Source organism: Schistocerca americana, chromosome 5 (assembly GCF_021461395.2).
Source record: "Schistocerca americana isolate TAMUIC-IGC-003095 chromosome 5, iqSchAmer2.1, whole genome shotgun sequence".
NCBI lineage: Eukaryota > Metazoa > Arthropoda > Insecta > Orthoptera > Acrididae > Schistocerca > Schistocerca americana.
This window is the reverse complement of record NC_060123.1, coordinates 38,121,814-38,265,992: the sequence shown is the minus strand read 5'-3', so window position 1 is coordinate 38,265,992 and position 144,179 is coordinate 38,121,814. Positions and strand designations below refer to the sequence as shown.

Here is a 144,179-nt window from a genome sequence, read left to right as displayed (position 1 = left end):
CGCAGGTGACGCGGTGAGGCGTAAACAGGGGAAAGAGAAATGGAGTGATCGGTTGGTGTCACTGCCGGTAGAGGGCAGTAGATGAACATGATGTATCGCAGTAGGGACAAGCGCCATTCACAATTGTGCTGCCGTAGACGATGGGTGACTTTACGTATGCAGAAAAAGCAGACATGCATTACATGTACGGCCGTGCAAATGGTAACGCCAGAGCTGCGTTACGAATGTATCGCGCGGAGTATCCTAATCGACGAATGCCGGATCATAGAATTTTTCAACGGTTACATCGTCAACTTTGTGAAACAGGTACGTTCGACGTCAACAGACATGACGCTGGTCGATTAAGAGCTGTACGCACTCCAAGACTGGAAGAACGCATCTTGAACATAGTGGCTGATAGACCCGAGTCAAGCACAAGAACTGTTGCGCGTGACGTACATGTGAGTCATCAGACTGTATGCAGAGTGTTAAATGAAAATCGCTTACACCCCTTCCATTTTCAAAAAGTACAAGCATTGAATCCGGTAGATTATCCTCTTCGCGTGAACTTCTGCCAGTGGTTGTTGCAGCAATGTGCGTTGCAGCCGGATTTCGTAGGTCATGTGCTATTTACAGATGAAGCGACATTTTCACGCGAGGGTGTCTTTAATGCGCACAATTCCCATGTGTGGGCAACAGATAATCCACATGCAACGCGTCCACATGCGTATCAACAACGTTTCGGTATTAATGTGTGGGCTGGTATTGTGAACGACTTTTTGATTGGGCCATACTTACTACCCACGCGACTCTGTGGCGAAAGCTATCTTATTTTTCTGCAAGAAGTGTTACCAGAACTGCTGCAAGATGTTCCGCTCGCCATTCGTAACCGCATGTGGTTTCAGCACGATGGAGCGCCAGCACACTTCAGCACTGCTGTACGGAATTACCTGAATGCCACGTTTGGTGCTAGATGGATTGGGCGTGGTGGACCAGTCCCTTGGCCACCCCGATCTCCTGATTTCTCTTGCCTCGATTACTTTTTATGGGGACATCTTAAGAGTCTTGTTTATGAGACTCCAGTTGACTCAGATGAGGATCTCGTTGCTCGCATATCTGTAGCTGCTGCAGGTGTGCGTGAAATACCAGGCATCTTTGAACGTGTACGCCAATCGCTGCACCGACGCTGTCAAGCATGTATCGCTCATGGTGGACGCAATTTTGAACACTTACTGTAAACATGACACTTGTCAACAACGATTTCAATAAAATCTTTCGTTTTCCTTTCGGCCGTTATTTCCCCTGTTTACGCCTCACCGCGTCACCTGGGACTATACATTCCTATACAATATATCCTTGTTACAATGTCCTGCACCTACCATTAAAGTTTGTACCATGAATTCGGGACCACCCTGTATATGAAGGTCCTCAGTTACTGAATGTTCCACCATTAATCGCGAGTGTATCACGAAAATATTTTTGGAAAGCATAAGCGCAGCTTCCAACCGACGATATAACATGACGCAGATTCCACCATTAATCCCCAACCGACGATATAACATGACGCAGATTCCACCATTAATCACGTGTGTATCACGAAACAATTTTTGGAAAGCATAAGCGTAGTTTCCAACAGACGATATAACATGACGCAGATGTAGTTGTGGATGTCCAAGTGGCCTTCTACGATAGAAAAATTTAGCATTCGTCTTGCTGTATTCAATAAGAAAAGTCTTTCAGTCGTTGCTAAGATAAGTGCTTCTCTTTGATGTATATAGCAGCTGTTAACTGATATGAGCCACATTAGCCGCCCATAATTTCTGCTGGCCTTCTTGCGTCTTAATTTCTGTCACAAAACCGTCTTTAAAGGCTCTGTCACTGACCAACTGTCAACACTCATCTTACAGCCATATCGTTTATTCTGCTACGTCTATTTTAACGGGGTGTGTAGGATAGGCGGTGTGGACGGCGATTCTCTATGGGAGACGGATGTTACTACAGCAGAGGAGTCTGCTCTTGCACACAAGAAGCTGTTTATTACTGTTTGTTTACATTTATGTCTTCGATACAACTAGTATTGACCCCTGTCGAGCGTGGCAAGTACACCGCCTCGGCGTCTCCAGGTCTGTTGACCTCCCAGCGTTGTCCTTTGTCAGCGACAGCGAGCGCCTACCGCCAATGTGTAATTGGAGTTCCCAAGTGGTCTCTTGCCAGTAGCGGGAAGGTCGGTATCTGCTGTTTCAGAATACGGTAAAAGGCGTATTGCCTCTGTGGCACAGAGTGAAGAAGACCTTTGTCGAAATTTTCAGTGAAATTTCCAGTGAAATTTTTTTAAGTGCTTTATCTGAAAACTACCTTGAGCAGTTAAACTGAGAACCGACTCGTGGCGATAACATATTAGACCTTCTGGTGACAAACAGACCCAAACTATTTGAAACAGTTAACGCAGAACAGGCTATCAGCGATCATAAAGCGGTTACTGCATCGATGATTTCAGCCGTAAATAGAAATCTTAAAAAAGGTAGGAAGATTTTTCTGTTTAGCAAAAGTGACAAAAAGCAGATTACAGAGTACCTGACGGCTCAACACAAAAGTTTTGTCTCAAGTACAGATAGTGTTGAGGAACAGTGGACAAAGTTCAAAACCATCGTACAATATGCGTTAGATGAGTATGTGCCAAGCAAGATCGCAAGAGATGGAAAAGAGTCACCGTGGTACAACAACCGAGTTAGGAAACTGCTGCGGAAGCAAAGGGAACTTCACAGCAAACATAAGCATAGCCAAAGCCTTGCAGACAAACAAAAATTACGCGAAGCGAAATGTAGTGTGAGGAGGGCTATGCGAGAGGCGTTCAATGAATTCAAAAGTAAAGTTCTACGTACTGACTTGGCAGAAAATCCTAAGAAATTTTGGTCTTATGTCAAAGCGGAAGGTGGATCAAAACAAAATGTCCAGACACTCTGTGACCAAAATGGTACTGAAACAGAGGATGACAGACTAAAGGCCGAAATACTAAATGTCTTTTTCCAAAGCTGTTTCACAGAGGAAGACTGCACTGTAGTTCCTTCTCTAGATTGTCGCACAGATGACAAAATGGTAGATATCGAAATAGACGACAGAGGGATAGGGAGACAATTACAATCGCTCAAAAGAGGAAAGGCCGCTGGACCTGATGGGATACCAGTTCGATTTTACACAGAGTACGCGAAGGAACTTGCCCCCCTTCTTGCAGCGGTGTACCGTAGGTCTCTAGAAGAGCGTAGCATTCCAAAGGATTGGAAAAGGGCACAGGTCATCCCCGTTTTCAAGAAGGGACGTCGAACAGATGTGCAGAACTATAGACTTATATCTCTAACGTCGATCAGTTGTACAATTTTGGAACACGTATTATGTTCGAGTATAATGACTTTTCTGGAGACTAGAAATCTACTCTGTAGGAATCAGCATGGGTTTCGAAAAAGACGCTCGTGTGAAACCCAGCTCGCGCTATTCGTCCATAGACACGGGTTCCCAGGTAGATGCCGTGTTTCTTGACTTCCGCAAGGCGTTCGATACAGTTCCTCACAGTCGTTTAATGAACAAAGTAAGAGCATATGGACTATCAGACCAATTGTGTGATTGGATTGAAGAGTTCCTAGGCAACAGAACGCAGATGTCATTCTCAATGGAGAGAAGTCTTCCGAAGTAAGAGTGATTTCAGGTGTGTCGCAGGGTAGTGTCATAGGACCGTTGCTATTCACAATATACATAAATGACCTTGTGGATGACATCGGAAGTTCACTGAGGCTTTTTGCAGATGATGCTGTGGTGTATCGAGAGGTTGTAACAATGGAAAATTGTACTGAAATGCAGGAGGATCTGCAGCGAATTGACGCATGGTGCAGGGAATGGCAATTGAATCTCAATGTAGACAAGTGTAATGTGCTGCGAATACATAGAAAGATAGATCCCTTATCATATAGCTACAAAATAGCAGGTCAGCAACTGGAAGCAGCTAATTATCTGGGAGTACGCATTAGGAGTGATTTAAAATGGAATGATCATATAAAGTTGATCGTCGGTAAAGCAGATGCCAGACTGAGATTCATTGGAAGAATTCTAAGGAAATGCAATCCGAAAACAAAGGAAGTAGGTTACAGTACGCTTGTTCGCCCACTGCTTGAATACTGCTCAACAGTGTGGGATCCGTATCAGATAAGGGTTGATAGAAGAGATAGAGAAGATCCAACGGAGAGCAGCGCGCTTCGTTACAGGATCATTTAGTAATCGCGAAAGCGTTTCGGAGATGATAGATAAACTCCAGTGGAAGACTGCAGGAGAGACGCTCAGTAGCTCGGTACGGGATTTTGTTAAAGTTTCGAGAACATACCTTTACCGAAGAGTCAAGCAGTATATTTCTCCCTCCTACGTATATCTCGCGAAGAGACCATGAGGATAAAATCAGCGAGATTAGAGCCCGCACAGAAGCATACCGACAATCCTTCTTTCCACGAACATTACGAGACTGGAATAGAAGGGAGAACCGATAGAGGTACTCAGGGTACCCTCCGCCACACACCGTCAGGTGGCTTGCGGAGTACGGATGTAGATATAGATGTAGATACTGTCCCTTCAGAAACACAGGGTATCTCACGAACTTTCTGAACGTGGCCTGGTCCGTTGCTGCCGTAATCCGCACGCATGCGCCAGCTAATGAGACCAGATTGGCTGTTCCGAGAACTGCAGCTGGAGGACTCACGATAGCGCTGTCACTATTGCAGACGGATACTGCTGGTGTTCCAGAATCCACTGGGAAAATCTATGGCCCGTCGCTAACATCCGCTCGTGCGTGGCCAGCTGAAGGAGCCCTATGCAGACAGCTCAGCGCAAGACACTGATCAGAGCGTAAGCAACTGGCAGTAGTTTAGGTCTTCTTGACAGCGCTTTTACCCTGGTGCGACACTTGAATACCTGCAAAACTTCTGTTAATAGTCAGATCAATAGTAGTAGCAACCTCCCGGCGACAGCAACGTCCATTATTCTGGAGAAGTGTGTAAGAACATATGCAGGAGATCTGTGGACATTCAGCACAGCTGCAGGACAAGGCTTTCAAGATCTCGCACAAACACTGCTAGAAACAGGAGCACAGTACTCCACTGCAAGTGCAAGAGACGTGTTTCATCATCCTTCAACAATTTCTCGCAATCTATAGTCCCCCAAGTGCTCCAAGATATGGAGGATGCTGCGTGTGTAAGTATAATTGGCACGGGTACAGACGTGTACACTACAAGGCATTATTTGACTCTTACTACGCATTCTACCTCGCGGGAGTTGCAGTGGAAAAATCGCGTACTTTCTGTTGCCAAGTTCCCGTCTCATATAGAGATAGATGCTACAAACATACGAGAGGAGACTAAAAGTAACAGGAGCAAGTAAGGCATCTGTCGAGGGTTACGTTCGTAGCCGATTAGGGGGAAAATGCTTGAGGTTCATTGTCGCCTTCTGTGGAAAAGTGTCCCTCTTAGCATTGTTCTACGGCACACACTTGACAATAAATGGTTGCAGGAATATCGTCCGAATGTTTGCTCAGCTATGGAAGCAACGTTTACTGTTTTAACTTATTTAAAGAGGGGTGGTCATGTAAAAGACTCGTGATGCAATTTACCTGTAAAGCAGCACGTTGAAATTCGATGGATAACTTTTCGTGACATGCTAAAATCCATGTTTATGCAGCATGAACAAACTGCTGAAGTTTTTCGTAAATTCGGGAAAATACATTTGTTTGGGAACTGGGATTACCAGATAACTGACGAATTACTTCAGTTTTTAGAAGTACTTATTTCAAGAGGCTACCGAGGCAGTGGAAGATGCCAATGATCCGATGGTGCAGTTGACTGTGAGGTGGGTGTTTGAACTACAGGAACACTGCTGCGAATGTGGCAGACAGTGAGATAAGCACTCCCATTTACCTAAAATGATGCATCTACAAACGAATAAAATTTAAATGTTCGGTTAAATATTTTAAACACCCAGAACTGTATAAGAGATCGAATTTAAAGATGAAGGTGTGCCTCAATACTGTCGATCATTTGCCGAAAACAGCACTGCTGAAAGCACGCGCTCGGAATCTCTTCAGCGAATCAATGGAAATAAAGTCAGTGCATTTGCTCGCATTGTTTCCAGTACCACGGCCCGTCGCCTGAACTCTGCATAAGAGACAGAGGAGTTTTATACTGCGGCACGTTCCCGATGTGTTGTGCTTAGTTGCCAAATGTAGTGTAGGTTTGGTACATAAATATTTTGTCTGTAATGACGTCCGCATAGGTTGATCGTATAGCAGTGAAAAGACGTAAATTCACGTGTACAATGCACTAAATTTGTTAGCAGCAACGCGATATAACATATTTATCCACCATGTAGGCATGTTGTATTATTTGGAAAATGTCATACAGAAGACGAAGCTTCAGCATCAACACTTTCAAAACGTACGAAGAGTGTCTATGCTTCGTGGTAGGAAGAGGGGAAACTGTTGATGAAGTTCCCATGTGATGGGAAAGCCAGGTGAGGGACAGTTGCTTCTGGAGTGGTGGAAAATCGACGGCAACAACTTATGCCAGACTGTAAGAAGAGGCATTCTGTTCTATGTTCACCTGCCTATAGTGCCTATAGCGATAGGGCAGAGCTGAGGTCGTTACTGATTAATGCAGTGGAATATCCACGGAAAATGTGAATGACCTGCAATACCATTGAAAGTTTCAAATACATTTACATAACGTCCATTTTCGTTATCACAGATCTCTGACAAATGTTTGTTTCAGGAATAAATTCATCCAGGAGGTCGATATAACATACGAAGTGAAGAAAATTTCTTTATTTACTTGAAGCAAGAACTTTTTCAGTAATCTTCATATGTTTTTCGTGTCTGCTGTTTGTATTCCTTCATTATTTTGCTTTTAATTCTAACAAATATATTTGCATCCAACAGATAATTTAATGACTGTATTGTACAACTACGATATCATGTAGGTATTTTTGCAGATATCTATAAGCTGTGATTCCTAAACACTTTTGAACTGTAACCCCCGTTCAAAACAATCTGATACGCGCGAACCTCCAATTACAAAAAATAAAAGAAATGCTTATAGTACCAGGCAAGTAACTTAATTCCAAGCAAACGGTTTAATAGCCCAAATGCTTTTATAGAATGTACGTTTGAGGTGTATTACATAAAACGGCTGACGAAGGCTTTTGCATAAGGGTAGGTCTAGTATGCAATATTAAAGTATTCTACACTTTTTCTGTTTACCTACACATTTTCATTACGGAATCAACTGGCCAACTCTTTCTTGGAATTACATGAGAATGATCCACCTGCTTTGCATGACACGTAAGTTTGAAATCAGGAACTACGAGAGTTAAAGACAGTCAAATTACTTTCCGCGAGAAGTCTGTCTCTGTTGTTATTTTTTACATAAATGCAAGAAACAAAAGCCTTTCTGCACTTATATGTGGACGAGACAGATAATAAATTTGTTGGAGCTTTATTTGAAAGCATAGGGAACTCCGCGTGTAAGGTTAACCAGAAACTTATCGGTGACAAACATTTATAACGCTTCTGAGAGTTAAAGTTTCGAGAACATGCGTCGTTTTCATTTACACTTCATATACGAGGGTAATCCCAAAAGTAAGGTCTTCTACTTTTTTTATAAGTACATAGACCTGTTTATTTCTACTATGGTTTACATCAGTTTACAGCTTGAACATTTAGCTATTTTTCGACATAATCACCTTTTCTGTCGATGCATTTCTGTAGACGCTGTGGCAGTTTTTGTATGCCCGTGTCATACCAGCTCGCCGTCATGCTGTTCAGAATGTTACGAACCTCTTCTTTCACCTCGTCGGAGCTGAATCCCTGGGGCCACAATTATAACTTCAGGTACTGTGAGATTCTGAAAAAACTCAAACGGGCAATTCAGAACCGGAGAAGAGGAATGTTGAGCAAGTGCATACACATTCTCCATGACAACGCTCGCCCAGACATCGCTCGGCAAACGGTTGCTCTCCTGCAACAGTTTCAGTGGAACATAATCATCCACCCACCCTATAGTCCTGACTTGGCGCCCAGTGACTATCAGGTGTTCCGTAGGTTAAAAGAACATTTGGCTGGAAAGCGATTCAGCTCCGACGACGAGATGAAAGAAAAGGTTCATAACTTTCTGAACAGCATGGCGGCGAGCTGGTAAGACATGGGCATACAAAAACTACCACAGCATCTACAAAAATGCATCGACAGTAATGGTGATTATGTCGAGAAATAGTTAAATGTTCATGCCGTAAACTGATGTAAACCATTGTAGAAACAAACAGGTCTATGTACTTATAAAAAAATAGGAGACCTTACTTTTGGGATTACCCTCGTAGTTTCAAAAATTATTGTCTCTTCCAAAAGACTACGAATTCAACTGTTATTACTAGACAGAGTAGGGAAAAAATCGTTGAAAGTTTTTGCAAGTCCCTTCAAGTACTGGTTAATTATGTACTAGACGTCCGAAGTAAGATGAATTTCTACTAGGAAATCGTGACGGGTATCGAAGTACTCTGGTTTGATTGGGATCTGAAAATATTTTTCAAACTGTAAGGTTTTTCATGAGCGATTCAGTGTGGTCTTGCACAGTAAAAAAAGGTTTGTGTTTGGTTCCTCAAGTTATAAATTTAAATTGTTGATTTTTTAGAAAATGTCTGCCAAATAAGCCACAGTCTGAAGCCAGACTTTGCCATGGGGAAGGTGTATGTCCTGAGAAAAAGATGAAATTTGTACAATATGAAAACAGTTCTGCATTGAGATGAACACCTAACATCTGCCTACCTCAATAATAATTTGTATATACCTCTCATTTCTCATACAAGTATTGCAAAACTTCAATGTTTAATACGATTACCTTTCATAAAACGAACTATTTTCACTTCATCGTTAAGTACATATAGTGGCTCGTGCATAAGCTCGTAGTGGTTTTGTTTTGCAAGTCGGTTTTCCGGAGGTTATAGTTTTTTTTACCAATGATCATTTTTTATTTGTAGCTCGCTGTTGCTATTTGAGTTAACATATTTTCATTCTATCATTTGGAGATAGTGAGTGCAGTTGTGCACTCTAGAAAATGGAGTGGCAAGTGGAGAGATCGGAGCATTGCCGATATATTCTTATGTTTGAGTTCAATAGAGGGTTGACAGCAGCAGAGGCAGCCAGAAACATTTAGGCCGTATATGGAGATAATGCCACTGGGCAAAGCACGGCGGGAAAATGGTTTGCTCATTTTACCGAGGATCGTTTTGACATTAATCATTCTCCACGTTCGGGAAGACCTTCTGGGTTTAATTCTTCATCGATTCCGGGGACGAGAATTAGTGCCTTTATGAAAACAGATGTGAAAATTACCGAACTATCAGTTTAATAAGTCACAGCTGCAAAATACTAACGCGAATTCTTTACAGACGAATGGAAAAACTGGTAGTTATGAGTCGAGGGACATGAAAGGGAAGCAGTGGTTGGGAAGAGACTGAGACAGGGTTGTAGCCTCTCCCCGATGCTATTCAATCTGTATATTGAGCAAGCCGTGAAGGAAACAAAAGATAAATTCGGATTAGGTATTAAAATCCATGGAGAATTAATAAAAACCTTGAGGTTCGCCGATGACATTGTAATTCTGTCAGAGACAGCAAAGGACTTGGAAGAGCAGTTGAATGGAATGGATAGCGTCTTGAAAGGAGGATATAAGATGAACATCAACAAAAGCAAAACGAGGATAATGGAATGTAGTCAAATTAAGTCGGGTGATGCTGAGGGAATTAGATTAGGAAATGAGACACTTAAAGTAGTAAAGGAGTTTTGCTATTTGGGGAGCAAAATAACTGATGATGGTCGAAGTAGAGATGACATAAAATGTAGACTGGCAATGGCAAGGAAAGCATTTCTGAAGAAGCGAAATTTGTTAACATCGAGTATAGATTTAAGTGTCAGGAAGTCGTTTCTGAAAGTATTTGTATGGAGTGTAGCCATGTATGGAAGTGAAACATGGACGATAACTAGTTTGGACAAGAAGAGAATAGAAGCTTTCGAAATGTGGTGCTACAGAAGAATGCTGAAGATAAGGTGGGTAGATCACGTAACTAATGAGGAGGTATTGAGTAGGATTGGGGAGAAGAGAAGTCTGTGGCACAACTTGACTAGAAGAAGGGATCGGTTGGTAGGACATGTTTTGAGGCATCAAGGGATCACAAATTTAGCATTGGAGGGTACCGTGGAGGGTAAAAATCGTAGAGGGAGACGAAGAGATGAATACACTAAGCAGATTCAGAAGGATGTAGGTTGCAGTAGGTACTGGGAGATGAAGAGGCTTGCACAGGATAGAGTAGCATGGAGAGCTGCATCAAACCAGTCTCAGGACTGAAGACCACAACAACAACAACATGAAAACATAAGGAAACGAAAGGAATGGTTGAGCCCAGGCAGAGCAACTCTCCATACAAAGAGGTGCGCAAATCCACATGCATCTGGTGTAACAGTGGTGTGGCGTACTAAGGATTGCTTCGCCGAGGTGTAACCATCACTGGTGACATCTACTGTCAGAAAAACGAGACGTCTTGCAGATGCAGTCCAAGAACAACGACCAAGAAGACGGCATGAAGCTCTACTCCACGACAACGCCCGCACGCATTTTACCACACTGACAAAAAACTCTATACAGAAGAAGTGCCGGATTAAGCAAGCGCGGGGCCTGCAGCAAATTCTGACAATGAGCCGTCGGTTTGTTTAGGTCGTATGATTTAGGATATAAAATAAAACAAGACTGCTACAAATAAACTTTTCTCGATTTAATTTCGGCAAATTTAGAAATAATACAAGTTAGATCAATGTCTCTGAGCAAATCGTATTCAATGTTCATTATAATGAGATCATTTAGACGTTTCTGTCCCATCGTATTTCTTAATTCATTTTTAATGTGCTTTAACGTTCTCCACAACAGTTGGCGATCATTGCTGTACGAGGTGCATTCAAGTTCTAAGGCCTCCGATTTTTTTTCTAATTAACTACTCACCCGAAATCGATGAAACTGGCGTTACTTCTCGACGAAATCTCCCTGCAGACGTACACATTTTTCACAACGCTGACGCTATGATTCCATGGCAGCGGCGAAGGCTTCTTTAGGAGTCTGTTTTGACCACTGGAAAATCGCTGAGGCAATAGCAGCACGGCTGGTGAATGTGCGGCCACGGAGAGTGTCTTTCATTGTTGGAAAAAGCCAAAAGTCACTAGGAGCCAGGTCAGGTGAGTAGAGAGCATGAGGAATCACTTCAGAGTTGTTATCACGAAGAAAGTGTTGTGTAACGTTAGCTAGATGTGCAGGTGCGTTGTCTTGGTGAAACAGCACACGTGCAGCCCTTCCCGGACGTTTTTGTTGCAGTGCAGGAAGGAATTTGTTCTTCAAAACATTTTCGTAGGATGCACATGTTACCGTGGTGCCCTTTGGAATGCAATGGGTAAGGATTACGCCCTCGCTGTCCCAGAACATGGACACTACCATTTTTTCAGCACTGGCGGTTACCCGAAATTTTTTTGGTGGCGGTGAATCTGTGTGCTTCCATTGAGCTGACTGGCGCTTTGTTTCTGGATTGAAAAATGGCATCCACGTCTCATCCATTGTCACAACCGACGAAAAGAAAGTCCCATTCATGCTGTCGTTACGCGTCAACATTGCTCGGCAACATGCCACACGGGCAGCCATGTGGTCGTCCGTCAGCATTCGTGGCACCCACCTCGATGACACTTTTCGTATTTTCAGGTCGTCATGCAGGATTGTGTGCACAGAACCCACAGAAATGCCAACTCTGGAGGCGATCTGTTCAACAGTCATTCGGCGATCCCCCAAAACAATTCTCTCCACTTTCTCGATCATGTCGTCAGACCGACTTGTGCGAGCCCGAGGTTGTTTCGGTTTGTTGTCACACGATGTCCTGCCTTCATTAAACTGTCGCACCCACGAACGCACTTTCGACACATCCATAACTCCATCACCACGTGTCTCCTTCAACTGTCGATGAATTTCAATTGGTTTCACACCATGCAAATTCAGAAAACGAATGATTGCACGCTGTTCAAGTAAGGAAAACGTCGCCATTTTAAGTATTTAAAACCGCCGCTGGCGGTAAATTTCCATTTGCCGTACGGTGCTGCCATCTCTGGGACGCATTGACAATGAACGCGGCCTCATTTTAAAACAATGCGCATGTTTCTATCTCTTTCCAGTCCGGAGAAAAAAAAACGAAGGCCTTAGAACTTGAATGCACCTCGTAAGTAAATGCGCAAGGCCATTTCTACATCAGGAAAACACGATCCTAATGAATTTTCCATTAAAAATTTGTAAATTTGTAGTTCCAAGGCTTCGTTCTTTTTTTCTGTCAATGGCTCAGCGAACTGTACCAGTTCGTCGCCTAGCGACTCTTATAGATCATCTGGGATAGCATTCACGATATTAGGAGTTCTTTTCAAGATCTCTTCTGCTGTAAGAGATTTGAAGTCCCGTAATATTCTAAAAACATTAGTCAGGTGGTGGTATTTTTCCATGCATTTAGCTAATGCGGCCTATACATTGCCTGTTAGCACAATAAACACTTCAAATTCAAAATGTTCTTCAGGTGTTTGACTTTCTACAACTTCGTCGAGTGTAGTTGCCCCACTAAAATGATCGTACTTTGTATTTTGCTTATGTCGTCTTGAAGTTTGTTTCCGATATTCTTCACAGCTACTCAGGGATTTGGCTTTTGTCTCAATTTCTGAAAATGAGAACTTCATTGCTTGGATATATTCATCTAAGGATGTATAAAGTGCTTATCCGGTGATCAGATCTTGCCCAGACGACTACAGCGAAACGCTAGTCGCTTGCAAGCGTTCTAGGATTCCGTTCTATGCGACACACATTATTACCGTTTCCAACTTACTCATTTTCAAAACCAGTCCAGAAGTCTGATTGCGGCACTCTACCTTTTGATGCCTATTAGTAGAAAAGTCATTCAAAACTTGTTTGATCGTACGAAAACCATATAAACGCGCATTTGAAGCTTCAGCTCTGGCCAACCACCTAGTGTGTGTAACCTTTTCAAAATCAGAATTTTAGTACTGTCATTTTTCAGTGCTTTCGAAAGAAGGCCCCATCGATAGGTAGAAGAGGAAAAAATGTATAGAGGCTTTGAAGGAAATAAAAGAAAATGGATGCTTCTGTACAACATTCTGCAGCACACTTGGCGACCAAATTTATCGAACGTGAAAAACAGGGAATATATTCAGTGTACTTATTTATATCTTTAATTCGTGCTTCTATGCCGGTGTACCTGCCACTCACATTACTGGTATGTCATAGCTTTGCCCACGGCACTCTTTGATATCAATGCCATCCTCTAGAATGAAATTTTCACTCTACAGCGGAGTGTGCGCTGATTCAAACTTCCTGGCAGATTAAATCTGTGTGCTGGACCGAGACTCGAACTCGGAACCTTTGCCTTTTGCGGGCAAGTGCTCTACCAACTCAGCTACCCAAGTCGTGCTTGGGTAGCTGAGTTGGTAGAGCACTTGCCCGCGAAAGGCAAAGTTCCCGAGTTCGAGTCTCGGTCCGGCACACAGTTTTAATCTGCCAGGAAGTTTCACTGCCAACCTCTGCTAGAAAAGATAGTAAGTTTTTGGGAGAGTTGTTCAGCAGTATGACATTCCATTTCCAAAAACTTCACAAATCTTTCCACTGGTCCGGATGGTGGGGCACAGCGCAGTATGATAGTCAGTTGATCTGCATCAGATATATCAGGGATAGAATACAATGCCAGTTGACTGCGCAAAGGCACATCTTTAAATTATTCGTAATTAGCGCTCCCAACAAAACATCATCCACTTGGCTTCATGCTTTATATTTAATAAGGGTAGCACGCTGGTAAATTGTCGGCTTCCACAAACGACCTAGCTCCAGAATGTGGGCCATATAGTGAAAGTATGCAATTGAAGACCTGACTATACTCGTGCACTCTGGTTGTGGGTCACTCGCTCTGCCACACTGCAGCCATTTTAAACCTAAGCACGAAGTACACACGTGACCTCGACTTAACGGCTACCCACGAGCTACTGAGTGGCAGCTCCTGGGTTTGAACGGAAAGACGGTCAAACTGAAAAGGCTGAATGTAAAATAGCGAGAGCTACTAAAGACATGACTGACTGAAATCATTTTTTTCCGGCTATTTCACGTGCAAGTGGAAATGTATGGGCTTTTCTTTGCGCTCTTATTTATACGTTTCAATTTCGTTGCAGATATCATAGACAACTTTCCATATGAAGATGCAAATAATGGACTAACGTTCGATGCTTCTTTACAGCCTTCAATGGTGGTAAGGGCAATGGACGCTAAAATGTGGAAGTAAGCGATAATTAAGACTGTTCTGAAGATTTAAAATCATCACTAGTAGCTCGAAATGATAAGCGAAGGAGTATACGAAACAGTCTGTCACTTTCTGGAAGACTAAAAAGAAGAGAATCTTTCAGGGCCGTTAAGATTTTTTTAATTATTATAACAAAAACGACCTGTAAAATAACAGTAAATATGTCAGAAACCGCCGCGCGGGATTAGCCGAGCGGTCTAAGGCGCTGCAGTCACGGTCTGTGCGGCTGGTCCCGGCGGAGGTTCGAGTCCTCTCTCGGGCATGTGTGTGTGTGTTTGTCCTTAGGATAATTTAGGTTAAGTAGTGTGTAAGCTTAGGGACTGATGACCTTAGCATAAGATTTCACACATATTTGAACATTTTTTTTGGTCAGAAACCGATGGACGCCTGTGCAAAAGTTTTCAAAGGTCATCACAATCGATCTACATAAATTTAATATCGTATGCCACAATAACACGATGGCACGTGACGTTAACATATTGAGCAATGGGACGTTGTAGCCATAATACAAGTGGGACCAATTTTTAAAAATAATCTGTTACATGGGTGTACGTATTCATAAGAGTTCCATTGTGGTGCCAAAGGTAACCCACAGTACTACAACAAAACAACTAGGTATCGTTATGAAACAGTCATATTTACTGTGTGTGAAGAATTTTTCAACGACACCCCAGCTACTATACCTATGTGAGTTTTCGACAGACAGAATATGTATAAGCGTATTTTCATTTTAGAAATCAAGTATGGTCGTCTTCCTATCAAAAAGGGACTAAAGGCGACACACTCGTGCAGTCTGTGCGTCAGTAAAACTATACAGAGCTACCAACATTCCAAAGGTATCTGCAGATCGACACTTGCTGTCGCCTCTGTTTCTACTTTTAAAGGTAGCGGCGCCCATACTAGGGTCACGAGATGAGCAAAGTTTGTTTTATGGGATAATATTTTATCAGGCAGGTCGTTTTATAGACAAGGAACGCTGACGGACGTCTCGAGAAGACATGTTTTCGAAAATCATATAAGATTACAGTAGATTAGTATTCATTGCGTAATAGCCTACTGGTTTAGAGTTGTCACAAGTCTGGCTTTGTCCCGATTTGTCTTTGCACTGACCGCATCCAACGCAGTCCATTACGGGGAGGGACTGTCTGAGATAAGCCTGGATTTGTTTCTGTAGATTTGAGAGATAAAACAGTGAAGTAATCAGAGGATCAAGTAGGTAAAAAGACGAGGGCTAATAGATATCCTCGGGTAACAGAAGAGATATTGAATTTTAATGGAGAATATTTAAAAATGCAGTAAATGAAGCAGGCAAAAATGAATACAACGTCTCAAAAATGAGATCGACAGGAATTGAAAAATGGCGAAGCAGGATAGCTAGAGGATAAATGTGGGGATGTAGAGGCATATATCACCAGGGCTTACATAGATACTGCCTACAGAAAAATTAGAGAGACCTTTGGTGAAATGAAAACACTTGTATGAATATCAAGAGCTCAGGTGGAAAACCAAAAAGCAGGTAAAGCAGAAACGTGGAAGGAGTATATAGAGGGTCTATACAAGGGCGATGTACTTGAGGGCAATATTATGGAAATGGAAGAGGACGTAGATGAAGATGAAATGGGAGATATGATACTGCGTGAAGTGTTTGACAGAGCACTGAAAGACCTGAGTCGAAACAAGGCACTGGGAGTAGACAACATTCCATTAGAACTACTGACAGCCCTGGGAGAGCCAGCCATCATAAACTCTACCATCTGATGAGCAAGATGTATGAGACAGGCGAAATACCCTCAGACTTCAAGAAGAATACAATAATTCCAATCCCATAGAATGCAGGTGTTGACATGTGTGAAAATTACCGAACAATCAGTTTAATAAGTCACAGCTTAAAAATACTACAACGAATTATTTACAGACGAATGGAAAAACTGGCAGAAGCCTACCTCGGGAAAGATCAGTTTGGATTCTGTGGAAATGTTAGAACACAAGAGGCAATACTGACCCTACGACCTATCTTAGAAGATAGATTCAGGAAAGGCAAACCTACGTTTCCAGTATTTATAGACTTAGAGGAAACTTCTGACAATGTTGACTGGAATAGTCTCTTTCAAATTCTGAAGGTAGCAGGGGTCCAATACGGGGAGCGGAAGGCTATTTACAATTTGTACAGAAACCAGATGGCAGTTATGAAGAGTCAGGGGGCTTGAAAGGGAAGCGGTGGTTGGGAAGGGAGTGAGACAGGGTTGTAGCCTATTCCCGATGTTATTCAATCTATAAATTGAGCAAGCAGTAAAGGGAACAAGACCAGCCGTTGTGACTGAGGGGTTCTAGGCGCTTCAGTCCGGAACCGCGCTGCTGCGACGGTCGCATGTTCGAATCCTGCCTCGACCATGGATGTGTGTGATGTCCTTAGGTTAGTTAGGTTTAAGTAGTTCTAAGTCTAGGAGACTGATGACCTCAGATGTTAAGTCCCATAGTGCTTAGAGCCATTTGAACCATTTTTGAAAGGAAACAAAAGAAAAATTTGGTGTAGGAATTAAAATTCATGGAGAAGAAATAAAAACGTTGAGGTTTGTCGATGACATTGTAATTCTGTCAGAGACAGCAAAGGACCTGGAGGAGCAGTTGAACGGAATGGACAGTGTCTTGAAAGGAGGCTATAAGATGAACATCAACAAAAGCAAAACGAGGATAATGGAATGTAGTCTAATTAAATCAGGTGATGCGAGGGAATTAGATTTGGGAAGCAAAACGACTGACCATGGTCGAAGTAGGGAGGATATAAAATGTAGATTGACAATGACAAGAAAAGTGTTTCTGAAGAAGAGAAATTTGTTAACATCGAGTATAGATTTAAGTGTCAGGAAGTCATTTCTCAAAGTATTTGTGTGGAGTGTAGTCATGTATGGATGTGAAACGTGGATGATAAATAGTTTGGACAAAAAGAGAATAGAAGCTTTAAGTTTAGACAAGAAGAGAATAGACGTTTTCGAAATGTGGTGCTACAGAAGAATGCTGAAGATAAGGTGGGTAGATCACGTAACTAGTGAGGAGGTACTGAATAGAACTGGGGAGAACAGGAATTTGTGGCACAACTTGACTAGAAGAAGGGATCGGTTGGTAGGACATGTTCTGAAGCATCAAGGGATCACCAATTTAGTATTGCAGGGCAGCGTGGAGGGTAAAAATCGTAGAGGGAGACGAAGAGATGAATACAATAAGCAGATTCAGAAGGATGTAGGTTGCTGTAGCTACGTGGAGATGAAGAAGCTTGCACAGGATAGAGTAGCATGGAGGGCTGTATCAAACTAAACTGAAGACCACAACAACAACAACAACAAGTAGTTTTCAGGTCACGAAACCTTGCCAATGAATGAAGAACATGGAACTAAAGTCTGCCATTTCCGGAATGACGATAAGACCAGGTGGAAGAAGTTTGCCTACTGGTTTAGAGTTGTCACAAGTCTGGCTTTCTTCTGATTTGTCTTCGCATTGACCGCATCCAAGGCTGTCCATCGCGGAGAGGGACTGTCTGAGATAAGCCCGGACTTGTTTCTGTTGTCGGGGAAATTAGAATGATTGAAAACAACACATTAATAAACATTCTTTGCTAAAAATTTACTAAATGGTGACAGTTGTGTGCATTATTTCGTTCGACGGACATTAAAAAAAGCCAGTGTCACGCACACTTAACCACTTTCCTGTATGCGTATTTTTTTCGTCACCTCCGACGTGACTTCGTCCGCGCATAAAAAGACGACGGCGCGAGTAGCGTCTCAAAAAGCTTTGTCATACTGCCGGCAAAATTGACTGCAGCAAGCGACAATGTCGTATGCTGTGTAACAGCAAATGCTTTTATGGCAAAACTGCGATAACTTTGGTCCTACCCGGCGTGTCAAAATGAAAGCTGTATCACATAGTTAGACCTGCAAAAATAGATCTGAAAATCACATCCAATTCCGTGCATTAGTTTTTGTGTAGTGCGCGTTGCAGACATACACACAAAAATTCTAAAAATAATTGTTTTTGCTTCGATAGCTAATATGAAAAGGACACTCATGTTCAGTTTTCTTAAATATCTCGTATGTACAGACATCTTCAAGTTAGAATTTTATTACATGTGTTAAAGTTTACAATGCAGTGAGAACCACTGAGCGTATCATTCAAAGAGTAACGGCTTATATGCAGCAAAGCTGTGTCCAATATTGAACGATATTTGCTGCCAATGTACTGAATAGCTGGGTGGACGTCATTCTAGATCACCATCTTTTGAAAAATTGTTAAAGGTACCGTTAAGGGAACATTTATTTTGAATTGTAAAGCTGACAAGATTAATATGAAGTACAGATTCAAGAGCTACACCATTCTTCGACACTACGGATTTGTAAATTGAAAATAATTAACCTGTTATTAAAATAATTGTTTAACCAATTAGCTGTCTTCACGCTTTACCATTATGAGGATACAGTGGGGTGGGGTAATGCAACGTGCTAATGCTTAAAATGTGCATCACAGATGATCAATGCTGCGCACTATCAAAATTATTGCTCAAATTTTGACGCAAAATCGATTGCAAGGTTTTTATTTCATCAGCGTACTGTTTTGCTCTTTAAAATATGAATTCAAGTCTATGACATTCCATTGTGGTATTAAAAACTCTCAAGTATATACCAGTGCTAAGGGTGAACAAATTCTGAGCGCTAAATAAATGTCTCCTGAAATCGGAATCATCCATATAAAAACTACAGTGTTTTATGATTATATCAAACACATAGCTGATTCCTACCTAGTTACCGAGAACCAACGTACTTTTTTATTGTTTATACTTCGGAGTATATATGAACAAACTTTTGTGGCGGCGTTCGTAGCGACAAGCAATTCGCTGTAGAAACGGCTTACGAAGTACCGCCACACTTTTAATAGCGGGCCGACCGGTCCGCTGGAACAGTGAACAGTAAGATGAAAACCCTAACACTCTGATTAAATAAAAGTCGGTACTTATCTTTATTAACGAAGATACAGAAACACAGTAGTGAACTCGGTGTCTACAGAAATCTGTCTAGTTCGAGTCGGAGCGGCTAGGTCAGCGTCGGCTGACGACAAACAACAACTCTGCTGCGATGAACACACAACTGACTAGCAAGTACACAATTCGGTGGCGAGTATACAACTGAGCGGCGAATACAGAACTGTCCTAGCGCTCGCGACTCCACCGCTTAAGAACCCAGAAGCCAGCGGTGGCGCGCGCAGACTTGCAGCGATTTCCTGTATCGCTGGCGCTGCTTATGCGGACGGCGTCCGGACTTTGATGCTGCCAACCTTTTGGCAGCGGGCTCGGTTGGCATTACTGGCTAGGATATAACACAAACAAGGACGTTACCTTATGCTTCAGAGAATCTCTCTTTTCAGTCAGCAATTTTGGAATCGCTTTATAAAATCGATATCACTCACTTAATAATGTTCTACTTTGTAAAAGAAGTTGACGATTGACCTCCAAGCACCGATTGTTAGATGTCTGTACCTCTCGGGACTTGTGTCGACTGCCCTTTTGCACTCGCTGTTGCCAACGCACTTTTACATTAGTAATTGTTGTGCTGCGTGGCGTTCGTTGCATGCAAGGGGTTTGTTGCATGAACTAAATGTCAATAAGAAGCTATTGCTGGCCATCGAGCTTAGCTCCGACACACCGATTACCCTGTTCATCTGACGCCAGAAACATTATTAATCAGTTGGCAGGATATTAAAACCCTCTAAGTTGACAATGGTTTTCGCGCCCAGTCGCGGCGACCCTCCCAAATTGTGCGGGGCCCGTAGCATTTGCTTCTTTCGTAAAGCTGATCGCAGGTGATGCTCCAAAAACGAACAGTAATACTGTGCATTGACGGTCTGCCGTGGAGGAACGTAATGCGTTAGGATAACACCATCACAGCCGTACACGAGAATCACCATAACTTTCACCATACTGGGGCTCTGATGCACTTTCGACTTTCGCGGCGACCCATAATGCTTTGCGAAAGAAGCGGCGACACACACATCATTTTGCACGACAATGCGCGGGCGCATACAGCGCAAGCTGTGGCTGCTCTGTTCGGTCGATGGGACTGGGAAGTACTGTACCATCCACCATACTCACAGGACTTAAGTCCTTGTGACTTTGATTTGATTCCGAAGATGAAGGAACTACTTCGTGGCATTCGCTTCAGAACTGTTCCAGAGATTCGATAGGCAGTAGACCGCTCCTTTCGCACCATCGACAGAACACTCTCTGCTAACGGTATACTACGCCCTCCACATCCTCGCTGGCAGCGGGGTCTACACAGCGCTGGTGACTACTTTGAAGGACAGTTAGAGGTGCAAACGTGTAACTCTTTTGTATCGGTTGTGAATAAATAAGTGCCACTATTTAAGTTCCAACCCTCGTAATATAGGCGAATATTATGTGTTAGCAGTAACAGTAAGAATGAGTTAAATTCGTCTTGGCCGAATGTTCGCAGACCAAGTAAAAAAATCCACTCCCATGGGACACAGTTGGTAGATGTAGTTAGGAAATTATCAATGACCCGTTTGAGCAATTTAGTGCAAGAATTAGAGGAAGTCCAAAATTTGCAATTCAGATGGATGAATCGTGCGATGCGCAAGACGTTTTCACACAATGAGACTGGAGATGTCAAGGGATACCTCATAAGATCGTGTCGGATCTCGTTTTGCCCGGCTTAGTGCAGCTACTTGATGTGGCATGGAGTAAACAAGTCTTTGGGAGGCTGCTGAAATATTGCGCCTTCCTGCCCCTATAGCCGTCCATAGTTGCGAAAGTGTTACCGATGCAGCATTTTGTGCACGAACTGACCTTTAGATTATGTCCCATAAATGTTCGATAGTATTCACGTCGGCCGATCTGTGTGGCCAAATGGTTCTCTCGACTGTTCAGAATTTTCTTCAAACCATTCGCGAACAATTGGGCCCGGTGATATGCCGCAATGTCATCCATAAAAATTAAGTTCATGAATGGCTGCAAATGGTCTCCCAGTAGCAGAACATAACCGTTTCGGGTCAATGGGCCATTCAGTTGAACTAGAGGACCAAATCCATTCCATGTAAACAAAGCCCGCTTTCATTTCTGCTGTTGAGTGTCCGCTGACTATCAGCACTGAAAGCTCTACGCAAACGCGCTGCTCTCGGTCGTTAAGAGAAAGCGATCAGCCACTGCGTTGTCCGTGGTGAGAGACAATGCCTGAAGTTTGGTACTCTCGGCACACTCTTGACACGGTGGGGTTTGAAAGCCTACACCATTACGGTGCCACCACTACCTTGCACAGTGCCTTGTTGACAACTTGAGTCCATAGCTTCGTGGGGTTCCGCCATTACGAACCCTATCGTCAGCTCTTGCCAACTATAATCTGGACTTATCTGACCAGGCCACGGTTTTCCAGTCGTCTAGGGTCCAACCAATACGGTCAGGCGCCCAGGAAAGACGCTGCCGGCGATGTCTGCTGTTAGCAAAGGCACTCGCGTCGGTAGTCTGCTGCCATAGCCCATTAACGCCAAATTTCGCTGCACTGTCCTAACGGATAAGTTCGTCATACGTGCCATATTGATTTCTGCAGTTATTTCACGCAGTGTTGATTGACTGTTAACGCTGAAAACTCTACACACAGGCGCTGATCTCCGTCGTTGAGAGAAGGCCGTCGGCCACTGCGTTGTCCGTGCTGAGAGGTAATGCCTGAAATTTGAAATTCGCGGCACAGTTTTGACACTATGGATCTTGGAGTGCTGAAATCCCTAACGATTTCCAAAATGGAATGTCCCATGCGTCTTGCTCCAACTATCATTCTGCGTTCAAAGTCTGTTAATGTCGTGCGGCCATAATCACATCGGAGACCTTTCCACATGAATCGCCTGAGTACAAATGACAACTTCGCCGATGATCTGGCCTTTTATGTTTTGTGTACGCGATACTACCGCCATCTGTAAATGTGCATATCACTATCCCATGACTTTCGTCATCTCAGTGCATGTCAGATATTGATATGCTGGAAATGTGCAAGTGCCCTGCTATTTTGTCTGCCGTAACAGGGCATTTTAAGGGTGTGGGGATTTTTAAAGAAGTCAGCTATTTTTTCGATGAAATGGTCCTGGAACAGAATAAATCTGATTGCTGTATTACAAACCGTAATTAAAATTATCAGTATGATTAAAAGTTGTATACTTGACATTCGTCTTAAGGCTTGGGAGACTTAGTTGACTATTTGTGCGTTTTATTTCCATCGTGGTGTTGAGCTCGAAGTCAACTGATATGATTAGCACTGTTGTGTTTAATAATGTGTGTATTGTACAAGTGTTGACAGATTGAGTACGGGAGTCCTTTATTTTCAATAAAAGAAAAGGGAACTTTTTTTTTAAAATGCGTGAGCTATGGATGGCAATGGATCTTCACAAAGCCGTGTACGGACCCTGGGTTGGCGACACATCAGATTTTCCCAGCATGTGCCGCTATCCCACGGCTTGTTCACGTGCTCGACGAACAAGCAACCTTTCTGCTGACGGGGTGACGCTTAGGGAAGCGTCGCTTGCCTAGGCAGAGCTCCTACAGCAGCCAATCAGAAAGGTCCAGGAGATCACGTGTGAGCGCCCACCGCGCCGAGCTGCGCGGACGAGGCGTGTGGATCGCCCTCTTTCACTGACAGGCCCCCGACGAGATCAGACGCATTGGCCGGTTGCCTGCGTGCACTTTTCGAGCCCCGGCTCAATCTGTTTGCGCCTTAGGACGACTAAACTCACATAATGTACCCCGGCTAGGTCTATCAGTAAATGTTTTCTCAATAAACGGGAGGCAGTTTGCCGACCGGAGTTGAAAAATTAACACTTGTTCTTTTTTAGACCCCACTTCTACCTCAGTCACATCCTGACATGCACAGTATGCATTATCTGTGTGTTGTACATCAGCTAGTAATCATCCGAATACAACAAAATATTTTACTAGTAGTTTTCATTTGATTTCAGCTATATCTGAGTCTTTCTGAACAATGTTATTATTGATAAACTCTTTGTTTCTGAGAATTAGCCATGCATAATTAAATAGCAGGCCTTAATGGTTTTTGAACGGTCACAAGAATTCAGCATTACTCGATCTAGCACTTTGTTCATAATGGTCAGATAGCGTAGTAATTAAAAATATGTATGTTGATAATGCCGATGTACAAGTATGTTAGTAATTATTGTATTGAACTTTTTTTTCCTTCGTTGAATTTCTATTCCCCCCAAAGGGGGCGGGCTGGCAGCAGCTTAGTACGCCGCTCTTCAGCCTACAGAATTTTTAAGCCAGGAGAAGAAGACAATAAACAATAAAAGCAGGCGATAAAAATGGTGGCTTAAATTGTAAAATGGCGGAAAATTGTGGAAGGTAAAACATAAAACAAGGGGGCAATGCTAATAAAATACGCAGGAAGCAGAGAGGTAAAATAGTAGACAGACAATTAAAAAAAAACATGGTGCCAGTCTGGTTTCTGTTCGGAAAAGACACACAACACTAAACACTCACTTAAAACACTGCACTAAAAAGTTGCCACGAAGATGTCACACCACAGCCAAGGGCAGATGGGGGGGACCTGGACAGATGAGGGGAAAGAAAAGGGGCAAGGAGAGGAAAAACGAAGTGGGGGGGGGGGGAGGAGCTGATGGAGGGAGTGGAAGGGGGGGGGGAAGGGCAGATGGCAGAAAGGCTGAGAAGGGGACTGCAAAAACACTCGGGGGAGAGAAGGGCGTAAGAGAGAGGGTAGGTGGGGAAAAAACAGGATGGAAGGGAGGGGAGAGGGAGCCCGGGAAAAGGACAGAGGAAGGGAGGGGGATGTGAGGATCAGAGTTGATAGGAGGGATAAATGGAGGGACAGAGGGCATCATCCGGGATGAGGAGTTGACGGAAGCCACCTCAGGGAAGGAGATGAAGGGTGTAGAGGTGGAGGGTATGGGGGACACAACGGTGAAGGCGCGGCAGACGGCGGGGGTTGGAGGGGAGAGGGGCAACCAGGGGATCAGGGGAATCAAGTCGGTGGGAGGTGTAGAGGTTGCGGATATGTTCGAGGAAAAGGAGCAGATGGGGAAATATTGAACTTTCTGCTGCCACTGTTCATAAGTGAGTTTTTTTGCTGCTTTTAATGTTTTCTATGGATCTGTTCTTTCTGCGTAATCTCTAGGTGAATGATTCTTAGGCTGCTCTCTTGAGATACTTAGTTATTTCTTGATGCGTAACATATTTCTATATTTTTCTCCATACTTAAGTTTAGATGAGAAAGAAAGGTAAGGCTAAGTTTTGGATAAACACTTTATTGGTTAAACAGAGGTGGAGAACTTTGTGCTAGAGCTACATGGCGGCGCTAGTGTCTTTCTGGAAGTGACGACTATTCGGCGTTCAACTCCCTCAGCACCATGAAATACGAGAAGGAAGCGTTCATCAGCTGCAACAAACACAATTACACAGCTAATTAGACACGCCTGCCTATGCTGCAGTATTTATAACAAAAGCAAAATATAGGCCAGAGTCGGCATCCATTTTCATCTGGATTGCTGACAGATTCATGGTCTAAAATAAACTAACACTTCTGCCACTCTTGCAAGCCCCCTTCATCAGGTACGCCGTACGTCCTACATTATGACACGCACATACTCATACAGCCCCTGTGTCATTCGCTCAAACCGCCATAAACCAGTATTCATATTACTATTTAATGGTTATTTCTCTCTGAAAATCACAAAAATGCAACTTTGTGGCATTCATATTTTCAAACAAAAGCGTAGACAACCAATAAAATAAATAAAACGAAAAAATAAAGACCAGTGTCCAGGTTTTCCAGCCGCTTCTTTGTTTTGGAGCTTCCCTGCTCCATTTCTTATAGGAGAGCCAAAGCACGAAAGGTACAGCCTTAGAGGCTATGTGGCACCGCATGCGCTACTTCACTGCAGAAAAAATCTTGGAGAATTTCACCAAATATAGTTGTAATGAGTAGCTGTTGTTCTTCTTGCGTCACATCTGACGTGGTCGAGTTTGTGCCTGGTGACACAAGTAATATTGAAACCCGAAAAAGTTGTGCAGTCGGGGATTTACATTACTGTTTTTTTCGAATCTGACGCCTCTAAAGCTTTAATTCACACATACGAGTCTAAAATACAAGTATACATCCTACAATTACTGGCCTATTATTTTCAGGACTTCATATGTTACTACAAGATGGATCATGAGCGCAGGTTTGCTAACTAGCGCCCCTAGGACTAAATGTTGACTTTTAATTCCTGTTATGTTTACAGAAATGCCTCTTAATTTAAACACTCGCGTAATGAACAGATTATACACTGAAGAGCCAAAGAAACTTATGGAAAATATGGAAGTGAAGTACCATGCTTCTTTACAGAGCGTAGGGGAACGATGCGGGAGACCCGCACCACCTTACTAGGCAAGGTCCTAATGGAGGTGGTTTGCCGTTGCCTTCCTCCGACCGTAATGGGGATGAATGATGATGATGAACACAACACAACAACCCCCAGTCATCTCGAGGCAGGAAAAATCCCTGACCCCGCCGGGAATCGAACCCGGGACCCCGTGCTCGGGAAGCGAGAACGCTACCGCGAGACCACGACGGCGGACAAAGAAACTTATACACCCGCCTAATAACACGTAGAGCCCCAGCGAGCACGTAGAAGTGCCGCATCACGACGTGGCATGGACTCGACTAATGTCTGAAACAGTGCTGGAGGGAACTGATACCGTGGATCATGCAGGGCTGTCCATAAATCCGTAAGAGTACGACGGGGTGGAGATATCTTCTGAATGCAAGGCAGCCCAGATGTGCTCAATAATGTTCATGTCTGGAGAGTTTGGTGGCCAGCGGAAGTGTTTAAACTCAGAAGAGTGTTCCTGGAGCCACTCTGTAGCAAATCTGGACGTGTTGGGTCTCGCATTGTCCTGCTGTAATTTTCCAAGTCTGGCCCAATGTACTAAGGACATGAATGGATGCAAGTGGTCAGATGGGATGCTTATGTACGTGTCACTTGTCATCAGAGTCGTATCTAGACGTATCAGGGGTCGCATATCACTCCAACCGCACACGCCCCATACCATTACAGAGCCTCCACCAGCTTGAACAGTCCCCTGGTGACATGCAGTGTCCATGGATTCATGAGGTTGTCTCCATACCCGTACACGTCCAACCGCTCGATACAGTTTGAAACTAAACTCGTTAGGTTTTGTGTCATGCAGGCCTCAAGCATACACGAGTAGGCCTTCGGTTCCGAAAGCCCATATCAATGATGTTTCGTTGAATGGTTCACACTCTGACACTTGTTGATGGCCAGTATTGAATTCAGCAGCAATTTGCGGAAGGGTTGCACTTCTGTCACGTTGAACGATTCTCTTCAGTCGTCGTTGGTCCCGTTCTTGCGCGATCTCATCCCGGCCGCAGTGCCGGCCGCTGTGGCCGAGTGGTTCCAGGTGCTTCAGTCCGGAATCGCGCTGCTGCTACGGTCGCAGGTTCGAATCCCGCCTCGGGCATGGATGTGTGTGATGACCTTAGGTAAGTTACGTTCTAGTAGTTCTGAGTGTAGGCACTGGGGGACTGATGACATCAGATGTTAAGTCCCATAGTGCTTAGAGTCATTTGAACATCACTATTTCTCTCTATTAATTGAGAATACCGCACTGAGGGCACAGTGCTACCAGCACCGGCCCGCTAGCTATGTGGTGATGCCACTGCCTTGTACAGGAAACACCGTCTCGCTGACTTTTTTTCATCTCTGAGCTTGATTTAACCATGTGACTGATCAGATTACATTGGGACATTGAGGCGTTACAATTAAATGAGGTATTATTCAAAAGTAATTCTTATGTCCTAAGGCTGATTTTATCCATTGTCTTTTCTACATGTAATCTAATTTAGAACACGAATGAAACTAAAAAAAGTACACATAATACACAAAAAAATGAGGCCAGACACAGAATTAACCTGTTACAAAATTTCAGCTGAGTACATACTGCACGGAAATTAAGACGTTGTAAATCTGAGGCTATGGTGAAGTCATTTTCTTTTCTATATCCTTCCTCTTAGGGAAGTGAGCAATGTGGCACAGTGTTTTAAACATAAGATTTTCTTTCAGGAGAATTGGGATTCAATATCTATCTGGCGAGCTAGATTTAAGGTTTCTGCTCACAATAAATAACATGATGATTCTTTGAAAAAAGACGAAATTGAGTTCCATCCTCATCCTTGTCCATTCTGTATCTACAAACATACTGCCAGATGGATTGGTTGCGGAGGAACAGTTACTTGGCCTGCTAGGTCTCCTGATTTAAATCCTCTGGTCTTTTTTTGCTTTGAGGGTGCATTAAAGACGTTGTTTATCGCGCTATCCCAACAACTCCAGAGGACATGCAGGAACATATCTTTCTTGCTTGTAATTCTCTTCAGCAGGCAACACTGGAAGCAGTAAATAATTCTTTCATTCAACGAGTGCACCAGTGTGTCGGTGTCCACGGTCACCACTTTGAGGATGTTCGAATGTTCTACTCCTGGGAAATGGTACAGGAGAGTCGAAGTTAATTTTGTGTTGTGTTTTTACTTGGTTTTCGTTTGTTTTCTGACAACTCCAGCAAGTGGACGAGTTTGTGATCCGGGGGTCAAAGGCAATGTTGTGTTACGTAATTAATAACGTTGAGTTTCAGCGAATGGTACACTGTGATAAATTTTTGAATAGGTCTTTAGGATATGAAATGAATTGCCGAATAAAAAATACAGGGTGCCATTTAAAAAAGTCATACCGCTGTTCATATCTTTGTAAAAAACAAAGCTACAACGGAGGCAATCATGCTGACTGATGTCCCCCTGACGGCTAAAGAACATTTGCTTGAAACATTTTGTAATTTGCATTTGCACAAACAGTTATTTAGTGTGGTCAAGATAAATGAGACACCCTGTATATCGGGTATTGACGAAATGCTGTCTACATCCGTTATTTTATGTAATGTAACGTAACTATTTCGTCATTTGGCATCAACTTTCGTATAACTATTCAGTATATACCTTATTGCAATAACTGTTTTGCGTTCTGTGTGCCTGACTGGCTATTGCTGACGTAATGCGGTATGCGTGGGTGGAACGTTGTACATTTAAACAACAGCTGTGTTGCTCTTCTAATCAGTTGACGTTCGTGGAGCCATAACAACTGATCCGTTTGGTTATATACCATGTAGTTTTCATGTTACTACTATTAGCAGACTTCCCTCTAAAACCATCTTGTATTTACATTTGTGTATAAATGGTCTGAAGATGGACACTTTTCGAGTGAGACACGTTATCATTACAAATAAATATTTTTTCTGTGGACAAGACTCCTCTTAATCCATTTTAAAAGGTTCATTAGGCTCAACGTAATGTGCAGAGATAGTAACAGAATGTTTTCTTTGGATCCGTGAAGTTCCCGCGCAAAAAGATTATGTGCCAAACAACTGGTCACAGTGGTAACTCAAAGTTATATATAGAGTGCGGCGAACTAATTGATCTGAATGCGGTATGCGGTGGACGGACGCTATGAAGGGACGGCGTCGTTTTAGGCGGGAAAGTCTTTTTTTTATAATCCTCCTCAGAAGAGACAATGCTTCGGCTGAAGGGGCAATGCGCGTTTGTCGTGGAGACCTACTTTTCCCAACGTCCGGTTGGTTGTCGCCGCGCTGTCAATTGTTTCAATGTGTACACTTTCAGGGCAATTGGGGATTTACAAAGAAGAAGAGTGGGGCAATCATGGACCGTGAGATCACCACAAAACACCGAAACTGTAAGTCAGTAATTTTGGTGAGTTCCTCGGCGCTCAAGACGCTAACAAGCTAATATTTTGAAGAATCATCTTCAGTTGCACAAATTTTCTGGTCTTTACCAGGTTTCGGCTAAATTAATCTAGCCTTCTTCAGAAGCATAACCAACGTTAGTTGCCGCTGCCAACCGACGGCGGGGTGAAGAGATGCCGGGGCTGGACTTCACCTAAGTAGTTGTAATTCGTCATGATACCACGGTACTATAGGTTTTAATTTTAATGTTGACTGTGCCTTACTCTGGCATGTTATAGTGATTTTATGCTTCTGAAGAAGGCTAGATTAATTTAGCCGAAACCTGGTAAAGACCAGAAAATTTGTGCAACTGAGGCTGATTCTTCAAAATATTAGTCTATCACAGTTGCTGCAATATGCTAAAAATTCTTACTCTAAGAAGCAGCTACCTTTCAAATTTATGATCACTCTGTGAGGCAAATTCTTCATGATGGCCTCCATTTGCATCCATACATGCTGGCTGTGATGCAACAACTCAGTGAACAAGATTTTGCTGTATGACAAGCTGCTTGAAGAATTGCCTCACGACGCGCTGCTGATCGTTGCGTGTTTTTCGGGAAAAATCCCCGGGAGTCCGATCTTCTTAAAAGGGTATGTTCCGTTGCCGCCACCTCGCTTAGTTCTGCCCCTTGTGGCTTTTTTCATGAGGATGTACAAAATCCATTGTTTACTATTGCACAATTGAGTGAAAATGTTTACGAAGCAATAATCTGCATACCCACTGTTATGCAGGAAAAATTGACCAGTATTTCAGAATTCGAGTTAATCAGTGTATTGAAAATAAGGGACGTCGTTTTTGGATACCATTTTCAAAAAGTGTAAGTACCAATTACCGATTACGTAGAAACAAAAAAAGGAATTTAAACGATGAACATATTTATTTTTGTTCTGTTCTTTGATATCAGCAGGTTCGTTATACGTGTACTAAACCGTGCAACGACTGCCACCATAGTTTCAACTATACAGTGTGTAAATTTTAAGTTGACAAATCAGAATAACTCTAAAAATAAGCTTCACACGAAAAAATTTGAAGAATCAAAAGTTGATTCTTTTCGAGGGGGATATCTGCTGGTGCTAAAATTAGCCCGCCACCCCAGCCCCCCTGGGGGTGGGATGGGAGGCAACTTTAAAATTTCAAATGGGAACCCCCCTTTTTGATTGAAAAATCAGTTTCTATATAAAAACTACGTACATTTGGTTTCAAACATTTGTTTTGATTCTTGGTAGTTGGCGCTGTAATTCAAGAAAATCCATGTTCTCATTTTTGCGTGGAAAATGGTTACGGATAAATAAAAAATACTTATTTACTTCCTAAATTTTGAGTCGCTAAAACTAAAACTCTCGCTCTCTCCCCATAGGGTGGGGTTTGAGAGAGAGGAATTAGAGTTTTACAAATGTTGACCCAGATATTAATATTTTCCGCAGATTAGAACAGGTTTTGTTTGTTTCCTGGTCATCATTTGTAAAACTCTAATTCCTCTCTCTCAAACTCCACCCTATGGGGAGAGAGGGAGAGTTTTAGTTTTATCGAATCAAAATTTACGAAGTAAATAAGTATTTTTTATTTATCTGTAACCATTTTCCACGCAAAAATGAGAACTCGGATTTTCTTGAATTACAGCGCCAACTACCAAGAATCAAAACAAATGTTTGGGACAAAATGTACGAGTACGTAGTTTTTTATGTAGAATCTGATTCTGCAATAAAAAAATGGAGGTTCCCATTTGAAATTTTAAGGTTGCCCCCCCCCCCCCCCCCTCGCCCCCTAATTTTAGCACCAGCAGAGTTATTCTGGTATGTCAACTTAAAATGTACACCCTGTATATTACACGGTCCAGTCACATTAATGTGACTACTGCCTACGTTCGACGCCAGCGTGCAGTAACCACTCACAGACGGCAGGTGGAAGCACTAGCTGTGGAGGGTCCAAAAGCGTGTCAGGGGACGCCGAAAACTGTGCAGTCGTTTTCACAATGCGGAAATGGAGCGAATTATCTGATGTCCAAAAGAGGATGAAAATACCGCTTCAGTTGTAAATTTCTTTATTTTCACACGACCGGTTTCGAACTGTTACAAGCCCATCTTCAGGTGTCGTAGCTGTGCTGTGGCCCCCGAGCGCCGCGTGTATCAGGCGCGGTGTGCTGCCTACGAGCGCAGAGCAGGGAGTCTCTGTTCGCGGCGCTCGGGGACCACAGCACAGATACGACACCTGAAGATGGACTTATAACAGTCCGAAACCGGTCGCGTGAAAAAAAAAAAAAAAAGAAATTTACAACTGAAGCTGTATTTTGAACCTCTGCTAAAATGCTCAGTTGCGGATGTTCTTCCAACAGGACTGTTTTTGATGACCAAAAGGTATGATCATTGGCTTTTGGGACAAGGGTAGAAGCATTTCCGAGACGCCTGAGTTTGTAAACTGTTCGCGTGCCGCAGTGGTGAACGAGTACCGTGCATGGCAAAATGGCGCTGCCCTAAGCTGATGGCGAGCCAACTGTGTTGCACCACATGACAGAGGTGAACGACGGTTGTGCAAATGTGTACGGCGGAACAGAAATGCTGCTGTACGGCCGCTGACTGCCTGGATGAACCAAGGGGCTCCGACAGTGTCTGCTCAACGACCGTTCAGCGAACGTTGCTGCTTATGGGCTCCCCCACCAGGCGCCTGGTTCATACACCCATGCTGACTCATCGGCGGCGGAGGCTGGAATTTGCAAGCAATTGGACGTACACTCAACGGCAACAGATAGCGTTTTCAGGTGAATCACGTCTTGTGCTCCATCAGACAGACAGGAGAAAAAATTGGTGAGAACAGTTCAAAAGCAAAAGTCAAGGAGTACATGGAAGAGTCTGTTTTGAAAAAATTTAGTCAGATTAAGTTTCACCTAATAACCTCTTCTGAAATAAGTTAAATTATTACATCTTTGAAAAATAAATGTTCTATTGGAGTAGATGACATCTCTAATAAGATATTAAAACAGTGTGGAGCAATTGCAGCTGATGTTCTGAGTCACATATGTAATGCATCACTGACTCAAGGTATTTTCCCAGACAGGTTAAAATATGCTATTGTTAGGCCTCTCTACAAAAAGGGGGACACCACAGATGTCAATAATTATCTGCCAGTATCCTTGCTTACAGTATTTTCAAAAATCTTCGAGAAAATAATGTACTCAAGAGTGGTTAGCCATCTCAACAGTAATGGGATACTTATTAAATCACAGTTCGGATTTCAAAAATGCTGTTCCACTGAGATGGAAAAATACAATTTCACTGTCCACAAAACAGAGTCGTTAAACAGTAAAATGTCAGCAACAGGAATTTTCTGTGACCTGTCCAAAGCATTTGATTGTGTGAACCATGACATTATGTTAAGAAAATTACAATTCTATGGTATAAATGGAATAGCATATGGGTGGTTTAAGTCATACCTACAGAACAGGAAGCAAAAAGTTTCCTTATATGGGTCAAGTGATTTAAATAAGTTTGCCACTTCATCTAACAGTGGTGAAATTACATTAGGTGTTTCACAGGGTTCAATCGTGGGTCCCCTTCTGTTCTTGATATATGTGAGCGACTTCGCTTCCTATCTGAAACAGGAAGCTGAACTGACACTGTTTGCTGATGATACAAGCATCATTATTAATCCAGTAAAAGAAACTCCTATTGAAAATGATACAAATAAGGTCTTTGGAAAAGTCATTAACTGGTTTTCTGCAAATGGGCTTGCTCTAAGCTTTGAAAAAAACACAGTAAATCCAATTTTCTGCTGCAAAAAGTACAGTTTCTTCAATAAATATAACACATCAACAGAAGTCAGTATCCAGGGTAGAGCGTACTAAGTTTTTGGGTGTACATATAGATGAGAATCTTAATTGGATAAGTCATATTTTGGATCTCCTAAAGCGACTAGGTTCAGCAACTTTTGCAATCAGAATAATTGCCAATTTTGAGGGTATTGAAATTAGTAAGCTAGCATACTTTGCATACTTTCACTCTCTGTTGTCATACGGAATAATATTTTCGGGTAAGTCAACATTTCGACAAAAAGTATTCACTGCTCAAAAGAAAGTGGTTAGAATAATGTGTGGGATTCATAGTCGCTCATCTTGTAGGCATCTTTTTAAAAGATTGGGAATTTTTACAATGGCCTCACAGTACATTTACTCCCTAATGAAATTTGTTCTCAACAACATGGACCAGTTTAAAAACAACAGCGACATTCATGATTATAATACCAGAAAAAAGAGAGACTTACACTATCCTTCACTCAACCTATCTTTGGCACAGAAAGGAGTAAAATATGCTGTTATAAAAATTTTCGACATATTACCAGATGAAATAAGATGTCTGACAGACAACAGTCATAGCTTCAAAAATAAATTGAAATCATATCTCCTTGGCTACTCCTTCTATACCATAGATGAATTCTTGAATAGGAATAAATAAATATATAAATATAGTATATGCATTTTGTGCCATTTAAGGCAATAGGGTAAATAAGAGAAATATTAATCTTTAACTCTGTATTGCAATAGGTATATATTAAAGAATCTTGTTTCGTATGTGCATTTCTTGAGCACTTGACACGTTACACATCATAACGGCTACCGTACCGTGCGATTGATCAATGGAACACGCAACTGACGAACTAAGTAACTAAGTGACGGATGGCCGTTGGCGCGTATGGCGTGAAACATTGAAAGCAATCACCCTGCATCAATCGTCTTAAGTGTTCAGGGCGAAGAAGGGAGCGTTATGGCTGGGGAATGTTTCTGTAGCATTCTCTGGATGATCTGGTCATTCTGGAAGGCACAATGTTCAACACAAGTATGCATCTATTCATGGCTTCTATCTGCAGGACAATGCAACGTGTCGCATATCTCGCAGTTTACATGCATGGTTCGAGGAGCACCAAGATTAGTTTATCCTACTCTAATGGCCACTTAACTCCCCGGATTTAGACCCAATCGAGAATCTGTGGACCATATTGATCAGGCTGTACACGCCATGGATCTTCAGCCAAAAATCTAGCACTGCTGACCACAGCACCAGAGTCGGCTTGGATCTACATCCCTGTAGGTACCTTCCAGAACTTCAATGACACTCTTACCACATCTCTCGCAGTGGTCCGCGCTGCAGAAGGTATTTATTCAGGCTTTTGATTGGTGGTCATATTAATGTAACTGGACTGTGTATTAGTAACTAAAACGCGTAGTCTGGATACCTTACGTCCAGGGCAAACTTCAGCTTTAACCCCCCCCCCCTACCCATACCCCTCCCCGCCCTCCACCATGCCCCCTGTGACACATATTTTTTTGGTTTGATCGTCATAACTACTTAGCTTGTTTATTCGTTTATTGACGTCAACACGTTTTTAAAATTAAGTAACTGGTACTTAGAAGGGTTGGAACTTAAATAGTGGCAACTATTTACTCACAACCGATACAAAAAAAAGGTTCAAATGCCTCTAGGCACTATGGGACTTAACATCTGACGTCATCAGTCCCCTAGACTGAGAACTACTTAAACCTAACTAACCTAAGTACATCACACACATCCATGCCCGAGGCAGGGTTCGAAGCTGCGACCGTAGCAGCAGCGCGGTTCCGAACTGAAGCGCCTAGAACCGCTCGGCCACCAACCGATACAAAAGAGTTACATGTTTGCACCTGTTACCGTCCTTCAAAGTAGTCACCAGCGTTGTATAGAACCCGTTGGCAGCGATGTGGAAGGCGTAGTATACTGTTAGCAGAGCCTGTTCTGTTGATGGTGCGAATGGAGCGGTCAACTGCCTGTCGTATCTCTGGATCAGTTCTGAAGCGAATGCCACGAAGTGGTTCCTTCATCTTCGGAATCAAATCAAAATCACAAGGACTTAAGTCCTGTGAGTATGGTGAATGGTACAGTACTTCCCAGTCCCATGGACCGAATAGAGCACCCACAGTTTTCGCTTTATGCGCCCGCGCATTGCCGTGCAAAATGGTGGGTGGGTTGCGCAGAAAGTGTCGCCGCTTCTTTCGCAAAGCTGGTCGCAGGTGATGCCCCAAAAACGAACAGTAATACTGTGCATTGACGGTGGCGTTGGTTTCAGAAATGTTCCAGAGATTCGACAGGCAGTGGACCGCTCCATTCGCTCCATCGAACAGAACAGGCTCTGCTAACGGAATACTACGCCTTCCACATCGCTGGCAACGGTTTCTACACAGCGCTGGTGACTACTTTGAAGGACGGTAACAGGTGCAAACATGTAACTCTTGTATCGGTTGTGAATAAATAGTTGCCACTATTTAAGCTCCAACCCTCTATTTCTGTGATACTCTTTTGTATGAATCGGTTGAAAACGTGGAACAACACACAGTCGAAAGTCACACTTCGAAAGTCACACTACGTACGTACTCTTTATGCTTTCGCTGTGTTGGTTAACATGACATAGATGCTGTAAACGAGAAACGAATTTCTGCGTGTAAGAGAGAGGTATGTCGATCGGTAAACTGAAGAGTAAGCAGCCGAGTCTACGTCACCAGGAGCACCTACAACCCGTTAGCCAATGTTACACCGGTAGTTTGAGCAGCGTGCCTTTCAAGCGAGTAACAATACAGTGCTCACACACGCCTAAGAATGTGTATTTTCCACTAAATATATTAATAACATACGCAGTACAGAAATTACTAATATAACAAATGCAAGAAATGCACATCAGCGGAAGCTAGGTCAGTCTTTGCCCGCTGCAGTGCATCCCTTAGACGGGAAACTGATTCACAGTGTTCCTATACGACAGATAAGGCGTTCTTCCGGGGAAGGCAATTTCTTCCACGATAAGCGTTGTCGTTTACCGACAGACCATAGGTTCGGTTACAATCCTCTCATCATATCCTTCCATACAACTCAGCCCCGTCCCATTTTAGTGTCATCCCATCTTTTCCCATCCTCTCTTCCTCCCTTTCCTGTGGCCCTTACCTTTCCGCCCTCCCTGTTTCCCTCGCCCTTTCCGCACAAAACTACTTTTTTTTCTTTCTTTATTGAGTTTCGATTCCCCCCGAAGCGGGCGGGCTGGCAGGAGCTTAGTACGCCGCTCTTCAGCCTACAGAATTTGTTTTAAAAAAATGAAGATAATAAATAATAAAAGCAGGCGATAAAATCGGTGACTTAAATAGTAAAATGGTGGAAAATTGTGGAACTTAAAATATAAAACAAAGCGTTGATGAAGCTAATAAAATACACAAGAAGCAGACAGATAAAATAATAGACAGAAAATTAAAAACACGGCGACAGTCTGGTTCCTATTCGCAAGAGAAATAAAAATCACACCCAGCGACAGCATGATTTCTGTTCGCAACACTTTGGAAAGACGCACAACACTGCATTAAAAATGTGGCACAAATATACCACAGCCGAGGGCAAGCCTGGACAGATGATGGGAAAGAAAAGGGGGGAAGGAGAGGAAAAGCGAAGTGGTGGTGGGGGAGGGGGAAGGAGCCGACGGACGACGAGGACACATAAGAGGGATGGGGGCTGGGCAGACGCGAGAGTGGGGAAAGGCAGGGGAGGGGAATGCAAAAGGACCTGGGGGGGGGGGGGGGTACAGCAAAACTGCACCTTCGCGTTAACAGCACTCAAGCTACGCATTCCAATGCGAGATACCACTTTGGTGTACGCATTTCACTGGGTATTTGATTTCTGCACGTTTTCGCGCATTGGAATGCCGAGCTACTGATTAAAGATATTTTTTGTGAGGAGTTGTGAAAGTAATCTATATTAATTCAGTTTGTAACGTTATCTTGCACGCGTATGACGCCGCTTGAGAGAGCTGGCGAACAGCAGCGGCATCTAACAACCAGAACATGGACTACAAATGCTGTCGGACGTCAACACCATCTCATGTTGCGAAACAAAAGAAGAATAAATCTGAGCTGGACGCTAAATATGAAGGCCGTTATTATCACAACTATTGTAAAGAATCCCAGCACTGTTCCTTGGTCTCTTAGAGGAACTACGTGAGATTTTTCAAGAGAGATTATCCTGAGACAGCCCATGCAGGACAGTGATGCATTCTTTAATTATTTGTGGCGCTGAGATATGCGGAATAGCATGCTGATGACACCACATTCCTCGCCCTCGCTCCTACCCTCCAACGGTCCCAACGCCTTCTCCAGAATCACCTTGACCTTTTTGCTGCATGGTGTAACCAGTGGCTCCTGAAACTCAACCCTTCCAGGCAATCATCGTAGGTCGTACCACTCGCTCCTTCCGGCTCCTGGATTTCTCCCTTACTGTCTGCACCCGTCCTGTCCGCCTCACCCCCACCCTCACCTACCTTGGCCTCACCATTGACTGTCACCTCACCTGGATCCCTCATCTCCGCTCCATCCAATCCAAAGCCCACAAACGCCTCCGACTCCTCAAACTCCTCTCTGGCTGGACATGGGGGTTGCACCCCTCTACCATCCTACACACCTACAAATCCTTAATCCGTCCCATCCTCTGTTATGTCAGTCCCGCCTGGATATCTGCCCCCCCCCCCCAAATTCTATAAGTCCCTCCAGATCCTTGAGCGTCATGCACTCCGTCTCGCCTTCCGTATACGCCTCCCATCCCCCACGCGTATCCTCTATGATTTCATTCCTTTCCCCCCATCTGCTCCTATTCCTCGAACATATCCGCATCCTCTACACCTCCCGCCGCCTTGATCCTCCTCTCCTCTCCCTTTCCCGCCCCCTGCCACGTCTTCACTGTTGTGTCGCCCCTACCCTCCATCTCTACACCCTTCGTCTCCTTTCCCAAGGTGGCTTCCATCAACTCCCCCTCCCAGATGATGCCCTCTCTCCCTCCATTTATCCCTCCTATCAACTCTGATCCTCACTCCCCCTCCTTTCCTCTGTCCTTTTCCCGGGCTCCCTCTCCCCCCCTTTCATCCTCTTTTTTCCCTTCTCTCTGCCCCCTTCTCTCCCCCGAGTCCTCTTGCATTTCCCTCCCCTGCCTCATCTCATTCCCTCTCGCGTCTGCCTTGCCCCTCTCCCCCTTTATTAGTCCTCTCCCTCCTTGGTTCCCCCCCCTTTTCGTTTTTTTTTCTTCCTCCCTTCTTGTTCTTCCCCCTCCTCCAGGTCCGCCTCCCCATCTGCCTTTGGCTCGGTAGTGTCATCTTTGTGCCGCCATTTTCGTGCAGTGTTTTACAGTGAGTGTTTTACAGTGAGTGTTCTGTGTTGTGTTTTTTGGGAAGTGTTGCGAACGGCCATCATACTGTTGCTGGGTGTGCTTTTTATCTCTTGCGAACAGAAACCAGACTGTCGTCATGTTTTTTTAATTGTCTCTATACTATGTTACTTGTCTGATTCCTGTGTCTTTTATTAATATTGCGAACCCCTTTTGCTTTCAGTTTTAGCTTTCCGCATTTTTCCGCCATTTTACACTTTACGTCACCGTTTTATCGCCTGTTTTTCTTGTTTATTTTCTTCTTCCGTTTTTTGGAAAAAAAGTCTTTAGGCTGTAGAGGAGCGTACTAAGCTGCTGCTTGCCCGAAGGGGGCAATTGAAAATCAATAAAGGAAAAAAAAAATGCGGAATAGCGTGCTTCGGTTCTCAGATATTGACATTGGTGTTCCAGTTTAATTTGTAAAATATTTTGGTAAACAGTAGTGAAAGAGTTGAACGCAGAAAGCAACCTCTCAAAATGGAAACATTCTGTCTGATAGGCGGAAAAGTGCCGGAGCTGTATAGGAATTGCCCCGAGTTTTGTTTTATTCTTTTTAAGTAGAAACCGTAGGTTGAAAATGGCTAGAGAATTAGTGCAATTATGAGATTTGTTTCACCACACCACATCAATCAGTGTAATAATTCTGATGAATAGATGGAACAGTGCTCATAATCCATTGCTATCAATTCTGTGTGTGAGTTTAATGTTGGTGAATTAATAATAAATATTAATTAGTAACAAAATAATAGTAATCTGGCCAATCTGAGACTAAAAGATCTAATTTCACTGCCACTAAATAGCTAGGCACAGTGTAATTTTAATGTTGAACTATTTGTCTGAATGTGACAAAGATTTCAGTTAATGTGTAGCCAAGCGACATTAATAATTCGGAGCAGTCAGATGCTAATACGTTTTCAAATATAAATATAAATCTTTTTTTATTGCTTTCTACAGCCAGATTAGACATCACGTTTTCAAATATAAATATAAATCTTTTTTTATTGCTTTCTACAGCCAGATTAGACATTATTCAGGTTAACAGTTATAATCTACTGACCTTTGGTAAGAGAGTTAAGCGCTGGTGATAATTTTGAATATTTTGGTTAGTACGAGAACGCCTCTCATCAAAACCACCTAGACAGGAAGGGCAAACAACTGCGAGGATTTGAAATTATGACGTCGGCAAGAAGCGCTGAAAGTTAACAGCTGTTTTGTGTTGTATCAAGAACGTTCTGAGTTTCAAAAATCTCGTTGTGCCATGTGATCGTTACGAGACTGTGACTTAAGTACGCACAAATCATTTCATGTGTTCCTATGTTATGTCTGTGTGAGTTCAACGCAACATGAAACACGTTTATTCAGCGTCATCTTCATTAAGGTTATGAGGTGTTGTGTACGGAAATGTAATGAAAATTACACAGTAGAAAACAAGGTTCAAGTGTTCAAGTTTCCTAAAGACGGTATAATGAGACGGAAACGATTCCATTCAATTACAAGACAGGATTTCACAGTGGTAAGTTTAACACGAACCTTTGTTTTGAATGTAGTTTACTAATGCACGTTTAGATTATGGTACATTGTTTACCGGATCACTTGGCTTGATTATATTACGATTAATCTGCTTCATTGCTCATTTTTCAGATGTGTCACAAACATCATACAGTAAGAGACATTATCTGGAAAGTATCTGCCGCAGATGGTTAAACCATAACTGCTGCAGTTTGACTGAGATCCCGTACCGTGCACTCTTCCGATCTGTCCAGCTTACCTATCTTCAGCTTCAGGACCATCTAGAGAGGGGCCAGAAAAGAAAGGAGTACATCGGAAGCAGCAAAATCTTTGGAAAACATCAAGATTAGTGTAGCCAGCCAGCCAAAACGAATATTTAAAGAAGAATATCAGGAAGTGAAAGATATAGTTAATGTAATATCTTTGAGGAATAACTGGATGAAAATAGTGAAAGAAGAGTGTATTAATTGTATGTACACACATCAAAAAAAGATTTGCAACACCCCAGTTCCCAGAACTCCTGAAGACAGACGTTGACTGTGGATATTGCATCACAGACACAGTCTCTTTGACTGTTCAGAGATGTCACTAAACTCGCCCAAAGATGTAAACAACCATCCATGAGCAGCGCCTATTAGACGGAAGGGGTCCGACAGCCCATCAGTTCCAGTCATTCCATAAGGAAGGATGTACACGGCTCGAGTTTTCTAGAGTTCAACGATGCCTATACGATCAATACCGCGGTTCGATCGCGTCCGCATTGTTACTTTGTGCTAGGAAGGGTTCTCTACAAGGGAAGTGTCCAGGCGATGTTGTTCGGACACGGAGTAGATACACAGAGACAGGAACTGTCGATGATATGCCTCGATCAGACTGCCCGAGGGTTACTACTGCAGTGGATGACCGCTACCTACGGGTTATGGCTCGGAGGAACCCCGCAGCAACGCCGCCAAGTTGAATAATGCTTTTCGTGCAGCCACAGGACGTCGTGTTACGACTGAAACTGTGCTAAATAGGCTGCATGATGCGCAACTTCACTCCCGACGTCCACAGCGAGGTCCATCTCTGCAACCACGACACCATGCAGCGCGGTACAGATGGGCCCAACAACATGCCGAATGGGCCGCTCAAGATTGGCATCACGTTGTCATCACGTTCTCTTCACCGATGAGTGTCGCATATGCCTTCAACCAGACAATCGTCGGAAACGTGTTTGGAGGCAATCCGGTCAGGCTGAATGCCTTAGACGCACTGTCCAGCGAGTGCAACAATATGGAGGTTCCCTGCTGTTTTGGGTGGCATCATGTGGGGCCGACGTACGCCGCTGGTGTTCATGGAAGGCACCGTAACGTCCTCCAACCGATAGTGCAACCATACCGGCAGCATATCGACGAGGCATTCGTCTTCATGGGCGATAATTTGCGCTCCCATCGTGCACATCTTGTGAATGACTTCCTTCAGGATAACTAAATCGCTCGACTGGAGTGGCCAGCATGTTCTCCAGACATGAACCCTATTGAAAAGGGCTGTTTATGGATGACGTGACCCACCAACCACTCTGAGGGACCTACGCCGAATCGCCGTTGAGGAGTGGGACAATCTGGACCAACAGTGCCTTGACGAACTTGTGGGTAGTATGCCACGACGAATATAGGCATTCATCAACGCAGGAGGATGTGCTGCTGGGTATTAGAGGTACCAGTGTGTACAGCAATTTGACCACCACCTCCGAAGGTCTCTCTGTATGGTGGTACAACATGGAATGTGTGGTTTTCAAGAGCAATAAAATGGGCAGAAATGATGTTTGTGTTGATCTCTATTCCAATTTTCTGTACGGGTTCCGGGACTCTCGGAACCGAGGTGATTGAAAACTTTTTTTTATGTGTAATATCGATCCGTCTGTGCAGTCCCATTACTTAGCGTATATTTTGATTGATTATCATTTGAAAGTGGGGGTCCATTCAGAAGAAGTTTCATTAAAGGAAATTATAACTAAGGTCCGCCCATTTAGCCGAGTGGTCAGCTCGTCTGACTGCAACGCAGCGGGCCTGAGTTCGATTCCCGACCGGAACGGACATTTTCCCCGCTCTTAAACTGGGTGTTGTGTTGTCCTCAAAATCATTTCATCGTCATCGACCCGCAAGTCACCCACTGTGGCGTCAGCTGAAAAGACTTGCAACTCGGCGGCCGAACTTTCCCAGGTGGGGACTCCCGGCCACCTATGCTAAACGATCATAAAATTTCATAGTCACTGAATTTTTTTTGAAGTCGTAACGGTAACAGAAATCTGTGTGGATGTAATTAACTGCGATGTGTATGCCTCAGTGTTCTTGTATAAAAATTACGTATTTAGAAATGTAAGACTGTTTTACTAAACAACATTTAAAAATACCCATAATGTTTCCCACAGTTAACACCCATAAAAGTTTTCTCAAAGATGCGGGTTGCTTTGTTACCAAATGTGCTAGTCATTTTGTATATGCTACACGCCAAATTAATAGCAGTTAGTTATTAACTGTCGTATTTCCACTCAAACAACTACACAAGTTTTCTTTGTTAACTAACCTCATTCATGTATCAACTCAAAAATCGGTAATGTTAGGAGGCCCGCAGTTCGTTCGTTGTTGGCTGCTTTATACACTCTAAGTGAAAAGAAAATAAAAAAAAAATCGCGCCAAGAAGGAGTTATCCAAACTGGTTGAAAATTGATATTCATACATTTATCGACGGAAAATGCAAAACTGTAAACTTTGGCGACCGGTGGATTAATGTGCGAAGCTGCAGCGCAATTTCGCCGCGCAGTTGGAAGGTATAATAAACAGGGGACATGCCGATTCTAGGGCGTAGAGTCTTTGCGAATTCTATTCCGTGTACTTAGTTGGACAGTAACTATGCCTCGCAGGCAGGCGTGTGAACAATACAAGGTGGTCCACTGATCGTGACCGCGCCAAATATCTCACGAAATAAGCGTCAAACGAAAAAAGCTACAAACAACGAAACTTGTCTAGCTTGAAGGGGGAAACCAGATGGCGCTATCGTTGACCCAAAAAAAAAAAAAAATGGTTCAAATGGCTCTGAGCACTTTGCGACTTAACTGCTGAGAACATCAGTCCCCTAGGACTTAGAACTACTTAAACCTAACTAACCTAAGAACATCACACACATCCATGCCCGAGGCAGGATTCGAACCTGCGACCATAGCGGTCGCGCGGTTCCAGACTGTAGCGCCTAGAACCGCTCAGCCACCCCGGCCGGCTATGGTTGGCCCGTTGGATGGCGCTGCCATAGGTCAGACGGATATCAACTGCGTTTTTATTAAACAGGAACCCCCATTTTTTATTACATATTCGTGTAGTGCGTAAAGAAATATGAATGTTTTAGTTGGACAACTTTTTTCACTTTGTTATAGATGGTGCTGTAATAGTCACAAACATATGGCTCACAATTTTAGACGAACAATTGGCAACAGGTAGGTTTTTCAAATTAAAATACAGAACTTAGGTACGTTTTAACAGTTTATTCGGTTGTTCCAATGTGATACATGTACCTTTGTGAACTTATCATTTCTGAGAACGCATGATGTTACAGCGGCATTACCTGCAAATACCGGCCGGCCTAAGTGGCCGAGCGGTTCTACGCGCTACAGTCTGGAACCGCGCGACTGCTACGGTCGCAGGTTCGATTCCTGCCTCGGGCATGGATGTGTGTGATGTCCTTAGGTTAGTTAGGTTTAAGAAGTTCTAAGTTCTAGGGGACTGATGACCTCAGAAGTTAAGTCCCATAGCGCTCAGAGCCATTTGAACCATTTTTCTTTGGTAAATACCACATTAATGCAATAAATGCTCAAAGTGATGTCCGTCAACGTCAATGCATTTGGCAATACGTGTAACGACATTCCTCTCAACAGGCAGTAGTTCGCCTTCCGTAATGGCTCTGAGCACTATGGGACTTAACAGCTATGGTCATCAGTCCCCCAGAACTTAGAACTACTTAAACCTAACTAACCTAAGGACATCACACAACACCCAGTCATCACGAGGCAGAGAAAATCCCTGACCCCGCTTCCGTAATGTTCGCACATGCATTGACAATGCGCTGACGCATGTTGTCAGGCGTTGTCGGTGGATCACGATACCAAATATCCTTCAACTTTCCCCACAGAAAGAAATTCGGGGACGTCAGATCCTGTCATGAAATATGCTTTTCAATACCGCTTCAACCGCACGCTAGTTATGTGCCGGACATCCATCATGTTGGAAGCACATCGCCATTCTGTAATTCAGTGATACATCTTGTAGTAACATCGGTAGAACATTACGTACGAAATCAGCATACATTGCACCATTTAGTTTGCCATCGATAAAAGGGGGGGGGGGGCAGTTATCCTTCCTCCCATAATGCCGCACCATGCATTAACCCGCCAAGGTTGCTGATTTTCCATTTGTCGCCGCCATCGTGGATTTTCCGTTGCCCATTAGTGCATATTATGCCGCTTTACGTTACCGCTGTTGGTGAATGACGCTTCGCCGCTAAATAGAACGCGTGCAAAAAATCTGTCTTCTCGTAATTTCTCTTGTCCCCAGTGGCAGAACTGTACACGACGTTCAAAGTCGTCGCCATGCAATTCCTGGTGCTTAGAAATATGGTAAGGGTGCAAGCTATGTTGATGCAGCATTCTCAACACCGACGTTTTTGAGATTCCCGATTCACGCGCAATTTGTCAGCTACTGCTGTGCGGATTAGCCGCGACAGCAGCTAAAACACCTACTTGGGCATCATCATTTGTTGCAGGTAGTGGTTGAAGTTTCACATGTGGCTGAACACTTCCTGTTTCCTTAAATATCGCAACTATCCGGCGAACGGTCCAGTCACTGGGATGATGTCGTCCAGGATTCCGAGCAGCAAACATAAGACACACGCGTTGGACATTTTGATCAAAATAGCCATACATCAATACGATATCGACCTTTTCCGCAAATGGTAAACGGTCCATTTTAACACGGGTAATGTGTCACGAAGAAAATACCGACCGCCCTGGCGGAATGTTACGTGATACCACGTATTTACACGTTTGTGACTATTACAGCACCATCTGTCACAAAGCGAAAAAAGTGGTCCAACTAAAACATTCATATTTCTTTACGTACTACACGAATATGTAATAAAAATGGGGGTTCCTACTTAGAAAAAACGCAGTTGATATCCGTTTGACCTATGGCAGCGCCATCTAGCGGGCCGACCATAGCGCCATCTGGTTTCCCCCTTCAAGCTGGACGAGTTTCGTTCTTTGTAGTTTTTTCGTTTCATGCTTATTTCGTGAGATATTTGACCTGGTCACTATCAATGGACCACCCTGCATACGCGGTGTCATCATTTGGGAGAGGACGTGCAGTTGGATCCAAAGAAGCCGCTTGGAGTAATCGGCAATTCGCTCGGCATTTGAATAGGAGCGATGCCACCATTCAACGATGCTGGCAGGAATGGGCAAAAGCATGAAAAACACAGTGTCAAGAAGGAAGCGGTCGACTTAGAGATCTGGCAGAACGTGGATGGGAACCGAGGTATTGTCAGAGAAGCACTCAGAGCCCCGGATTCATGAGCATCATCGATCCCACGCGCAACTGGCGCTTCAGTGACTACACGGATCGTTAATAGGCAGCCTACAGAAAGGGGCTGAGCTCACGGCGCACCTTGCGCTCGCTACCATTGAACTCTGTTCACCAACAAGCACTTTGCAGCTGTGTCGGGTACATTTGGCCTGGAATCTCATTGACTGGAGTAGAATTGTCCTCAGCGATGAGTCCCTCTTCGAACTGAGCCCCGACGACCAGCGAAGAGGAGTTTGGTGACGCTCTGGACAGCGGTGGGATACCAACTCATCTGTCACACACCATAAAACCCGACAACCAGGAGTGATGGTCTGTGGAGCCTCTACATTTCATAGCAGGACCGCTTTGGTTGTCATCCGCGCCACCCTTACAGTACAGCCATACGTCGACGATATTCTACGCCCTGTTTTGTTGCTATTCATGGCAAACCATTGTGGACTTACATTTCAGCAAGATAATGCTTTTCCGCACACGGCGAGGGTTTCTGCTGGTTGTCTTCGTGCTTGCGGAACCGTAAGTTGGCCAGCAAGGTCGCCGGATCTATCCCCATTGAAAACGTTTAGAGCATTATGGGCAGGACCTTCCAACAACCTCGAGATTTTGACGATCAAAGGGGCCAACTGGACAGAATTTGCCACGATATCTCTCAGGAGGAGATCGAGCAACTCTATTAACCCATGTCAAGGCGAACAACTGCTTGCATAAATTTAATAATTTTTTTATAATGCGGGGCCACAGTCATAATATATTTCTTTAAAGTCAGTGCCGCCATTAGACTGTTGCTTATTTACAGTGTTTCACTTACACTTACACAATCATGATTTCGGTTTCGAAGTGCCATTATCAACTGTTTTAAGTGTTGTAAATTGCCTAAGATGGCATACTGTCGTATTAAAATACACTATTAGACAATGTATCTAATAGTGTATTTTAATACGACAGTATGCCATCTTAGGCAATTTACAACACTTAAAACACTTGATAATGGCACTTTGAAGCCGAAATCATGATTGTGTAAGTGTAAATGTAACACTGTAAATAAGCAACAGTCTAATGGCGGCACTGACTTTAAAGAAAGTGCTTGCATTAGGGCCAGGGGTGGATCAACGTGTTGTTGTCTTGCTCAGTTTGTGAAGCTTTTTCTCTTGAATATATCACCCAATTTTCCAGAAACTGTGATAATTTGTTTGTCTGTACATGTATGGTACATCTACCGATTTCCGTCCCATTCGGATAATTCCTTCCTGGTGTGTCGTTCTTTTTATCTTACCGTGTATCACTGTTCGTTATGACGTCACGGCACGGTTGATGGGCCTTATCTCTAGGTGGTGTTGACTGCACTTGGTGTGTCTCGTCAGAGAAATAATAAATATCCGGGTGATTTATCGTAGTGGCACTTAGCGATTATCACGTGAGGGCTGTTATAGCGGTCGAATGTAAGGTTCTTAGGAAGCCGTGATTTCAACCGGCTACGATCATATTCCTACCCCAGAGCTTATCGGGTACCACATTATACAAAATACACATGGTAAAATATTATAAAGGCTAGTGTGACATACTGAAGGTTATATATTTCGGTGTGTGTTCTTTCGGTCATGTCCGAAAGAAGAGACACTATGTTTGATTCTGCAGCCACTATGAATCAAGACACAATGGAATTAACGACGTTAGTTGTCGGTGAACAATGATTAAAAAACAATGGAGAAAATTGAAAATTTGTGCTGGACCGGGATTCGAAGTCGGGTCTGCTGTTTAGTGGGCAGATGCACTGACCAATATGACACCCGGACACAGTGGTCATGGTAACTGCACTGATTACCCTAATACACCTCGCGTCAGACCCAAATTATCAACTTATCCACACAATGTTGATGTAATGCCCCTTGCCCACTACGCTCACCGCGGCATTTCGCTAGTTCCCGTAAGAGTTAAAGCTTGCTGTGCATCCACACTCAAGGGATCATTGGTGGTCCTCGTCTTAATTATTCAGGGTGTAAATTTTAAGTTGACAAATCAGAATAACTCGAAAAATAAGCTTCACACGAAAAAATGTGTAGAATCCAAAGTTGATTATTATCGAGGGGGACATCCGCTGGTGCTAAAATTAGCCCGCCACCACAACAGCCTGGGGGTGGGGCGGGAGGAAACTTTAAAATTTCAAATGCGAAACACAATTTTTTTTCTGCAGCATCAGATTCTACATAAAAAACTACGTACATTTTGTCTTAAACATTTGTTTTGGTTCTTGGTAGTTGGCGCTGTAATTAAAGAAAATCGATGTTCTCACTTTTGCGTGGAAAGTGGTTACGAATAAATAAAAATTATTTATTTACTTCGTAGGATGTTCGGTTTGTTAGTTAGCTAGTCAGATGATTTGTTTTTTAATTAAACGTTGTATGGCCTCATGACCACGAAACAAACAAAACTTATCCGAATCTACGGAAAAAATTAATATTTGGGTCAACATTTGTAAAACTCTCTCAAACCCCACCCTATGGGGAGAGAGGGAGAGTTTTAGTTTTAGCGATTCAAAATTTACGAAGTAAATAAGTATTTTTTATTTATCCGTAACCATTTTCCACGCAAGAATTTTCTTGAACTACAGTGCCAACTACCAAGAATCAAAACAAATGTTTAAGACAAAATGTACGTAGTTTTTATGTAGAATCTGATTCTGCAATAAAAATTGTGTGTTCCCATTTGAAATTTTAAGGGTGCCTCCCGCCCCAACCGCAGGGGGCTGGGGTGGTGAGCTAATTTTAGCACCTGCAGATGTCCCCTTAGAAAATAACCAACTTTGGACTCTACACATTTTTTCGTGTGAAGCCTATTTTTCGAGTTATTCTGGTTTGTCAGCTTAAAATTTACACCCTGTATATGTCATTATCAGGGTGTCCCCTTTATCTTGGCCACCATAAATAACTGTTTGTCCAGATTCAAATTACAAAATGTTTCAAGCAAATGTTCTTTAACCGTCAGGGGGACATCAATCAGCGTAATTTCCTTCGTTGTAGGTTTGTTTTTTACAAAAAGATGAAGAGCGATATGACATTTTTAAATGGAACCCTGTATTTTCTATTTGGTAATTCATTTCCTCTCCTAAAGACCTATTCAAGAATGCCTGCCAGTGTACTTTGATTTGTGTGTCTGGGACAAGCTGCAGATTTGTGCTGGATCGTGATTCGATCCCAGGTCTCCTGCTTAGTAGGCAGACGCGCTGACCTCTGCTCAACTGGATACAATGGTCGCTGTAACTGCACCTACTACCCTGGCATGGCTCCCGTCACATACAAATTCTGAACTTATAAGACACGCTACTGATATAGTGCCCCCTGTAGGTTGGAATCCTGCCTCGGGCATGGATGTGTGTGATGTCCTTAGGTTAGTTAGGTTTAAGTAGTTCTAAGTTGTAGGGGACTGATGATCTCAGATGTGAAGTCCCATAGTGCTCAGAGCCGTTTGATCCATTTGATTTGATGACGGCCGGTGATCCCTTCAGTGCAGATGCACATCAAGCTCATCCTTTTACAGAAATTGGCGAGACGCCGCTGGTAATGAGTGTAATAAGCAGGGGCACTACATCAGTGATGTGCGGTTGTTGTTGTTGTTGTGGTCTTGAGTCCTGAGACTGGTTTGATGCAGCTCTCTATGCTACTCTATCCTGTGCAAGCTTCTTCATCTCCCAGTACCTACTGCAGCCTACATCCTTCTGAATCTGCTTTGTGTATTCATCTCTTGGTCTCCCTCTACGATTTTTACCCTCCACGCTTCCCTCCAATGCTAAATTTGTGCTCTCTTGATGCCTCAGAACATGTCCTACCAATCGATCCCTTCTCCTAGCCAAGTTGTGCCACAAACTTCTCTTCTCCCCATCTCTATTCAATACTTCATCATTAGTTATGTGATCTACCCATCTAATCTTCAGCATTCTTCTGTAGCACCACATTTCGAAAGCTTCTATTCTCTTCTTGTCCAAACTATTTATCGTCCATGCTTCACTTCCATACATGGCTACACTCCATACAAATATTTTCTGAAACGACTTCCTGACACTTAAATCTATACTTGATGTTAACAAATTTCGCTTCTTCAGAAACGCTTTCCTTGCCATTGCCAGTCTACATTTTATGTCATCTCTACTTCGACCATCATCAGTAATTTTGCTCCCCAAATAGCAAAACTCCTTTACTACTTTAAGTGTCTCATTTCCTAATCTAATTCCCTCTGCATCACCCGACTTCATTCGACTACATTTCATTATCCTCGTTTTGCTTTTGTTGATGTTCATCTTACATACTCCTTTCAGGACACTATCCATTCCGTTCAACTGCTCTTCCAAGTCCTTTGCTGTCTCTGATAGAACTACAATGCCATCGGCGAACCTAAAAGTTTTTATTTCTTCTCCATGGATTTTAATACCTACTCCGAACTTTTCTTTTGTTTCCTTTACTGCTTGTTCAATGCACAGATTGAATAACATCGGGGGAAGGCTACAACCATGTCTCACTCCCTTCCCAACCACTGCTTCCCTTTCATGTCCCTCGACTCTTATAACTGCTATCTGGTTTCTGTACAAATTGTAAATAGCCTTTCGCTCCCTGTATTTTACCCCTGCCACCTTCAGAATTTGAAAGAGAGTATTCCAGTCAACATTGTCAAAAGCTTTCTCTAGGTCTACAAATGCTAGAAACGTAGGTTTGCCTTTCCTTAATCTTTCTTCTAAAATAAATTGTAAAGTCAGTATTGCCTCACGTGTTCCAATATTTCTACAGAATCCAAACTCATCTTCCCCGGCGTCGGCTTCTACCAGTTTTTCCATTCGTCTGTAAAGAATTCGCGTTAGTATTTTGCAGCTTTGACTTATTAAACTGATAGTTCGGTAATTTTCACATCTGTCAACACCTGCTTTCTTTGGGATTGGAATTATTGTATTCTTCTTGAAGTCTGAGGGTAAGCTGAGAATTTGGATCTGAGGGGAGCTGTGCTAGGGTAGTCCACGCATTTGGGGTGACCGTCGTGTCTGGGCGGCGTAGTGGTCAGAGCATCTGCCTGCTAAGTGAGAGACGCGGGTTCGAACCCCAGTCCGACACAGATTTTCAATTTGATAAATCAATCCCCAGTGGCAGCTAATGTCTCTAATTCCGCTGTGTACCGAATATTAGCCGCAACTGGCACTTAATGAAAACAAAAGAACGTGTACTGATACACATAGCGCGGCTACGCCGCTGGCGAGGTGGGAGAGCGCTACGCACCGTGAGGAAGGTCTCCCTGGAGATGGTGTAGAACTTGCTGGCGGTGAGCCTGAGCGGCCGGTGGGCGCGGCACAGCAGCAGGCGCAGCTCCTTGCGGAAGCGCGGCGACGCCGACGTCCACTCGCTGCTGTACGCCGACATCTGCAGGCGCTCGCTCTGTCGGCACACACACATATCCCTAACGTGTCACGCTGCGCACACTCTGCTTTTGTATTAGACACTGATGCACCGCGTAGGCTGTTTACAAACTCATCGACAAGGTAATAACCATAATCGGGAATTGGAGAAGGCGGAAAGAGAAAAAAATGGAAATTACGTAAGTGGAAGGTGGAGGGGGAGAGAAAGGAAAGGAAATAATGACATCAGTTGCATCTGGACTTTATGCGGAGTCAGAGGTGACGAGAGAAAATGTGTGTCGGACCAGGACTCGAACCTCGTACCTCCTGCTTACTAGACAGTTGCATTACCCACTGCACCACCCGGACATAGTGTTCGTCGCAAATACACGTACTATCTCGGCACGTTGCCCGGATGACCCACATTCCCACCTAGCGCCATCTATCTGCAGTCCCTGTTCATGTCCTATATTCTCGTTAATTTTAAATTCCTGCTGGAGGTCGAACGTAAATGTGCATCTGCACTGAAGCTTGCTGATCCATTGCCCATCGAGGTGAACTGATTGACCTCGATGGTCAGTCAATCCACAACCTTAAGTGCTGACGAATATTTATGTTCGATCTCCAGTGGGAATCTAAAATCAGCAAGCATGGAACACATCAACTGGGACTGCAGTGGGAAAAGTGGGTCATCCGGGCAACGTGCCCAGATAGTTCCCGCAATTGTGACAAACACTATCTCTGAGTGGTACAGCGGTTAACGCAACTGTCTAGTAAATGAGAGATCCCTGGTTCGAAGGCCGGTCCGACACATATTTTCATTCGTCGCCGCTGATTCTGGTGAAGTCCCGATGCAACTGGTACCCTTACTTCCTTCCCTTTCCTTTCCTTTCTCCCCCTCCACTTTCCATTTACATGATACATATCACAGCTGTGGATGTCCGAAAAAACAGACACCAAGCATTCATATAAAGGATGGATAGTTACAACTTCGCACCTGTGATATTTTGCTGATTCTCAAGTGAAAGATTTTTTTTGGTGGCTATTGGACATGGTTTATTAGTCCATTCTTTCGCGGCTACGCCAGCATTTCACTTCATCGCACAGTATCTGATGAAAACTATCCAGGCACTGCTTTGCAGTCTGACACTGAGAACTATAAGTCACAAGAGGTGGACCCGCCTGCATAAAAGGAGGCGGGGGAGTATTGTGTTCTCAATAGAGAAGCAGTGAAGGCGGAATGGATCGGTTAGCAGCGGTCAGGTACTTCGAGCCTGGACTAGTGATTGGATATCAAATCCAACAGGGATATTTCTGCCCTTCTAAGGCTTCCCAAGGTGACTTTTGGTGATGTGACGGTGAAGTGGAAATCGGACAGCACCCACAGCTAGAACAAGACCATGTAGGTCTCGTGTGCTGATAAGCAGGGATCGTCAAGCAATGCAGATGTTTGTGAAAAAAGTTTGCACGAGATCAGAGGAAGAAATCACTCTTGACTTCCAAAATGCTATCACAATGGTTGTGCACAGTGAGCCGTGCATGGCTCGCATTTTTCCCATTTATTGTTTGTCATCTTCTATTATGGTACTGCAGTATTCCATTTACTGGCGTCACTAACTTCCTGCCTTACTTGTCCGTGAGCGGCAGCAGCAACGCGTATCGATTAAGTGCACTGTCGTACCATCTCTGGAGCGACTGATAGTATTTCCGGGTCGTCGTGTGTCTGGCAGCCAGTTGGAGACGGACCAGCAGTGCAGTCGGGACGCAGCAGCAGGGAAGTCGGGGACGGAGCCCCGGTGAGGCCCCGACAGCCAGTGCTCGCCGACCGCTGGCGACGCACTTGAACTGTCCGACGGAGGGAGATTGGAGCGGATGACCGTTGATCGGTCGTTTGGTTGGTCGTCTCATCGGCGGACGTATATTTCATCCTTTCACCATTTTAGCGCCTGCAGTTGGTCTGCTGGTGTGGAGCAGCGAGGAAATCTCCTTGGTGCGTGGTTTGACCGGGCCTGCTGGCGGCCTCTATGCGGTGTTGAATGTGTGGTGCTGTTCCCATTGCTATGAGGTTCGTGACTCTCTGATCCTGGACATGAAAGTTGAGTTTTGACTTCATCTACCAGCAAGTCATTGTGTCGTCTGGTGTTCGTTGTCGGCTGTTGGAATATTCCTGTGGGCAACAACGTGTGTTTTAAAGTTGGCAAATTTTAGCCACCCTCTGGTGGAATTTAACTGTACTTGGTTATTTGAATTGAAGTGCACCAGCGGAATCTTCTGCCTTGTGGCCCTTAACGTTCCGGTTACATGCTATGGCCATTGATGTAAATTCAGGCAGTGTATTTTCCTCCTCGTGTTGTTGCTGTCCAGCAAGGTGTTTAGTTTGACAGCTCAATGTATAATTGGTTGTGGGCGCCAATACCTCCTACGTTGTTCCATTGAACTCCCTGTTGTCTGCTGCTTGGGTGAAGCGAAGGTCTTGGGGTCTGTCTGTCGGTTGCGTTGTCGTCGGATCGACAATGGTTGGACCGACTGCCTGTCTCACCTAAGCGAGCATTAGTGTTTGAATTCCAGGCCGACCCTCGGAGCTTCTGAGCGCCCTTGGGTGTACTGACTTTTCTTGTTTGTTCTTGTTGTTTGTACTTGTATGGCTTCTAGCCGACTTTTTTTTTTTTGAGTAAGGTTGTTTTGCCCTTAAGGCGTCAGATGGTTCGGGCCTTCAGCCTAATTTAGGAACTGTTTTATGTAAAAGCCTTTGACATTTTTTAAAATTAATGTTATTGAGTCTTAAGTGTTAAGTCTTCAGCCGATTTTCAGTTTAAGTTGTTTGCTCTTAAAGTGTCAGATTCTTTGAGCCTTCAGCCTAATTAAGGAACTGCTTTAAGATAAGGCTTTGCCTTTTAAATTTCTGATTACGGTTAAGCTTTAAGTTATTGGCTTTCAGCCGTTTTTAAATTAAAGTGCTCTTGCCCTTAAGGCATGTGATGATACGGCTCATTCAGCCGCTAATTACAATACTGGCCATTAAAATTGCTACACCAGAAGAAATGCAGATGATAAACGGGTATTCATTGGACACATATATTATACTAGAACTGACATCTGATTACATTTTCACGCAATTTGGGTGCATAGATCCTGAGAAATCAGTACCCAGAACAACCACCTCTGGCTGTAATAACGGTGTTGATACGCCTGGGCATTGAGTCAAACAGAGCTTGGATGGCGTGTACAGGTACAGCTGCCCATGCAGCTTCAACACGATACCACAGTTCATCAAGAGTAGTGACTGGCGTATTGTAACGAGTCAGTAGCTTGGCAACCATTGACCAGAAGTTTTAAATTGGTGAGAGATCTGTAGAATGTGCTGGCCAGGGCAGCAGTCAAACATTTTCTGTATCCAGAAACGCCTGTACAGGACTTGCAACATGCGGTCGTGCATTATCCTGCTGAAATGTAGGTTTTCGCATGGATCGAATGAAGGGTAGAGCCACGGGTCGTAACACATCTGAAATGTAACGTCCACTATTGAAAGTGCCGCCAATGCGACCAAGAGGTGACCGAGACGTGTAACCAATGGCACCCCATACCACCACGCCGGGTGATACGCCAGTATGGCGATGACGAATACACGCTTCCAGTGTGCGTTCACCGCAATGTCGCCAAACACGGATGCGACCATCATGATGCTGTAAACACAACCTGGATTCATCCGAAAAAATGACGTTTTGCCATTCGTGCAGCCAGGTTCGTCGTTGAGTACACCATCGCAGCCGCTCCTGTCTGTGATGCAGCATCAAGGGTAACTGCAGCCACGATCTCCGAGCTGATAGTCCGTGCTGCTGCAAACGTCGTCGAACTGTTCGTGCAGATGGTTGTTGTCTTGCAAACGTCCGCATCTGTTGACTCAGGGATCGAGACGTGGCTGCACGATCCCTTACACCCATGCGGATAAGATGCCTGTCATCTCGACTGCTAGTGATACGAGGCCGTTGGGATCCAGCACAGCGTTCCGTATTATCCTCCTGAACCCACCGATTCCATATTCTGCTAACAGTAATTGGATCTCGACTAATGCGAGCAGCAATGTCACGATACGATAAACCGCAATCGCGATAGGCTACAATCCGACCTTTATCAAAGTCGGAAACGTGATGGTACGCATTTCTTCTCCTTACACGAGGCACCACAACAACGTTTCACCAGGCAACGCCGGTCAACTGCTGTTTGTGAATGAGAAATCTGTTGGGAACTTTCCTCATGTGAGCAAATTTTAGGTGTCGCCACCGGCGCCAACCTTGTCTGAATGCTCTGAAGAGCAAATCATTTGCATATCACAGTGTGTTCTTCCTGTCGGTTAAATTTCGCGTCCGTAGCACGTCATCTTCGTGGTGTAGCAATTGTAGTGGCCAGTAGTGTAAGTTCCAGAACTAAAGGTGTTGTGTGTTTTTTTTTATTTTCTTGGCTCTTGTAATTTTTGATCAAATAAAAGGTTGTATGTTCGAGTGTAACTGACAGCCGCTTATTTTGGCCTCTTTCCACAACTTAAACTATCTGTCCTGTCCTGCCGGTTTAGCAGGGCGTCTCACACAGGTAGTTGAAAAGACTGTGGTACAGTGGCCGAGAAGCTCCTCGTAAGCCGCACATTTCTGTAGCCAGTGCTAAGTGACCATCGAGGTGGTTTAAGGAGCGACGCCATTGCACAGTGGATGACTGGAAACGAGTGATTTGGAGTCATGAATAACTCTATACCCTGTGGCAATCCGATGGAAGGGTTTGCCTGCAGAACGTTCCTGCCATCGCCATCATGTTTAGTGCCAACAGTGAAGTATGGAGCAGCTGGTCTTAAGGCATTGGGTATTCTTTCGTGCTTAGGGTGTAGTTCTCGTACAGAATTCAGGAAAATGCTAAGTGCAGGATGATATGAACGAAATTTAGAGCATTGTGTACTGTGTGTAATGGGATAACAGCCCAGGGACGACGTTTGTATCTGTGAGGCAATGGTTTATGGCCAACAACATTCCTAAAACGGACCGACTTGCCCAGAGTTTTGACCTGAAGCCCATCGAACACTTTTGGGATGAGTTAGAACGTCCGTTCCAGACCTTAGCGGTCAACATCATTACCTCTTCCGGTTTCAGTTCCAGACAAAGTATGGCCGCCATTCCCTGCACAGGCCTTTCACTGAAGGTATCCTCTACCGAGTTAAAGACGTCATTAAGGCGAAGAGTGAACACATATCCTATTGATGTCTACTAATAGGTGTCTGGATAGTTTTCTTCATCTAGTAGTTCATATACTAATTGGCTATATCCAAAGTGTGTTTTTCTGCTTGGGAAACATTAAAGATAACATTGACAATATTTGGTTAGCGCAGCAGTAATTGCTACTAGTGGTAGAAAGTCATAACTAACATGAAGAATTTCCAATATTTCGAGCCTCTTCGACGGTACATCTTAAACTCTATGGTAGCAACACACTCCAGTCCAACGAATGGGGAATCTGAGTTCATAGGGAAAGCAAAAGAATGAAAACACACAACGGGTAAAGCCAGCAGATGGCACGCACCTCTGTAACGATGTCATTTCCGAACCAGCAGTACAGCAACAGCTGCACTGCGATGGCGAACAGGTAGGAGCCATACTTGAAGATCCACGCAGAGTCCGCTTTCTGAAAGCAACACGTTACTGTTATGCTCCACAGCTGTGCATCCTTCATCTAATTTATTAGAAGAGCTAATTAACCATTTCAGGGTGTTTCTATGATGATTATACGAAATTCCATGAAAAATTGAGAATTGCAAGTAATTCAGTTGGAGATGGAGAACTCTTGTCCGGAAACGATGGAAATTTACTATCGAAAAGATATAGATTTCAAGTAAATATAAAAGTGCAAAAATTTAACTGCGAGTGTCGTTCAATATTGACTTACACTTTTTTTCCACCATTCCCAGTGCGCCATTTACCCATCATTATAGTTGGAAGTGCTTAGTACTTTGGTCTAACTCTAGGTGCAGCGTAAACCCAACACAGTATATCCCATTTTCCCAGCTGAGCGGACAACATCTTGTCTGAACATCAAGAACAGTGCTGGATGGCGTGGTTTCAGTGTAAGGAGAGCGTAAGCACTCCGAATATTCGTGGGCGATTGAAGGCAGTGTGTGAAGAATGTGCACCATTATAAAATGTGTTCTTGAAACACGACAGCGATTCGAAAAACCATGGCTGCCATCGCAGAAACGGAGTTCCTGGTACTGCCTTACCCACCGTATTCTCCTGACTTGGTCCCTTCCAATTACCACCTGTTTGCAGCTATGAAGAAACCTCTGCTCGGACATAATTTAGTGAACTTCCAAGAATTACAAGCAGCTGTCCTGCGGTGGGTGCGAAAGGCTCCAGGCAAGTGGTTTGAGGAGGGCCTACGGAAGTTAAAGGGGCCAAGGCAGGTGGGTGTGGCAATAGGTGGAATTCTGTCTCAGCGATAGCAGACGTTGGTTTTCCGAATCTTTAAAATCAAAAACATCTAGTCGGTATGATGAAATATCAACAAAGTTAATTAAAGAATGTGATTCTGAGTTAAGTTACATATTAAGGTATCTGTGTAACCAGTCGTTTATCAGTGGAATATTTCCTGAATGGTTGAAACATGCTGAAGTTAAGCCACTGTTTAAGAAGGGAGATAAAGAAACAGCATCAAATTTCCATCCAATTTCACGTTTGCCAGAATTCTCAAAAATTTAAAAAAAGTAATGTACAATGGGCTTTATAATCATCTTATCTCAAATAACATACTGTCAAAGTCGCAGTTTGGATTTCTAGAGGGTTCTGATATTGAGAAGGCTATCTACACTTACAGTGAAAATGTGCTTAATTCATTAGAAAAAAATTGCAGGCAACTGGTATATTTTGTGATCTGTCAAAGGCATTTGACTGTGTAAATCACAATATCCTTTTAAGTAAATTAGAATATTATGGTGTAATAGGAAATGTTGCAAAATGGTTCAAATGTTATATCTCTGGCAGGAAACAAAGGATTTTAGTAGGAAAGAGACTTGTATTAAGCTGTCAGGCATCATCCAACTGGGAACTAATTACATGTGGGGTCCCACAGGGTTCCATTTCAGGGCCCTTACTTTTTCTTGTTTATATCAACGACCTTTCATCAGTAACATTACCAGATGCCAAGTTCGTTTTCTTTGCCGAAGATACAAACACTGCAATAAACAGAAAATCAAGTGTAGTCTTAGAAAAATCGACTAATAAAATATTTGTTGACATTAATCACTCGTTCCTAGCCAATCCTTCGTCACTAAACTTTGAAAAAACACATTACATGCAGTTCAAAACTTGCAAGGGGTGTCCCACGAGTATATGCCTAACATACGATGACAAGCAGATAGAAGACGTGGACAGTGTTAAATTCTTGGGATTACAGCTTGATAATAAATTCAAATGGGAAGAGCACACCACAGAACTGCTGAAGCGTCTTAACAAATATCTAGTTGCAATGCGAATTGTGTCAGACACAGGGAATATAAATACGAAAAGGCTGGCATACTATGCTTACTTTCAGTCCATAATGCCATATGGAATTATTTTCTGGGGTAATTCATCAAGCCCAGCTAAAGTTTTTTGGGCACAAAAACGTGCAGTAAGAGTTATATGTGGTGTGAACTCAAGAACATCCTGCAGAAGCCTGTTTAGGGAACTATGGATGCTAACTACTGCTTCCCAATACATTTATTCCTTAATGAAATTTGTCATTAAAATATATCACTTTTTCAAACTCAATTCATGGAATCAGTTCTAGAAATAAGAATAATCTTCACAAGAATTTAAAGTCACTCACTCTTGTACAAAAAGCTGTGCATTATTCAGGAACACACATTTTCAATAACTTGCCGGCAGCCATAAAAAGCTTAACAACCAGTGAAATTCGGTTTAAGAGAAGCCTAAAGGATTTATTGGTGGCCAACTCCTCCTACTTCATTGGTGAATTTCTCAGTAGAACCAACTGATTTGTGTTTATATATATACGATGATCCATTGATCGTGACCGGGCCAAATATCTCACGGAATAAGCGTCAAACGAAAAAACTACAAAGAACGAAACTTGTCTAGCTTGAAGGGAGAATCCAGATGGCGCTATGGTTGACCCGCTAGATGGCGCTGCCATACGTCAAACGGATATCAACCTTTTTTTTTTTTTTTTTTAATAGGAACCCCCAGTTGTTATTACATATTCGTGTAGTACGTAAAGAAATATCACTGTTTTACTTGGACAACTTGTTTCGCTTTGTGATAGATGGCGCTGTAATAGTCACAAACATATGGCTCACAATTTTAGACGAACAGTTGGTAACAGGTAGGTTTTTTAAATTTAAATACAGAACGTAGGTACGTTTGAACATTTCATTTCGGTTGTTCCAATGTGTTATATGTACCTTTGTGAACTTATAATTTCTGAGAACGCATGCTGTTACAGCATTATTAGCTGTAAATACCACATTAATGCCATAAATGCTCAAAATGATGTCCGTCAACCTAAATGCATTTGGCAATACGTGTAACGACTTTCCTCTCAACAGCGAGTAGTTCGCCTTCCGTAATGTTCGCACATGCATTGACAGTGCGCTGACGCATGTTGTCAGGCGTTGTCGGTGGATCACGAAGGCAAATATCCTTCAACTTCCACACAGAAAGAAATCCGGGGACGTCAGATCCGGTGAACGTGCGATCCATGGTATGGTGCTTCGACGACCAATCCATTTGTCATGAAATATGCTATTCAGTCCCGCTTCAACCGCACGCGAACTACGTGCCGGCCATCCATCATGTTGGAAGTATATCGCCATTCTGCCATGCAGTGAAACATCTTGTAGTAACATCGGTAGAACATTACGTAGGAAATCAGCATACATTGCACCATTTAGTTTGCCATCGATAAAAGGGGGGGGGGGCAGTTATCCTTCCTCCCCATAATGCCGCACCATACATTAACCCGCCAAGGTCGCTGATTTTCCACTTGTCGCAGCCATCGTGGATTTTCCTTACCCAATAGGGCATATTATGCCGCTTTACGTTACCGCTGTCGGTGAATGACGCTTCGTTGCTAAATAGAACGTGTGCAAAAAATCTGTCTTCTCGTAATTTCTCTTGTCCCCAGTGGCAGAACTGTACACGACGTTCAAAGTCGTCGCCATGCAATTCCTGGTGCTTGGAAATATGGTAAGGGTGCAAGCTATGTTGATGCAGCATTCTCAACACCGACGTTTTTGAGATTCCCGATTCTCGCGCAATTTGTCAGCTACTGCTGTGCGGATTAGCCGCGACAGCAGCTAAAACACCTACTTGGGCATCATCATTTGTTGCAGATCGTGGTTTAAGTTTCACATGCGGCTGAACCCTTCCTGTTTCCTTAAATAACGTAACTATCTGTCGAACAGTCCGGACACTTGGATGATGTCGTCCAGGATACCGAGCAGCATACGTAGAACACGCCCGTTGGGCATTTTGATCACAATAGCCATACATCAACACGATATCGACCTTTTCCGCAATTGGTAAACGGTCCATTTTAACACGGGTAACGTATCACGAAGCAAATACCGTCCGCACTGGCGGAATGTTACGTGATACCACGTACTTACACGTTTGTGACTATTACAGCGCCCTCTATCACAAAGCGAAAAAAGTGGTCCAACTAAAACATTCATATTTCTTTACGCACTAAACGAATATGCAATAAAAATGGGGATCCATATTTGAAAAAACGCAGTTGATATCCGTTTGACCTATGGCAGCGCCATCTAGCAGGCCAAACATAGAGCTATCTGGTTTACAATATAAGTTCTGCATGATTTCAGTGCACTAATGTATTCATTGTAAATAAGTGTGTGTGTGTGTGTGTGTGTGTGTGTTTGTGTGTGTGTGCGTGTGTGTGTGTGTGTGTGTGTGTGTGTGTGTGTGTGTAAGTACAATCTAACTTCTGCACCATTTCAGTGCAGTAATGTGTTCATTGTAAATAAGTATTGTAGTAGTCCTATTACATGTATATCACCTTATAAATTAAAAAAAAAAACTTTTTTATTTTAAATTCGGTGCATTAGTGTCTGTAAAATGATTCTTTCATAAAGTGTTCATTAAAAAAATGACGATCATTGCACTTGGGACCTGTTGAAGATGCACTACCTTACTTGTTTCAGCTGTAAATATTTGTCATGTATTATTGTTTTTCTGACATGTTCTATAGCCTGGAGGACCTCTTCACTACGAATCAATTGGAATGAAAGTAAATCTAATCTAATATGAACAGAGCTAACACTTAGTTCAAGAATCATAAAAGAAGATTGTATACATGTAAGAGGCCTGGAGACACTGGAAGGTTTCAGATAGATTGTATAATGGTAAGACAGAGATTTAGGGACCGGGTTTCAAAATGTAAGAAATTTCTAGGGGGAGATGTGGACTCTGACCACAATCAATTGGTTATGAACTGTAGATTAAAACTGAAGGAACTTCAAAAAGGTGGGAATTTAATTAGATGGGACCTGTAAGAACTGACAGAACCAGAGGCTGAAGAGAGTTTGAGGGAGAGAATTAGGGAACGATTGACAAGAATGGGGCAAAGAAACACAGTAGAAGAAGAATGGGTAGGTTTGAGAGATGAAATAGTGAAGGCAGCAGAGGATCAAGTAGGTAAAAACACGAGGTCTAGTAGAAATCCTTGGGTAACAGAAGATATATTGAATTTAATTAATGAAAGGAGAAAATATAAAAATGCAGTAAATGAAGCAGGCAAAAAGGAATACAAACGTCACAAAAATGAGATCGACAGGAAGTGCAGAATGGCTAGACAGGGATGGCTAGAGGACAAATGTAAGGAGGTAGAGACATATATCACTATGGGTAAGATAGATACTGCCCTTTGGAGAAAAGAGAACCACTTGTATGAATATCAAGCGCTCAGATGTAAACCCAGTTCTAAGCAAAGAAGGGAGAGCAGAAAGGTGAAAGGAGTATATAGAGAGTCTATGAAAGGATGATGTATTTGAGGACAATATTATGGAAAAGGAAGAGGATGTAGAAGAAGATGAAATGGGAGATAAGATACTGCGTGACACAGCACTGAAGATCTAAGTCGAAACAAGGCCATGGGAGTAGACAACATTCCATTAGAACTACTGATAGCCTTGGGAGAGTCAGCCCTGACAAAACTCTACCATCTGGTGAGCAAGATGTATGAGACAGGCGAAATACCCTCAGACTTAAAGAAGAATGTAATAATTCCAATCCCAGAGAAAGCAGGCGTTGATAGATGTGAAAATTACCGAACTATCAATTTAATAAGTCACGGCTGCAAAATACAAACACGAATTCTTTACAGACGAATGGAAAAACTGGTAGAACCCGACCTCGGGGTAGATCAGTTTCGATTCCGTAGAAATATTGGAAGACGTGAGACAATACTGACCCTACGACTTATCTTAGAAGATAGATTAAGCAGTCTACGGATCTAGCGTTTGTAGACTTAGAGAAAGCTTTTGACAATGTTGTCTGGAATGTTCTCTTTGAAATTCCGAAGGTGGCAGGGGTAAAATACAGAGAGCGAAAGGCTATTTACAATTTGTACAGAAACCAGATGGCAGTTATAAACGTCGATGGGCATGAAAGGGAAACAGTAGTTGGGAAGGGAGTGAGACAGGGTTGTAGCCTATCGCCGATGTTATTCAAGCAGTAAAGGAAACAAAAGAAAAATTCATAGTAGGATTTAAAATCCATGGAGAAGAAATAAAAACTTTGAGGTTCGCCGATGACATTGTAATTCTGTCAGAGTCAGCAAAGGACTTGGAAGATCAGTTGAACGAAATGGACAGTGTATTGAAAGGAGGATATAAGATGAACGACAACAAAAGCAAAACGAGGCTAATGGAATGTAGTCGAATTAATCGGTATGGAGGATGGGTTCTATACCCAAATTCAGGTCTGGTGATAAAATATTTTACATGCTGTTCATGGTGAACAGCAAGATGTTTTTTATAAATACTTACCAGCTGCGAACCACCAAATATATATCAGTTTTCCAAAAGGCTACAGAGGCACCAATGGCTGAAGAGACAATACTGCTTGACAGTCAATTATGGTCACCAGACTTACAAGAGCCATAAGTGAATTATTAGTTGGCAAAAGGCTTAACACTCGGTTGAAACAATAAATGTTCGCGCATGTAGCGCTAACGAAGTTCTGTTTGCCAAAATAAAAGTTGCTGTGCTATCGCACGTTCTACCCTTATTCTCATCAAAGTGCAAATGAGCAGTTTGAATGAAGAGATTTGTAAAAACACAATCATCAGGGAGATGTCCACAACGTAATCGCTATGGCTTTTGACACTGAACTGCTGCAATTCGGACACACCGAAAATGATGTAGCATGCACCCTTGATATTCCTGTCAGCTGTGCATATCGTTCCATTCCGCTGGGTTTCAGTGACCTTTGATCAGTATTATGATGGGCGCGATACCCGTGCCTCAAACTAAAGCCACAGGTATTACAGAAGGAGTCACAGGTTGTTGACGTATTGCTTCTAGCGCTGATCAACGAACATTTTCCTTAAGTACGTCCTCCCCTATTCCTTGATGATACAAAGGTACCCCATCAAGAGACTAAGAACCCGAAATGATCCTAAATGAGCATATAAATTAGGAAGCACAGTTTACCAAAGATACATATAAATAACTGTCCAATCAGGCCCGTAATCAATTTCAAAAATGCACAATCTAAACACCTAGCTAGACACTTACATATATTACTACAGAAATTATACACCTCCACAAACAACAGAAACCTAAAAAATACCGGTGAACTAATAGAAAAGATAAAAGGTTGTTGTTCAAAAATGGTTCAAATGGCTCTGAGCACTATGGGACTTAACTTCTGACGTCCTCAGTCCCCTAGAACTTAGAACTACTTAAACCTAACTAACCTAAGGACATCACAAACAGCCATGCCCGAGGCAGGATTCGAGCCTGCGACCGTAGCGGTCGCGCGGTTCCAGACTGTAGTGCCTAGAACCGCTTTTTTTTCTTTTTTTTCTACCTACTTTTCTTTTTTTGAAAGCCCCTTAATGAAATGGAACTAAAAAAAAAGCCCTAAGTGCCACCGCCACTTTTCATCCTATAACAAAAAAATCTGGTCCACTTCAGGCGTTGGCTCCTGGCTAAGCCTACTCCAGAGAGCTGCCTGTATACCAGGGGAAATATGGGAAATCAAGGTTAGGGCTATCCTTACAAACAACAAAATCTTCCTTTTTTTTAATTTTATTTTTATTTTTTTAAATTTTGTTTTGTGTAGTTTTGTTGCGTATTTGATCAGAGGCCTTCTGCGCCCCGCTGGTAATATGTTGAGTCACGTCTTCTCGAAATTGATGCGTTCCGTTGAATTGTTCAGAAATGTTCATTGGTTCAAACAGGAAACCTTCTTCTCTCTTGGCTTAACACATTCCAGCTGCGAGGCGGCTCGTGGAAAACACTCCCAAGGAAGTTCGAGAAAAATTGTCTGTATTTTGGGTGGCGGACAACGACATAATGACGGTCATTGAGGTATGTCCAAAAATCGAGTACAGAGTCTACAGTTTGTCCAAATAGGTAGTGAATGGCACGTCCGCGAATCCAATTCACAGCATTGGTCTTTGTCCGAGGAAAATAGTCACGTTCCGGAAATAATAGTGAAAGGGGAGTAATACGATCCGGAATGTCCCGCGTTAGAAAAGCCACAATACGTCGAACCAAGTGCCAAACCTCCGCCGCCGGTCCGCAAACAAACCGATGTTCATCATTGTCGGGCACTCCACACGTGGAACATAGAGGTGATTGGGCGAGGTGGGTACGATGAAGGCGAAATTGGTTGATTTGCTTACCATTGACAGTTAGGTACCAGACAGATTGAACATTCGTGTCAAGGTAACAGGCGAACACCGCGCGCCATACATGACGCCAGTCAACCTGGGGGAACTTTTGTTCAATCGGGTTAGGTGGACGACCTAATTGGAGGACATTGTATACTTCCTTGGTCTTGAGTAAAAGCGGTCTTGGTAAGGTGAGGCGTAGATAACTGAGTTCAAGAAAGAAGTACCGTATATAATGGAACTGGGCCGGAACATTCGAGATCATCACTGGGGCTGACAGTGAGACCGGCGAATATGCCGACAGGAGGAGACCAGTGAGGCTCGTTGGGCAACGTGTCCATACCGTCATCTGAGAGCTGACAAATAGGGCGCGAGCTCTATCCGGCACGTGAAACAAACCTATCCCACCTCGTTCACGGGGAAGAGTAAGGGTTGCATAGTTAACTTTGAACAACAGCCCAGAGCTGACGAAAGATGCCATCGCTGCCAACATGCGACGTGCCACAGTAAGCGGGAAAGGTAGAACTTGTGCTACATGGGGAACTCGGGATGCGATATATATATTGACATATCGAGCTCGTTGGAGAGTATCTAGGGATCGAAGGCGATGGTCCAGACCTGCTCTGATCATTAAAAGGAGGCGTCGGCAGTTGATGGTGGCTGAACGCCGGAGATCAGATGAAAAGTCTATTCCCAAACAGCGAATGGTATCAACGGTGGTGAGAGGTGTAACGCACTCCACGGGGAGTCCCGTGACAATGGACATAACTTGTGACTTACGTACGTTTAAAGAGCTACCCGACGCCTCACCATAAGCCGCTACCCACGTCAAAACAGCTCGAACCTCGTCGGCATTACGTAAACAGATGACTACATCGCCAGCCGTGCAACAGAATCGGTAGCGATCTATGGAAACCGCTCGGCCACTCTGGCCGGCAAGGTTGTTGTTGTTGTGGTCTTCAGTCCAGAGACTGGTTTGATGCAGCTCTCCATGCTATTCCATCCTATGCAAGCTTCTTCATCTCCCAGTACCTACTGCAACCTACATCCTTCTGAATCTATTTAGTTTATTCACATAAAAGTTATAAACATACAATCAACAGCAACCCTGGAATCTTTTGACATCACATCCATGTACACAAATGTGCCAGTAGAAGAAACAATCAGCACTGTTAAAAAAGAGCTGCAGTATCAAGGGAACATAACAATTACACAAATAGATGAAATAGAAGCCACCCTAAAGATTATAACAGAACAGAACTACGTCACTTTCAAGAAAGAGTTCTACCAGCAAAAAAATGGCCTACCAGTGGGCTGATCCATCGGTGGTCTACATGCAATCATATTTCTAAATCACACTGAAAACAAAATATTCAATGAAATCATACATCCAAAACAGTACAAGATTATATATTGGTACCGATATGTAGATGACATAATTTGCTTCATTGATGAAACTGATACCTGAATAAAACAATTACACAGTGACATAAATACAGTTCACCCAAAAATAAAATTCACCTTTGAGACAGAAGAGGAAGTAAAGCTCTCATCAACTCCAACCACCCCCAAGCACATAAACTCTCAAGTTTCAGACACATGCTACACAAGCTCAACAGAACTCCACTGGACAAACTCAACTACACACAGGAACTAAATACAATACACCAAATAGCCAGAGAGAATGGGTACAACACACAAATGATAAACAAACTAAACAACAAAATTAAAAAAAATTAAAAGCGAACAAACCATCAACAAACCACCAACCACAACAGAGAAGCAAGAACACAAGATCCAGTCAAACACAGGATACCAGGAACACCCTACAAAGAGTACAGCATGACACATACTAACATACAGTAACAAAAACGTCCACAGGGTGGGAAACATATTGAAGAAACAAGGGCTACAAATATCATTCCACACAAATAACACAGTACAGAATAATCTAAGATCTAAGAATACCTCTGCAGACTAATTCTCCAAAGCAGGAATAGTTACCCTGCAGTTCATGCCAGTCGGTCTACATAAGCCAAACATGCAGAAATTTCAAAACAAGGTACTCTGAACACCTCAGAGCCCTAAGAAGTGATAGGACACACTGAACTTTTGCAGACCATCTAATACATGAAAACCACCACCCAAAAAACATGGAGACTGAACTTAAGATAGAGAAAGCAACAGTCTCTATCAAAAGCTCACAATAGAGGAGAACTACCACATACAAAAAGCAATAATACAGAGAAAGAGAGTCCTGAATGAAAATAGAACACTCTTTCCCTCTTTCCATCTCTCTCTCTCTCTCTCTCTCTCTCTCTCTCTCTCTCTCTCTCTCACACACACACACACACACACACACACACATACATATTCAAAATCAGCGTCATAACAAACATCGGACCAACGATGAACAGGTGAGCAACGACAATAACGTAACACCTCTTAATGAGTGTGTTGTCTGAAGTGTCTGCTTAGGTCACATTTCACTACATTTTCTGTAAGGGCATGTAAGGTGAAGCAGTTAGCGGAAATTTGTTAAAAACTGAGTGAAAACAATGCACTAAATAGCTGTTGATTGAGACACCAACCAGGTAGACGAAACAGGACGAAAAATGTAAGTACAGAAACGCACATAACCTCGAAACAGCTCTCCACAAATGCGCAATAATTTTCTACATGGGCTATTTGCAAATAACATGCTGTCAAAAAAAAAAAAAAAAAAAAAAAATAAACTGACGAAAACGAGCACTAAAATCGATGTATAAGAATACAATTCACTTAGCGATGTGATTTTAAGGTGAGTGTCTGAACCAAACGAAGCTAATTGCAAATATTGTATTTCTTAGGCCTACAGCAGTTAAATTATTACAAATGTGACATTGTACTTTACAGAATCTAAATTTGACCCACAGAAGATGACACATTGGCGTCTAAACATGTTTGGGTAAGTATAAAAATAAATTAATTGTGTTTGCATAAGGCTGATTTCCAAAACAACCCAGTTTTTAAATTGCAAACATGGAAGAACGAAAAGAGGAGCTTCAAATCTTAGTAAAATGAGGAAGGGCAGACTATAACGGCATGCGAGCAATTTCTCTCTTTCTTAAATGATACTCAGAAAATTAAGGAAAATATTTCCACCTAAAATAAAACAAAAACTAGTCGAGTCGCTAGCCTTGCCAAAACTATACTACTGTGATATCATTCATAACAGCACAAACTCTGAGAACTCCAGGCAACTCGAGGCACCCATTTGTTCTTGCGTAATATATGTGAGTGTAACATTAGGCTCTTTTATCGTGTCAGTGCTTCTTACGCTCAGTTAGGATTAATTTGACGTTGAAAGAGGAGCTGAACATCGTATGGCGGTATTGCCTCTTACCAGCGTTATGGCGATGAAAGCGGTGGCGCTAATGGTGATAATATTGACGATGAACTGTCCCAGCAGGATGGGTCCCAACATACCACTTAGGAGCTGCACGCACCTGCAACATTATAGTTAGTGAGTCATGAACCATTCTGTACGTCTGTTTCGTTCCTCTACACGCTTCTAACAAATTCTTATTTTCGTATTGTATTTACACCTCACATTTTCAAAAACTGTATTTTATTCGTCTGCACAAGGAAGTTGGTTTCCATTTGGTTGCTAGGTAAATATTTTCATGTTACATAGATCATGTTCACGATATCTCACCAAGAAGTGCTAAGTGTCAACTGGCCTGCAAAAATGATATGTTTTCTCAATGAAATTAGGCTATAGTTGATTATTTAAACACACACACCAAAAAGAGAGAAAGCGAGAGATATGATCCACTCATAAACTCTTTTATGAAGTTGCTGTTGTCAAGTTACAATGTTTCAGTTCGCTTATAACATTTTTGTTATTAAGTAAATCAGCATCTTCAATCCAATAGGGAGGTCGCTGATTACCTTTATGGACATATTCTTTACTCCTCTCTGTGACAGAAACAGGCAAATCCTTGAGGAGTGAAGGTCGTTTAAATCATAAACACTGCTGTTGTTTTTAGATTCTGAACGATTGGCAAAGAAGAAAACTGGAATACAAAGCCACAGTTGATACCTATAATTGAACAGTTGTGTATAAGACGTCTGAGGATATGTTGTTGTTGTTGTGGTCTTCAGTCCTGAGACTGGTTTGATGCAGCTCTCCATGCTACTCTATCCTGTGCAGGCTTCTTCATCTCCCAGTACCTACTGCAACCTACATCCTTCTGAATCTGCTTAGTGTATTCATCTCTTGGTCTCCCTCTACGAGTTTTACCATCCACGCTGCCCTCCAATGCTAAATTTGTGATCGCTTGATGCCTCAGAACATGTCCTACCAACCGGTCCCTTCTTCTCGTCAAGTTGTGCCACGAACTCCTCTTCTCCCAAATTCTATTCAATACCTCCTCATTAGTTATGTGATCTACCCATCTAATCTTCAGTATTCTTCTGTAGCACCACATTTCGAAAGCTTCTATTCTCTTCTTGTTCGAACTATTTATCGTCCATGTTTCACTTCCATACATGGCTACACTCCATACAAATACTTTCAGAAACGACTTCCTGACACTTAAATCTATACTCGATGTTAACAAATTTTTCTTTTTCAGAAACGCTTTCCTTGCCATTGCCAGTCTACATTTTATATCCTCTCTACTTCGACCATCATCAGTTATTTTACTCCCTAAATAGCAAAACTCCTTTACTACTTTAAGTGTCTCATTTCCTAATCTAATTCCCTCAACATCACCCGATTTCATTTGACTACATTCCATTATCCTCGTTTTGCTTTTGTTGATGTTCATCTTATATCCTCCTTTCAAGACACTGTCCATTCCGTTCAACAGCTCTTCCAAGTCTTTTGCTGTCTCTGACAGAATTACAATGTCATCGGCGAACCTAAAAGTTTTTACTTCTTCTCCATGAATTTTAATACCTACTCCGAATTTTTCTTTTGTTTCCTTTACTGCTTGCTCAATATACAGATTGAATAACATCGGGGAGAGGCTACAACCCTGTCTCACTCCCTTCCCAACCACTGCTTCCCTTTCATGTCCCTCAACTCTTATAACTGCCATCTGGTTTCTGTAAAAATTGTAAATAGCCTTTCGCTCCCTGTATTTTACCCCTGCCACCTTCAGAATTTGAAAGAGAGTATTCCAGTTAACATTGTCAAAAGCTTTCTCTAAGTCTACAAATGCTAGAAACGTAGGGTTGCCTTTTCTTAATCTTTCTTCTAAGATAAGTCGTAAGGTTAGTATTGCCTCACGTGTTCCCACATTTCTACGGAATCCAAACTGATCTTCCCCAAGGTTGGCTTCTACCAGTTTTCCATTCGTCTGTAAAGAATTCACGTTAGTATTTTGCAGCTGTGACTTATTAAACTGATAGTTCGGTAATTTTCACATCTGTCAACACCTGCTTTCTTTGGGATTGGAATTATTATATTCTTCTTGAAGTCTGAGGGTATTTCGCCTGTCTCATACATCTTGCTCACCAGATGGTAGAGTTTTGTCATGACTGGCTCTCCCAAAGCCATCAGTAGTTCTAATGGAATGTTGTCTACTCCCGGGGCCTTGTTTCGACTCAGATCTTTCAGTGCTCTGTCAAACTCTTCACGCAGTATCTTATCTCCCATTTCGTCTTCATCTACATTCTCTTCCATTTCCATAATATTGTCCTCAAGTACATTGCCCTTGTATAAACCCTCTATATACTCCTTCCTGAGGATATAGTCTACACATAATACTTATTACACGTTTTTGTACAATGAATATCTTTCGAGGGGACTACGGTGTAATTTGTATATTATTGTGCCAGTCAAAGCAATTTTTTTTTTAATGCTGCACGTGAATTCAAAGTGACACATATACATGACACTATTTTTCAAGATAGTCACCAAATTTCTGCAGAAAATGATCGGAACGTTCTAAAAATCATTCAATTTCTTGGCGATAGAAATCCACTCCTTGGTGGTAGAGCCATTCTAGGACCGCTGCATGAATGTTCTCAACCGACTGCTACGAATCAGTTCCTCAGCTACCTGAACAATGTCATCTGCGGTCGACGTCGATGGGCTTTTTTTTTCAGTCAGCGTCGCCCACATTTGTGTGGCCTCGGTCAAATTGCTGGCGCCATTGCACTACAGGTGGAAGTGACACTGCATTTGGTTCACATTTCACCAGAATTTGCAATTTAGACTTTTTGCCAACAAGAATCTCGCTATACAGTGAACATCAACTTTGAGTACGTTTCCAGTTCCGCAGCATTCCACTCCCCCCGCCCTGTAATGCTGGAACAGGCAATAGCCTGCTTGATAGGTTCCCGGGACTCACGCCGGATAATATTGTAGAAACCGCACAATATTTCAGCGAGACAACTGCCCGCCATCTTCAGGTGCTACTGTCGCGTCGCTGAGAAACGCGCCAATTTATATGCTGGCTTTCTAGAACAGCGCAGGCGCCAGCGGGGCATAACGTCATCGAAGACCAATCGTAGACAGCGTCGAATACCAGAGTCCTCTGCTGGAGAAACGGGTCGCGGTCTGCGGAAGCGCGCCGCGGCGCGGGAAAATGCGGCCGGGAGCGACGGACCCCGTTCGCGCGCGCGAGGTGTTGGCGCGCGATTTAAGCATCTACGCTAAGGCTTCCCATCTGTGTTGACTCGGTGCGGTTGCTAATCTGTGGCTGACGATTCCTTAGTGCCGCCAAGGCTGGTTCCCAGGCTTTGCTCAGGTGAAACCCCGTGTCTCTGTTTATTAGGTCACTGCTTATACGTATTTCGACCGCCTCTTTGATGATGGAGTCCCAGTATGTGGAAGCATGCGAGAGGATCTTGGTTTCTTCATAATTCATGCCTTGTCCCGTGTCAAGGCAATGTTCAGCAACCGCAGATATCTCTGGCTGACCCAACCTCGTGTGACGTTTATGTTCGTCGCATCTGTCTTTGACCGTACGACACGTCTGGCCAATATAAGATTTCCCACACTGGCACGGGATTTTGTATATTCCTGGTCTCCTCAGGCCGAGGTTGTCTTTAACAGAGCCCAGCATCGATTTCACTTTTGCCGGAGGCCGGAAAACACATTTAATCCGGTGTTTCTTGAAAATTCTGCCCACCTTAAAAGACACGCCACCGACATACGGTAGAAAAACCAACCCCGTGGTGTTATCTGCTTCTTCAGGTTGTTCTTGAGGTTTGGAGCGTGCTGGTCGAAACGCGTTCCGGATCTGCTTCTCGGAGTACCCGTTCTGGGCAAATACAGAGCGGAGATGGTTGAGCTCTGCCGATAAGCTGTCCTGATCTGAGATGGCTCTAGCCCTATGCACTAGCGTCCGTAATACACCGCTGCGCTGTGAGGGATGATGACAGCTCGTAGCTTGTAAATACAAGTCTGTGTGCGTAGGCTTCCGGAACACACTGTGACCCAAGGAGCCGTCTCCTTTTCTACGCACCAAAACATCCAGAAACGGGAGCTCACCATCTTTTAGGCAATAGCCTAATTTTTGCGTGAAAGAGGACGGCACTGTGATGCATCTGTTAAGCGTACCACAAAACATGTACTCGTATTCTTTTCTGACAATGCATCACTCTTGTCTTACAAGGGGAGGGTCTAACATCTGTATGACCGATTTTCATCAACTTTTGCAGTGACATTCTATAGTGAAAATAAAGAGACACTCCGTAGTTTCTCAAAAAATCGAGGTTAAAGTTGATGATGAAAAGTCGTAATTTCAATGCTTTACATCGAAAGATCGTCTAAAAACAGCTATATTTTTACTAATATTGAAAGGTGTTGAACCTCTGAGCACATAAACTTTCATGCCTTGTTTTTATGTAGCCCCTGGAGAGGCACTGCAGCCATCTCAGCTACGTAGCGAGTCATCAGAACGGGTAATTTATAGGTATGACAGGGAATGACAGAGTTTGTTTGGCGCTAACAATAATAGTTGTGGCATTAGATTTTTTTCTGTGTCGGTGAAGACGGCAGGGAGATGTGACGAGGGTGCCAGCAGTGAAAGAAAGAGCCGTAGGCTCTTCTACGAAAGCATCCGGGCTCCTGACAAAAGCGTGACCGCTTTGTTTGTGAGTGCAGCCGGTGGCATAGCCATCAAGACGGCCCATGACGGCCGCCCCGTCTTCAGGAGGCAACGGCCAGCGGCCTGCATTCTGGAGGCGTATTGTCCACCTCAGGTGTGTGAGCGACAGAGCTCTACGAAAGCTCTGGGAAGGGGTGTGAAATACACGTGCGTTTCTGTGGCGCCAAGTTTAGAGGGGGGGGGGGGGGAGGGGAGCTGATATTTTGGCGGCAAACTTTCGCATTGGAGGAAGCCCGCTATGCCGTGTCGTGGCAGGAGGTCTGGCCCGGTGTCCTAAGTACGCCACAGTCGCCAATTGTGCGGGCCTCTTGGTCATTATAGTGGACAATTTTTTGTGACTCCACGAAGATTTGGTGTCTTGGACAGAAGAGGGGAGGGATTTTCGAGGATTCGGTGGCTGTCCACCGGAGAGGACGGTCTGGACAGTTCGGGCGAGGTACGTTGTACGTTAGGCACAGAGGACAGTCTTCACAGAGGACAGTCTCCACAGAGAACAGTCTTCGTTCTTTCGGCGCGCTAGCCGTGATTCTCCGCACATCTCGACGCGAGTGTACGCCGGCCGCGGCGTTTGCAGCTGCGCACCTACAGCCAGCCTCCACATTACCCGTTGGGCAGTTCAGTGATGAGCATATCGACAGCCCGGGTCTACTAGCAATCTTTATCTGTGGACTTGGTCTTCATTGCAGCGAGTCCATCTGACCTGCAGCCCTGTATTCCAACCATCCTATGTCATATTGACGTTCAGCTAGCGGTTCACGATCTCGGTCAAAAAAATTGTTCAAATGGCTCTGAGCACTATGGCACTTAACATCTGTGGTCATCAGTCCCCTAGTACTTAGAACTACTTTAACCTAACTAACCTAAGGATATCACACACATCCACGCCTGAGGCAGGATTCGAACCTACGACCGTAGCGGTCACGCGGTTCCAAGCTGAAGCGCTTAGAACCGCACGGCCACACCGGCCGGCGATCTCGGTCAGTAACTCACATAGTCAGAAAGCGTCGTTGCTATTTCCACGAGGGAAGCATCGTTTTAGCTTGACCCCCCCTACCCCTTTAATAATTTTGTACGGGATAGACAGCATCTACCACCGTGTGTTTTGTTTCGTATTCGTTTTTTTTTTTTTTTTAATTTGATCTCTATGCTGATTCTGAGAATGTACGTGCTGGATTGGTAATAAACTACGTCTGCACAGAGTAGTATTTCATTTCAGTGCCTATTCCTCCCGAGCATTTGAATTATAATAATTTTTTTGTGAGCTGAGGGTATGTAACAAGTGTAGGAAAACTTACTGTACAATATCGGATCGAAAGTCAATAATGTTCGAGTTATTAGCGTTTTTGTGTGTTCTTGGGTACCTGGCATTCTGTGAACCAGAAGAACGTGGTCGTTGATCCAGCGTTCAAAGCATTAGACTACCAGACTACTGGTCCGTGTTCGATTCCTGGTCTTCGCTTATTTCCATTCGATATTTTTTTTGGTGTGTTTGATAATGTTCTGATCATGGGAATGCCTTTCTTTCTTTCCTTTGTTTGAAGTAAAACATCGGCAGGTGTTATTGATAAGCAAAAAAGTATGTATAAAGTACTGACAGTTATTTTACGTCGTGATACATGACACGCTACGATAGGACTTCTGTAGAGGAAGGTGCTCAACCGACCTGCAACGTGAAAGTGATACCAGCGAAATGTACCTCTCTTTGTCAGCCTTGTGATGTGTACTTCCCCTCAAACAGGTAAAGACTTTTACCGCACGACTTCATAGTAATGTGATATTACAGTAGGGCAGAAAATTACAAGGAAGGTCCAGAACTAGTTGTCCACGTCTGTCTTTCAAGGTATTCTTTTATATGCTTGGTACGCATCCAAATTAATATATGATTGATCTATTTTTAGCAAAGTGAATCTTATGTTTTCGACTAACAATGTACCAGAAAACATCTCAGTGTGTCGAAATTTAATTCGTGTGTTGTTCCTGGTGCGATAAGTATTTATGTCTTGCCTGTTTCTATAAATTTCACCCCACTGATTACGAGAACTCTCACCAATAGTCGATCAGTTAGGATTACGCAGTAATATACTTTAGGTGTATTTTTATACTACGTATCACGATGAACTGTCAATACATTATGCACGGTATACATTTTAAGTGAAGACATTGAAATATCTCGAAAACTACGCATCGGATGAAAAAAAGTTATAGTACCACTTCTTTTGTCTCGGAGGGGGACATCCAACGATACCATCCCGTCTGTGGGTGGCGGGGGCAACTTTGAAACCTTCAGTGAAAACCCCCATTTGTTATTGCAGATAACGATTCTCTGGAAAATCTACACAAGTTTTGACTGAAACATTTTCTTCGTTTCGCCACAGATGTCGCTGTAATCGGGGGAATAGAAATGGGTACATAGTCGTAATTTACGACATGCTACTCAATGGCCCTTGAATATTAAATGGCACATGGGACCCAACCTCCACGCTGTAACAGCAAGCGTTCTCAGAAATAATAAGTTCACAAAGGTACATGTATCACATTGGAACAACCGAAATAAAATGTTCAAACGTACCTACGTTCTGTATTTTAATTTAAAAAAACCTACCTGCTACCAACTGTTCGTCCAAAATTGTGAGCCATATGTTTGTGATTATTACAGCGCCATCTATCACAAAGCGAGAAAAGTGGTCCAACTAAAACATTCATATTTCTTTACGTACTACACGAGTATGTAATAAAAAATGTGGGTTCCTATTTAAATAACGCAGTTGATATCCGTTTTACCTATGACAACGCCATCTAGTGGGCCAACCACTGCGCCATCTGGTTTCCCCCTTCAAGCTAGACGAGTTTCGTTCTTTGTAGTTTTTTCGTTTGATGCTTATTTCGTGAGATATTTGGCCCGGTCACTATCAATATACCACCTTATATATATATATATATATATATATATATATATATATATATATATATATATATCAACACAGAAGAACCTACAGCATTCGAAATTAAGCACAGGGTGTTTATAAATTAGCTGTACAAAAGTAACCATTAGTTGTGGAAAGGGTAAATAACTTGCAGAAATGTTTGGCGCAGCACTGAATGCAGTATATCTTCAAATTTTATTCCCACCTAACACAGTTAGTCTCTATTTTGCAGGGAGTCTTTATTTAAACAATTTGAGACAGTAGCTCCATCCAGTGTCCGCCATGAGGTCCGTAGTCCAACTGACCTAGTACACAGTACTGCCACCAGAGTGCACTTTCATTCCATGGCGATCTGGGGGAAAAATGGCGGGAAAATGACTCAGCCTGTGCTGGGATCCTGGAGAGAGGAAGGAGTGTACTTTATTGATTTTCGAGCAATTTTATTTAGGGATGGATTTGCCATAGTATGCTTATTGCACTGATACAAAACACTCTCCCTGACGTGCTTGGGGGTCACATTACACAGCATACAGACCTGCAAACTACTCGTAAATCACCGAAAAAATGCAGTACACTGATATGCAGACACGCAAACAATTCGTAAATTGTGAAAATAATGCATGTAAAACGCTCTACAGACACGATCACTAATTAAAAACTGTTGAAATAATGCATTACAATGATACAGAGACACACAAAACACTCGTAAATTACTGAAATAATGTATGATACAGCCTACAGACCTGCTCGCAAAATAATGCAACAGACACGCAAAAAACTGGTAACTGTCAAAATAGTGCAAGTAAAAGGCTCCGCAAACACGCTCACAACACTTAAACAGAAGAAAATAATTGTGTGCACAAACACCCAGTACACATAAAAAACGCTTTGAAACTAGTGTCAACCGCGATGTATCAGCGAACTGTTCCAACTTGCCCACATGTCGACACCACAGACACCACACGGGTGCTTTGCAGCCCACGGCCTGCAGGTGAAAGTAGCGTCTATTTTCGGTATATAGTTCGAGTTCTTTGAGTGTTATATTGGCATCACATGTCTACGTAAATAAGAGCCAAGTCACCTCTTGGTGCGAAGGCCGGGGGGCGCATTTACGCTGCTCGCACACACGACACACTTCTGGGCTGCTCGCATGTGTTTACTGTTGCTGGCACGATACCTCTCTACTTATGCATACTGATGTCACAGGTCGCGCTCAAGAAATCCGTTCCATTGCTTCTCAGAACAGCATAGGGTGCAATCTTCCTAGTGATCCTAACAGGACGTGTGAGCTGCATCTAGCCATGCACTTGTTTACCTCCCCAACGTGGCTGACACATCACCGCAAAATGTTCACGTGGTGCACGAAAATAGCCCAGAATAACAACGATTGCATTCTTCGTGATGGTCCCAACAAGGCACCCCATCCATCACGTGTTACCCTTCCTGGAAATCGTTAAGTCCTGCTTTGAACAAACATCTCCAAAACACATACGTTCTCACGTGCTCCTATGCCCCAGCACAAAGGATGTCTTGTGCATGAATGGAGCATTCTGATTGGCTCTTACTGAATTTACCCCCACATCACAGATGTTGCCGGTGTGGAAGCAAAAAAAGAAAAAAAATGGTTCAAATGGCTCTGAGCACTATGGGACTTAACATCTGAGGTCATCAGTCCCCTAGAACTTAGAACTATTTAAACCTAACTAACCTAATGACATCACACACATCCATGCCCGAGGCTTGATTCGGACCTGCGACCGTAGCGGTCGCGCGGTTCCAGACTGAAGCGCCTTTAACCGCGTGGCCACACTGGCCGGCGGTGTGGAAGCACCATCTGCCTTTTTCTCTTTGCAGACGAGTCTTTCAGTGGCAAAAAACTATTTTGTACAGATTGCCATATTGCATTAACAGTTAAACCCTTCGAAAGTGATCTACAGATCGTCAAAAATATCCCACGTATTCACTGTGCCGCTGTTCAGTGCCGACGGAGGAAACTGCCGCCGTAAACGCGGCCCATGACCGCAGCTAAGAAAGAGCATGTCAACCATAGAGAGAGGCCAGCCAGCCTTGGACGACCCCACATCCCAGGAGAATGGTATCCATACTCCCAGTGCAAACACTCGTTGTATTGAATCTTCTCAAATTTCCGCAGAGTATATACGAGACACACGCGGTCCCGAAGGCAACTCAACGCAAACTGGGTATTATTTCACCTGCCCAGGGGGAGCCGCAAGTGAAATCGTCATAAGTCATAAGTAGGGTGACCAGATGCAATTGTTTAAAAAGGAGGACAAACAGCTTCAAAGAGGAGGACAAAGGAAGAAAAAAAGAGGACACATCAAACGGGTCAACTGTAGATGCGGATACCACCCGTCAGCTTTGGACAAGTCACGTGACTGCTGGGAATTACCTGTAAAACTAGTAGTTAACTTTTATTGATGGTCAGGTGGTAGTTAACTGAGCAATATAAAAAAATTAAAAACATTGATTGTGGTGACGGTGTGGCGTCACTTGATTTGTTATGTCAACAACACGGAATTCTTTACAAAGCGAGAAACGTAAGACCTTTCACCTCCCTTCATTTGACGCACAGCTACCAACATCTACAATTCAAGAAGCAGCTGACGACATGTAAACTGTACTTTAACCTTCCGAATACAAATAAACTGAATGGCTATGAAACAATGAAATAAAACCATGACAGTTAATCTGTCGAGTTATTTCTTACCTTTATTGGCCACTGAGACGTTCGTTCCAGCTCCACAAATCTTACATTCCACTTCAAATTCATTTCTCCCTTTCTTAAAGCCGGCTAATTGCAGGAAAGGACATCAGAAAAAGTACACTTTCCTTTAGGCATAGCCAAATATTTTACGTAACTCACTCGGTTAAAAATCACACTCACAAATCACACGTGCACTACAGCAAGCCAAGCCAATACAAAGCGAAGATACGAAACGAAAATTTTAAATAATCGATATTTGCATTCGCTTATAGCTCGATCAACGATAACATCGACGATCCTGGTGCCACCTACTAACACCGCCTTCGTGCGTGTTTATCACGAAGGCTGTGCCAATAGTTGAAGTATTTAAGAAAAGAGCAATTGAACGGGACAAATTGTAAATTTAATTGTATTACGCTCAACTTTGCGAAAAAGCCGGACACTGTAAAAATCCGCCCGGACCCCGGACAAAGAGCGAAAAAGGAGCACATGTCCGGATTAATCCTGACGTCTGGTCACCCTAGCCATAAGCTTTCTCGGACTCTCTGAACTGATGTACAAAGGATGGGCAAGCCCCATATCAGAACAAAGGCGTTACCGAAAAATGATCAAATGTGTGTGAAATCTTATGGGACTTAACTGCTAAGGTCATCAGTCCCTAAGCTTACACACTACTTAACCTAAATTATCCTAAGTAGAAACACACACACCCATGCCCGACGGAGGACTCGAACCTCCGCCGGGACCAGCCGAAAGGCGTTACTGTTTCTGGCTCCGACCTGTTTGCTTGCTGCTACGCTTTCTACGTCCATCTCCAGAATCACAATAATACTGGGAACCAGACACATATTGATCACTGTAACTAAAATTAAATATTATGATTGCTGCCGTAGTCTGGCACCGAGCAATGTACAGGATATGTCTCCTCTTTACAACCGTGGTTCTGTAACGAATTTCAGTACCTATTGCGAACATAATAAAAAAAAAAAACTTTCATTTCCCTTACGGCTACCGATGTGCTGAATCTATACCTCCCTGGAGAATATAGAAGATTTAAAATGTGCCCCTTCCCACACTTAATCCGTTAAGTGAGTATTTTGCGTGCGCCCTGCTCTCTGACTCAGTCTGTAATTTCCCCTCGCACTGCACGTTGGAGTATTTGTACTCTAAAACCGGTCAAAAATCAAAATCGCAAAGTTGCTTTAAAATCCTTTCAAACGTGTTAACCTTCGAGGTCGACAACATGCCCGTCGTTCGGCAGCCAGAACCGTACACTGGCGCCACCTGTTGCAGAATCAGATACAAACCAGACATAGAGTGAAATACACTCCTGGAAATTGAAATAAGAACACCGTGAATTCATTGTCCCAGGAAGGGGAAACTTTATTGACACATTCCTGGGGTCAGATACATCACATGATCACACTGACAGAACCACAGGCACATAGACACAGGCAACAGAGCATGCACAATGTCGGCATTAGTACAGTGTATATCCACCTTTCGCAGCAATGCAGGCTGCTATTCTCCCATGGAGACGATCGTAGAGATGCTGGATGTAGTCCTGTGGAACGGCTTGCCATGCCATTTCCACCTGGCGCCTCAGTTGGACCAGCGTTCGTGCTGGACGTGCAGACCGCGTGAGACGACGCTTCATCCAGTCCCAAACATGCTCAATGGGGGACAGATCCGGAGATCTTGCTGGCCAGGGTAGTTGACTTACACCTTCTAGAGCACGTTGGGTGGCACGGGATACATGCGGACGTGCATTGTCCTGTTGGAACAGCAAGTTCCCTTGCCGGTCTAGGAATGGTAGAACGATGGGTTCGATGACGGTTTGGATGTACCGTGCACTATTCAGTGTCCCCTCGACGATCACCAGTGGTGTACGGCCAGTGTAGGAGATCGCTCCCCACACCATGATGCCGGGTGTTGGCCCTGTGTGCCTCGGTCGTATGCAGTCCTGATTGTGGCGCTCACCTGCACGGCGCCAAACACGCATACGACCATCATTGGCACCAAGGCAGAAGCGACTCCATTCGTCCCTCCATTCACGCCTGTCGCGACAACACTGGAGGCGGGCTGCACGATGTTGGGGCGTGAGCGGAAGACGGCCTAACGGTGTGCGGGACCGTAGCCCAGCTTCATGGAGACGGTTGCGAATGGTCCTCGCCGATACCCCAGGAGCAACAGTGTCCCTAATTTGCTGGGAAGTGGCGGTGCGGTCCACCACGGCACTGCGTAGGATCCTACGGTCTTGGCGTGCATTCGTGCGTCGCTGCGGTCCGGTCCCAGGTCGACGGGCACGTGCACCTTCCGCCGACCACTGGCGACAACATCGATGTACTGTGGAGACCTCACGCCCCACGTGTTGAGCAATTCGGCGGTACGTCCACCCGGCCTCCCGCATGCCCACTATACGCCCTCGCTCAGAGTCCGTCAACTGCACATACGGTTCACGTCCACGCTGTCGCGGCATGCTACCAGTGTTAAAGACTGCGATGGAGCTCCGTATGCCACGGCAAACTGGTTGACACTGACGGCGGCGGTGCACAAATGCTGCGCAGCTAGCGCCATTCGACGGCCAACACCGCGGTTCCTGGTGTGTCCGCTGTGCCGTGCGTGTGATCATTGCTTGTACAGCCCTCTCGCAGTGTCCGGAGCAAGTATGGTGGGTCTGACACACCGGTGTCAATGTGTTCTTTTTTCCATTTCCAGGAGTGTAAGTGTTCTCGTCCGTGGGCTCTTGTTTGTGACATTTGTTTCTCTCGCTTATGTTGTTAAGTTTAAATAAAATCACCTACTGAATATGGGGATGAAAGACATATTCTTTATCTTACATTGTACCTTAACTGTTTTATTGTTTAAATTTTGTATTTGTAGACAGTATTTCTGTGACTATATTTGTTACTTCAAAATCTCGATGTACCAATGTTTTTAGTTACCAGTCAGGTCATGTCAAGCCATATTTCTTTCACAGGCTTGAAATTTAGACCGATGTCAGTTATTTAACACAATAACATAGTCCGCCCTCGTCCGCCATTTTGTTTCTTATTCATTCGAACTGAAATATCAGATTAGTTAAACCATTGCATCATGGCAGTTTTGCGCTTATTCTGTTGTAGTCTCTTTGGGTAGAGTCAAGAAATTTACCACAAGAGGTTCGTACGATGTTCTGAACCAATTTAAAGGGAAGAAATGGATGAGACGTTTTCGTTCATGGAAGAAAGACTTGCAGAAATGTTAAAATGTCCAGCTGATCAAACATGTGTTTTATGTCGTGCTTTTTTATATTTTAAAAGTGATTTCAAGAAACAAAAATGGACAGCCACTAATTACAAATATGAGCGTCTCGTGGAGATAAATGAACAATGTCTTAATTCTTCTATGGAACTACGTTACTGGTCTGCGGAACATGCACCTCCGAAAGCATTCCAAGAATTAAATGACGCAGCAAGCGTCGAAAAATTCAAGATCTACGGCAGTAGCTGTTTGTTGGGGAGATGACACAGCCACAAGATTATTTGTCGACTCAGAATGCTCGGATCTCTGGCCTCAGTGCGCATTTAATTAAACGATTCAAAGTAATCCTGGAATTGGTTTCGAGTGGCAACAGTACTTGTGACGAGAAATTTGATGCCTTTTCTCGTCAAACTGCAAAAATGTACACAGATCTGTGTGTGACCAACTCTTCACAAAGTTTTAATGCATGGTGATGAAGTTATATCTGCATCAATTTCACCTAAAGGCCAATTGTCAGAGGAAGAAGCTGAGGCCCGAACAAGCACAAGTGGCAATACAGAATAAATTTTGCTAGTAAATTTTCGCGTGTGGGTTGTAACATAGATGTACTACGCAGATTGTTACTAAGTTCAGACCCATGGCTAAATGGCTCTAAGCACTATGGGACTTAACATCTGAGATCATCAGTCCCCTAGACTTAGAACTACCTAAACCTAACTAACCTGAGGACATCACAGACATCCATGCCCGAGGCAGGATTCGAACCTGCGGCCGTCGCAGCAGCGCGGTTCCGCACTGAAGCCTCTAGAACCGCTCGGTCACAGCGGCCGGCAGTTCAGACCCATATTTAAGTTCTAGCAGACCACAGCGTCATAAGAAAAGTATCTCATTTTCGCAAAAGGCAATCATTCTAATGGTCGCAAGCGCACCGTCTTTACCTCTAGATGAAAATGAGAGGAACGAAACTATAGAGGGAAAAAAAATGGAAATGAGCGTTTGGCGTTATTGGCCGGGAGGCCCCTTATGGGGCAGGTCCGGCCGTCTTCGTGCAGGTCTTATTACATTCGACGCCACATTGGGCGACTGCGAGCCGGATGGGAATGAAATGGTGAAGTCAATACAACACCCAGTCCCTGAGCGGAGAAAATCCTCGACCCAGCCGGGAATCGAACCCGGGCCCGCAGGACGGTAATGTGTCAACTGACCACATTTTTTTTTTTTTTTAGTTGATCTCATTTTGTTCTATATTGTTCGTTGAATTTGTTCGAGGCGGACGCACGATGACACCCGTTCAGGTGCTTCGTTGATCCGTTCACTCAGTTTTCTTATTACAGAGGGTAGCTAAAACCTCTGACCGAACACGCTGAGCTACCGTGCCGGCGACCACTCAGCTATCGGGGCGGACACTATAGAGCAAGGTGAAGGTGTCTAAGAGGATGATGGCCAACAAAAAAAATTGGCTCTGAGCACTTTGGGACTTAACAGCTGTGGTCATCAGTCCCCTAGAACGTAGAACTACTTAAACCTAACTAACCTAAGCACATCACACACATCCATGCCCGAGGCAGGATTCGAACCTGCGACCGTAGCAGTCGCGCGGTTCGAGACTGCGCGCCTAGAACCGCGAGACCACCGCGGTCGGCTGATGGCTAACAGTTTCACACTTAATAAAGATATATTGTAGTAGTTTGCATGCCAAGTTCGAATATTTTTTAAATAAATACATAATTAAGTTCAAATAATTTCACTTCACCCCAATGCGAAAAAATGCCTGAAATAATTTTGACCAGTTTTTCAGGGCAAATACTCCTCCGAGCGTTGGTTGGCACAGTCGCGCCACTTGCCTCGCTCACTCATAAAAACATTGCTGACTTTACTTTAGGGAACAAACGATAGTTGATTAAGATCGAATAGAAAGTAGTAAATAAGAGATAGTAATTTTGTTTTCACATCATTACTGGTCGTTTTCTTTGTGTAATAGTGGTTCTAGGAGCTTCAGTCTGGAACCGTGCCACCGCTACGCTCGCAGGTTCGCATCCTTCCTCGGGCATGGATGTGTGTGATGTCCTTAGGTTAGTTAGGTTTAAGTAGTTTTAAGTTCTAGCGGACTGATGACCTCAGATGTTAAGTCCCATAGTGATCAGAGCCATTTTTGTTTTAAAGTATGGCGCTGCACTGAAAGGAACTTGACGCTCTACATACCAATAAGATGTCTCTTTTCAGAGGCCTCTTCACTTGCATACCCAACACTCCCTTGGTGGTAATTTTTTTGTTGTGCTTGGTAGAAATTCTGGAAAATACCTAGCTGTAAGGTGAGTCGCTTTCGGTGTTCGACGTCGGCGTCCGGATAATGACCCCCTGTTGTGGAGAGGATGCGGCCACCTGTTCCCCGAGCCTAACCATCAGTTCCAATCCTTCTCCTTCGCCGGCAAGTTTTTTGTACAGAACGTAAGCACCGAAGAATGCAACTTCCAATAAATAGTGAAAAATCTCTGCTGGTGGACGTTTGGTAGCTTTGCAACGTGGAATTGCTCATCCCACGCCTGATATATTCTTGTTGTAATCAATAAGAACACTTGCTTCTCCACGACGTCATTACTTCCTGAAATCTGTCGTAATAGGACGCATTGTCCATCAAAGTGTCTCCCTTGTCTTTTCATATCCTCAACATCTGCTTGTTTCTGTACGCCTTTGCGTATTCGAGCTTTTTCTGTTTGCAATGTTTCGTGAAGTCAGAGAATTCTTATCTGTTTTGCTGCACAGTGCCACAACGTCGGTGTTCTTACTCATTGGTTGGACTAGAGTATCAGTTGCCGAGGTAGATACTACTACTACTACTACTACTACTACTACTACTAGGTGATCAGGCCCAGTGGACCGCACGCATCTACAAGTTTCCTCCTCCACTCTATTCTGTCCATTGCTGCTTTCCGCCATATGTCCACATCTATTGATGCTTGGTTTAAATCTTCATTGAGTCCATCCTTCCAACGCTTCTTGGGTCTCTCTGGCGGTCTCTTTCCTGTAGGTGTGAAATCCAGGAGCTTCCGAGGCCATCTGTGATCCTCCATCCGGGCCACATGGTCCGCTCACTGCACTCGTTTGGCTTTGACAGTTCCTGCTATGTTGGGCTGCTGGTATAGTTCCTCAAGCTCTTGGTTGTATCTGATCCTCCATTCCCCTGTATCTGCATGTAGAACCGAACCGAAGATCTTCCGAAGCACTTTTCTCTCAAAAACAAGGAGATTATGGAAGTCCTGTTTCTGGATACTCCATGTCTCACAGCCATATAGAACAACAGGCTGGATCAGGGTTTTGTACAGTCGAATCCTGAACTCTCTGGAGAGATACCTGGACCGAAGCAGTTGTCCTAGGCTGTGGTAATGAGAATAACGAATGCCATAATTTGTGTCTTTACTAGCATGATGAAAACATAACTGGCTGAGAATACATCGTATTGAGTGACGAGATCTAGCATCTAGTGCACAAAGCATTAAGTAAAAGTACTGTAACACCTGGTGGCCTAAAACTAGTCATCTCATTAGCTGCAAGCCACAGAAGGCTACGGACGGAAACATCTGTCCGATCCACCGAGAACGAGCAGAACATAGACGGATGCATCCGTCATGGCCCCTGAAAAGCTTACGGTACACAAGCAGTAGATGCAGATGTAGGTTTGTGTGTGATGCGCGAGACGGCAGCGCAGTTTCGAACCTGTCGATGTCGTTGTGGTAGCGGATGCACTCTCGAAGACGGAACCGCATTTGGCTGTCCGGGTCTGGCAACGCTTCCGCCTTCTTCCGCTTGTAGCCGCTGACCGCAGCCTCTCGAACGACGCCTGCGCACGTGTTTGCGAGCATCATGTTGAGGAAGCGCAGGTGACCCGCCAAGTAGATGATGAGCGTGCAGAAGAATCCGTCCAGGCCGGTGGACACGTGGCTGCCGTAGAACAGCCCCAGCGAGAGCACCGTGTACACCATCTGGAAGATATTTCAGTCAGTCGCACACTCAGGCGTTGAGAAGTTGGCAACTCAGTACATCTACATCTACATTTATACTCCGCAAGCCACCCAACGGTGTGTGGCGGAGGGCACTTTAACGTGCCACTGTCATCCAACGGTGTGTGGCGGAGGGCACTTTACGTGCCACTGTCATTACCTCCCTTTCCAGTTCCAGTCGCGTATGGTTCGCGGGAAGAACGACTGCCGGAAAGCCTCCGTGCGCGCTAGAATCTCTCTAATTTTACATTCGTGATCTCCTCGGGAGGTAGAAGTAGGGGGGGAGCAATATATTCGATACCTCTTCCAGAAACGCACCCTCTCGAAACCTGGACAGCAAGCTACACCGCTAAGCAGAGCGCCTCTGTTGCAGAGTCTGCTACTAGAGTTTGCTAAACATCTCCGTAACGATATCACGGTTACCAAATAACCCTGTGGCGAAACGCGCCGCTCTTCTTTCGATCTTCTCTATCTCCTCCGTCAACCCGATCTGGTACGGATCCCACACTGATGAGCAATACTCAAGTATATGTCGAACGAGTGTTTTGTAAGCCACCTCCTTTGTTGGTGGACTATATTTTCTAAGGACTCTCCCAATGAATCTCAACCTGGTACCCGCCTTACCAACAATTAATTTTATATGATCTCTCCACTTCAAATCGTTCCGCACGCATACTCCCAGATATTTTACAGAAGTAACTGCTACCAGTGTTTGTTCCGCTATCATATATTCGTACAATAAATTACATTTGTCTATGTTAAGGGTCAGTTGCCACTCCACGCACCAAGTGCCTATCCGTTGCAGATCTTTCTGCATTTCGCTGTTATTTTCTAATGCTGCAACTTCTCTGTATACTACAGCATCATCCGCGAAAAGCCACATGGAACTTCCGACACTATCTACTAGGTCATTTATATACACTCCTGGAAATTGAAATAAGAACACCGTGAATTCATTGTCCCAGGAAGGGGAAACTTTATTGACACAATCCTGGGGTCAGATACATCACATGATCACACTGACAGAACCACAGGCACATAGACACAGGCAACAGAGCATGCACAATGTCGGCACTAGTACAGTGTATATCCACATTTCGCAGCAATGCAGGCTGCTATTCTCCCATGGAGACGATCGTAGAGATGCTGGATGTAGTCCTGTGGAACGGCTTGCATTGCCATTTCCACCTGGCGCCTCAGTTGGACCAGCGTTCGTGCTGGACGTGCAGACCGCGTGAGACGACGCTTCATCCAGTCCCAAACATGCTCAATGGGGGACAGATCCGGAGATCTTGCTGGCCAGGGTAGTTGACGTACACCTTCTAGAGCACGTTGGGTGGCGCGGGATACATGCGGACGTGCATTGTCCTGTTGGAACAGCAAGTTCCCTTGCCGGTCTAGGAATGGTAGAACGATGGGTTCGATGACGGTTTGGATGTACCGTGCACTATTCAGTGTCCCCTCGACGATCACCAGTGGTGTACGGCCAGTGTAGGAGATCTCTCCCCACACCATGATGCCGGGTGTTGGCCCTGTGTGCCTCGGTCGTATGCAGTCCTGATTGTGGCGCTCACTGCACGGCGCCAAACACGCAAACGACCATCATTGGCACCAAGGCAGAAGCGACTCTCATCGCTGAAGACGACACATCTCCATTCGTCCCTCCATTCACGCCTGTCGCGACACCACTGGCGGCGGGCTGCACGATGTTGGGGCGTGAGCGGAAGACGGCCTAACGGTGTGCGGGACCGTAGCCCAGCTTCATGGAGACGGTTGCGAATGGTCCTCGCCGATACCCCGGGAGCAACAGTGTCCCTAATTTGCTGGGAGGTGGCGGTGCGGTCCCCTACGGCACTGCGTAGGATCCTACGGTCTTGGCGTGCATCCGTGCGTCGCTGCGGTCCGGTCCCAGGTCGACGGGCACGTGCACCTTCCGCCGACCACTGGCGACAACATCGATGTACTGTGGAGACCTCACGCCCCACGTGTTGAGCAATTCGGCGGTACGTCCACCCGGCCTCCCGCATGCCCACTATACGCCCTCGCTCAAAGTCCGTCAACTGCACATACGGTTCACGTCCACGCTGTCGCGGCATGCTACCAGTGTTAAAGACTGCGATGGAGCTCCGTATGCCACGGCAAACTGGCTGACACTGACGGCGGCGGTGCACAAATGCTGCGCAGCTAGCGCCATTCGACGGCCAACACCGCGGTTCCTGGTGTGTCCGCTGTGCCGTGCGTGTGATCATTGCTTGTACAGCCCTCTCGCAGTGTCCGGAGCAAGTATGGTGGGTCTGACACACCGGTGTCAATGTGTTCTTTTTTCCATTTCCAGGAGTGTATAATGTGAAAGGCAAAGGTCCCATAACACTGCCCTGTGGCACGCCAGAGGTTACTTTAACGTCTGTAGACGTCTCTCCATTGATAACAACATGCTGTGTTCTGTTTGCTAAAAGCTCTTCAATCCAGCCACACAGCTGGTCTGATACTTCGTAGGCTCTTACTTTGTTTATCAGGCGACAGTGCGGAACTGTATCCAACGCCTTCCGGAAGTCAAGAAAAATGGCGTCTACCTGGGAGCCTGTATCTAATATTTTCTGGGTCTCATGAACAAATAAAGCGAGTTGGGTCTCACACGATCGCTATTTCTGGAATCCATGTTGATTTCTACAGAGTAGATTCTGGGTTTCCAGAAATGACATGATACGCGAGCAGAAAACATGTTCTAAAATTCTACAATAAATCGATGTCAGAGATACAGGTCTATAGTTTTGCGCATCTGCTCGACGACCCTTCTTGAAAACTGGGACTACCTGTGCTCTTTTCTAATCATTTGGAACCTTCCGTTCCTCTAGAGACTTGCGGTACACGGCTGTTAGAAGGGGGGCAAGTTATTTCGCGTACTCTGTGTAGAATCGAATTGGTATCCCGTCAGGTCCAGTGGACTTCCCTCTGTTGAGTGATTTCAGTTGCTTTTCTATTCCTTAGGCACTTATTTCGATGTCAGCCATTTTTTCGTTTGTGCGAGGTTTTGGAGAAGGAACTGCAGTGCGGTCTTCCTCTGTGAAACAGCTTTGGAAAAAGGTGTTTAGTATTTCAGCTTTACGCGTGTCATCCTCTGTTTCAATGCCATCATCATCCCGTAGTGTCTGGATATGCTGTTTCGAGCGACTTACTGACTTAACGTAAGACCATAACTTCCTAGGATTTTCTGTCAAGTCGGTACACAGAAGTATAGGTAGGTTTGAATGTTAAATGCCCGTTTAGTGAAGAGAAACAGCCGAGTCACGTCTTGGGAGGGAAAACTCGCCGCCGGCGCTTGCCTTGTTACGTGAAAGCTGGCCTCAGAGGGGACTTGGCGGTTGTAAGTGCCTCAGCCGTTAAGGCACCCAAATCCAGCAGTCAGCAACAGCGACTGGTATCGGAGCCTGCTCTCCCCTGCCGCCTCCATACAAATGGAAGAATCTCTGGCCGACACTTGAATTGTAGATATTCTCTTTACCATAAAATGGTCAGTTAACTTCACTGAAGCTACGCAACGAGAGGCCTTGTTCCAGTATGTCAAAAAAAATGGTTCAAATGGCTCTGAGAACTATGGGACTCAACTTCTGAGGTCATCAGCCCCTACAACTTAGAACTACTTAAACCTAACTAACCTAAGGACATCACATATATCCATGACCGAGGCAGGATTCTAACCTGCGACCGTAGCGGTCTCGCGGTTCCAGATTGTAGCGCCTAGAACCGCACGGCCACTCCGGCCGGCCCAGTAGGTCATCTGGTAAGGTTCTTTTTCTTGTACAAACGCCAGTTTATATAAAAATTAATTATGATGACTTGAGAAATGTGGGGGATATGCCGGATCCCTTTTGGCAAACGCAACCACTGGTCGCTTGAGCCTGTTGAGAGATGAAGTTTCCAAAAGACGCCGTTACTGGAATCTCGAGACTAGCAGCGTACAGAGACACGACACCAGGTGAGGTGTGGCTCATCCGCAACTTTGTTCGGTTGGCGTTGTGTTTTCGCCTCAACCATCCATTCGTGACAGAAGGAAAGGATTGGAATGCGATAGAGTTTACGATTTTGATGTCCAAAATCTGCTCTTAGTTGAGTAAGAATTAATCTTCCAAGACGTCCTGCGACCACAAAACAAAATAGGTTCTACTATTTCTGGCCACAGGGTGGCTTCGTCTTTCCTACCGAGTGTCTTCGAAGAGAAATTATGCAGTATCTTTCTCCCTAGCTTGTATCACCACGTGGAGGCTCCGAAAAAGGCTCCAGAGCGCTAAAATAGCCTTCGGGTCACCATCTTGACCCTTTGTTCGCCCGATCTGCTCTGCCTTATTCGACAATGAAAGCCGATCAATAAATACACACATGAACTGTCTCCTAGCGCATGACTTATCTCAGTTAACTAAGAAAATTAGCAAATCTTGCATGTGCAACGTGATGTGCAGTCAGTGGAACAACTACTACATAGGCCAAAAGAGCGAAAAATTTAAAAGCCCGTTTGCAAAAGCACATTGACTGGACCTCACAAGTGCAACAAATCTGCTATAGCTAAGCTCTTCAAGCAGACAGGTCACAGTGTTACAACCGATTACGATCTTCAAGTAAGTACTAGCAAAAGAGCTGCAGAAACGACATATTATAGGAAATCGAAGTAATCACCCATGGCCAAAAGCGGAAACATGAGATTCCGAAGCCGGCCGGAGTGGCCGAGCGTTTCTAGGCGCTACAGTCTGAAACCGCGTGACCGCTACGGTCGCAGATTCGAATCCTGCCTCGGGCATGATTGTGTGTGATGTCCTTAGGTTAGTTAGGTTTAAGTAGTTCTAAGTTCTAGGGGACTGATGACCCCAGAAGTTAAATCCCATAGTGCTCAGAGCCAATTAAACCATTTTTGAGATTCTGAATGGCATGCTGGATATCTTCATTGAATTTAGCCCAACACTGTTAACTTATAAAATCCACAGTGGTAAATGATATGTATGAATATGCGTGTTCAGTAGCTATATTTTGTAATATTAGAATAATTATTCAAAAGTAATATCGAGTAACATACATTCTCTCTCATCGTAAGAAATATCATCTGCTAACATCAAAGATTATTCGGCATGTGCACAGAAGGTATAGGAAAACCGTTGGCCTTGAAGACAGCTTCCAGTCGTCTCGAACTCGATAAATAAAGTTCCTGTACAGTCTCCAGGAGAATTTTATACCATTCTTGCGGCAAACAATGGCAAGTTCCGGTAACCAATGTGCACTCCGTGTGCATAGCGGGGGGAGTCATTCCAGATGTGGAAAGGGTCCTTCCGGATGCCATGAAGGGTACAGGGTGCACACATCTGCAGTTGGTCGCCCATGTCGGCACCAATGATGTGTGTCACTATGGATCGGAGGAAATCCTCTCTGACTTCCGGCGGCTATCTGATTTGGTGAAGACTGCCAGTCTCGCTAGCGGGATGAAAGCAGAGCTCACCATCTGCAGCATCGTCGACAGGACTGACTGCGGACCTTTGGTACAGAGGCGAGTGGAGGGTCTGAATCAGAGGCTGAGACGGTTCTGCGACCGTGTGGGCTGCAGATTCCTCGACTTGCGCCATAGGGTGGTGGGGTTTCGGGTTCCGCTCGATTGGTCAGGAGTCCACTACACGCAGCAAGCGGCTACACGGGTAGCAGAGGTTGTGTGGCGTGGACTGGGCGGTCTTTTAGGTTAGATGGCCTTGGGCAAGTACAGAAAGGGCGACAGCCTCAAAGGGTGCGGGGCAAAGTCAGGACAAGCGGGGACCAAACAGCAATCGGTATTGTAATTGTCAACTGTCGAAGCTGCATTGGTAAAGTACCAGGAACTTAAAGCGCTGATAGAAAGCACCGAAGCTGAAATCGTTATAGGAACGGAAAGCTGGCTGAAGCCAGAGATAAATTCTGCCGAAATTTTTACAAAGGTACAGACGGTGTTTAGAAAGGATAGATTGCATGCAACCGGTGGTGGCGTGTTCGTCGCTGTTAGTAGTAGTTTATCCTGTAGTGAAGTAGAAGTGGATAGTTCCTGTGAATTGTTATGGGTGGAGGTTACACTCAACAACCGAGCTAGGTTAATAATTGGCTCCTTTTACCGACCTCCCGACTCAGCAGCATTAGTGGCAGAACAACAGAGAAAATCTGGAATACATTTCACACAAATTTTCTCAGCATGTTATAGTCTTAGGTGGAGATTTCAATTTACCAGATATAGACTGGGACACTCATATGTTTAGGACGGGTGGTAGGGACAGAGCATCGAGTGACATTATACTGAGTGCACTACCCGAAAATTACCTCGAGCAATTAAACAGAGAACCGACTCGTGGAGATAACATCTTGGACCTACTGATAACAAACAGACCCGAACTTTTCGACTCTGTATGTGCAGAACAGGGAATTAGTGATCATAAGTCCGTTGCAGCATCCCTGAATATGGAAGCAAATAGGAATATAAAAAAGGGAGGAAGGTTTATCTGTTTAGCAAGAGTAATACAAGGCAGATTTCAGACTACCTAACAGATCAAAACGAAAATTTCTGTTCCGACACTGACAATGTTGAGTGTTTATGGAAAAAGTTCAAGGCAATCATAAAATACGTTTTAAACAGGTACGTGCCGAGTAAAACTGTGAGGGACGGGAAAACCCACTGTGGTTCAACAACAAAGTTAAGAAACTACTGCGAAAGCAAAGAGAGCTCCACTCCAAGTTTAAACGTAGCCAAAACCTCTCAGACAAACAGAACCTAAACGATGTCAAAGTCAGCGTAAGGAGGGCTATGCGTGATGCGTTCAGTGAATTCGAAAGTAAAATTCTATGTACCGACTTGACAGAAAATCCTAGGAAGTTCTGGTCTTATGTTAAATCAGTAAGTGGCTCGAAACAGCATATCCAGACACTCCGGGATGATGATGGCATCGAAACAGAGGATGACACGCGTAAAGCTGAAATACTAAACACCTTTTTCCAAAGCTGTTTCACAGAGGAAGACAGTACTGCAATTCCTTCTATAGGGAAGCAGCCTACTCACGCCTCATAAAATTCACATCAGTCTTTCCATTGTGTGCCAGCCTAGTCCGCTGTAACTAGCTCTGGCGTCATAAATATTGCGCAATACTTTAAAATGAAGTAAATAACCTGAAACGTTTCTAGCATGTCAGGAGTAATACAAAATCAATATGTGTTGGATATCAGTTCAATAACTTTAACCATTTTCGAAATTTGAATGTTTTTCTGTAAAAATCATTGGCGCAACAGAAAAGAGCTAGAAACTTAAAAATTTATATTTAGATTCCTTTTGCATAATAATGTAGTAGAAACAGTATTCTGGATCTCACAAATTAAAATTTTAGTTGAAATTCATGATTTTCTGGTTTTTGTCTTAGAAATTAAAGAAGCAAGATAGATTAAGTAGGCGAATAAATAAAGCTAGGATGTTTAAATTTAAGTAGAAGGGAGATCCGCTATAATCATAAAGATGTGAGAAGTTTCAACTGAATAACTATAAAACTATAGCGATAGCGTATCTCCAAAGGGCAAGTTCAGAGCTCGTCTACTGCGTGTAGTGTAATTAAATTAATTCTCTCGCCCAAAATATTTGGCTTAGCCACGTCAGACTTTTATTATGATTACTTACTTGTGTGCTGATTGCACAATTAAATTGAAAGCTTCATCGGCCATCAGCAAAGGAAGCAATGATTTATTCGATAACTTAAAGTGGTGCATTACTTGCTCAGCGGCTAGTCGGGAGAGTAGATTTGATGAGGCGTTCCCTTAGCCGTTTATATGTAAGAACGCTGCGCGAGAAAAGGAAGGCCCCAGTTCTCTCCAGACGCTGCTTAGCGCACCACCTGTGCCGGGAGTCGCGTCGCGTCGGTATTGTTGATATAAACAGCCTCGGATGCAGTGATAAGTTACTCGGGATACGCGTAACAATGAAATTGTTTTCGAGTGAAGTGTTAATTTTGGGATGACGTTAATGATCTATCTTTAGTTTGCGTATGTCGTATTTTCACGTGCCGCCGCAAGACAGACATTCTGCCATTATTAGCGTGGCGTTTGATGAACATTATCATCAAATTATGGCGAGCATTCACTTAAACATTTAATTTGAACAGTTATAGTTGCATCAGTGCATTAGACTCTGGACTGCTCTGGTAGTTGGATTGTGTGGATTCTTTTTGCTCTGTGACTTTCAGAATATAATGAACATTTTAGAGAGAATGGTTTTTGATTATGAATCGCAGACGATCTCCTAATTCCTCAGTGCTATAAGCTGTAGCTATAAATGTATTTCTCAGATGAAGTGGGCACTAGGAATTCTAATTACAGGCTTCACGTTTTGCTAATCACTTTCTGGTTGCCAATATTGTAGTTAGAGAGCCAATGTTGAGAACGGCAAACAGCGTAAATACAAAACATTTATTCTATTATTCCACCCGCCGCCCCACACTTCTCTAAATCCTCGCACAAACGAAAAAATGGCAGACATCGAAATAAGTGTCCAAGGAATAGAAAAGCAACTGAAATCACTCAACAGAGGAAAGTCCACTGGACCTGACGGGATACCAATTCGATTCTACATAGAGTACGCGAAAGAACTTGCCCCCCTTTTAACAGCTGTGTACCGCAAGTAGATGTGTAACAGTAAGGTCTTTGAAGGTCAACGACGGTCACAAAGGTGGCATGAACGTCTATTTACAGAAGGTGTTCTAAGTGATGACCATTGGTGTCAATGCAGTGCTGCAACTGCTTATCATGGATTGAGTGGTATTCCTGATCATTGCAGCACTTATCGAAGCACATGCTCTGACAATTCTCTGTCGTATGTCGTGCAAATAGTAAATATTCGCCGAATACGGCACATCCATCTAACGTGTCATTGACATGTGAACACCATTCGATGGTTTCGCAATACGACACTAATAGGAACGGTAAGACTAGTATCGTCGAATCAAGCGAATGTGAATGATGTATTCCTGCGAAGAACAAGTTGGTATGCTTCTCATTTACGGAGAATGCCAACGAAATTCAGTGAGAGCTAAAGACTAATACGCTAAAAGATATACTCAACGTACTCACCCTACACGTCGTACATTTAAATATGTGTATTATAAATTGAGAACAACTGGATCTTTAACACATCGAAAACATACCCGGCAAAGGACAGTTACTAACGAGGAAACGAAAAGTGGTACTCTTGCCACTGTGGTTCGAGATACTTGTCTTAGTTCGGGTCAAATCGCAAGGGAACCTGGCATGACCCAGAGTAGTGTTGCTCGTGTTCTGCATCGCTATAAATATCATCCTTACCACATCAGTCTCCACCAAGAGTTAACTGTTACGGATTGCCTGCGTCGCGTTGAATTCTGCCGATGGGCTCAAATTTCATATTCAAGGGATGACACATTTACTAATTTGGTTTTATCTACTGACGAGGCTACATTCACGAATAACGGAAATGTTAACTTGCATAACATCCATTATTGGGCAACTGAAAATCCTTGTTGGCTGCAGCAAGTTGCACACCAAAAATCGTGGTCGGTGAATGTATGGAAATCTTAATGGTAGGAAGTACACGACATTTCTGCAAGAAACATTAGGTCTGTTATTGGAAGAAATACCTTTAGGAACAAGGAACAGAATGTGGTATGAACACGATGGGTGTCCGACAGATTTTTCACTGTTGGCTAGAAATGAGTTGCAGAGAGAGTTTCCCAAATCGTTGGACTGGACGCGGAGGAGATGTGTCGTGGCTGGCTCGTTCGCCATACTTGACGCCTCTGGATTTTTTCTTGTCTGGATTCGTAAAAGACCTTGTTTATAAAGAAGTTCCAACTACACCTGAAGATGTGCGAGAGAGAATTGTCAGAGCACCTGCTTCGGTAAGTACCGATGTGATAAGGAATACCACTCAACCCATGATAAGAAGATGGCAGCACTGCATTGATAATAATGGTCACTTCGAAGAGCTTCTGTAAATGGACGTTCATACCACCCTTGTGACCTTCGTTGACCTTCAAAGACCTTACTGTCACACATCATTGGATTCGTCTCGATTGCCACTATCAGAAAATAAGTACCAAACTATAGCATCCCATTAAAAAAAAAGAAAACTAAGTTGGCCTTCATATGTCTGAAGCGACCCCACATAGCAACAAAAAACCGTCATATTATGGCCCCCTTCGTCCCATGCAACTTTTGTCCCACATAGTTTTCAGCTACTATCATACTTTCGGAGTTATTCAGGGTGGCAATAGTTAGTGACTCACCCTATAGGCTGGCGAGAGATGGGCATACCTCTGCTCGCTGGTCACTACGATTGATGGCCTCTAGCGTAGGGTTGAAGGAGCGTGGAACGGCATACCATATCAATTATCCAAGCACATTTCGACTTGATTTTCTGGTGGGTTAAATACATCGTTACAGCTAGAGATGGCAGATCTGAGTAGAAAACTGAGCACCTTCTATAGCCCCAAATCACCTCTAAATATAATCATGTATTCTTCCTGCTATGGTAACGGTCTTGCTGCAGTGGCAATCGTACCAGTTGCGGTCAGCTCACCTAAGTTACGCGCTCTCGGGCTTGGCTAGCATCGGATGTGTGACCATTCGGCTCTGCCGAGCGCTGCTGACAGGCATGGTGCACTCAGCTCTTGTGAGGCCAAATGAGGAGCTACTTGCCTGGGAAGCAGCGGGTCCGGTCAAGAAAACTGACAACGGTCGGGAGAGCGGTGTGCTGACCACATGACCATCCATATCCGCATCCAGTGACGCTTATCAGCTGAGGATGACACAGCGGCCCATAGACAACTAACACATATCTACGAGAGAAGTCGCGGCGATTCTCGTGATCTCGATGTTATTCCGTCTGGTATTTGTTCTAAAACGGACTATTCGCCGAATAGGAAGCTAGTTTACATTCAGAAGCAGAAATCTTAAGACTGAAGAATGAACAAGCAAAAAATCGTAGTTGTAGCAAGTGCAAGTGTGAAGATTAGTCAAGAGTGAGAGTAATCAGTTGATTGTGAAGCGTTAACAATAATAATTCATAATAATTTCTCTTGATTACGAGCGTTGTCCAGAAAGTAAGTTCCGATCGGTCGCGAAATGGAAACCACAGTGAAAACCAGAAACGTTTTCCTTTCAGCAGTTAGGTACATCTTCCACCTACTTCGCTACATAGTCGCCGCTCCAACTTCGAGTTTTGTCGCAGTGTTGCATCAACTTTCCAATATCCTCGTCATAGAAAGCAGCCAGTTATCTGCACTGGACTGCAGCTCGTTGTCTGTGGAAAAATGTTGTCTTCATAGCAAGTGGTTACTGTGAGCGGAGATGAGACTCAGAGGGAGCCAATTACAGACTGTATTGTCGGTGGTCAAACACTTATCATCGGAAACGCTGCAGGAGCGTCTTCATTGCCCCTGCAGTTTGCGGTCGAGAATTGGCATGAAGAAGGAACTGCTCGACAAGTGTGTAATGTGGGCTGCATTACACAGGCGAAATCTCTAACCAGGCCCTCATACTTGGCGGGAGACGCAATTCCCTGCGACTCTCTACGTGGTCACTGTTCACTCAAAACTGAAAAGAACGAATCGACACGATCGACGGGCATACTAGAGACACTGCCCAACACATCTGGTCGAAGCTTTACCGGAATTTCCCAGTGGTTTCCATTTCGTGACCGATCGGAACTTACTTTCTGGACAACCCTCGTATTTTTTATTGCGGTAAAAGTAAAGGTAGCTCAAGATATCTTTAGCGCCCCCCCCCCCCCCCTCAGGTTTTTCTGTATCCGCCACTGTGTGGACCTGACCACTACATGTCACGAGAGGCAAATGCACTAGTAAATTAGGAGGTGGGGGTTTTGCGTTGTCAGTCAAAATGGTTTCGATCAGGAGACTTAATTGACCTCGAATATGGACTAGTCATTAAATGTCACCGGAGTAACAAATGCATCAAAGACAGTTCAACTCTCCTAAAGCTGTCCAAGTAGATTGTTGGTGACGTGACTGTGAAGTGGATCCGCAGCTCGTGGTCGTGCGGTAGCGTTCTCGCTTCCCGCGCCCGGGTTCCCGGGTTCGATTCCCGGCGGGGTCAGGGATTTTCTCTGCCTCGTGATGACTGGGTGTTGTGTGCTGTCCTTAGGTTAGTTAGGTTTAAGTAGTTCTAAGTTCTAGGGGACTGATGACCATAGATGTTAAGTCCCATAGTGCTCAGAGCCATTTGAACCATTTTTTTGTGAAGTGGAAGTGCGAAGAAACTACCCAAGAACAGGCAGACCTCATCTATTGACGGACTGCCAGCATTATCCGTGCGTAGGGAGAGAAGGCGAATGGGATGCAATGGTTGAGAAGCTCCTGCTGAGCCCCACATTTATGTAGTCAGCATAAAGCGCCTTCTGACGTGCTGTAAAGAGCGACGCCACGGGATTGTGGATGCGATTTAGATTGGCGAATCACTCTACACCCTGCGGCAACCTGATGGAAGGGTTTGGATTTGGTGAATGCCTGCGAAAGTTAGCTACCATCATATATAGTGTCAAACGTGAAGTATGGAGGAGCTGGTGTTACAGTATGGAAGAGTTTTACTTCATTAGCACGTGGTCCCCTCACTGCACTTAAAAATGCCGAATGCGGAAGAATATGAAAGCATCGGAGGCGATGATTGTAGCAGCATAATAATGCACCTTGCCATAAAGCAGCATCAGCAAAAGAATGGTTAGTGGGCAAGAACATGGCTGAAATGAACTCGTCTGAGCGCAGTGCCGACTTCAATTCATTGGAACTACTTTGGGATGAGTTAGAACGTTGATTTTGTTCCAGACCCCAGCGTCTTACATCTCTACCCTCTTGAGGAAGAATGGGCTACCCTGTCATTTCTCCACAGACAATGAGACATCTCATTGAAAGTGTCCCCAGCAGAATTGAAGCCATCATAAAGGCGAAGGGTCGACACACCCCATACAGGGTGTGATTAAAAAGTTTCAATACTTAACTCAGAACCAGAAATTTATTGGACATTTAAGTAAAGCGGACTAAAATTCTTCAAAATATGATCCTTCAGCATCAACACAGCGCTGCCAGAGCGTCTTCCACTGTTCGTAGCCCTTCCGGGACGCCTCAGGCGTCATGCTGTCAAGGGCTCTCGTCGAAGCCTGCTATATGGCGTCGATGGAGTCGAATCGCTTCCCTTTTAGGCCTGTCTTGATTCGGGGGAAGAGGAAAAAGTCACTTGGAGCCAAGTCGAGGCTGAAGGGTGGCTGCGGCAGTGTTGTCACCTTGAACTTGACCAAAACTTCGGCGGCGGCGCGGGACGTGTGAGCGGGCGCGTTGTCGTGGTGGAAAATCCAGTTGCCCTTGATCGCCGGGCGGACGTAGCGAACTCGATCCCTCAAGCAGCGGAGCACTCCAGCGTAAAAGTCACCTGTGACAGTCTGTCCACGAGCAACAAACTCCTTGTGAATCACTCCTTTACCATAAAAAAAAAATCAGCATGCACTTCACACACGACCTGCTCATGCGAGCTTTCTTGCACTTTGGCGAGAAAGCAGTGTGCCATTCTGAGCTTTGACACTTCTACTCAGGATCGTACTATTAGACACAGGTCTCATCACCAGTAACCACTTTCTCCAGAAGGTTCAGATCAACATTCAACCATTGGAGCATTTCCTGGCAAACAGTCATGTGTCGTTTCTTCTGATCCACTGACAAAACTTTTGGCACCAGTTTGACACACACTTTTTGCATCATCAAATTCTCTGTCACAGTACTTCACACCATACTCTAACTGAGTCCCAGTTCATCGGCAATTAATCTAGTAGTAAGACAACGGTCATTGCTGAAAAGTTTCCGCACTCTCTCTGTTACGTCTGCCACAGACGGCACCTGCCAGGCAGACTACACTCAAGACACCTCTGTGTACCATATAACATACACAAGCACTTGCAGGCGCACCCAAGAGGAAAACAATTCTTCAAAATAAACAGAACTTGCTAGAGACTAATGCGAACCTTTTTCTGAAGAGGTCGCGTCACAGACCCGGGGAAAGTTGGAGTACACCGCCGATCTCCGCCGGCTTTATAAGGTCAGCGCAGCGGCAGTACAGCCAGTTCCTCGCCGAGCTAGGACCAGCTCCAACAGACCTCACCGACACTCTTGATGAATAGTCGTCTACATGTTATTTGTTTTCTTTGTGTGTATATAGTGATTGTTCAAGAAGTGTAGTTCAGGCCAATAAACGACATTATACTGAGTGTTCTACAATATTGAGTATTCTTCACTCTCCACATTTTGATCCATTTGGCTTGATGATGGCCACCCAGAGCAGTCGTCGTCTTCAACATTCCCGTGGCCATCTTTGAAACGTTCGTGCCACATGAAAACCATTGCATGGGACAAGGCTTCTTCCTTAAAGCGCTCTTGAATCATACTGGGAGTCTCCGTGGCGGTTTTGTTCAGTCACACACAAAACTTAATCGCATAACGCTGCTCCAAGTGCTGCTCCATTTTCGCCACTTCCACTTTTCGACCGAGGTCAATGCCACGGACTCACGCTGCAAGCGATGTCCACTCTCCAGGGTTCCGGAGGCAACTGCCGCAGCGTCAGTTCGTTCCCTGAGACCCCCACTACATCACCCACCCAGCGGAACCGGTGCGCGCGCGCTCCCCTACTCAGAAATAAATTAGTCTTGAAACTTCTGAATCACACCCTGTATTAATGTCCACCAAAAGGTTTCGGAATACCATTGGTCGAATAGTGTATGTACACTACTGGCCACTAAAATTGCTACACCACGAAGATGACGTGCTACAGACGCGAAATTTAACCGACAGGAAGATCCTGTGATATGCAAATGATTAGCTTTTCAGAGCATTCACACAAGGTTGGCGCCGGTGGCGACACCTACAACGTGCTGACATGAGGAACGTTTCCAACCGATTTCTCATACACAAACAGCAGTTGACCGGCGTTGCCTGGTGAAACGTTGTTGTGATGCCTCGTGTACGGAGGAGAAATGCGTACCAACACGTTTCCGACGTTGATAAAGGTCGGATTGTAGCCCATCGCGATTGCGGTTTATCGTATCACGACATTGCTGCTCGCGTTGGTCGAGATCCAATGACTGTTAGCAGAATATGGAATCGGTGGGTTCAGGAGGGTAAAACGGAACGCCTTGCTGTATCCCAAGGGCCTCGTATCACTTGCAACACAAGAACCATCTGCACGAACAGTTCGACGACGATTGCAGCAGCATGAGAGACCACGGCTGCGGTTATCCTTGACTCTGCATCACAGACAGGAGCGCCTGCGATGGTGCTCTCCGCTGGGTGTTGTGTGATGTCCTTAGGTTAGTTAGGTTTAAGTAGTTGTAAGTTCTAGGGGACTGATGACCATAGATGTTAAGTCCCATAGTGCTCAGAGCCATTTGAACCATTTTTTTGATGGTGTACTCAACGACGAACCTGTGTGCACGAATGGCAAAACGTTATTTTTTCAGATGAATCCAGGTTCTGTTTACAGCATCATTATGGTCGCATCCGTGTTTGGTGACATCGCGGTGAACGCAGATTGGAAGCGTGTATTCGCCATCGCCATACTGGCGTATCACCCGGCGTGATGGTATGGGCTGCCACTGGTTATACGTCTCGATCCCCTCTTGTTCGCATTGACGGCACTTTGAACAGTGGACGTTACATTTGAGATGTGTTACGACCCGTGGCTCTACCTTTCATTCGATCCCTACGAAACCCTACATTTCAGCAGGATAATGCACGACCGCATGTTGGAGGTCCTGTACAGGGCTTTTTGGGTACAGAAAATGTTCGACTGCTGCCCTGGCCAGCACATTCTCCAGATCTCTCACCAACTGATAACGTCTGCTCAATGGTGGCCGAGCAACTGGCTCGTCACAATAGGCCAGTCACTACTCTTGATGAACTGTGGTATCGTGTTGAAGCTGCACGGACAGCTGTACCTGTACACGCCATCCAAGCTCTGTCTGACTCAATTCCCACGCGTATCTAGGGCGCTTTTACGGCCAGACGTGGTTGTTCTGGGTAATTTCTCAGGATCTATGCACCCAAATTGCGTGAAAACGTAATCAGATGTCAGTTCTAGTGTAATATAGTTGTCCAATGAATACCGGTTTATCATCTGCATCTCTTCTTGGTGTAGCAGTTTTAATAGCCAGTAGTGTAGGTTTTGTCGGCACGAAGTACTCCAGATTTACCGCGAGTAGCGCCTACCTCGTAGGCCGGCTGCTCGGCGTAGTCGAAGGGCAGCCAGATGAGCGCCGGGAAGCCGCCCTGCTTGCGGCAGGCGGCGGTCTCGCATGCGCGTGCCCTGAGCGCTGGCTGCGCCACCCAGCTCACGTAGAAGACGGCGGCCAGGGCCAGGCGAGCGCCGGAGACGCGCAGCCCGCGGCGCGCGCAGGCCGCGAACACCGCCCGCTTCTCGGCCTCCAGCTGCCGCCCGTACTGCTGCAAGGCCACAGAGAAAGGTGCCAGGGAGTGAATAGTGGTGGAAGGCTGCCTTCAACCCTAAGGTTGTTTTGGTATGACCACACCACGTCTTTGATCACGTTTGTGGTTCTTTCATATACATGAATTTTTATGTCTTTGATGATACTTTTCTGTTCCTATGTTAGTTGACGTGCATCCTGTTTCATTTTACGATATTGACCACACCATCCTTGGTTGTTTCCAGTTCTAAAAGTTTCGCTGAGCTGTTATTATATTGTATATCTCAAACTCCATATCGATTGCAATCCGTTTTCATTTTATTTTTGAACTTATCATCTGTTATAGTAAGTTATTACTGCGTTCGACGATAAAAGTATATAACATCTACATTTCCTAGGTTTTTTACTGCAAATTATGTTAAATGTCTATATGTCTTAGGGCTGGCAAAACATATTATCTTGCAATGCTTAATCTCTCGTACTAAAACCTGAAATGACTGCCCTAATTTTCCCCAAAGACATCCCTCGACCTAAAAACTCCAAACGTCCTGGCGTCTTCCAGCTCCCACTCCCATAAGGAACATATAACTTATCGAAAGTGTCCTCGAGGACATTCATCCCTTCGCACTACCCCCTAAATTTTACACTGCCTCCACGTTGCATGTTCCACCCAAATTTCACAGAAACATACTACCAAAACCACTCACATTTCACATTCTCCCGCCTAGATATCCTTGTCTGCTCCTGCTCCAACCCTACTACGTGAAGCTTATCTAATCCTACTGCAACCTTAATTGCAAGCATAGCCTGATTTCTCCCATTACTCCAATTCTCCGAACAGAACCTTCCAAATTCTCATCTTCTAAATCTGCTACGCATTTATGTTGCATTTTTCCTACTTTTGATGCTATCCCCTAAAGACCGCCTATCACGAGTTAGCCATACAGCTTCCAAATCTCATCTTACGGCTCGGGTAGCCTATAGAAGTACCATGCAGCTAATAATCGACACCACATCTGTCCCATACAAAATAGTAATCCTTACATCTAAATTAACCATTTTTAGATTTATCGTCTGTATATTTTTCGTTTTTTCTATATTTTGTTTTAACCTCATTTTATTTTAAGAAATTGTACTTCTCAAGAGGAGTTACTTTCTGCTGGTCGAATCAAGTGGCAAAATTGTACATAATAACTCATTGAACGAATCATGCGTTGCTCTCCTTACGCTCATTTTCGCTTCATACAGGTTGTGTTTGCCAATAAGGGTTTGACTTCGTTTAATCCTGTGACGAACACCTCTTTGCCGCCGTGGCGACTTTCTAACTCGAAGGACAGTCCATGAATTTACCTAGAATGATACAAACATCTATGTACACGGAATGGGCCGTCGAGAAAACATAGCTAAGAGGGCGGAGCTGACGGCTGCCCTCTGTACATCGTAAGTCTAAGGTGCAAGTAAACATGGCGTTGTCTATTCCCTACGTTTATTATTATCTCATGGGAGTCTCCTTCCCACAGAACCTAAACCACGCCCTGTGGAATACAGTCGCATACGATTATTACGCTACGTTTTTGCTGCAGCCACACTGCCCAGACAGTATAACTCCAAATTGCATTTACTTTCTGCTGGTCGAATCAAGTGGCAAAATTGTACATAATAACTCATTGAACGAATCATGCGTTGCTCTCCTTACGCTCATTTTCGCTTCATAGAGGTTGTGTTTGCCAATAAGGCTTGTAAGAACAGTGAAATAACAATCGGTAAAAGTTTTTAACACGCTACACCTGGGATCAGGCGGTAAGCGAAAGTTATGAGAGAGGCTGAGTGACAGAAAAACCTCACGCAAACCTAGGACTGTCGACATTTCACCGTATAATGTAACGCTGAAGCCACAGAAGGCGATACTTGCCGTCTGGTAATCTCTCGGCTCCTTGCGCAAGGAGGCATCCAGTTCTAAACTGCAGCTGTCTTCTGCACTGATGAGGGGCGATCAACAGCAGCACCCATTAAGTCATTCAGTTCCCATGTATGCAACTTTGACTGTGCAGCACTTTTCACAAATCCGTCATTTTTCCTAACACAAACGGATAACTCCTCGTATTGCCAGGAGTCGAAAGTTTCCCTGCGCACATTTACTACCAGACACGGATCCAGTATTCCGCTCTGGGTTAAGGTCTCTGTTCGTTGTTATCTCACGACCAATCCTTACAGCGCCCGAATATAAATTTCTATCACCTCCACATACAATGTAGCATTGAAGCAAAGTGTTTAGTAATAGTTAATGCTTTGATGTTATTATAATTTGTTTTAATCTGTGATTAGTACATTGCTTTAGAGTAATGTTCAAGAAATTATTGTTCGGAGAAACATAAAACTTAAAAAGCATTCATCAGAAAACTAGAGATCTCCCTGTGTCATCCAATCAAATATAAAAACAGTAGCAACAACTGCACACAACGGTGGAAGCGTCGTAATTTGCACGGTATATAACCGAAGTATGCACTCAAAATTATCGGTATTTCATTGAGTGCCACGTTTATGAACACAAGTCTGCAGACTGTGTCTTTGCGAACGCGTGAATGAGGGGAGGGCAGATTCTTTTAAGTCGTTTTCGCCTAAGTTTAGGGAGTCAGTGTTTTTGTTATATTTCATGTCTTAGTGGAGGCTATTTCCCTTTCAGTCCTCCTTCGGTTCCCTATGGTTAGCTGTTCTCGCTCTGGATTTACGAACAGCGTTGGGTTTGTTCGTGGCAGCAGATATGATCAGCCTGTGAACGTGAACCTTCAGATGGCTGGAATGTAGCCGGTAAGGCTGAAAGCCCATCCACTTCTGCAGGCTCTCACACGAACAACTGATAAGTATAGTGTGTTAAGCGTAGCTACCAATTTCTAGAATTCCTAGCTATTTCCGACACATTTAGTTTCCATGTCGTTTTATTCTTCTGTGAAATTTGGAAACTAATAGGCAAGTAAACATACAGGGTGACAATTATTGAACTATATGAAAAAGACGTAAATTAGTTACAAACTATGACGTGTAACCAATGGCACCCCATACCATCACGCCGGGTGATACGCCAGTGTGGCGATGACGAATACACGCTTCCAATGTGCGTTCACCGCGATGTCGGCAAACACGGATGCGGCCATCATGATGCTGTAAACACAACCTGGATTCATCCGAAAAAATGACGTTTTGCCATTCGTACACCCAGGTTCGTCGTTGAGTATGCACACACTTTATTCAACACATAAATGTCACTACAGATATTCGGATTTAAGTTATGGCGTGTTCGATATGCCTGCCATCATTCGCGATGATGTGGCGCGGACGAATAGCGAAATTCTACACGACCCGCCAAAGTGTCGGAACATCGATGCTGTCGACGACCTCCTGAATGGCTGTTTTCAGCTCAGCAACGTTTCTGGGGCTGTTGCTGTACACCTTGCCTTTAATATAGCCCCACAAAAGGGAATTGCATTTGTTCAGATCCGGAGAATATGGCGGCCAATCGAGGCCAATGCCAGTGGTCTCTGGCTACCCCAGAGCCAGAATGCGGTCCCCAAAGTGCTCCACCAGGACATCACTCTTCTGCTTCGATGGGGTCTAGCACCGTCTTTCGTGAATCACATCGTGTCGAAATCAGGGTCACTTTGGATAATGGGGATGAAATCATCTTCCAAAACCTTCACGTACATATCGGTAGTCACCTTGCCAAGAAATATCGCACCGATTATTCTGTGACTGGAGTTTGCACACCACACAGTCACCCGTTGAAGGTGAGGATTCGAAGACCCCAAATGCGCCAGTTTTGTTTATTGATGAACCCATCCAAATGCAAGTGGGCTTCGTCGCTAAACCAAATCATACAGGGAATATTAATTCCCATCATGACCCACGGCCAACCGTGCAGTTTGAACGTCCTAACGCAAACCGTTAAGAAGTTATGATGATTTTATTTCATATAGTTCAGTAACTGTCACCCTGTATAAACATTTATCCTAAATTTTTATTCCCGCTACCCTCCAACCCTCACCCCTTGCATGCGTGCTTGCATAATGCAATCGAATCAGAAACTGCTGTAAAGTTAGAGGTTATTTATGAAATCTGCCCTATCGTTAGCTACGGATTTTCTTCTAAATACTTCTTGCATTTGCTTCGAGCTGCTTTTTAACATTTTTCCTTAGCTAGGTTTCACTGAAGAACACGGAGCAACTCCAGACATTTTCACAGCGCTTGCTAGTGGCAAGACAACAAGCTCAGGACTGACGGCGCAGAGAAAGTGACTCTCCAATGACATCAGAAACAACTACACAAGTAAATTTAACGTGGTGACTGTTTCATTATGTCATGACGATCCTCAAATACACAAAGCCCTTTTATTGTTATCTACGTGACTGTAACTCGTAAACATGATGTTTTTTGTACCGTCTGTGATTGCATCAACACACTAATCTCCAGGTGTGTATACATCCCAAACTGTTCAAATGGTTCAAATGGCTCTGAGCACTATGGGACTAAACTGCTGTGGTCATTAGTCCCCTAGAACTTAGAACTAATTAAACCTAACTAACCTAAGGACATCACACACATCCATGCCCGAGGCAGGATTCGAACCTGCGACCGTAGCAGTCGCACGGTTCCGGACTGCGCGCCTAGAACCGCGAGACCACCGAGGCCGGCATCCATCCCAATCTGTGTTGAGGTGTTTTTATTTTATACTTTATCTCGAATTAGTAAGTCCAGTTTTCTTAGCTGTATCTCTTGTAGCTATGTGAACATTGTAAACTATTTACAAGCCATTGTTCCAACTTTTTGTATTGTGATTTCTCTGCATATAATCCGCCTCCCCTCCCCCCATGAACCATGGACCTTGCCGTTGGTGGGGAGGCTTGCGTGCCTCAGCGATACAGATAGCCGTACCGCAGGTTGTAACGCCGGAAATGCATATCCTCCTATTTTCATCTATTGTACTATTATTTTTTTCCTTGTTTTGTTACCTCAAGATATGACATTTCTGTCTCTTTATATATTGTAATTGCTTTACTGTTTGGATATATATATATATTTATGCACTTATGTCGATGTATAATTGGTTTGTTTCGTAAATATTATTTGTATTTTTACGCTGGGTCTTGCCTAGGGAAAACTGCTATCGAACGATTACATCGATAGGTCGGGTGAAGAATCAAAGTTTGTAGGATCTTTGGTAGTGTTAACTCTCCGCGTGGGGCGCGGGCAGTGAGAGTCTGGCGGGAGTAGCGAGTGGAGCAGGTGTTGTGTGACGCTCCCGCGAGTTGCCGCGCTTTCGGGGTTTGGCAGCATGTAATTGCGCTCGACTCGCGATGATAGTTTCTGACATAGTGTCGCGGACGGGAAGCATTAGCTGGCGCACATCAAGAGCCCGTTTCGCCTGGTGACCGTGTCGAGAAGAAGGCGCGCCAACATCCAGCTTCTGCAACAGCGACGGCCGACAATGAGTGACTGTCGCCACCTCCTCGATCGACGGCTTCAAACCTTCAATCAACCGACAAGGAAGACTGGTCGCACGTAAAGTTTTAGAGCTGTATGGCAGACCTCAGCTTTTAATCTTGTTCCATTTTCGTAACTATAATTACAGCAACTTAGCATGAACGTTTGTTGCTCATTGTCCCAATTGCATCACCAAGCAGAGTCCCTTCCTTTTCCGAAATGAACCCGAGTGTCGTTGAAATTCAAACGCCAGCATTAAAGTAATATAGCTAACTCGTTTTCACTGCTTTAATTTCAAAATTCAATTATGGCATTAATAGCTGGCTACAATATTCAGATTACACAAGCACGAATTAAGAGTGCGAGCTTTGTTACCGTATTTTAGCTTACCTGTGACTGCAGCTCAGCTTGGTACGTACTAAATTTTACTATTGTTAATTGTTCAGAATCATTTAATTCAAGTTCAAAGTTAAATCTCTTCTTTCTAAATTGCGTAGATTCAAGTAGCTTTTGAAATGATTGTTGAGGTAGTCCATGACTAACCGTATTTTACTGAATTTCGATGTGCTTCAGAAAGAAAGCTCACTATTAACTTCAGTCACTAAATTAACTTTCGATTTTCCGGTTTTAGTAATTCTTTTGCTAAATTAAGTCAGAGTGTAGCGAAATTTATTACTTCTGACAAACTTTCAGTTTTCACACTACACGTGTCAACCTTCAGTTGCCACGCTCCTAGTGCTAATTATATGTGTAATTACCTTTCTTTTTCAGTTACTATAGTAATTGTCCTTAGGACTGGCGACCGTGATTTCCCCCAAATCTCAAATACCTAATTACCGCTAGTTAATTGTTAACGTAACGGCTGCACATTTACCTTCTTTATTAACTTTACCCCTTTTCAAAATTAATTTCCACCAGTTTCATTAGCACATTTCCTTTCATTTAGATGTAACCCTTTCCTCCCTCTTTACCGACAGGTTAACTTCGGTGACGATTGCTCTTCCAAAACTCCCATTAGGTACACGCGGTTTCATTTTTCACTGTCATTAAGGTCGGTAAGTGAGGGGGGAGGTTACACGTGGCGACCGTGACAGGACAATCTTCAAATTTGAGGTTGTTCTGGACACGAATTTTCTTTGGTGCAAATGTCGTAACAAAGTACTGGTTACATACAGGCCGTTACGTCAGCGAGAATAAGTAGTGGGAGTAATCCTAATTACATTTGAGATTTGTCATTTATATTGAAAATTATTAAAATGAGTGAAGGCAACAATTACCAAAATTTGGTAGACTTGGATACGGAACAATCGGTCGAACAGTGGGAAACGCGCACGGCGGTTCCCATTGTTCAGGGGCAGGCGGCTAGCATGAAAGACGCGACCGCCGAAACGCAACAAAGAGCAGAAATGGAATTCCAAACTTTAGAAAATGTTTCGGAATCGGAAGCGAAAATCAAATCTGTACCCCTTGATGATGAATACGGGGGAACATGTATAGAGGAACCAGCTACGGAAGTAAAACCGGTAGTCTCCGGGAATTTAACTGATTTATTGAATGTTTTGATTAATGAAATCAAGAGTCAATCGGCAGAAATTATAGCTCTGTCTGCCAAGCAAGAAGCTCAGTCTGAAAAGATTGAACGAAAGCTAGACAATCAGAACAAAGCTATTAATGTTGTTAACAACAATGTTGGAGTTGTTAATACAAAAGTTGATAAAATCAAAGAAGATATTGTTGTAATTAATACCGAAATCGGTAATCTTAAACAGGAAATGATAGGCGTTCAGGCGGAAATTGCGAGCATAAATACTCGTTTTGATTCCGAAATTAGCAGAATCGAGAAAAGTGTAGGAGACGCAGTTGCTCCGATCATCGAGAATAAGGTGACGGAACAAATTCAATTAGTGAGAAAAGAGGATCATCAGAAGGTGGAAACTTTAAAGGCTTTAGTATCCGAAGTAGATACCAAAGTGACGAAGCAGGATAATACCTGCGAAGAGAAAAAGAGGGAAGTGGAAACGCTTGCGCTAACCACTTGCCAAGTAATTATGAGAGTGTCGGAATTAGAAAAGAAACTTGACGAAAAACAGAGCTATGTGCCAATCTGTGCACATAGTTCGGAATTGTTGACGAAAGAGGAGCGGTTCGACCCCTTGAAAAAAGGCGGTATACACGCGACGAATTTCATTAAGAATTGTGAAAGAGTTTTACCCAGATCATGGACTAATGAGAGAAAAATTAATGCGGTTATTGATGTGCTGGCTGGTGGTGCCAAGCGTTGGGGCTTAAACCTCGACATTACGAACCTGACTTTTGACGAGTTTAAAAATTTGTTTCTGGCTGAATACTGGTCAGAGCAAAAACAGCAAAGTGTCTGGCGCGAATTTGTCGTATCGAGGCCTTTCGATGCGAATTCGCGCTGCTCGATGAAGGAGTTTTGTGAGGGCTGGATCCGCAAGTTGGAATATTTGCGTGATCGCCGCACGGAATCCGAAATAGTCTGGGAACTCTACAAGAAGCTTCCAGATGATACAAAACGCTACGTAGGAAGCAATTACAGGACAATCAATGATTTCCTGGAAAGAGTTGAGGACGAGGACAATTGGCGCAATAATCGCGACAGTGGTAGAGGCCGTGGTAACAACAACGGGTACCACCCCAACCATAACAACGATAACCATGGGAATAATGCATACCGCAGCAATAACAATAATGGTTCGGACCGTAATAACAATCGGTACAATGCAAATAATAACAGGAATGACAGAAACCAGTATCATACTAACGTGATACGGGCTTCACAGAATAGTAATAACGCCAGAGGGTGTGATCAGCCGCCTCAGCAGCATCCGGGGAGCGTATCTGCTGGGACGAGACAGGGAAACCATTAGCCGCGCCCGTGAGGGGCCGAGCGGGCGTGGAGAAATTTTGGCGGCCCAATAACAAGAGAAAACCCAGGTGTCGCCGTTATGAAAATTCCGTATGGAATAATCAACGGCGGGAGAGTGTGCCAGTGTTAAGAGAAAGGAGTGCGCCCACAAGTAGTAGATCAGCAGTATACACGGCAGTAGGTAGTACATTCACTGTCAGTGAGAACAATTTAAGTAGTGTTCCGGAAATCGATTATAAAGTGGCAGCTGTAATACCCACAGCGGAACTGGAGATTGAGTTTAAGAATGATTCGCAATTGTTGAGAGAAGATCAGATGTCGGATAACACGTCCGTCATCGAGCGAGGGGATGCAGAGAGGGATGAGGTCTGGTTAAGGCAGTTCGGTCGCTTACACGACGAACTAAGAGATTATAGGGGTCTGTATGGGAGAAGCGTTTATGGGGAGCGCGTGAAGGATTTTCCGCGTCTCGTCCCGCAGGAAGATAGTGTTTGTGAAATGATAGAAAGTTCTGGCCCTAATCGGCAGACTTTACTAGAAATAGTTGATGTTAAGGGGGAGCACGACCAAGATTCGTCGTGTTTCGTCCCGCAGGAGTTAGATGTTGAAGTAGTAACGGAAAGTTCTGGCCCTAACCGGCAGACCTTACCGAAAGTTTCAGTGGTAGAAGTAACCGACCCATCCGACGCAAACCTCCAGTTTAAACATTGCGAGAGTATTAAGGAGAAAGATTGCGAAAATTTTAGTGATAGCCGGACACGATTGGTAGAAAAGCACATAGATTACAACGTGTATGAGGTTAGAGCTGACATTATACGGTCAGACGATAGCAGTGTGGCCGGCCGAAGTGGCCGTGCGGTTAAAGGCGCTGCAGTCTGGAACCGCAAGATCGCTACGGTCGCAGGTTCGAATCCTGCCTCGGGCATGGATGTTTGTGATGTCCTTAGGTTAGTTAGGTTTAACTAGTTCTAAGTTCTAGGGGACTAATGACCTCAGCAGTTGAGTCCCATAGTGCTCAGAGCCATTTGAACCATTTGATAGCAGTGTGGGTTGCGCAGATCTAGCGGAAGTAATTGCAGAAACTACTGGACACATTCCTCCAGGTAGATTGGCGGATGAGATTAATCTGACCAAAGTGGAATCAACGAAGGTGACGATTAGTGAATTGATAGCAAAGCAACACTCACTAGTTGACGAGTTACAGGAAAAGGTTTCGGTATTGGAGGCGAAGCTACAGACTAAGCCTCAGGACAAACGTGTTAAAATTAAAACTGTATGTGAACGGAGGCTGAAAAAGCCGCCAGATAAACCGGATTTGGGATCAAAGCCGGATGGTTTTTTCTGGAATGACCTGGATACAGACGAGGATTTACTGTGGGAAAATAAAGAAACAGTCGAGGACAAGTGTAGACAGATAGTAGTGTCTGTTAATATGCACGACCTACAACTAAACGTGTTGATTGACACCGGTGCAGAATTGAGTGCTGTATCTGGGAAAATATTTGAGTTACTGAAGGACAGACCTGGCATCGTAGTTATGCCAGTAACAGGAGTGAAAATTATCGGTGCTACTGGGAAGGCCAGTAAACCGGTCACAAAACAGATTTTTGTCAACTTCGAGATATGTGGGGCACGATTTGAACAAGAGTTTGTCGTCGTGCCAGACTTAACTGCGGAAGTAATTATCGGGTTAGATTGGCTATTAAAGTACCGTGCAGTGATTAATTGCGAAAGCAAAACTTTGACATGTACGTCCCAAGATAAAACAATAGTAGTTAGTTTTGACGAGGCAGGAGACGGTGTGCATAGGCAATACCAGCCTATACACATTGTTAACTGGCTGGATGGTATTGATGTAGGTATGAATTTGAACTGCCGTAAAGTGAGGAATTTCGGCATTGACAAAAGTGTAGAAAGTGAATTGGAAGAGATAATGAAATTCCCTCCACGGATTAACATTAGTATTGGTGTGAAAAAAGATCGTTTGCGAGAAGTAATGAAGCTAAAAGCCGATGCTCGCATACGTCGTCATGACGCTAAAGCGCGTTTTGCTAAGTTTGCAATCGGAGACTTAGTACTTGTAAAAGCTCATGAGAAATCGAGCGAGATAGACCATGAAAACTCTAAATTTAAGTTTGTTTATAATGGACCATATAAAGTCATTGGTATGCCTCACACAAATGCTTACGGAATATTGTAGACTTGAAATTGTACCAACCTAGGATCGATTAATACCACACAATGGGTAATTTATACAGTATGTAAAATAGAGTGTAAGATTTAAGGATGTGCCATGTGGCGATGCTTTTGCCTGACCTAGAGGTCATTAAAGAAGTTGTAATTAATAAGTAATTTATGTTGATTAAATGATTTAAGAGTTACTGAATATTAATCAATTTAAAAATCCAAGCTGCTAGTTTAAGTTTTCAGCTGAGTCACAGTAGATTAAGCAATGTAAATATGATTTTGTAACTAGCTGTAAGATTCCATAAATATGTGATTTACTAGTCATTGCCGATGTACTTAGACGCTGTTTTAAGTTTCAGGCTAGTACATGCGTGTGATGATGGACAGTGTTGAGTTATCCACTGTGATAGTGTTTATGGACTCCTTGAGATTACTCGGGAGTGAGTTTTTCCGAAAGAATTCAGTGGAACGGACGTTCTGGAAACGCCGTCACAAGGGCGAGTGAGATCAAGCGTGCCGCACACGCGGGCGCAACAATACTGGCGAGGCGAGCCGCTGTCGGCTCTTGTGCCGCTGTTGGCTCTTGGGCCGCTGTCGGCATTCTTTGTACTTGCGAGTACGGAAGGCGGAATTGTTTTTCTTCCTGGACAGCTGAAAGAATTCTACTGTCAATATTTATGTTTTTTTCGATCTGATGTGTATTATTTTCTTGTTTAGCGTTAAGTAGATTCTCGTGACGAGAATATTAATTATGAAAAGGTTATATAAAATGTGTAGTCTATCTAATTATTTATTTGCGTATTTTGATCTACCTGGTTTTATGACCATGCAATCTAATTAATTTTGCAAATAGTATTCCATTCCTCATAGTGTTACGAATTTTAATGATTTTGGAATAGCTAAACCATTTTCTATATTTTCTATGAATTTTAATATGTTGTCAACCTGTTTTATTTTGATCAAGATGACAGAGTGGAATAAGATTAGGAGTGTCTCCACTCAATTATTATGGTCTAAAAAATTGATTTATGGTTAATTAGACGAATGCTAACTTTTGTTGATGTTTTGAGCATATGCATTTCCGCTGTTTCTTTTTTGGGACATTTTCTGAGTCTGTTTACGTTACACGAACATCCTCAGACAATGTGGGGCACGTGTAACGCCGGAAATGCATATCCTCCTATTTTCATCTATTGTACTATTATTTTTTTCCTTGTTTTGTTACCTCAAGATATGACATTTCTGTCTCTTTATATATTGTAATTGCTTTACTGTTTGGATATATATATATATTTATGCACTTATGTCGATGTATAATTGGTTTGTTTCGTAAATATTATTTGTATTTTTACGCTGGGTCTTGCCTAGGGAAAACTGCTATCGAACGATTACATCGATAGGTCGGGTGAAGAATCAAAGTTTGTAGGATCTTTGGTAGTGTTAACTCTCCGCGTGGGGCGCGGGCAGTGAGAGTCTGGCGGGAGTAGCGAGTGGAGCAGGTGTTGTGTGACGCTCCCGCGAGTTGCCGCGCTTTCGGGGTTTGGCAGCATGTAATTGCGCTCGACTCGCGATGATAGTTTCTGACATAGTGTCGCGGACGGGAAGCATTAGCTGGCGCACATCAAGAGCCCGTTTCGCCTGGTGACCGTGTCGAGAAGAAGGCGCGCCAACATCCAGCTTCTGCAACAGCGACGGCCGACAATGAGTGACTGTCGCCACCTCCTCGATCGACGGCTTCAAACCTTCAATCAACCGACAAGGAAGACTGGTCGCACGTAAAGTTTTAGAGCTGTATGGCAGACCTCAGCTTTTAATCTTGTTCCATTTTCGTAACTATAATTACAGCAACTTAGCATGAACGTTTGTTGCTCATTGTCCCAATTGCATCACCAAGCAGAGTCCCTTCCTTTTCCGAAATGAACCCGAGTGTCGTTGAAATTCAAACGCCAGCATTAAAGTAATATAGCTAACTCGTTTTCACTGCTTTAATTTCAAAATTCAATTATGGCATTAATAGCTGGCTACAATATTCAGATTACACAAGCACGAATTAAGAGTGCGAGCTTTGTTACCGTATTTTAGCTTACCTGTGACTGCAGCTCAGCTTGGTACGTACTAAATTTTACTATTGTTAATTGTTCAGAATCATTTAATTCAAGTTCAAAGTTAAATCTCTTCTTTCTAAATTGCGTAGATTCAAGTAGCTTTTGAAATGATTGTTGAGGTAGTCCATGACTAACCGTATTTTACTGAATTTCGATGTGCTTCAGAAAGAAAGCTCACTATTAACTTCAGTCACTAAATTAACTTTCGATTTTCCGGTTTTAGTAATTCTTTTGCTAAATTAAGTCAGAGTGTAGCGAAATTTATTACTTCTGACAAACTTTCAGTTTTCACACTACACGTGTCAACCTTCAGTTGCCACGCTCCTAGTGCTAATTATATGTGTAATTACCTTTCTTTTTCAGTTACTATAGTAATTGTCCTTAGGACTGGCGACCGTGATTTCCCCCAAATCTCAAATACCTAATTACCGCTAGTTAATTGTTAACGTAACGGCTGCACATTTACCTTCTTTATTAACTTTACCCCTTTTCAAAATTAATTTCCGCCAGTTTCATTAGCACATTTCCTTTCATTTAGATGTAACCCTTTCCTCCCTCTTTACCGACAGGTTAACTTCGGTGACGATTGCTCTTCCAAAACTCCCATTAGGTACACGCGGTTTCATTTTTCACTGTCATTAAGGTCGGTAAGTGAGGGGGAGGTTACAAGGTGCAAACACAAGGGAGGGGTATCTGTTGAGAGGCCAGACAAACGTGTGGTTCCTGAAGAGGGGCAGCAGCCTTTTCAGTAGTTGCAAGGGCAACAGTCTGGATGATTGACTGATCTGGCCTTGTAACACTAGCCAAAACGGCCTTGCTGTGCTGGTACTGCGAACGGCTGAAAGCAAGGGGAAACTACGACCGTAATTTTTCCCGAGGGCATGCAGCTTTACTGTATGGATAAATGATGATGGCGTCATCTTGGGTAAAATATTCCGGAGGTAAAATAGTCCCCCATTCGGAACAAGGCCCCCGGAGCAGACAACATTCCATTAGAATTACTGACGGCCTTGGGAGAGCCACTCCTGACAAAACTCTACCATCTGGTGAGCAAGATGTATGAGACAGGCGAAATACCCTCAGACTTCAAGAAGAATATAATAATCCCAATCCCAAAGAAAGCAGGTGTTGGCAGATGTGAAAAATACCGAACAATAAGCTTAATAAGCCACAGCTGCAAAATACTAACGCGAATTCTTTACAGACGAATGGAAAAACTGGTAGAAGCCGACCTCGGGGAAGATCAGTTTGGATTCCGTAGAAATACTGGAACACGTGAGGCAATACTGACCTTACGACTTATCTTAGAAGAAAGATTAAGGAAAGGCAAACCTACGTTTCTAGCATTTGTAGACTTAGAGAAAGCTTTTGACAATGTTGACTGGAATATTCTCTTTCAAATTCTAAAGGTGGCAGGGATAAAATACAGGGAGCGAAAGGCTATTTACAATTTGTACAAAAAACAGATGACAGTTATAAGAGTCGAGGGACATGAAAGGGAAGCAGTTGTTGGGAAGGGAGTAAGACAGGGTTGTAGCCTCTCCCCGATGTTATTCAATCTGTATATTGAGCAAGAAGTAAAGGAAACAAAAGAAAAATTCGGAGTAGGTATTAAAATCCATGGAGAAGAAATAAAAACTTTGAGGTTCGCCGATGACATTGTAATTCTGTCAGAGACAGCAAAGGACTTGGAAGAGCAGTTGAATGGAATGGATAGCGTCTTGAAAGGAGGATATAAGATGAACATCAACAAAAGCAAAACGAGGATAATGGAATGTAGTCGAATTAAGTCGGGTGATGCTGAGGGAATTAGATTAGGAAATGAGACACTTAAAGTAGTAAAGGAGTTTTGCTACTTGGGGAGCAAAATAACTGATGATGGTCGAAGTAGAGAGGATATAAAATGTACACTGGCAATGGCAAGGAAAGCGTTTCTCAAGAAGAGAAATTTGTTAACATCGAGTATAGATTTAAGTTTCTGGAAGTTATTTCTGAAAGTATTTGTATGGACTGTAGCCATGTACGGAAGTGAAACATGGACGATAAATAGTTTGGACAAGAAGAGAATAGAAGCTTTCGAAATGTGGTGCTACAGAAGAATGCTGAAGATTAGATGGGTAGATCACATAACTAATGAGGAAGTATTGAATAGGATTGGGGAGAAGAGAAGTTTGTGGCACAATTTGACTAGAAGAAGGGATCGGTTGGTAGGACATGTTCTGAGACATCAAGGGATCACCAATTTAGTATTGGAGGGCAGCGTGGAGGGTAAAAGTCGTAGAGGGAGACCAAGAGATGAATACACTAAGCAGATTCAGGAGGATGTAGGTTGCAGTAGATACTGAGAGATGAAGAAGCTTGCACAGGATAGAGTAGCATGGAGAGCTGCATCAAACCAGTCTCAGGACTGAAGACCACAACAACAACAATCCGCCTCCGTAGCTAAGGAGTCATTGTGAGTGTCTGGTTATAGAGGACCTAGTTTCGGTTCCAGGTACTGCAGGAATATTTCCTTTGTGGGACTGGAATGTGGTGTACTCCTCTTCGTTACGTCTATTGAGGAGCTACGTGAGTGAGAAGTAGCGGCTACAATGTCGGAAAAGCCAGGAGAGCGGCGTGTTGACCCATGCACCTTCCTTCATATCACAGGCAATGAGGCCATTGGTCATGGATGACACGGCGGTTGGTAGGTCCCTACTGGCCCAACAGGGCTAGAATGCGCAGTTTTGATTTCCTGTTTCTATACACGTAAGTTTTACGGTTGAAATAATTTGTTGGCAGCACGGTTTAATAAACCGAAGCCAAACGTAAAGGCCACGGTGACTGTCAAAAGAAGTGAAGACTTTCAGTGATTAAGCGTACCTCTTTGTAACATTGACGATATAATAACAAAAAAGTAACTGATACATACTACGAGGTATTTCCTGTGGCGTCGGAACAGCTGCTGTACACCGTCCGCCCAAAAAGTTCCGAGACCGAGTTCATTCCTGATGGATGAAAGACGTCAGCTACGGTGGCAGTTTGAACGAACAACTGTAAACAATAGATTCGCATTCGACAAGTTAGCGGGCATTCTTTAGTACTGAATGTGCGACCATACTGTGTCAACGTGTTTGTGTTAGAAACAGCAACGGAGTAACATCTCCAAACCAGGTATTCAAGACATCCGCAAGAATACATGAAATGTATTAGCAGTTGCAAATATGGACAACGATGAGCTGTTTAATGGAATGACACAGTAAAAAAGTTGTGCCACCGGGACTTGAACCCGGATTTCCCGCTTATTGCATGCGGTCGCCTTGCTATTAGGCCAAGGCCAGTCAGAAATTCTGCCCACGTGGAGTCCTGCTCCGCAGGTGCAGCTTCCTGCTCGCATTGTGCACACTTACCAGACGTGAAAACAGGGCAAAGGAACAGACACCGATCACTTCGTGTATGTCTCTACGCACAGATCTCGCCCCTTCGCTTTACCCACTAGTTGGGATTCACTGTACGGCTGATCCCGGCGGAGGTTCGAGTCCTCCTTCGAGCATGGTTGTGTGTGTTTGTACTTAGGTTAGTTTAGGTTAAAAAGTGTGTAAGCTTAGGGACTGATGATCTTAGCAGTTAAGTCACATAAGATTTCACACACATTTGAACATTTGAGATACACTGTACCCGGGGCACTCTCGTGCTCTTCTGACAGTGTGCAACGCCGTCACGGGAAGGTACAACGTTATTCCGCCGCCCTATCGCCAAAAACCACTGTTCTAAAACAAAAAATAAAAACAAATAGTGCATAAATACGCCGGATTGGTTTTACGCCACCGTTGGATTGCTACTTACCCTTCATGGTAAGGGTATCAAACATATTTCTCAATACTTAAGGACAATTTTTAATATTTTCAAAATTTCGCGCCCCTGTCAGCAACTGTATAAATATTAATTTTAAATTAACAACAGCCTCAGTTGCAATGTTTACCTAGATTTACCTAGGTTTCCGTTGGGAGAACCCAACCTTCTTAGAATAAAAGGAACTACGATATGTCCATAATGGACGTCAAAAACTAAAACCTATAATATAATAATACATCGTCATATTGCAATAACTTATCTGGGAAACATCCTCGGCCCCACTTCACGACCACAGTACGGCAGCAACGGATGTTGTACTGGAACTGGCTATAGCCTATTCCATTCATAGGTATAGTTTCATATAAAATAGGGCGTCTTCTAAAGAACCAGGGGTTCAAGACAATTTTTTCTACTAATAATAGCCTGCACAAGAACCTGATACACACTTTATAAAAGTCTAAAGACAAATTGTCATTATCCGGAGTTCACAAGATTACATATGGCAATTGCCCGAAATTTTACATCGGCCAAACAGGACGAGCCTTACTAACAAGATACAAGGAACATGTTGTTGTTGTTGTGGTCTTCAGTCCTGAGACTGGTTTGATGCAGCTCTCCATGCTACTCTATCCTGTGCAAGCTTCTTCATCTCCCAGTACCTACTGCAACCTACATCCTTCTGAATGTGCTTAGTGTATTCATCTCCTGGTCTCCCTCTACGATTTTTACCCTCCACGCTGCCCTCCAATGCTAAATTTGTGATCCCTTGATGCCTCAAAACATGTCCTACCAACCGAACCCTTCTTCTAGTCAAGTTGTGCCACAAACTTCTCTTCTCCCCAATCCTATTCAATACCTCCTCATTAGTTACGTGATCTACCCACCTTATCTTCAGCATTCTTCTGTAGCACCACATTTCGAAAGCTTCTATTCTCTTCTTGTCCAAACTGGCTATCGTCCATGTTTCACTTCCATACATGGCTACACTCCATACAAATCCTTTCAGAAACGACTTCTTCACACTTAAATCTATACTCGATGTTAACAAATTTCTCTTTTTCAGAAACGATTTCCTTGCCATTGCCAGTCTACATTTTATATCCTCTCTACTTCGACCATCATCAGTTATTTTACTCCCTAAATAGCAAAACTCCTTTACTACTTTAAGTGTCTCATTTCCTAATCTAATCCCCTCAGCATCACCCGATTTAATTTGACTACATTCCATTATCCTCGTTTTGCTTTTGTTGATGTTCATCTTATATCCTCCTTTCAAGACACTGTCCATTCCGTTCAACTGCTCTTCCAAGTCCTTTGCTGTCTCTGACAGAATTACAACGTCATCGGCGAACCTCAAAGTTTTTACTTCTTCTCCATGAATTTTAATACCTACTCCGAATTTTTCCTTTGTTTCCTTTACAGCTTGCTCAATATACAGATTGAATAACATCGGGGAGAGGCTACAACCCTGCCTCACTCCTTTCCCAACCACTGCTTCCCTTTCATGCCCCTCGACTCTTATAACTGCCATCTGGTTTCTGTACAAATTGTAAATAGCCTTTCGCTCCCTGTATTTTACCCCTGCCACCTTCAGAATTTGAAAGAGAGTATTCCAGTTAACGTTGTCAAAAGCTTTCTCTAAGTCTACAGATGCTAGAAACGTAGGTTTGCCTTTACTTAATCTTTCTTCTAAGATAAGTCGTAAGGTTAGTATTGCCTCACGTGTTCCAACATTTCTACGGAATCCAAACTGATCTTCCCCGAGGTCGGCTTCTACCAGTTTTTCCATTCGTCTGTAAAGAATTCGAGTTAGTATTTTGCAGCTGTGACTTATTAAACTGATAGTTCGGTAATTTTCACATCTGTCAACACCTGCTTTCTTTGGGATTGGAATTATTATATTCTTCTTGAAGTCTGTGGGTATTTCGTCTGTCTCATACATCTTGCTCACCAGATGGTAGAGTTTTGTCATGACTGACTCTCCCAAGGCCATCAGTAGTTCTGATGGAATGTTGTCTACTCCCGGGGCCTTGTTTCGACTCAGGTCTTTCAGTGCTCTGTCAAACTCTTCACGCAGTATCTTATCTCCCATTTCATCTTCATCTACATCCTCTTCCATTTCCATAATATTGTCCTCAAGGACATCGCCCTTGTATAGACCCTCTATATACTCCTTCCACCTTTCTGCCTTCCCTTCTTTGCTTAGAACTGGGTTGCCATCTGAGCTCTTGATATTCATACAAGTGGTTCTCTTCTCTCCAAAGGTCTCTTTAATTTTCCTGTAGGCAGTATCTATCTTACCCCTAGTGAGACAAGCCTCTACATCCTTACATTTGTCCTCTAGCCATCCCTGCTTAGCCATTTTGCACTTCCTGTCGATCTCATTTTTGAGACGTTTGTATTCCTTTTTGCCTGCTTCATTTACTGCATTTTTATATTTTCTCCTTTCATCAATTAAATTCAATATTTCTTCTGTTACCCAAAGATTTCTATTGGCCCTCGTCTTTTTACCTACTTGATCCTCTGCTGCCTTCACTACTTCATCCCTCAGAGCTACCCATTCTTCTTCTGCTGTATTTCTTTCCCCCATTCCTGTCAATTTTTCCCTTATGCTCTCCCTGAAACTCTGTACAACCTCTGGTTCTTTCAGTTTATCCAGGTCGCATCTCCTTAAATTCCCGCCTTTTTGCAGTTTCTTCAGTTTCAATCTGCAGTTCATAACCAATAGATTGTGGTCAGAATCCACATCTGCCCCTGGAAATGTCTTACAATTTAAAACCTGGTTCCTAAATCTCTGTCTTACCATTATGTAATCTATCTGATACCTTTTAGTATCTCCAGGATTCTTCCAGGTATACAACCTTCTTTCATGATTCTTGAACCAAGTGTTAGCTATGATTAAGTTATGCTCTGTGCAAAATTCCATATTCACCTACTATGTTTCCTTCTCTCCCTTTTCCTACTGACGATTTCCAGTCACCCATGACTATTAAATTTTCGTCTCCCTTCACTACCTGAATAATTTCTTTTATCTCGTCATACATTTCATCAATTTCTTCATCATCTGCAGAGCTAGTTGGCATATAAACTTGTACTACTGTAGTAGGCGTGGGCTTTATGTCTATCTTGGCCACAATAATGCGTTCACTATGCTGTTTGTAGTAGCTAACCCGCACTCCTATTTTTTTTAATTCATTATTAAACCTACTCCTGCATTACCCCTATTTGATTTGGTATTTATAACCCTGTAATCACCTGACCAAAAGTCTTGTTCCTCCTGCCACTGAACCTCACTAATTCCCACTGTATCTAACTTTAACCTATGCATTTCCCTTTTTAAATTTTCTAACCTACCTGCCCGATTAAGGGATCTGACATTCCACGCTCCGATCCGTAGAATGCCAGTTTTCTTTCTCCTGATAACGACGTCCTCTTGAGTAGTCCCCGCCCGGAGATCCGAATGGGGGACTATTTTACCTCCGGAATATTTTACCCAAGAGGACGCCATCATCATTTAATCATACAGTAAAGCTGCATGTGCTCGGGAGAAGGAACATATCCCTACTAAAGTTGGAGATGGCACACGTGGTTCGACATTAGATGAACACTTAGTGCAAACGGCTCACGCACCCAACCCTCCGGATAATACTCAGCTCTTGCATTGCGAAGTGAAGGGTGCGAGGTTGGATATTTTGGAAGAAATGCAAATTTTTAAACACTTACTATATGACAAAAATGACCTTCTTAACGACCAGCTGCAGCTGCGAAACGAAAACTTTTTTGAAGGTTTTCAACCGTTATTCCATTCGCCATAATATTAGGGATCAATCATTATACCCTTGCCAACATGTTTTTAGCACTCCCGTTTGCTGAATAGCTGGGATTATCTGGTATTTCAAACCCGTAGTTATCCTCGTGTGGTCAAGTTCGATGATTAGCCCGAATATGCTAGGCTGGCTTAAAATAATAAACGTATTGCTCCCTTCACTTTTGACGTCCAACAAATTATTACAAATGCTAACACAGTCGATATATCTTTGTTCCTTACAGGATAACGTATACTTCAATTTCGTTAGCCGCACCTGGTTATTCATAGGAGTACATGTTGGTACCAGTGTTAACAAGTACGCATAACTCACTATCGCGCATGCGCTCTCGAGGCTATAGCCAGTTCCGGTACAACATCCGTTGCTGCCGTACTGCGGTCGCGAAGTGGGGCCGAGGCAGTTACCCAGATAAGTTATTGCAATATGACGATGTATTATTATATTATAGTTTTTAGTTTTTGACGTTGTCCATTATGGAAAAATCGTAGTTCCTTTTATTCTGAAGAACGTTGGGTTATCCAAACTGAAACCAAGGTAAATCTAGGTAAACATTGCAACTGAGGCTGTTGTTAATTTAAAATTGACAATTTTTAAGCCTATAAGTATACCCTGAATAACCAGTTTAATACCAAATTTTTCAAGTAACAGGATGAGGCGCAGTTTGTAAATAAAAATTTTAAATCCGAAAAAGGAAACATGTTTATAATTGGTGATGAGAAACGATAAATGTCAGGCACAAAAGCACGGCACATTGATAAAAGCAAGCAGTTATGAATATTTTCCTCACTAATACTCGATCGAAACCTTGATTTATCCATTTTCGTTATGGAGAAGAGTCTTCGACACATATAAGTAGATGCGAACACTGATATAACTCCCACAGATTCGTTTGGCTAGGCGTGGAAATTCTTCCTGTGGAAAGTTTTCGTACAATTCTTTTGTGCCTCGTGCTGCAAAGATTTTGTCCTTTAGCCGTGCACTGCAGTGTAGGTCGACCAGTTCCATCTGTAAACGATTCGGAGCACCATGAACTGATGCTGAAAGCGGTCGTGCAAAGTAACGAATGAAGGGAGACACACTCGTAACATCCACAAATCGTGTTACATATTGCTCATTAATTTTTATAATTATTGACAAGTATTCTTGTAATCTAGCACTTTCATGGATCAAACCAAGGGTAGGGAAATGTGCAGCGTTTTCAGACAATAGTCGTCTCTCCCAAAGAGCAAACTAACTTTCAAAAGCAGTTAGTTTTCCCAGCATGTCAGAAATTAAATTACCTTCACCTTGGAAAGTGACGTTCATGTGAGGCGTAATGTTCACGAGAAATGCAAGCTCTGATATCCATCAAGGGTCTTCTAATTCCGGTTTAGCCTTTCCCCTCTCATGTAAAAAATGTACTACGGCCAAACGTAAATCAAAAAATCTTTTTGCGGATGATATAGTAGTACTTCCTGACTCAGTTAAGGAAATGGAGTTTATGTTACTAAAATTTGCCAAAATCCTAAGAGAATTTAATCTAAAGATAAACAAGAAGAAAACAAAAACTATGGTAGCAGGGAAGACAAAATAAAATGGTAAAGTTAATATTAAACTAGAAGATGATGTTCTAGAGCAGGTTGAGAACATCCGTTATTTGGGGAGCACAATCACTGACGACAATAAATGTATCACAGATATAAAGAGAAGAGTAGCCTTGGCAAAGCAAGGTTTCCAAAATAAAAGGAATTTACTAACAGACAATGATATAGGCCTAGAAAGTAGGAAAAAGTTTGCCAAAACTTTTGTCTGGAGCGTCTTAACATACGTATGTGAAGCGTGGACTCTGGGAAAGGCAGAGAAAAAGAGACTGGAAGCAATGTAAATGTGGATATGGTGAAGAATGACGAAATCAAGTCGGGTGGATAGAAAAAGTAATGAGCAGGTCTTAAGAGAGGTGAATGGGAACAGAAAGCTGTTAAATTATGTAGGAAGAAGAAAATCAAAAATGATAGGGCACATAATGAGACACAACCAATTCCTACAGAATGTATTTGAAGGAAAACTTTTAGGGAAAAAGCCAAGAGGCAAGCCAAGAGCAACTAATTTAATAACATCAAAGAAGATATGGGGATAAAATCGTATAAAGAATTGAAGCGGATGACGATGGGGAGAGCGACGTGGCTAAATCGACAAGGCGTAGCCTTTGGTTTATGATGATGAACCAGCGTACTTCGGTGTAGAAAGGTATGTCGCTGTACTCCTCTCCTAATTCTCCCAAGAACTCCCGAAAGTGGCGATGCGTAAGCATATGTGTTTTCAGATAGTTTACATTAGCACAACAATTTGCGTGACGTTTTCTACCGTCACTGATATTGCACAAAGCACCTCTCGATGTAGCATGCAGTGAATCCCACACAACGCCTCTTCTGTGAGCCCTAGCTTTTTGCGCATCAGTACTCTGAGTCCTCTCTGATGGCCTTGCATTGACGCTGCTCCGTCCTTGGTCACTGAGATTAAACTAATTCCAGTCCATACCGGCACCATCAATCGCTTGCTCGACAGCTAGCAGTAAGTCTACACCTGTCCTAGTTCCTTTAAAGGCACTACGTCCAAAACGTCCTCAGTTACATGCAGAGCATTATCGACACATCATATGTACCGGGTGATCAAAAAGTCAGTATAATTTTGAAAACTGAATAAATCACGGAATAATGTAGATAGAGAGGTACAAATTGACACACATGCTTGGAATGACGTGGGGTTTTATTAGAACCAAAACAATACAAACGTTCAGAAAATGTCCGACAGATGGCGCTTCATCTGATCAGAATAGCAATAATTAGCATAACAAAGTAAGACAAAGCAAAGATGATGTTCTTTACAGGAAATGCTCAATATATCCACCATCATTCCTCAACAATAGCTGTAGTCGAGGAATAATGTTGTGAACAGCACCGTAAAGCATGTCCGGAGTTATGGTGAGGCAATGGCGTCGGATGTTGTCTTTCAGCATCCCTAGAGATGTCTGTCGATCACGATACACTTGCGACTTCAGGTAACCCCAAAGCCAATAATCGCACGGACTGAGGTCTGGGGACCTGGGAGGCCAAGCATGACGAAAGTGGCGGCTGAGCACACGATCATCACCAAACGACGCGCGCAAGAGATCTTTCACGCGTCTAGCAATATGAGGTGGTTCTAATAAAACCCCATGTCCTTCCAAACATGTGTGTCAATTTTTACCTCTCTATCTACATTATTCCGTGGTTTATTAAGTTTTCAAATTTATACTGATTTTTTGATCACCCGGTATATCACTACCTGAGGTGTGTCTGTAAGATCTTTTGCTTCATCCAACGGAACAGAGAAAGCAACGACGCCCTTATACTCATTTATTAACTGCCTTTGCACATCGCCGGCCATAACACTTACACGTCGTGTCACTGATTGGAAAGGTCTGCAGCATCAATGAGACAGTCTTTTATAAACACTCTTTCGGAAAACGGTTTCCCGGACCTTTCTTAATGCAATCTTGAAACTTGTTCGCAGTCCAGATGCATTGTGATTGTCATTGTGGAGAATTGAAAACGAGAAATTGTACAGCAATATAGATACAAATGTAACACAGAAACGAAGAGTTCAAGAGTTATCAGTTATTATGACTTACAATAACCCCCTGTTGATGTGCCTCATCCATTTTCTTATGCGCACTTAATTTGACTTGCCCCTCTTCACCGTTCAATACACTACACTCGTCTGTGTGAATTGAGTTGTAGAGGGTTGGGTTGTTGTGGGGGAGGAGACCAGACAGCGAAGTCATCGGTCTCATCGGATTAGGGAAGGACGGGGAAGTAACCATCCCGGCATTTACCTGGAGCGATTTAGGGAAATCACGGGAAACCTAAATCAGGATGGCCGGACGTGGGATTGAACCGTCGTCCTCCCGAATGTGAGTCCAGTGTGCTAACCATTGCGCCACCTCGCTCGGTGAGTTGTAGAGTCTTTCAGTTGTCACCTTGCGCTGTCGCCTATTATTCGGCGGCACAGCAACCACTGTGAGTTTTCACCTGCTGCTGTAAAGAAGCATTGCAGTTCCCAGTCGTGTTTAACACAGATCTCCCGTTCTTTGCTTGTTTGCAATATTCGGCATTTTTCGGTACGTCTCACGTAAGGCTAGAGGCGCCAGAGAGAAGCAAAAATGCGTAAGCTTCGGTCCTCCTGATACTGCGCAAACATAGAAGCGCTCATTTGGTATACGTGCCTTGTCACAGACGTCGGCATTCCGCTTTGCCCGCTCGCTTTGCCCGCTTGCTGAGATATGCGCACCTGTGCCGCACACCCGCACTATTGCACAGTGTCCAGCATTTGACCACTCCTGTATAAGGCAACACGAACATGACCGAGGCCTACGAGAAAGACAGGCCGCGGCGCGTACGTTACGAAGATAGTCCTGCGCTCGCTCGCTCGCTTAAATCAGCAGACAAACTACGTTCCTATACCTGTTAACTCGTAACTAGGCGTGTCCGTACAAACGAAAACTGAATCATCTACTGGAATCCGCTATTATGGAATCTTCCTGTTATTAGTCCTACAATGATGGGAAGTCCATGGGCCTACTTACGAGGTGTGGCTAGAAAAAAACCGGACTAGTACTGGTGAAACAATAAAACGAATGCAATAAGGCTGAAAGTCGCGTGGCCTGTCACGTGACTCTCGCTCCGCCTACTGCTCGAGTTTCATCTGCCTCCTGCACTCAGTCTGCCCGTGGCGTCTGTTTTAAGTAGTTGACGTTTTGTCTGTGCGTCGGAAAATGTTGAGTGTACAGAAAGAACAGCGTGTTAACATCAAATTTTGTTTCAAACTAGGAAAATCTGCAAGTGAAACGTTTGTAATGTTACAACAAGTGTACGGCGATGATTGTTTATCGCGAACACAAGTGTTTGAGTGGTTTAAACGATTTAAAGATGGCCGCGAAGACACCAGTGATGACACTCGCACTGGCAGACCATTGTCAGCAAAAACTGATGCAAACATTGAAAAAATCGGTAAACTTGTTCGACAAGATCGCCGTTTAACAATCAGAGCAGTGTCTGAGTTAACAGGAGTTGACAAGGAAAGTGTTAGGCAGATTCTTCATGAAAGTTTCAACATGAACAAAGTGTGTTCAAAAATGGTTCCAAAGCGTCTCACAATTGAACAGAAGGAACGCCGAAGAATGATTTGTTCTGACATCCTGGAAAACATTGAAAGTGATCCCACCTTCTTACAAAATGTTATTACTTGCGATGAATCGTGGTTTTTTACTTACGATCCCGAAACTAAACGCCAATCGATGCATTGGAAAACTCCTGGTTCTCCACGACAAAAAAAAGCACGAATGTCAAAATCGAAATTCAAGGCAATGATGATTGTTTTTTCTTTTTTGACATCAAAGGGATTGTGCACATTGATTGGGTACCAGAGGGACAAACAGTGAATCAGCATTACTACATTAGCGTCCTGGCTACCCTACGTGAGCGAGTACGGAGAAAACGGAACGATTTGTGGAGAAAAAAGTCATGGATCCTTCACCAAGACAATGCCCCAGCTCACAGTGCGTTGTCAGTGAAGACGTTTTTGGCAAAACACAACATTCCCATCTTAGATCATCCACCCTACTCACCTCATTTGGCCCCCTGTGACTTTTTTCTTTTCCCTAAAGTCAAGTCAGCTTTGAAAGGAACTAGATTTGAGACTGTTGAAGCAGTAAAAGAAAAAGCGACGGAAGTAATGTATGGGCTTACCGAAAATGATCTGCAGCATTGCTATGAACAGTGGAAAATTCGTATGGAGCGGTGTAGAGACCGAGGAGGAGAGTACATTGAAGGAGATAACATGAAATTGTAAATAATTGTAAATAAATGTTTTTTCCAGCATCAGTCCGGTTTTTTTCTAGCCGCACCTCGTATAATTTGTTACAGCTGTACTGGCGTACAATAAAATAAAATCATGCTAAAATGATTATCAGTTGCATAAGGCACCACTTCCAGCATGTAATGAGTACTGTTAAGCAGAAGAGACTAAATGCTATAAACGTACAAACGAAAACTGAATCTTCTACTGGAATCCGCTATTATGGAATCTTACTGTTATTAGTCCTACAATGATGGGAAGTCCATGGGCCTACTTATAATTTGTTACAGCTGTACTGGCGTACAATAAAATAAAAACATGATAAAATGATTATCAGTTGCATAAGGCACCACTTCCAGCATCTAATGAGTACTGTTAAGCAGAAGAGACTAAATGCTATAAACAAGCCGTTATACGATTTATATCGAGTATTGATCTTAAATTAAATTTTGCTGTAGTACTGATAATAAGTAAGACTTCATAACAGCAGATTCCAGTGGAACATGCAATTCTCGTTAGTACTTACACGCGCAGCTGCGAGTTAACAGGTTTAGAAACGCATTTTGCCTGCTGAGCTGAGCGAGCGAGCGAGTTCAGGACTACTTCCGTGACGTACGTGCCGCGGCCTGTCTTTCTCGTGGGTCTCGACATGACACAAGTCCAGACCCACACTTCCGTATATCTTCAATCAAGTATCTGCAACCTGTGCAGGATGCGACGCTTAAATCCGGACAAATTTCAGTTTGAATTTGCCGCCCATATCGTAGTTCCGCAGGAGGTCGCGATTGGCGCCTTGAAAGCCATAGGCATCTAGTAAACAGTTAGAACCTGAAAATGGCCGAGATGTTACGGACAAATGTGGAGTACAACAGAAGAGCCGCGATTATCGAACGTTTTCGCGCTGGATGTTAGCCCACTGAAATAGTTGGATTCTTCGCGTACCCGAGACCAACTGTTTACGATTTGTGGCCAAGTATAATGATTCGGAGAAGTCTGGGGAAGGTTCCGCTAACCCGGCGAGGAAACCTCACTCCAGGAAACTTGCGTCACGAACTGCGGCAGTCATCGAAAAGGCTCAGGCGCTGATTTCAGAGGATCAGGGGCAATCGCTGAGGAAATTGGCGTCAGTATTGAATGTCAGCGAGTGAACAATGCGTCGGATGGCAGAGGGGGGATATCACACGAGCCATTTAGTCCAAAACTGGCTCTCGGATAACGTTGGCATGTTCTGCTCAAAGGAGTTCTGACCCCCGAATAGCCCGGATTTGAACACCCTCGAGTACTATGTTTGGAGCGGAGTCGGAAGAGTTACCAGTTAGACGGGGCACTCTAATGTCGCATCTCTATCAAAGCAGCATTTGCGGATATGGACAGCGCTGTTTTGAACAGTGCGTGCGATCGCTTCAGGACAAGATTGGAGGCAGTCACTGCGGCTAAACGGGATTACATCGAGTAACGTTACTCTTGTAAGATACCACTATTCACATGTAAAAGGATTTTTAATTTCATTTGGATGTTGTTTTATTACAAGGGTAATCCCAAAAGTAAGGTCTCCTATTTTTTTGTAAATACATAGACCTGTTTATTTCTACAATGCTTTGCATCAGTTTACAGCTTGAACATTTAGCTATTTTTTGAGAAAATCACCATTTCTGTCGATGCATTTTTGTTGACGCTGTGGCAGTTTTTGTATGCCCATGTCATACCAGCTCGCCGCCATGCTGATCCCCAAGTTGTGAACCTCTTTTCACCTCGTCGTCGGAGCTGAATCGCTGGGACCACAATTAACGCTGACAGGTACTGCGAGGCTCTGAAAAAACTCAAACGGGCAATTCAGAACCGGAGAAGAGGAATGTTGAGCAAGGGCGTACACATTCTCCATGACAACGCTCGCTCACACATCGCTCGGCAAACCGTTGCTCTCCTGCAACAGTTTCAGTGGAACATAATCACCCACCCATCCTACAGTCCTGACTTGGCGCCCAGTGACTATCACGTGTTCCCTAGGTTAAAACAACATTTGGCCGGAAAGCGATTCAGCTCCGACGACGAGGTGAAACAAGAGGTTCGCAACTTTCTGAACAGCATGGCGGCGAGCTGGTATGACATGGGCATACAAAAACTGCCAAAGCGTCCACAAAAATGCATCGAAAGAAATGGTGATTATGTCGAAACATAGCTAAATGTTCAAGGTGTAAACTGATGTAAACCATTGTAGAAATAAACAGGTCTGTGTACGTATAAAAAAAACAGGAGACCTTACTTTTGCGATTACCCTCGTAAAATTTTTTAAAACAGTTTCATTTGTCCGGATTTAAGCGCCGAACCCTTTGTATTCCCGCACTGGAGAGACATTTTACTTGAAAATCGCATGGCGTCTGTCGGCGGTCAAATACGATACTGCAGTGCGTAAGTTATTACGATGCAGTGTTCCATTGGGCATGCACGCTTATCCGAAGAAATATTGTATTGTTATGTGGAACTGCGATATCGTCTTCTGAAAAATGTTTTGAGGGCGAGAAAAGTGTGTGCAACGTTTGTCCCGCGCACTTTGACTTCTGAACAAAAATAACGATGAGTGGACGCCTGCCATGACATGACTGAAATACAAAATGTGGATGGGTTTTTTCCGTAAATAAATCTTCGTGGGTACGAGACTTTGAATTATGAGTATGAAATATCACAAAACGACAAAGTGCAGAATGTGAATCTGATGGCTTGCCAACACCGAAGAAGGGGACAATGTGAGGCGTGAGTTAAACAACATTCCAGAGAAGGGCTTTTCTGACAGTTTCACATGGGTATATGAACGTTCTGCGCGTTGTGCTCAAGTGGAGAAGGCGGATATGCAGCACACGCCATGCGTTAAAAGCACCATCTTAACTTTTCTGTATTTGTTGTTACCTGAGCCTGTAATATTTCTGGCTTTGGAGTCATCATATTCAGCTAAAAGAAGCTCTTCTTAGAGCAGTTGAGAAGCCAGTATGGGAAGATGACGTAACGCGGTGTAACGGTGACAATTGGTTTATGCGGCACAAGTATCGTGAGAAAGACAAGCTACATTGTGATAGTTCTGCAGCACTGGCGGCTGGGTTCGGAAGTAGCGTGGCAAAATGATAAACTTCTGTCATTAATATTGGGAAAACTAAATAGTGAATTTACTTGTATTTCATATAAAAGCATCTCACACTAGCGGGCTATCATTCCATTATTTCAAAGGTGTTAATTGCCGGCAGAATAATAAACAATTGCTAAACGAAAAGGCAGACGAAACACTTCGGAGATGTTCGGTTCGCTCCTAAGTGGGACGGCGGGCGAGGTGGTTGGGCTGTCAGACAAGAGTTCGCTCGGCAGTCTCGGAGGAGAGGCATGTTATCTGCCGCAGTCGGTATCAGTTACGACTTAAATAGCAATCATTGGTTCCTGAATGTGAGAGCTCTATCGGTAATTAAGGAGGACAAACATATTGTCTGCCATGGTCGGTTTTGGTTAAGAGCTTAATTAGCAAACTCTGATTTTTGGACATGTAACTGAGAACTAGTTTGATGGTTTCAGAATGAGATTATCACTCTGCAACGGAGTGTGCGCTGATATGAAACTTCCTGACAGATTAAAACTGTCTGCCGGACCGAGACTCGAACTCGGGATCTTTGCCTACTGGCATAAGTAAAGCTGTGAGGACGGGGCGTGAGTCGTGCTTGGGTAGCTCAGATGGTAGAGCACTTGCCCACGAAAGGCAAAGATCCCGAGTTCGAGTCTCGGTCCGGCACACAGTTTTAATCTGCCAGGAAGTTTCATATCAGCGCACACTCCGCTGCAGAGTGAAAATCTCATTCTGGAAACATCCCCCACGCTGTGGCTAAGCCATGTCTCCGCAATATCCTTTCTTTCAGGAGTGCTAGTTCTGCAAGGTTCTGAGGAGAGCTTCTGTAAGGTTTGGAAGGTAGGAGACGAGGTACTGGCAGAAGTAAAGCTGTGAGGACGGGGCGTGAGTCGTGCTTGGATAGCTCAGATGGTGGAGCACTTGCCCACGAAAGGCAAAGGTCGCGAGATCGAGTCTCGGTCCGGCACACAGTTTTAATCTGCCAGGAAGTTTCATATCAGCGCACACTCCGCTGCAGAGTGAAAATCTCATTCTGAAAACATTCCCCAGGCTGTGGCTAAGTCATGTCTCGGCAATACCCTTTCTTTCAGGATTGCTAGTTCTGCCCTGTTCGCAGGAGAGCTTGTGTAAAGTTTGGAAGGTAGGAGGCGAGGTACTGGCAGAAGTAAAGCTGTGAGGACGGGGCGTGAGTCGTGCATGGGTAGCTCGGATGGTGGAGCACTTGCCCGCGAAAGGCAAAGGTCCCGAGTTCGAGACTCGGTCCCGCACACAGTTTTAATCTGCCAGGAAGTTTCATAGTTTAGTGGTAATTATGCAAACATGCAATTCATTATTTTATTTCCTCTCTGTGAAAATGTGAAGAATGAAAATTACGTATTAGTGATTAATAAAGTGCATTGCAACTGTGCTGTTTCTCGTACTCCGCTAATAAAAAACGAGTGGCATCCCGTTTAAACAAACCAATTCAAAGTTTGATTATTTATATAATACCAGTTCCTCGCTAACAGTTACAGCCTCAAGATAACTGATTCACGACCTACGTGCTGTTTTCTGTGCAGGGGACAACAACTATAGAAGACTTAGAACTCAAGCATTCCACTCAGGACGGTGGAAGCAGGTAGGCATCTCGCGTGTACTGCAGTCTTAACTACAAATGAGATAAGTAACACGTCATCTGTGTTAACACAGAGGAGGTACGACGGAAGGAAATTTTCGAGGGAAGGGATTTCTCATACACACTTTAGTATAATATAAATATTTGCAGGGTGTCCATTGATCGTGGCCGGGCCAAATACCTCACGAAATAAGCGTCAAACGAAAAAAAACTACAAAGTACGAAACTTGTCTAGCTTGAAGGGGGAAACCAGATGGCGCTATGGTTGGCCCGTTAGATGGCGCTGCCATAGGTCAAACGGATATCAACTGCGTTTTTTTTAATAGGAACCCCCCATTTTTTATTACATATTCGTGTAGTACGTAAAGAAATATGAATGTTTTAGTCAGACCACTTTTTTCGCTTCTTGATAGATGGCGCTGTAATAGTCACAAACGTATGGCTCACAATTTTAGACGAACAGTTGGTAAGAGGCAGGTTTTTTAAATTTAAATACAGAACGTAGGTACGTTTGAACTCTCCACCCTGGCCAGGCTCTACAATGTAGTCCTGTCCACCGGTTACTACCCCGACCTGTGGAAAACCTCTCATATCCTGATGTTTCTTAAACCCAGTAAACCGCCGCCCGCTGTCTCCTCCTACCGTCCCATCAGCCTTACCTCGGTCTTCAGCAAGCTCCTGGAATCCATCCTCAGCCGACGCATCCACCAGCAAATCCGCCAGCACCGCCTCCTTCCCGTTACCCAGTGTGGCTTTCGGCCGTCCTTCTCTTCCGATGACCTTCCCCTTCACCTCACTCATCTCTTCTCTGAATAGCTTAATTCCCGTCGCTCCGCTATCTTTCTCTCCCTTGACCTTGAACGAGCCTATGACCGTGTGTGGCATTCCGGTCTCCTCTTCAAGCTCCAAACCTACGCCATTCCTATTAACTACGTCCGTCTGATCGGCTCCTTTCTTTCCCAACGTCCTTCCTACGTCACCATCCACAACACGGATTCCTACACCTTTTTCCCCTCCGCCGGTGTGCTCCAAGGTTCCATCCTCTCCCCTCTTCTGTACCTTTTGTATACGGCGGACATGCCGCCACCGTCACCCCCCGTCCACCTTCTCCAGTACGCCGTTGACACCGCCTTCCTTGCCCTCGCCCCCACCCTGCAGCGCTCCCAACACCGTCTCCAATCCCATCTTGACCGGTTCACCGCTTGGTGCAACCAGTGGTTGTTTAAAGTCAATCCTTCCAAAACCCAGGCGATCATTGTAGGCAAAACCACCCCTTCCTTCCGCCTCCTTGATTTCTATCTCACCATCTATGGCGGTCCTATCGCCCTCATCCCCACCTTTAAGTACCTTGGCGTCACCCTTGACCGTCGACTCTCCTGGACCACCCATCTCCAGACAATCCAAGCCAAGGCACACTCCCGACTCCATCTCCTCAAGCTCCTTTCCGGCCGTACGTGGGGTCTGGACCCCTCCACCATACTCTACACCTATAAATCCCTCATTCGCCCTATCCTTTGTTATGCCCATCTGGCCTGGATCTCCGCCCCCCTACCTTTTATAAATCCCTCCAAATCCTTGAACGCCATGCTCTCTGCCTCGCCTATCGCATCCATCTCCCCTCCCCCACGTGGATCCTGTACAATCTAATTCCATTCCCCCACCTCCTCCTTTTCCTTGAAAGGATATGGATCCTGTACACCCCCCGCAAACTCGATCCTCCTCACCCACTTGTCTCGCCCATCCTCTCTCACCCCCACCCGCTGTCGCGCCTATATTCCCACGTACCACCCGGTCTCCATCTCTCCACGTTATCCTCTCCCAAGGTGGCTTCCGCCAGCTCCCCGTCCCTGATGATGTCCTCCTCCCCTCCATATACCCCTCCTACCAACTTTGATCCTCCCTCCCTCTTCCTGTGTCTGTTCCTTTGGTCACCCTCCCTCCCTCCTACCTTTCTCCCCACTCCTCCTCCAGACCTCCCCTCCCCTGTCCCTCTACTCCTCCTCCCATCTCCTCAGCCATTGGCATCTTTGTTCTCCCCTCTCTACCCTTTCCACCCCCCCCCTCACCCTTCTTCCCCTCTTGGCAGGTCCCCAGACTCGCACACGCTAAGTGGACATTCGCGCGCCGGAGATCATCGCCATCAGTTTCTCGTGTGTGTGCCGTCGTGTGTGTGTTTAGTGTTCGCCGTCACGCTCCAACATTCACCTGTGCCGTCGAAGTCGTCAGTGTCTGTGCGCCGTGCCGTCAGTTTTTCGTGTGTTTCTCGTCGAGTGTGAAGAGCTTCGTGTTTTTTTTAATTCTATGTCTACTGTTTATTACCCGCCAATTTGTTTAGTCTCTTATGTGTCTTCTTTATGTTTTCTCATTGCCAACTCTGAGGCTGAAGAGCAGCATAGGATGCTGCTGCCAGCCTACCGGATGCACAGGTGTTAAAACAACAATAAAGGGAAAAAAATACGTTTGAACATTTTATTTTGGCTGTTCCAATGTGATTCATGTACCTTACCATTTCTGAGAACGCATGCTGTTACAGCGAGATTACCTGTAAATACCACATTAATGCAATAAATGCTCAAAATGATGTCCGTCAACATCAACGTATTTGGCAATACGTGTAACGACATTCCTCTCAACAGCGATTAGTTCGCCTTCCGTAATGTTCGCACATGCATTGACAATGCGCTGACGCATGTTGTCAGGCGTTGTCGGTGGATCACGATAGCAAATATCCTTCAACTTTCCCCACAGAAAGAAATCCGGGGACGTCAGATCCGGTGAACGTGCGGACCATGGTATGGTGCTTCGACGACCAATCCACCTGTCATGAAATATGCTATTCAATACCGCTTCAACAGCACGCACGGTATGTGCCGGACATCCATCACGTTGGAAGTACATCGCCGTTCTGTCATGCAGTGAAACATCTTGTAATAACATCGGTAGAACATTACGTAGGAAACCAGTATACATTGCACCATTTAGATTGCCATCGATAAAATGGGGGCCTATTATCCTTTCTCCCATAATGCCGCACCATACATTAACCCGCCAAGATCGATGATGTTCCACTTATCGCAGCCATCGTGGATTTTCCGTTACCCGATAGTTCATATTATGCCGGTTTACGTTACCGCTGTTAGTGAATGACGCTTCGTCACTAAATAGAACGCGTGCAAAAAATCTGTCATCGTCCCGTAATTTCTCTTGTGCCCAGTGGCAGAACTGTACACGACGTTCAAAGTCGTCACAACGCAATTCCTGGTGCACAGAAATATGGTACGGGTGCAATTGATGTTGATGTAGCATTCTCAACACCGACGTTTTTGATATTCCCGATTCTCGGCAGTTTGTCTGCTACTGATGTGCGCATTAGCCGCGACAGCAGCTACAACACCTACTTGGGCATCATCATTCGTTGCAGGTCGTCGTTGACGTTTCGCATGTGGCTGAACACTTCCTGTTTCCTTAAATATCCTGCGAACGGTCCGGACACTTGGATGATGTCGTCCAGGATACCAAGCAGCATACATAGCACACGCCGCTGGGCATTTTGATTACAATAGCCATACATCAACACGATATCGACCTTTTCCGCAATTGGTAAACGGTCCATTTTAACACGGGTAATGTATCGCCAAGCAAATACCGTCTGCACTGGCGGAATGTTACGTGATACCACGTACTTATACGTTTGTGACTATTACAGCGCCATCTTTCATAAAGCGAAAAAAGTTGTCCAACTAAAACATTCATATTTCTTTACGCACTACACGAATATGTAATAAAAAATGGGGGTTCCTATTTTTAAAAAACGCAGTTGATATCCGTTTGACCTATGAGAGCACCATCTAGCGGGCCATCTGGTTTTCCCCTTCAAGATAGACGAGTTTCGTTTTTTGTAGTTTTTTCGTTTGACGCTTATTTCGTGAGATATTTGGCCCGGTCAGATCAATGGACATATATATATATATATATATATATATATATATAAGTTGTATGTAATGTGATAAGACGATAGTAATTATACTACATCTCGAACTCACGATAATTTTTACCGATTTTGGTGCAGGTTGGAGAGAGAGAGAGAGCAGATTTTGTGAACTGCGTTGCATCAGTTCTCGATTGTGTCCAGGAGGAATAGTGATTGATTACGCGAAGGTGGTTTGAACTTGACGTTTAACCCGGATTGCCTACACACAATCTGATTTTCGATACAAATGCCTAAGGGACCTAACTAAATATTGAAAGTGAAATGAAGGAAAGTGGGTTACGGTAATGGTTATCAAATCTGAGACTGAATATATTAGTAGCCTCCCGAAAACAACCAATATACAACTATAAAGAGCTGCCCTGTAACATAGTTTGCATACTACGGAAAAACACTGAGATTACTCAAAGAAAAAAAGGAAAAAAGGGATTTCATTATAACACATCAGTATATTCTGAAATAATCCGTACCACTAAGCATGAACAAATAACCATGGAATATAAAACTTACATATTGCACTTCTACATCTACATCTACATTTACACTCCGCAAGCCACCCAACGGTGTGTGGCGGAGGGCACTTTACGTGCCACTGTCATTACCTCCCTTTCCTGTTCCAGTCGCGTATGGTTCGCGGGAAGAACGACTGCCGGAAAGCCTCCGTGCGCGCTCTAATCTCTCTAATTTTACATTCGTGATCTCCTCGGGAGGTATAAGTAGCGGGAAGCAATATATTCGATACCTCATCCAGAATCGCACCCTCTCGAAACCTGGACAACAAGCTACACCGCGATGCAGAGCGCCTCTCTTGCAGAGTCTGCCACTTGAGTTTGCTAAACATCTCCGTAACGCTATCACGGTTACCAAATAACCCTGTGACGAAACGCGCCGCTCTTCTTTGGATCTTCTCTATCTCCTCCGTCAACCCGATCTGGTACGGATCCCACACTGATGAGCAATACTCAAGTATAGGTCGAACGAGTGTTTTGTAAGCCACCTGCTTTATTGATGGACTACATTTTCTAAGGACTCTCCCAATGAATCTCAACCTGGTACCCGCCTTACCAACAATTAATTTTATATGATCATTCCATTTCAAATCGTTCCGCACGCATACTCCCAGATATTTTACAGAAGTAACTGCTACCAGTGACTGTTCCACTATCATATAATCATATAATAAAGGATCCTTCTTTCTATGTATTCACAATACATTACAATTTGTCTATGTTAAGGGTCAGTTGCCACTCCATGCACCAAGTGCCTATCCGCTGCAGATCTTCCTGCATTTAGCTACAATTTTCTAATGCTGCAACTTCTCTGTATACCACAACACCATCCGCGAGAAGCCGTATGAAACTTCCGACTCTATCTACTAGGTCATTTATATATATCGTGAAAAGCAATGGTCCCATAACACTCCCCTGTGGCACGCCAGAGGTTACTTTAACGTCTGTAGACGTCTCTCCATTGATAACTACATGCTGTGTTCTGTTTGCTAAAAACTCTTCAATCCAGCCACACAGCTGGTCTGATATTCCGTAGGCTCTTACTTTGTTTATCAGGCGACAGTGCGGAACTGTATCGAACGCCTTCCGGAAGTCAAGAAAAATAGCATCTACCTGGGAGCCTGTATCTAATATTTTCTGGGTCTCATGAACAAATAAAACGAGTTGGGTCTCACACGATCGCTGTTTCCGGAATCCATGTAGATTCCTACCGAGTAAATTCTGGGTTTCCAGAAACGACATGACACGCGAGCAATAAACATGTTCTAAAATTCTACAACAGATCGACGTCAGAGATATAGGTCTATAGTTTTGCGCATCTGCTCGACGACCCTTCTTGAAAACTGGAACTACCAATGCTCTTTTCCAATCATTTGGAACCTTCCGTTCCTCTAGAGACTTGCGGTACACGGCTGTTAGAAGGGGGGCAAGTTCTTTCGCGTACTCTGTGTAGAATCGAATTGGTATCCCGTCAGGTCCAGTGGACTTTCCTCTGTTGATTCCAGTTGCTTTTCTATTCCTTGGACACTTATTTCGATGTCAGCCATTTTTTCGTTTGTGCGAGGATTTACAGAAGGAACTGCAGTGCGGTCTTCCTCTGTGAAACAGCTTTGGAGAAAGGTCTTTAGTATTTCAGCTTTCGCGTGTCATCCTCTGTTTCAATGCCATCATCATCCCGGAGTGTCTGGATATGCTGTTTCGATCGACTTACTGATTTAACGTAAGACCAGAACATCCTAGGATTTTCTGTCAAGTCGGTAGATAGAATTTTACTTTCGAATTCACTGAACGCTTCACGCATATCCCTCCTTACGATAACTTTGACGTCGTTTAGCTTCTGTTTGTCTGACAGGTTTTGGCTGCGTTTAAACTTGGAGTGAAGCTCTCTTTAGTTTCGCAGTAATTTCCTCACTTTGTTGTTGAACCACGGTGGGTTTTCCCGTCCCTCACATTTTTACTCGGCACGTAAAACGCATTTTACGATTGCCTTGAACTTTTTCCATAAACATTCAACATTGTCAGTGTCGGAACAGAAATTTTCGTTTTGATCTGTTAGGTAGTCTGAAATCTGCCTTCTATTACTCTTGCTAAACAGATCAACCTTCCTTTTTTTATATTCCCATGAACTTCCATATTCAGGGATGCTGCAACGGCCTTATGATCACTGATTCCCTGTTCTGCACTTACAGAGTCGAAAAGTTCGGGTCTGTTTGTTATCAGTAGGTCCAAGATTTTATCTCCGTGAGTTGGTTCTCTGTCTAATTGCTCAAGGTAATTTTCGGAAAGTGCACTCAGTATAATGTCACTCAATGCTCTGTCCCTACCACCCGCCCTAAACATCTGAGTGTCCCAGTCCAAATCTGGTAAATTGAAATCTCCACCTAAGACTATAACAGGCTGAGAAAATTTACGGGAAATGTATTCCAGACTTTCTCTCAGTTGTTCTACCACTAATGCTGCTGAGTCGGGAGGTCGGTAAAAGGAGCCAATTATTAACCAAGCTCGGTTGTTGAGCGTAACCTCCACCCATAATAATTCACAGGAACTATCCACTTCTACTTCACTACAGGATAAACTACTAGTAACACCGACAAACACGCCACCACCGGTTGCATGCAATCTATCCTTTCTAAACACAGTCTGTGCCTTTGTAAAAATTTCGGCAGAATTTATCTCTGGCTTCAGCCAGCTTTCCGTTCCTATAACGATTTCAGCTTCGGTGCTTTCTATCAGCGCTTGAAGTTCCGGTTCTTTACCAATGCAGCTTCGACACATTCCGTGCTACGACAATGTCCTTTCTTGTATGTCCAGTATTTTCTCAAAATTAATCCTCCTTGGGTGCGCGTGAATATTTCATGGCGTCGCACTGTTTATCGAAGCGTTCGTTCGAAAATTTACATTACTAGTACAAAAATGGTTCAAATGGCTCTGAGCACTATGGGACTTAACATCTATGGTCATCAGTCCCCTAGAACTTAGAACTACTTAAACCTAACTAACCTAAGGACATCACACACATCCATGCCCGAGGCAGGACTCGAACCTGCGACCATAGCGGTCGCGCGGTTCCAGACTGTAGCGCCTAGAACCGCTCGGCCACACAGGCCGGATTTCTGGTACACAAACATTTTATAAAACTTGTAGCGATGGTATACAAACATTTTATAAAACTTGTAGCGATGCTACACTGCACTTCTTGGCACGTCAGCATCGAAACAGTAAAGGTAACCAAGTCTTTAGAACTATTCATAACAAAAGACAAAATTTTTATGATTCATATGTTTCGTATTTTATTAGGATCGAGCGCTGCGGCAATTATTTGTATATCTGCGCTTGGCAGGTCATAGTGTTTATTTGAGGCAGTTAATGCTGGACTCGCGTATTTGTGTAGACGCACATTACAATTTTTTTCTTTTCTTAACATTTGCGCTGTGATGCGTAATAGTTTACCAACTACGGCTGGGTGGCTGGCCTTCTCTTTTATGACAAATACACTACTGGCCATTAAAATCGCTACACCAAGAAGTAATACAGATGAAAAACAGGTATTCATTGGACAAATATATTACACTAGAACTGACATGTGATTACATTTTCACCCAATTTGGGTGCATAGATCCTCAGAAATCAGTACCCAGAACAACCACCTCTGGCTGTAATAACGGCCTTGATACGCCTGGGCATTGAGTCGGACAGAGGTTGAATGGCGTGTACACGTATAGCTGCCCGTGCAGCTTCAACACGATACCACAGTTCATCAAGAGTAGTGACTGGCGTATTGTGACGAGACAGTTGCTCGGCCACCATTCACCAGACGTTTTCAATTGGTGAGAGATCTGGGGAATGTGCTGGCCAGGGCAGCAGTCGAACATTTTCTGTATACAGGAAGGCCCGTACAGGACCTGCAACATGCGGTCGTGCATTATGCTGCTGAAATGTAGGGTTTCTCAGGGATCGAATGAAGGGTAGAGCCACGGGTCGTAACACATCTGAAATGGAACGTCCACTGTTCAAAGTGCCGTCAGTGCGAACGAGAGGTGACCGAGACGTGTAACCAATGGCACCCCATACCATCACGCAGGGTGATACGCCAGTATGGCGATGACGAATACACGCTTCCAATGTGCGTTCATCGCGATGTCGGCAAACACGGATGCGACCATCATGATGCTGTAAACACAACCTGGATTCATCCGAAAAAATGACGTTTTGCCATTCGTGCACCCAGGTTCGTCGTTGAGTACTCCATCGCAGGCGCTCCTGTCTGTGATGCAGCGTTAAGGATAACCGCAGCCACGCTCTCCGAGCTGATAGTCCATGCTGTTGCAAACGGCGTCGAACTGTTCGTGCAGATGGTTGTTGTCTTGCAAACGTCCCCATGTGTTGACTCAGGGATCGAGAGGTGGCTGCACGATCCGTTACAGCCATGCGGATAAGATGCCTGTCATCTCGACTGCTAGTGATACGAGGCCATTAGGATCCCGATCGGCGTTCCGTATTACCCTCCTGAACCCACCGATTCCATATTCTGCTAACAGTCATTGGATCTCGGCCAACGCGAGCAGCAATGTCGCGATACGATAAACCGCAATCGCGATAGGTTACAATCCGACCTTTATCAAAGACGGAAACGCGATGGTACGCATTTCTTCTCCTTACAATAGCCATCACAACAATGTTTAGCCAGGCAACGCCGGTCAACTGCTGTTTGTGTATGAGAAATCGGTTGGAAACTTTCCTCATGCCAGCACGTTTTAGGTGTCGCGACCGGCGCCAACCTTGTGTGGATGCTCTGAAAAGCTAATCATTTGCATATCAAAGCATCTTCTTCTTGTCGGTTAAATTTCGCGTCTGTAGCACGTCATGTTCGTGGTGCAGCAATTTTAATGGCCAGTAGTAATGCTATATACAGAGCATCCGAAACCCAATAATATTACAACACACAATTCCCTCTCACTTTATCTCTCTTTCACTTGGTGTAAGCCTCGAAACTTTGCGGAGTAGCGGACGTAGGTGCACTGCGTGCGACGACGAATCGCTCAGCGTGGTGAGCATTGGGACTGAATCTGGAATAAACAGAGTAAGGGAGTAGCGTACTTGCATGCACCTGTCGAGGTCTGCGATGAGGCAGTCGACGGAGCGGCGCATCCTGAGGAAGGCGACGAGCTTGAAGACGGCCAGGGAGTAGGTGAAGGTGACGCAGGCGTTGGTGGTGACGCTGAGCAGGTCTCCCCAGAAGTGCAGCATGGCGGACAGCTGGCTGGCCACGAAGGCGAGCAGCGACGCGGCGACGGCGGCCGAGTAGCCGGCGTACAGGCGTCGGGCCCAGGGGCGGCCGCGCGGCGACCACGCCCCCACGGCGCGCAGCAGCGTCCGCGGCAGCCGAGCGTCCGTCCGCATGGCCGGCGCCGTCCCTGCACAACACGTTCGTACCCCGCGTCAGAGGCCGTATTCTGCATCGTTCATACCGATCGGTGCAGTAGGTTAGTCTCGTAGTGACGTCATTTTCGGATCTTTATCGAAATATCCTATTCAGTAAGCTTCTGAGACCTGTTACCGAAAGGTCCTCCCACCGATTTTACGACAATTGTACCGAGAGGTTTTGGATTTCGGTGTGGCCCTGTCGATCGCTGAGCTGTGGTTTATGTACACCTATAATTTGTTATTTTAAACATACACTCCTGGAAATGGAAAAAAGAACACATTGACACCGGTGTGTCAGACCCACCATACTTGCTCCGGACACTGCGAGAGGGCTGTACAAGCGATGATCACACGCACGGCACAGCGGACACACCAGGAACAGCGGTGTTGGCCGTCGAATGGCGCTAGCTGCGCAGCATTTGTGCACCGCCGCCGTCAGTGTCAGCCAGTTTGCCGTGGCATACGGAGCTCCATCGCAGTCTTTAACACTGGTAGCATGCCGCGACAGCGTGGACGTGAACCGTATGTGCAGTTGACGGACTTTGAGCGAGGGCGTATAGTGGGCATGCGGGAGGCCGGGTGGACGTACCGCCGAATTGCTCAACACGTGGGGCGTGACGTCTCCACAGTATATCGATGTTGTCGCCAGTGGTCGGCGGAAGGTGCACGTGCCCGTCGACCTGGGACCGGACCGCAGCGACGCACGGATGCACGCCAAGACCGTAGGATCCTACGCAGTGCCGTAGGGGACCGCACCGCCACTTCCCAGCAAATTAGGGACACTGTTGCTCCTGGGGTATCGGCGAGGACCATTCGCAACCGTCTCCATGAAGCTGGGCTACGGTCCCGCACACCGTTAGGCCGTCTTCCGCTCACGCCCCAACATCGTGCAGCCCGCCTCCAGTGGTGTCGCGACAGGCGTGAATGGAGGGACGAATGGAGACGTGTCGTCTTCAGCGATGAGAGTCGCTTCTGCCTTGGTGCCAATGATGGTCGTATG

General features: G+C 44.1%; 1 protein-coding gene across 1 annotated transcript; it reads right to left on the bottom strand.

Annotated features, from left to right (window-relative positions):
• Positions 1-24,824: 24,824 nt before the first annotated feature.
• On the bottom strand, positions 24,825-143,155 carry LOC124615624 (odorant receptor Or2-like). The gene is made up of 7 exons (XM_047143630.1): positions 142,853-143,155; positions 102,134-102,367; positions 85,579-85,844; positions 68,250-68,352; positions 56,531-56,632; positions 50,853-51,008; positions 24,825-24,881 (listed from the first exon to the last, which is right to left on the bottom strand). Exons 1-7 carry the CDS (start codon positions 143,153-143,155, stop codon positions 24,825-24,827), a joined length of 1,221 nt encoding a protein of 406 aa, XP_046999586.1.
• Positions 143,156-144,179: the final 1,024 nt, after the last annotated feature.

Coding starts and splice junctions, on each gene's coding strand:
- LOC124615624 (XM_047143630.1), bottom strand. CDS start 143,155: ATGCGGACGGACGCTCGGCTGCCGCGGACGCTGCTGCGCGCCGTGGGG. Junction 85,845..102,133: donor CCGAGCAGCCGGCCTACGAG/GTAGGCGCTACT, acceptor AATATCTTCCAG/ATGGTGTACACGGTGCTCTC. Junction 24,882..50,852: donor CCAGGGAGACCTTCCTCACG/GTGCGTAGCGCT, acceptor TGTTTGTTGCAG/CTGATGAACGCTTCCTTCTC.